The following is a 144179-nucleotide window of genomic DNA, read 5'->3' on the forward strand; positions in this document are numbered from 1 at the left end:
TAATTGGATGAACAGTTTCAAGACATTTTTATTTCTGATAGAAATATGAAGGATGACTTCCTCAAAGAGATTTCTCTGTATGTCAGCACCAGACAAAAAAAGCTGCTTATCTTCTGCCTTTTATGGCAGTTGTCTTTCCAACTGTCAAAAGTAATGTTTCTCTAATAGTGTTTTGGGGAAAGATAAGTAAACAGTTTTGAGCTACAAAAAAAGCATCTTGACCCATGAATAAAATCTGATGAGGATCTGGGTGATTTTTTAAATTATCATTACTGCGATCACTGGTACATTTTAAGCAATAATATTCTTTAATTTGGTAGAAACAACCCACTTAGTTGAGCCTATGATTTTAAACTCTTACCATTCAATTCAGTTCAAATTCCCTCATCTCTTACCCAAAAATAAAATTACCTTATTTGGATTTGGGAAAGTAAAGTGTTATGCAACGCAGGCAACATAACAAGTGACTAGCATTTATTGCATGCCTGCCAGTTGCAACCTTTTGACTAACAAGACAGTCAGCAGGGCAGCAGCTGACATGAAATACAGAGTGATGAAAGTGACCTAGTCAAACAAACAGGAGAAAAGATGACATCTTGAATAAAATCACCATTTATAGTTTACAGTACAATGTAACAACAACACACTCCATAGTGTCGCACGTATCCTTAAACTCTAACAGCAAAAAGTTATCCGGCAACTTCATTACTCACAATACAACTCTGACGGAAAAAAATGGTTATGCTTTCATTGATCTCTATAAACATAGCATACAGTTTCTGAGGGCAACAATTCAATCATTTTGTGTTAGAAGCGTTCTGTTTTCCTTTCTGAGTAGAATTGGCCATGAATGTAACTTAACAACCAAATCAATTCACAAGTACAGAAATGTACACTAAAACTTAGCTAATTTAAGCTAATCAGTCCAGGTGGAGAGAAAAAGAGGCGGAACATTGGCCTAAATGCATCTTGGAAACCATCTGCTATGTTAATGACAATTTAGCTTTTTATCATCTTAAATTAGCTTGTGTGACAGAACGGATCCCGGAGTGACGGACTCCGCCAGCAGACACACACACTCACACACACACATTTCCTGCTCCTTTTTGTTATACAGTAAATCATGGCTAAAACTCCACTAAACATCCCTTTTTCCCTCCCGTTTCTGTAGCGCGACCATGAGCGCACGCTTGTTTGTCTACAGCAGGGATGTCCAAACTTTTTTCACCGAGGGCCACATACAGAAAGATATACGGGGAGCTAGGCCACTTATAAAGGTGAATATTGTCTCAAAAGTTAAGTTATAAGTTAGCAAAGCAAATCAAATGTAGGTGAATAATGTGCAATACTTGGAAATGCTTTAAGGAAAAAACTGCCTACATCCCATCTCTCTTTAGGGTTTCATTTATTTTGTTGGCAGCTCATTCCTTAAAACAGAAGCCTCAGATTGCTGATAATAAGAGTACATATGAAGGTTACATTTCAAGCTTGTTATAGAAATAAGTTATTGGGTTTCTTTTTGTAGTTGATAAAAAGCGCATCATTTCCGTTGTTTAAATATGATTTACCGATGCATGCAATTATTCTTTGTTTTAAGTTGAATAATGATGTTTGATGTGTCAGTGATAATTAACCTGTTTATTTAGGAGGTTAGAATATGAAAATATGGCATATATGTTATGATCTATAAGGAAGTCAACAAGCAGATAATGCACTGTTCTGTAGTAATTGCTGGACTAATTGAAAGAAAAGCCTACTGGAAGGGGCTATGGGTATATAAGGGAGCCTGATTTTGTTGCAGAGAAGGTAACAGCTCCAGGATATGGAAGCAATTTCAGACAACTCTGATTTATTCATTTTCAATATTGTTTTCAAATCAGTATAGGTCAACTTTTCGACTACGCCAATGTTTGTGGAGGGATAATAGAGAACACTGTCACATCATGTGAAATGGGTACTTGAGAAACAATTTGGTAAAGTAAGGGTTGGGTGGAACGATGTTCCCTTTGATATCAAGACAGCTGAAAGTCTACACATCTTCAGACTGAACCCAACCACCTAGACCTTAGCAAGAACAAAAAAAGAATTGTAGTAATGACAAGGTTTAGCCCATTTGAAGCTAATGCACCATCACTTAAAGCGAATACATCTACAGGTGTTTAGCTGTTTGGAGTGTGTATCCTTTTGGCTTAGTGAACTTATAGTAAGTTGCTTTGGATAAAAGTGTTTGATAATTTAAATGAATTTCTCCCTTCTTAAGTTGCTAATCGTATTTCAATTTCCGCCAAAAAGGAAGTCATGGCCTTGGTTAACCACTGGCTAAATTTAACCCCAAAAAGGAGTTACCCAAGTGCGCCGGGCGTTGATGCAAATTTCAGTTGTGGTGTAGCTGTGGTACCAAACCTCCATGTCAGTCAGTAACAGCATTTGGGCCCAACAAGGCTTTCTCCCATTGACTTGCATTGAGAACGAGACATTTTTAGATCAGTGGTTACCTTTTTGTTACGTAAATGAATTTGCCAGGGTGAAGATTTCAATTGCCAGAATTAAATCCTTAGGGTCTGAGAGCTGTAAAATGCACGAAAAGCCGAATCCAGAAGATTTTGACCGAGCCATGACCTGGTGTGATGCTGCAGTTGGGAGGCGGGACTCCATAAAACGCACGTGTGCATTCTTATGTTCCCCATTGATACGCCAGAAGATAGCCAATAATTGGGGTATTTGTTTTGTGAGATTAAGGCCCTTTTGGCTTCATGTGCCACTGAACAACTCTCATAGAGATAAATGGGGCCCCGCCTCCAACGTGGACCCAGTTCTCTTTATATACCCATGGAATCAACAAGTGAAGTGGAGAGGAATGAGTGAAATGGAGGCAGTATTAGAACAATGTGTGTGTGTGTGTGTGTGTGTGTGTGTGTGTGTGTGTGTGTGTGTGTGTGTGTGTGTGTGTGTGTGTGTGTGTGTGTGTGTGTGTGTGTGTGTGTGTGTGTGTGTGTGTGTGTGTGTGTGTGTGTGTGTGTGTGTGTGCCTGGCTAATTCATTCAACCACCATATGCGACCCTTAGCAACTGTCCCCACCAGAGACAGGTCTCCTCGCTGTCAGCCAGTGTAATCCTCACTCGGTGGGAAGAGTCCCAGTGTCATAACTTTGTGACCTGGAACTTTTTGATTGACCTCGGGGGGATTTGGGATTACAGTGGGGGGGGATAATGTGTGATGGGAAGAGAAGAGGAGGGTATATGTGGGGTGATCTTGGTGTTAAAGTAATCCTGCTCAAATCTGTATTTAAAGCCCGGGTGGATACAGAGTTTCGGACGAAGAAATGATTGTGGTAATAGTCACAAGGTATGTAAGAGATGTATAGAAGTACACACAATCCCACCATCACTATCTCCCACTTTATTTCATACACTCCTACATGTGCAGAGTAAGCAGCTGAGAGAGGTTAATATATAATGACCCATCGCCATTCCCACCTACACAAATGCCTCAAATAGACTTCTAGCATGTCAATGTTTCAAGAATCACAGCCAAAAGGAAGCTATATAAGCCATGGAAAGACATAATAATAAAGCTGCCATCTGCAAAAGAACACTGCAGAGATATTCAACAGGTTGACAAATTGTTATGCATTAATCTTTGATCAGTAAAAGTGACTAAACATGTGGTTAAAACAAAGAAATGTCTGGACTGGCTTTCTATCAATCTTCACAAATATCATTAAAGTGAATAAATAATAATTTCATATAAAGTGTATAATCTTGTCAAGCACAAGTTGCATTTGTTTTGCAAAAATAATTGGTATTATTTGTTTTGTCTGTCACTCAACAACAACTGGATTGATTGTCTTTACATTTTTGCACAGACATTCACGGTATCCAGAGAATAATCCCTCTCATTGAAGTGGATGTGTGTCTCAGTACTATTCCAATAATTAAGAGAAATCTAGTCAGTATTGCTCAAGACCCAATCCCAGCCAGGATAAAAAATATTGAAAAAATATGTGTATCCTGGTCCTAATATATTTGTATATGTGACTTGAGAGTTCAGTTGAACTTACTGAGGATCACACCAACAATATTTAGAACACAAAATGAAGGAGCTTTACTAGAAAAAGAGAAGAAAGTGGCATTAATGGGAAAATAATACACACTAAATGCAACCTAAAACCAAGCCCCTGAGCAGACATGTTTGGTAGTGGCCAAAAGGTGGTACTACAACTTATGTATTTGGCCCCACAACTCCTTTACCATTAACTTACATTGAGAAAGAGAAAGTCTGCAAATCAGCGTATTTAAAAAAAAAAAAAATCAACTTAACAGTCTTAACACCATTAGCCATTATTTAAATCATAAGGTCCATTAGGCCGTGACGCTGCGGATTTAAGGCGAAGCTTAAGGAATACGCAAGTGCACATGCTCCATGACCCCAGATACAGGTATTTTTGTTCTCGAGAGTCGGCCCATTTTGGCTTCATGCGGCGCTAAGCGACTTTCATAGGAATGAGCGTGTCCAGTATCCGGTTCTCTTTACACATCCATGTCTAAAACCTGATACACCTATGACAAGTTCAGAATACAAGGTAATTATTGTTTTTGGATATCCCCACTGGTGGGTGCAGTTTGCCCCAGCTGAAGCATTAGAGTGGTAGGTAAAAAAAAACACTCAAGACCGAACAAGCAACCATTTAATGGCTTTATAACGTTTGAAATATTGGGCTAACTTCATTGGCAAGAAAGTGTTGCTTGAACCAGCAGTCACTAGTTTTGGCACCCGTATCATCATCATGTTCTCGATCTCTTGTTTTTCTCTCCCTGCAAGTGTGTTTGTGGGGGAGGGGGGGGGTCTTTTTTGCCACTTAGCATGGCAGCCTGTGACGTTCTGAGCCTCTAACACCGTCCATTAGTGAGCTTGTGCGCACACACATACATGGGGATTAGGTGTCGTCACACCAAAAGCAACCGTCACAGCTGCTGGAATGTGGACAGGGTTTCCTCATATGAGGCAGCTCAAATTAGGAAAGGTCAAAGATATGAGAGAAGCCCTCATTAAAAGACAGCCTCCCGCACAGCAGCTGTGCATCGTAAACAAGTATCTGATCTGCTCATGAGCTGAAGCATGGACGGGGTCAAATCAAAATGGGGTGACACAGACGTACAGAAGGTTGCACTTGCAAATTGTGTCTTTGGTTCTGAATTCACAGACTTCAATGATTGTTGGGAGACTTAAAAGAGAGCCCCTGTCTTATCTGATAGGAGGTTACCTGCTTTTGTGCTGCAGTTCTTTACAATGCTTGATATCTGCTTTTGTATTCAGCCGCAGTTCCTCTTTCTCCTCTCAGTGACTTTGACCAAGGTGAAACATGAATTGATGAGATTTTCTGTCTGTGTCGGACTATAAGAGACATCGTTTCAGCTTATAAAAGATCAAAATGTGTTCTAAGGGGAACTTTTGTAAATCCATTTCTGCATGGAACATGCTATGAAAAATCACTGCCATTATGTAAAGTGGGAAAAGAGTGGGCGGACACAGGTTTGAGTCCCGCCTGCGGTCGTCATACCCTCTATTTCCCTCTTTCACAACTGTCACTCAAATGAATGCCATACTGGCCCAAAACATCCTACAAAAAGTTGGGCTGTCAATGTTTACGCTTTCAGCAAGTTTGACTCAAACTTACCCCCTGCGTAATACCAGGGCAGATATTTACCGTTCATCAATTCAATATTTCAATTTATAATAGTTTCAATTGCTTTTATTTTACTTTTTGGTTGTTTTCTTACTTTTCATCTTCTTTAACTGTGTTTTATGCACCATGTACACCAAGGCAAATTCCTCATATGTGTTAACCTATTTGGCAATAAACCTGTTTTTGATTCTGACTATGAATAAACAGTGACATAAAGACTTTCTTATGGTATGGCTTTCATCATTCCCACACCAATATAAGATATTATTAAGGTTGGATTAAGTATGACATGGACTGTGGCTGACTGAAGGAATGTGAGGACACTGTTACACACTGTATCAGTCTGGCCCTGTTTACTCTGACCTGCAGTATAAACAGAATAGTTGTTGGAGGCGAGGCGAGTCCCCTTAGTCAAAGAGGGGGGGGGAGTCAGGATGCTGCAGCAGTCTGCCGACTCCTGGAGGACAACACAAGTCCATCTCCTCTCTTAATTACTGTCCTCCCTGAGACCCAGCCGGCTAATAACTGCCCGGTTACAGCAGCATGTCAGAGTCTCCACTGAGCACGAGCAGATGGAGGCAGAGAGAGCCTCTCAGCTTCACAGGCAGCCAGAACAGGGAGGGCTCAACTAGGCCTTCCTTGACCATCTGGACTAATATTCACTGCTCATACACACACTTTATTTTTGTAATAACACATGCTGTGTTACTCCCTGTTCCCAGTCACAGCTGATTTCTAAGAACATTTGTCATTCTGATCATCACCTTGGAACAAATAACAGGTAGAGGAGTACAGTGCATATGCTGCTCAGCCAAACAAGGACCAGCATTAGTGGTCGGCCTATAACTGTACTGTGCCATACATGACTGGCCAGATACAGTTGCATCCAGCCTGTAAATAGCAGTGCATTACTGTAAATACACACAGCTTTAACCTGGTAAGTGTGCGTAACTGCTTTGGCGCTTCCCTTTCAGAGAACATATGGGCTGATGAGGATCAATGGCAGATATGGGCCAGTATTAGCACAGACACTAACGCGGCTAATCGCCCTAACTTTCTAAGATGTTCTACCCTCTGCTGTTGACAAGCACACACACATAAACACACACACAAAAGCTGACCTCAATCCCCCTTCTTTGGGCTTGTGGATCCAAGGGTAAAAGTATTTTTCTGGCCAGCAAACCACAGCCAAAATAGAGTGTGTTTATTGGGACCTTGTGACCTTTTCCCCCTGTGCCATAGACAAGATTAAGACAAAAGAAGCATATTAATGTGAGGAGGGGAGGCAGCTAGAGAGAAATACTGTACAGAGCATGTGAGAAATACTGCAAGGTTGCTGTTACCCTGCTCTGAAGAGTTTCATCTTACAACAACATGTTTACAATGTGTTCCGAACTCTTAAAGGGACCTCTTTTTCAGAAAATATTTTACACTTAATTTAAAGTTTGCTGATAAATATGCAAAGAGAGCTCAAATAAACAACACCTTGCAACCAATGTTACAAATAAGTGATGTTATTGACCATTCAGAACTCAGTATTTCACAAAGCCTTGTAATAATTGGGAATCATTATTCCACGCCTTAAAAAATCATAATGTTTGGAGACAAGAGATGATGCTTCATTGGAGGGTTACAATTAAGTAACATCTTATACATTGTAAAGGGTTCGGTTTAGCAACTAATGCTTGTTTGGCAATAAGATAATAATAAAACTTACATTAGTGACAAAACATTGTTTTAAGCGTCTTTGAGCATTAGGAAAAGCGCTATATAAATCTTATGTATTATTATTAGTATTATTATTAAAGACATTGTGCAGGATTTGATGCCATCTAGCATTGCGGTTTCAGATTGCAACCAACTGAATATCACCTCGCTCACCCCTCCCTCTACAAGACCGCTGTAAGAGGTTTCCGTTTACCAAACACCTTGGTACTGTATCTTTCAGGACTTTTTCCTCACTCAGAGACCATACCATAATACTGCTTTACGAGTAATGAAATTCTGGCCGCGGCTGGCATTGTCGCTCTTTTACAAGCATTTCGGAGAACTATAGTAGCCTCGGGGAAACATAAAATGTGAAAGGCCCTCTCTAGGGCCCGGTTTGGTTTGTTCATTCTGTTCTACTGTGGAAACATGGCCGACCTGGTCACCCCATTCTCAGCTTACAAAAACACACTGATTCTTAGTCTCAGAAGGTGATGCACAGATGAAAACATAGACATAGAGGTTCTATTCCCTTTTTGATAATAGAACCCCCTAAATGCTACACACTGTGCCTTTATGTTGTGATTTCCAAGTGTTAGACCTTGTTAATGCATTTATGTGATTATAGAAAGGGACCTTAATGAAGACTAAATATAAAGGTATGGCAGTAACACTGCTAACAGGCTTACAGCATTGTTTCTTCGCCTGAAGTTATGATACTTTTACCTCTTCATGCTGAGGCAAAAGAAGTCAGCCAGACATCCTTGTGCAACAGCACAGAGAGAATTTCTAGTTTTTTATCACAGCATGAGCTGTGCTTATCATCGAACTCACATCAGTGCAACGCTGTGAAACCCACACAAATAAACTGTTAAATCATATTTACTTATTTCTGCTCTCAAAATAAAAAGATACGAGTTTCTTTGCCAGCACAGGTTCATTTGTGCTTGTTACATCTATCCTTGATCACACTTTCAAAGCAATTCATAAGACTCTGTCGATCAAATAAAAAGAGAACATTTTTTATTTTGACATTTCTTCAGAGAATTCACTGTTTGTCTTTTAAGCTTGTGTTGAGTCAGTCTGCTCTGATTCCTCCAACCCAACATGTTTCTTTGTTACTCCCTCAAAGTAGTAGAATCAATTCTAAGTGTTTACAATGGGAGTTTCAACATTGTATATTGTTTTGGGGTTTTTTTTGCTTAATCTCAGCTGCTACCACTGAAATACATTAGCTTCCTGACTCACAAACACATAACAGGTGATCTTACTAATATACTGAGGTGTGATTATCCAATCAACAGACATTTGAGCGGTTTAATAAACTGCTAATGGACTGGTGACATGGGCCAGCCATGCAAGCAGCTCGTTGAAGTTGCTCCCACTATATTTGTACTATTTTCTATTTCTTCTTACTTATTTTTCAGTGGATAACTGTTATTAGTAACTTATTAAGTTGTGCCTTCTCTAAACCTTCTTTTATAAGAAAATGTGTTTGTTTTTTTATCATTGATTTAATGTAGTTGTGCATTCGGGCTGATGTAGTGAGGCAACCCATGGCTGCCTTAACCAGGGAGAGGCTAATTGCGCTAAAGCCAGTTAGCATAGTGGTCAACGGCTAGCCCCACTAAAATCTGGAGAAGGACAAGATAAACTGAAGACAAAGGAGGAGAGCTGGGTCCAGGGTTCACGTAGTGTCATCCCCTCTTTTCATGGGCAACGTAAGATCGCTGGCTAATGGAAATGGACGAGCTAATGGCGTTAGCTTGGGGTGTCTGATGAAATACCTGGAGTGTAGTTAATTGTGCTATATGAAAACCTGGCTGCACCTTATGGTTTGAAAGTTTCCATTGAAACATTCCGTTGACAGCTTCAGGACTGTTTTGGGAACGTTTCCATCGACAACATTTCCCTCGATGGCTTCCAGACTGTTTGGCCGACAAGGATCGCATAAAGAGCTCCACCCTGAGTTTGCCATGAGCCCAAGTCTTCAGAGCAGTGTTCGAACTATGCCGAGATTTTCGGGGGGTCCCATTTTTCTCTCGGGGGGGGCGCTGCTTGCGCTTGACTTGACTGATATTTTAGAGACCCCCCAACATTTCCCAAATCATGTTTTCGGGGGATCTCGTGTCAGTTTCAGGGGGTCTCGGATCCCCCGAGTCCCCCCGTAGTTCGGACACTGCTTCAGAGGGTCTGTGCCTTAAACGCTGTGTCCCAGTGGCTACAAGTACTTTAATTGCACGTTTTTACTTTACCTTATGTTTATTTAAATATGTATTTATTTTATTCCATAAGTCCCCATCTCTTAAATACATCAGTGACCAGCTGCTGCAGACTGGTTAGAACAGAAGCATCACCGGTGACAGAAACTCGATTGCAGAGCACCTCGCACACACAAACAATGTCCCGTAAAAACAACAGCGGCTCAGAGTTAATGCAGATAAGTCCCATTAACCTTTGTGAGCTCACACTCTGCGTCTCTGCCTCTCGTTCTGTATCCCTGGGTCCACACTGTCCTTCGCAGTCTTTCCATCTCTCTCATGAATGTTTGATGGCGCTGCCAGCTGCTCTCCAAGTCTGAGGGCGGCACGTGTTCCTGCTCACAAACACAGGCCCCTCATTGTTTTTGCCCTCAGAGGACTTTGAAAAACAACAACAGCAGCACGCATGTGTTTGTGCGGCGGTAAAAAAAAAAGAGGCAATTTAATGATGAAGGTTTTGTTAAGGCTTTAAAACATGAGGCAGGTAATGACAGTGCTATTTTAGATGTGTATAGTATATTCTTCGTTTTGTGCAGCGAACAACAGCGCCTCGTCATTTAAAACGTGTGGGCATCATTCCCTCCCACTCAAATCATCCTGACCGTGTTGTTGTGCACAGACATTTCATTTTTATTTTTTTAAACAGCCGTCCTCTTCTTTTGTTTCAAAGGGAAAAGCATCCTTCATAAATTCCTTGGCGTCTGTTTGCAAGTAGAGATCGTTAAGGTGGGAGACACACAAAACAATGTACGTCAGGATGCTCGGCTGAATAAAAACACCAATACATTTCTCGCAGTCTTGTTTGCACACACACACACGCACACACACACACACACACACACACACACACACACACACACACACACACACACACACACACACACACACACACACACACACACACACACACACACACAGACACACACAGTGAGAGCTTCCACCTATCCTGACACCCTGAGGATTCTCTGAAAAACCCATATGTCTCCTCTGCGTCGTCACAGCAACAATCTCCGCCATCATGCACTTCTCATGCAAATGAAGCAGGGATCCAGACCACTGGCCTGCAGATTGCATATTGTCAGAATGGGAGCGACTGACCATCTGCCTAATGGTTGCACATGCATGAGTCACACTTTGGTAACAACTCTGCAGTGATTGAACTGAAGTGCCCTACCCTTAGGTAATTATTATTTTAAAGTGTTAACTCGTTCAGAATTGATTACACGGCTACACCAAGACGCAGCAAGCATTCACATTAAGGTGTAAGGCATAGTCTGGGTAATCAGGCATCTACGGATTGAGACCAAAAAGTTACACTACTAATATTTTAAAGATTAGGAAGGATTCAGGAACAGAACCACCAAAACACATCAAAACCGCCTTGGCAACAAAAAACACAACCTTTCAATATTTTCTCTTACATTAACCAAAAGAAAAAGCAAAAAGCCTATTCACCGCACTCGTCCATGTCTCCCAAACAACCAGATTGTCAGTCGACTGCTCGTCTTGGTTCTTGACGGGCAGTCGAGTCGGGCCAGATAAGAACGGGTTTTCAGGGCCAAGAGTTTGTGGAAACAGGAAGAACCGGTGCTTGCTCCGAACTAGCCCTGGGACTGCTTTGGTGGGAAAGGGGCATTACAATCAGCAAAGTTAGCTCTACTCCACAAATACAAACGATAACAAATAGGTTAGACGAGCCCCCATTTGTTACAGCCCGGCTCATATACAACAAAGATGGGACACAAGATGAGTTTAAGTGTATTAAAAGACATGTTCATTTACAAAATAACCAAATCCAACAAGGTAACAAACATAAGACAAATGTGAAAGTCAGTAATCAGTAATACATGCATGTTTCGCTCTGTTAAAATAGCAGCTGTTTCCCAAGTAGAGTGGAGGGGGTCGTAACACAATGCATAGAACTAATTTGTGTGTGCTGTATGAAACCTTTGCAACTATGGTCACCATTTGAATATATAACGTCAAAAGGAACCTTAAAACGTACCTTCAATTGAAGAGAAAGAACCTGACACACCTTTTGGATTAACGAGTAGACAAACCATGCTACTATGTGCTGCAACAGTATGGTAGACCTGAAAAAATACTGTATTATACATTAGTATTTTCTGTCTCTATATAAACATATACAACCATATCATCTGCATACATGTAAACCTGCCTCATTCATGATTAGTTTACACAAACTGAACAGGAGTTGGTCAGAAATATAAAAATGTGTAGGTTGTTCAGTTTCTAAATAAGACCATTTATCTGTTTCTGTTGTGAAAGGTGACATTTTTATGATTTTTAGTCAATGAAGTCTTTCTTTCCATTTCAGCAGCTGCTCTCACCACTTACCAATAACTTCAACAATATGCCCTCTAAATCTAAGAAATAATGACGAGGATTTAACCCATGCCCTGACTTGTTTTGTGCATATTTGTCCTCTTCTTGTCCTTCTTCACTAAGCTGGTTTAGATGTGTACTCTCTAATTCCTAAAAAACTCCAGGTGGAAAAATTCTCCTCACCTGGCTTCCTGTTCCTTTTTGGGAGAGGAAAATGGTATTCTCATTTAGTATGAGAGTTTAAGGAAAGCTAATACATTAGCTGCTGCAAAAATACTAACTGAACTGATTTCTTTTAATAGAAAGAAGTCATTAACATTGCTCATACATACGGGGTCAAGCCAGAGATTATTAGATAGGAGATTTAAGCTGAATTTGAACTCCACTTCCTCTCTTCTGACCCAGTCTCTGATGTCAACTGTCCGTCTCCTCTCCCCCCCCCCCCCCCCTCCAGCACTGTCCAGGCAACATACAGACAGAACTGGGTCATGGTGAACCTGAGGCCAGCGGCTCCCATTTCTTTAGCTTCAGAGTCTGGACCTGGAGGCTGTGAATGGGATTCAAACATCACACTTTGGCTCAGACATTAGCTTTTAACGTCAGCAGAGCTCTCCATTCAAACAGTTTACATTAAAAGGAGATTTAGACCCTATCTTGGGTCAATAACACACTTTTCAACTCTGGGCAAGTGATTGCATAGCTCACAATGCTGATTTGAGTTCAGTGTGTTTATGTGGGTCATAGTGGAGAAAAGCATTGGCTCCAGGCTGTAGACACTCTATTTATGATGGATTAAAATAGCCCAAACTTTCAAGAAGGTTATTAAAAGTTATTATGGTATTAAATGTAATACATAAGAACTATGTTTTCCTCTAACAGAGTGAAGCATAGCTGTTTCATTTTCAGTAATCAACGCACGTATCCAACACATTTATGCTATGGAGAGATGCCAGAGAACAGTCTGCCAGGGTTTGCCTTACTCATGAGCTACCAGTCCACAATCTGGATTGTTGGTTTAATCAGGACTTGAACTGGCGACCCCTCAGTTCCCAAGCCAAGTTACTTCAGACTGAATGAATCCGAATAGTTGTGAACCTATCAGTCAGTCTGTAGTGTACTGTTCATAGAGCTGTATCTCTAGGTGTTTCTACTATTTTGACCTCATAATTATGACCTAAGGATGATGGTTTTTTTGGCTTGGTTTTTTTTGTCAACCTTCTGGCCCGGATTTCATGAAACTACATGAAAGTGTGTAGGAGTCAAGGAAGAACACATTGATTTGGGAATGGATCTGAATCATTGGTAGGTACTCAAATGATATCTAATTTGCATTTACCTTGAGAGATAAGAGCATTAGTGCTGCAATCACATGTTATTGGAATAAGCGTCAAATGTCTTTCTGACTGGGAGCACCTCCTGAAGTCGGAACAACAGCTCGAAAAGTGCTATCAATGTGTTATTAAAACGCTCTGAGCAATACAACAAATCAATCCAAATAACAACTGCTACAACTTCTCATGACTATGCAGAGTTCGGAAATACAATTTCCCACTTCTGGGAATCAGAACATCCAAGGAGGAAGTGAATGCACCCCTGGCCTTGCACCACCAATGACTCTCCGAGTACTATGGTCGTTTTTAGTTCTGTTTTAGGGAGTAATAAGTACTGATTCTCTTCCTTAGTAATTCAAGAACTAATATAATGTATAATTCACTTAATTCATGCATGTCAATAAAGAGAAATAAAAACCCATTTCCATCTTTTACATTTTCAGTAACCAATATAGATTACTTACAGCTCCTCAGGTTGCCCATTGCATGCTGGGATAGCCTCCTGATTCCATAAATAGCAATAAGAACGTAAAAGAATGTTTCTGTGTGAATGCATTTTGGCATGTGCTCTGTGGAGTTACTTAGTGCTACTGTGTGGGAAAACATTAAATCAGTCCCTAACATGCTTGGCAGTACAGTGCACACTCATAAGAGGCTTACAGTCAGGAGCGCTGTGAAGACTGGAGCCCCAGTATTGCTTAATATAAACAGATTGGCCCATTGCCCAATCAGTTTAGTTAGGCATCAGTGTGACTCAGCAGGCAAACATACAAGTGAACGTTCTGGATCTGTCTGAACTCCACATGGATAATCTCATCATCCTAGACATCCTACACTTAATTATTTACAGATTCAGGTATGTGCTCAGCTCCCTCCAGCCTGCCAATCTGAAGAGCATCAGGTTTCCAACACAGTTCTACAATAGAGTATCTACAGATACATGGAAGGTAGAGACTTATTTCACACAACCTCTCTAATGTCTTTGCCTTGTACCTCATGTAGAAGATTTATCCTCCTTCAACTTGAGACTGGATTGGGAAAAGAAAAATCATGGATAATTACAACATTTACAAAGTACACAGGCCTTGGTCACGTGTAGGTTTGGAAGTACATTTAGGCCATTTCAATGTATGTCCTTGGAGATGACATGGCTGTGATTAAAAAAGGTTCACAGTGAGTTTCCCCTGATAATTGACAGCCCCACCCCCTTAGTTTCTGTTGCTTTAGCTTCCCTAATCTCCATAAACATATCCTGCATATTAATGCAACATCTGTAGGCAACAGGACTGTGGCATTGAAAGCATTCTGGATTCTGTTTGTAGTCCAGAACTATTGATCAGGTATTGTGGTGGTGAAGTCCATAGGGACTTGGCCTGGGAACCGTCACTGGTCCAATTCCTCGAAAGACCAAGTGCTACCGAGGTGTCCCTCAAGGCACCGTTCTCTACACTGCTCCTGGGTGCCGTACAGAATGGCAGCCCACTGCTCCTAATACTAGGATGGGTCAAATGCAGAGTGCAAATGTCCCCTGTGTGAGACCATTAAGGGTATATTAGTTTTCTCTTCTTTAATTACGTTAAAGCGGGATGGGGTTGAATGCAGTTCCTTTTGCATAAGACACTAGCCGACATGAATCACGGAACCCATTGTTTATCGTCTGATGATGGTACAGCATTTTACCAGCTTAAAATAAATGTATAATCTGGCTACTTCTGAAGCAATTTCTTTGTAGATGCCGGCTCTCCATTGTATCAAATTCTTGTGTCTCAATTTGGGATCAGACTGTAAAACGTGACTGGCAAACATGAGATGGAGTATAGGCCTGATTAACCAAATATAGTCTATCCATTGGCCACACGGAAAACCACAAAATATAGTTGGCCAAATACTCAGACCAAGATTGACCATTGTTGTTGTGTTGCAGTTTAGATCTAGTTAGTATTATACATGTTATATATCTTTGCTATTGGTCTGAGGAGGATACGCCTCTGGGGGCCACTGGGGGTTATGGTGAAGCCAGCCTGATCCTGCCTGACATGCCTGCTGTGTTTACAAAATCAAACTAAGGGTAGGGGTTCAGCAAAAGGTCGAGTCCTGAGGTTTTACTGTCATCTATAGATCCTCTGGCTGATTGATCCGATATCTACCACAATATTCCCTGACCCACTAAAGGAGACTCAACAACTTCACAGTAAGTTGAAGTGGTGGGTTGGAGAATAGAGGGCAAAAGGCCAGACAGGAAGGCGCGCACACACACACACACACAGTATTTTATTTGGCTTAGAGAATATATATACAGGCTCTGCAGAACTTGTTTTCTTCTCTTTTATTCCAACTTCCAACACAGTAGTGCTCCCTGCAGGCCGCAGACACACCTCAGTGTGAATGTAAAGAGCATAAAAACCCCACACCTTCCCCAGAGAGGTCCTGAAGGCACTGAATACCAAACAGAGCAGTGCGGATTTGACTTTTTCACCCCGCACACAAACTGCTTCATATCCAGGCGTAATGAAGGGCACTCGCTAAGCTGCCTCTGACCGGTCTGCTGCCTGTGCTGTGTGTATCTGTGACAGCGTGCGGCGCCAGTGACGGCATCCAGGGTTCAAACGAGCGGCTACATTAGCAACCGCCCGAGGACCCGCAGGGTTCAGTACATCCATCGCCGTACCTCGACGGCTTCCTCGTGAGGACAGACATGTGACGTGATGCTGCTGTCAGACCGAGAATTAAAGAGGAACTTAGAGGGAGGATTGAGCTTGCCCTCTGTGTCTGTTTTACATAACTCAGAGCCAAACATTCTCCCTGAGGATCAGACTCAATAGAGTGATATTCACAGTTTAATGTGGCTGAAAATGGAGGGAGAGGTTCCAGTCTGCGTATGAAAGGGACAGATGCACGAGGTGTGTGTGTGTGTGTGTGAGAGAGAGAGAGAGAGAGAGAGAGAGAGAGAGAGAGAGAGAGAGAGAGAGAGAGAGAGAGAGAGAGAGAGAGAGAGAGAGAGAGAGAGAGAGAGAGACCCCAGTGAGTGCAGTGTGTTTGGTAAGGCAGAGTGACTCACCCCCCCCCCCCCCCCTGGCTTTGCTTCTTAAAATACACCTCTTTTCCTCTCCCACCTTTTGTTCCTGTCTGTTCAGCGCATCAGCTCACTAACACAAAACCAATCCCAAATCATCTTCAGGCCTCACAACGTTGAGCGTGCATCTTTTCCTTTTTGGAAAAAGGAGGAAGAGGGTGATTGAGAGTAAGACAGATGGGCAGACGGGCTGGCAGAAGAGCAGCAGCGAGGGCAGAGAATGGAACAAATGCTAAGACTCATTCATCCGGACATGGCACCAGTCAGGGGGAACAGAAGACAGAAGGAAGACGGACTCACCCCGAAATGACTCCCAGATAGTCCCCATCACCTCCTCTGTGCAGGCAGCAGGGGGTTAAGAAGGCCACTTAGCAGCTCATCCCCAATTATTGTTCCATGATTGACAACACTCATAGTCTTTGCCTGCTGGTCATCATACCCATACCGCTTTCCCACTTGATGGAAAATAATTCAACTCTTGTTGCTTACTGGGGCTAGAGTTTGGTCGAAGTTGGTTAAATGTCCTAAGAACCCGTTTGCTTTTTCACGATTAAAGTCCGAAAGGTGCTGGCTCCAGGTTCTGTTAACGTTACTAGCAACACCAGGGCAAATTTTCCTGGCAGACTGCATCAGAGCTGTACTAATTTTACTCCTGTACTTATTAAAGAGGCCTCCTGTAGTTCCCCTTTTCTTACTTCCGTAACATATTGACATCACTATGTAACACTCACGCTTCTATTGGAACTCCAACACATTGTATGTGCTAAGGGTGAGGGGCTGAACATCTCCAAGCGGTTGACCAATGCGATTGGACACCACAACCCGTCCGCTAACCAATCAGAGCAGTCTGGGCTCTGGTTTCAGACAGAGGGTGAAAAGAGGTGCTGCAGCACAGGCAGTATGAGAAACATAAAGAGCTTTATGAACATTAAAGCAAGGATACATGTCCCAGTAGAGGCACAAAATACTTATACAAACCTGAAAATGAGCATAACGTGTCCACTTTAATTTGCAATAACAACTTCTTTAACAATCTTTTCTTTGTCAACCTCCCCAAGAAATGGTACACGCTCCTGGCTCCTTGTCCTGGCGGGGCACATTATCGGGATTCCAAGTTGAACATAAATGTTGTGCCCTAAGCTGGTGCCTCTGCCGTGGGAACACAAAAACTGGTTGCATTTGTGCTCCGGCTCCAAACTCGCCCTGGAACTGCCTCCGTGGCAAAGGGGTACCGGTAAGTGAGGACAGGTATAAAATCCCCGTTTTCCCTGTGTATACCATTGTGACATTAGTTCAATAAATGACCCAATGCATTTTTTTTTATCACTCTTTGAAATCTATCCAAATAATTTTACAGTTTACACACTGGTCTCGATGCTAAGGGTCTTTAGAAGTTGGGTTATATGAGGAACTTAGTCAGTGTATTACCTACATTGGATGGTGGTTGACACGCTCTGAATTTAAAGTAACACTACCAGCACAGAAGCCAGTTTGTTTGAGTTTCTGTGAGCCTTTGGCGAGTCCAAACTAACCCTTTAAAAGCTCAAAAGTCATACCAAACACAAAAAGACATACAGTATAGAGGCAAAAGTTAAATCCTCAACAAGGAAGCAATCCAATACATTTGCCAAAAACATCAAACTTTGAAACACTTTTATCATCAGAAAATAATATGGATTTTTGAAAGTGCCAGATGTAGATTACTTGTTGTTATGTAGCAAATTAAATATTAATGAAAATTGATTGTTGTGTTCATTGATATTTGATATTTTGCTATAATATATGTGGTCTAACATTACCAATATGACGCTTAAATAAGAATAAAAGGATGGAAATACTATATTTTAAATGTTAACCACATAATTGTAGAGGTTCTGTCATTTGTCTTTGCCTCAGGCTCTAAAAGAGAAATTAGTTTGTATGATCAGTATCCCTTTCTTCATGTGCACAACCGTGTGTGTGTGTGTGTGTGTGTGTGTGTGTGTGTGTGTGTGTATGTCACCCTAATGAGCAGATCTAAGTGTCAGGGTGACAGGAAGTGGAGGGAATTTGCACTCAGACACCATTTTTGTTTGATATTAGAGGTTAATGAAGGCAAAAAGAAAGCAGTGAGCTGATGCGGGAGTTTTCCTAAAAGCATCACACACACTCAGCTCAGTTCTAGGTCATCTAAGAGTCACACACACAAAGCAAGAAAAGAAAAAGCCTTTTGGTGTCAGAGATGGGGAGTCCTTATATCATGTGAGGAAAAAGAAGAGAAGAAGAAGGGATGACAAAGAGGAGACACAGAAGATGAGGGAACAGAAGTAGACGTAGTGTGTGAGTGTGTGAGGGGACTCCAGCTGTGTGTTTATCCTGCACCGGGGAAGACTGTGTCGTGCCAGCTGAGATGACAGAGCAGACGAGCCATGACACACACACACACACACACACACACACACACACACACACACACACACACACACACACACACACACACACACACACACACACACACACACACACACACACACACACACACACACACACACACACACACACACACACACACACACACACACACACACACACACACACACACACACACACACACACACACACACACACACACACACACACACAGGCTGCGTAAACACACACTCCAGAGGTGTGTTGTTCCGAGTCATGCTGAACAGATACACCTCAGCAGATTTCTATTCCATTTGTACTTTATGCGTTTACCTTCTGCTGGTAAAAAATATGGCATCAAGCAAAGTCAGCATCTGCCTCATTACACCCGTATGACCTTTTATGAATTATACAAGATCCCACACAAACACACAAATACACACATTAAGCCTCATTTGACAGCATGTTCTTTGCAGGGTTTTACCTCAGAGCAACTTACTGTAGCCTTGTGCGCTGGCATTAGTGGGTCAGTTAACCTGGAACATCCCGGACAGCAGTTGCCACGACCGGAACACAAGGTTAGGGTTGGGGTGGGACCTGCATACCCCCCCCCCCCCCCCACACACACACACACACACACTCAACCCTGAAGCTACCATCTGGCTACCTTACGTAACGGCAGAGCAGATTGTAAAATGATAGTACGCAGGAATATATCCCGTGCTTCCAACCTTTAATATACAGAATGTTATGGAGTCAAATGTGTGTAAGTCATTAATTACTTGAGGAGGAAATGCATGCCAGCAGTAGTTACAACCTTAGATTTTTATAATGTTTGCAGTATGGATGCTGAGTTAAAATAAATCTTAAGGTTGCAACGTTAATGACCAAGCCAGATTTGAGTTTAAAGAGGCTCTATAATGCCTTTTGGGGTTTACCCTTTCCTGTAGTGAATAGTCATTTTGCATGTTAATGTACGGTGGCCGACAGGTGCAAACGCATTACAAATACAACAAATATGGCTTAAATGGAAGAAACGTCTACACCAACATTACAAAACATGTGCAGCATTTACTAAAAGTGCTACATAAGCAAAACGCTGCAAATGAAAAAATGCTGCATGAAGCTCAAAACACAACGGAAACGGGGACACTAAGAAGTGATGCACACAGTTGGGATGTCGTTGGCGTTTGGGTTTTTAAAGTTAGCCAAAAACTTTAATTTACCTAAAGTATACGTTTTATTGGTTTTATTTTAACAATGTGATTGCATGTCTCCTTCTGACAGGTTAGCTTACTAGCTTACAGCAGATCTGTATTGATTTACTTATCAGCTAAGGGGCAGGACATCTCTAAGCAGTTTATCAAAGCATGTAGACATGTCACAGTAAAGGCACAACATATTAACAGGAACATTCGCATAATAAGGCCCCTTTAAATGTGCAAAAAAGTAACATCCATTATAAACAGAAAGTGAAGTGATTACGTTAGTCATAGGAAGCCCATATTTTGAGTGGTTTCTGATGTCTGCAGTTATGTCAATTTATTATTTCCGTGCTGTTAGTAAGCAGCTTGTTCTTTCTTGTTATGACTAAAGACTGTTCATTTATATCATACAGTATGCACTCAGTACTAGATGGGAAATCACAGCCCCTATTTCTTTAGAGCGGTTGGCCAAACATACAAATATTACCTTTAAAGTGTGGCTAACATTAGCTATAGCTATGCTGTGTAACAGACAGCAGTACTTGTTGAATTTATAACCTTTCAATATTCCAGCAAATGTTTATCATCAAGTCAGTAAAACAGGAAGTATTAAGCCATGTTTTCTGTTCCTAGGTGACATGCTGTTCAGTATAGCTCCTAACCTGCTGCTCCACTCTCTGCCTGTGATCCATGACAGCCAGGTGTTGTGCTGAGCCTGGGAACAGATTAAAGCCTGTCTGTCCCTCAGCCTGCTAAGCACCAGTTCAGCCTCATTCAGCGCTGAAACCAAGGCCTCGAATAGAACAGTGGTGGACCAATCACAGGCAGGGGAGGAGTGCCTCTGCCCTTCCAATAAAGTCACTGGAAAACAGTTTAATAGAGTGGATGAACAACGCCACCTAGTGTTGGTGAGGAATGTGAGTAGGTTGTGACCATGAGTTCCTGCTATGAATTATGTCAAGATTTTCTGTTTTTCAATAGAGATACGGAATGTTATTTGATCAAATGTTCTTTGTTTTGGTTTTAAAATATGAATGTTCTAAAACGTTATCTTCTTTGGAGTATTCAAAAAGTATTTTACTATAATAAGCAATTAGTTTTCTAGAGAAATCTATTCTCCTCCATACTGTAAAAGATTGTGTGACCCTCTTGCATTTTAATCAACTGTTCACTGATTGTGTACTTTTTAATGTTTCACTTTTGTTTAAACCTATTTAGGGGCAAGGCATTGAACCTGATTTAAAGGTCCCCTATTATACTATTTTTCTTTCAACAATATATTACAGCAGTGGTTCCCAAAGTGTGGGTCGCGCCCCCCTAGGGGGTCGCGGAGGTATTGCAGGGGGGTCGCGGGGGAGGGGTACGGTTTGCGTGAACTGCAGAACCGCGTCTGTTGTTAAGGTGGCACGTAATACAGTTGTTTAGTCTACATGCCACCATGAGCCTATACCACCTTAACTAACGGACCACTCACCCTGGGGTGCGTTTCCCAAAAACTTTTTGATAACAGTAGCCATGCGTGAGTCTGAGAACTGAACATTTTAAAATGGAAAAGTTTTTAACAGCGGGTCCAATCAAGCGTAAGCCTACTTTACAGTACGAGCCATCAAGCACTCCGACTCAGAAAAAGACGAGGAGATATGACGAGGTGTACATCGGGCTGGGCTTCACTAGTACGCTGGTAGGTGGTGAGGAAAGACCGCAGTGTGTTCTATGTTTAAGAGTGCTAGCCGCTGACAGTCTAAAACCCAGCAAGCTTAAACGTCACCTGGAGACCACACACCCTGAGCATAAAGACAAGCCGGCTGATTTCTTTCAGAGAAAATTAAATAACTGTCGTATCCAACAGACTAGTTTCGTAAAATCTGCGTCTGTCCCTGCCAATGCTCAGCTTGCCTCCTATAAAGTGGCCTACCGTGTCGCACAGTGCAAAAAACCACACTCAATAGCTGAGGAGGATGAAGCCACCGACAGCAACAAGGACTGTTTATTAATCACATACGTCCGATTCATTGCTGCAGGGGACATGAAAGAGGACCTGTTGTTCTGCAAAAAACTTAAAACGCGAGCCACTGCTGATGAACTTTTCAAAGTAATTGACACTTACTTGCAAGAGGCCAATCTGAAGTGAGAGGGTTGTGTTGGGGTGTGTACAGATGGGGCTCAGGCAATGGCTGGGAAGCACAACGGGCTCCAAGCACTCATAAAGCGTGTGTCGCCCAACGTTCATTGGACTCACTGTATGATCCATCGAGAAGCGTTGGCTTCTAAACAGCTGAGTCCCGAATTGAACGAGGTGATGACGGACGTCATTGCCACAGTGAACTACATCAAAACGCGCCCTGTTAAGGCCCGACTTTTCTCTGCGCTATGCGAGGAAATGGGATCCAATCACACAGCTGTTTTGTTTCACAGCGAAGCGCGATGGTTGTCACGTGGGAAGGTTCTGTCCAGGGTATTTGAGCTGCGGGAGGAAATTCGGATTTTTTTGGAGGAGGAGGGTCATGACCTCGCGGTTAATTACAGTCATGAAAATTTTCTTACGAAAGTTGCCTACCTCAGTGACATGTTCCAGAAATTAAATGAACTAAATCTGCAGATGCAAGGAACCAACACCCACCTTCCGCATCTTGCAGATAAAATAAAATCATTTTCAAGGAAATTGGAAATGTGGGAGCGGAAAATTAGGGAGGGAAACATAGACTCATTTCAGAACCTTCATGCTTTTCTTGAATCCAACAACATTCAGAACACAATCGTGCCTTGTATGAGAGCACACATCTCTGCCCTACAACAACATTTTCAGAGGTATTTTTCAGTGAAGGATTCAGCACAATATGACTGGATCCTAGACCCCTTCACTGCAGCCGCACCTACTGACTTCAGCACTGCTGAAGAGGAGCAGTTCATTGATATCACATCAGACTCCACGCTGAAACTGCAGTTTCAGGCCAAGTTACTTACTGCATTTTGGATTGGGGTGGAGGAGGACTACCCACTATTGGGTGGAAAGGCAATGGCAGTATTACTCCCTTTTGCCACGTCTTATCTTTGTGAGGTGGGCTTTTCTGCAGTGGCCTCCATAAAGACCAAATACAGGTCAAAGCTGGACATTGAGAATGAACTGAGGGTGGCCATCTCACAGTTGCCACCACGATTTGAAAAGATCTGCAGTTCAAAGCATGCCCACACTAGTCACTGAGATGTATGAAATATTTTATGAAAAAACAAATCTGGGGTATTTTTTCAAATTCAGTGCAGATGTTAAAAAGATGAAATAGGTTCAAAGTTGTACAATTTAAAAGTAAATGTAAGTTACTTTTTTTGTTATTTTGTCACTCAAGAAGAGAAGTTGCAGTTGCAAAGTTGTTAAAACAGTGCTGTTGCACACAAAACACATGAATAAATGTTATTTTGAAGTGTCTTGTAATGGTGATTATGCCCTTATTGTTTATTTGTACTGTTTGCGTGAATTTCAAAATACATTTTCAAGAAACTAAAAGTTTCGGTGTTTAGGGGGGGCTCCAAAATATGTTTAGGTCTTAAAGGGGGTCCCAGCAGAAAAAGTTTGGGAACCACTGTATTACAGGTCTCAGATATATACAGAACATGTCTCTGAAGTGTTTGGCTGAAATAACAAACAGTTCATTGTAGCATGCCATAAACCCCTCTGTTTCAGCCCCGTTCCAAAAGTCCTGTAGCTTTAAATGCTAATGAGCTGCTGCTGGCCACGCCCCTCTGAGAAGTGATTTGTTTAAAAAAAACGCAACGGTGCTCTAGGAGGAGATACAGTGATAATGTGGGCGGGTGAGATCTTTGTTGGTTAGTGGCTGATGGTTGCACAACCCAAAAAATATTGTGACATCACAAAGTGACCAAATCTGACAATCAGAAAGGTTTTTTAGCCTTTGCAGACAAATTACAAGCCCAAAAACCTATAAAACACACTACAGGAAAATCGCATAGGCATATTAGGCTATTTTAAGAAGAAAAAAACCCACTACAAGCTGACAAAACATGCCCACAAAAACTGCTTTTATTGACTGTTAAAAATAAGGCTAGATATGCTGTAGAAGATTGAGTGTCAGCTAACATGGAAGGGAAAGTGTCCTCCATGTTAGCGACACACAGGAGAGACGGATGGCCGACCTGATCCATCATGCCGAGGTGGGATGAAGCTTCTCGCTCATGGACTTCAGTTTATTTCCTGCATTAGTTGAAAGCTGATTGTTTCTGTGGACAGGCTGCAGGGTTTTTTACTATAACATACAAAACAGGCCTGAAGCAAACCCCCCCACAGACATAGTGCATAGCTGAGTAGGGTTTCCCCGAACAAAACATATTCATTTGAACAGCATCCAAGCCATTTCAATGTTTCATACATATACCATAATATATATTCATATTCAATGTACAAAGATACATTCGGAATTGCAAAGGCTCAATCATTGTAAATAAATACTGAAATGGCTAAAACACACACACACACACACACACACACACACACACACACACACACACACACACACACACACACACACACACACACACACACACACACACACACACACACACACACACACACACACACACACACACACACACACACACACACACACACACACACACACACACACACACACACACACACACACACACACACACACACACACACACACACACACGATACTGTTCAATACAAAGAGGACAATACATACCAGTGCACTGGTACTGAGGCCAGAGATACAGTTTTATATGACAACCAAACAGACATTTTGTGCACTGTTTTCAAGAAGAAGACAGTCTAGAACACAAACTTTCTAAAAAAAATTCATTAAAAGAGATAAATCATCTGTTTCGGATCTTGCTAAGAATGTCAGATTATCATATAGTTGCACAAAAGGGGGCAAAGAAGAAAATAAATAAAAGTTCTGACCTCTACATGTGGAAATAAGGATTAGAAGGCGGGTTATGTAATCCTTAGTGTGGCTGCTTCTTTGATCCTCTCAGATCCAGCACATTCTCATTGTTCACACCCTGAAAATATCAATTTCCCCTTATGAAAGTCTAAAAATATATCTTATCTGTTCACCAGGATTCCTGTTACAAAATGCTATCTACATGGAGGCAGACTCAACTGCTCAATGTTAGACTGTTTCAGCAAACTATCCATCTTTAATTTCCTTTGGTAGCAAGCGCAACATTCTTTCAAGAAAAAATAAATACTTTATCACACTTGAAAAGCTTGGTTACTTTAAACTCTTGATACCTAAGGAATATTATTAAAGTGTCTACTAGCTGGAGCTGGTGGTTAAACTGAGAGCATAGGACTGACCGCATCCTCATGTAATACTGGATAAAGTACAAATCTGGGGTCTACAAATGTTTAAGCATATCAACCAAGACAGTCGCACTCAGTTAGTTACTTGGCCTCTAGTTTGTACCTCTAAAATATCACCATTACACTCAAGTCACAGAGCTTAGAATGAGATTTCCTGAAAAATATTTCATATTTGTGTGTAAAGAAATGCTAGCAGCTCTCAGGCACAGTGGTGCTATGAGCTAAAGGCTAACGTCAGCATGCTAACACTGACGATGCTAATGTTAGCCGATGTTTGTGTCGTAGTTTAGCTGATACTTATTTACTACGTTAAATAGCACGACAAATAAAGCTTCACTGAGGTTTTGCAGGTATTTTGCCATAAACCAAAGTATTGGATGAATAAAATGTGGAACTTATGGTGGGTCAGGATCACCAAAGTTATTGCAACTCACCCTGAGGGGGGGCATGACTTTCAGCACTAAATTCCAAGACAATCCATCTAACAGTTGTTTAGGTATTAAGCCTTAGCAAAGCCATCCATGGAACCATGATGCTGCCAGCATAGCAAGAAAAAGAGGTATTTTATTGGTTAAGAGTTATTTTTATATTGCAGCAGATGGAGATTTGTTCAGATGGCTTGAAGAGTCGTTAAGGGATTCTGGGAATATTTAAAGAACAAAGGTACTGGTTATTGCAACCCTCTGGGTTTTATCAAACATTGCTGGTTGACTTTTCAGAACATCTGAGGCTTTGCTCTGTGACTGGAATGTAATGGTGGATTGAACTGGGTCTACCACTGTTACTTTATGAATATTAAGATAAATATAAGGCCATGTTCTTCTCAAATATATACTTAAAGCTGATGTGTTGCCGACTAAAACAAACCCTGACCTAGAAACATGTGGCAATAAATCCACTTTGTCTTGCATACAATCAAAAGCCAAGTTCTCAAAGGATTAAAAACATAAAACAGGGTTATGGATTCATGAAGAATCTCTAATGATTTGCTCCCTCACATGATTGCTTCCTTCTCGTGTTATTCAAGAGCACAAGAGGTGAGGTGCTAACAGGTGATTTTTGTAATGTTTGTAACTGATTTAGCATCTTGATTTAGAAGACTCCATCATGAGCGCACACAAACTGAACTGAGGGAAGGAAACCTGGAAGTGTAAGGCGGGGGACAGAATCATTGTATTTGAGGAGCAAATAAAAAACAAAAAGTTCTGTATCCAAATACAGCTTTACCTCAAATGATATTCGAAGAGGCATTATTACAGATTCAAATGTATATAATATTAGATTAAAAGGAGAAAATCATGGTTAAAACAATAACATGCAGTTCGATCACTGAGCAGCTCTCAGAGCAGTCTCTACGTGTTTCACTCTTATTGTTCAGGAAGAAAAAGTGCTGATTAAACTCGTGTCACAGGAGGGGGGAGGGGGGTCCGTCCCCCTGAACTCCTTCATGGCAGCGAGTTTGAGAGAAAAGGCAAATCAAGCATCAGGGGTCAGAGGTCAGTCCTCGTTGTCCAGGATCTGCCACACGATGAGGTGGCTGCGCTCGGCTTTAGCCTGGGAGGGGTGCAGCTTCATGGGGGGCTGCTCCGCCTCCTCCCCCTCCCCATCCTCATCACCTGAAGACGGACAGAAACAGGAAATTGGTCTCTAAATCCCCTGTGACGATAGCAGTGGTTTCTTCCTCTACATGTAGCACACTCACCCATCCTGAAGTCGATGTAGCCCTCTCCTCCGCTCATCACCAACATGGACTTGGTTCCTTCCTGAGCCGCGGCATCTGTCGTCTTATCCCCCGCTGCCTCCCCTCCACAGGAAGCAGATGGATCTGCATGACCTGAGAGCACAGAGCCACACACTTTAAATATCACCTCACAGTCCAGATTGTGTTTATCTGGCGCTTACCTTCTGCTCTGTGTGCGGTGCTTAAAACAGATCTGCGCTCACTGACTATCTTTTCATCTGCATTCACTAATATGAGAAACCAGGTAGGACTATTAAAGAGTATCAAGAATTCCCACAAACTGTTAAACTCCAAAGTGCTTGTAAAGACTGAATACCTCAAATTGAAGGACCCAATTTGACAGTTTAAGCCAAAAATCAGGTAATTTTTTGTTGTACTTTACCGGGTTAAACGATGATGCAGCTGTTGTAGACACAAATGCAGACAGTGGAACGAAACAAAACCTAGTATTAAGTTAAAAAGGTTTCAATATCTATGTATACATAATTGGGATCAATAAAGTACCTATCCATCTTTCTAATGTATATTTTTCCCCTTCATAATCACACACTTTCCAGGATTATAAGGACCTGTGGGAACCAGTTTATTATATATATATATATAAAACATATCATATCATTTGCAGTTCATATTAGCATATTAAAAAGGCATGTTCTTTTACTAGAAAGATTAAATATCCCAACAAATGACAGACTTGTTAGGACCTGAATGTTTGAGGAAACTCCATTTTTTAATGGCAGAGTTCATAAATAACAACGGGACTATAGAATAAATATATGTCTTAGCTGAATACTTGTGGAACTGACTCATTTTCTCTGAGAGGGTGAAGAGTGTTTACCTGGGACAGCGGTGAAGAACTTGACAGCATCTCTGTGACCATGGAAACAGAGCTGAGCCTGAGCCATGGAGCAGTACGGAACAAACGTCCCGGCCGTCACCTTGTCTCCGCTGTCGTCGCTGTACACTACACCTCCTGGATTGCTCCCTACTGCCTTAGTCGCCTTGTTGCCTGCTAAGGGAAAGTAATAAAGAGGCAGATCAAATGTTTTAAATGTATTTATTACACTGGCCCTGAAAGTCCGGAAAAAATCAACAACTTGTATATATTCTCAGATACATCTTAATTTCATTACAAAATAAATAAATAAATAAGATGTCGATCTAGTTCCTGAACTCACAGTCTGTCAGAGGGATGGAGATGATGACTCCGTTTCCGGTGCCGATCCATAGACGGTTAGAGGACACCATGAGAGCGGTGATCCTGACGAATGAGAAGCCTAGTTTCCCCGTGCCTGAGAAAGGAAGTAACACATAATCTGAGTTGATGGAACGGTCCTTTGTGTTTTTACGGAGGAATGGTTGTTGTGATAAAGAGTGAGCTGACCCAGCATCTTGCTGACGTAGGGCTCGATGTCCACGTCCTGAAGGTGCTGGAAGGTGTGAGCATGGAACAGCCTGAGGGTGGAGTCCAGTCTGATGGACACCCAGATACCGTCCCCGTCCCAGGCCAGCTGACGCACCTGGCTGTCCTTACGGGGGTGGGCATCAAAGGATTTCTGTAGAGGACAAAAAGTACCCAAATAAAGAAGAGTGTAAGAAGGATTTCATGACTCAAGGCCAAAATGACTTTAACACTACTAATGATAATAAAATAAGGAGGCAAAATATGACTAAATATGCTGATCCAATTTTTTCCTGTGTTTATTATTTCCCAGTCAAAAATGAAAGCTTTTATCTAAATTGTATTTTAAAGCTGCTTAAAATGTGTTCATCTGGGAAAACAGTGGGGAAAAAAATCTTTGACAGGTAATTCATTTTTTTATGTCAAGATTGTCACTTCAAGGGGATTGTTGTTGTAATACAAATTTCAGCCACAAGAGACTGAAGTGCACTGTCAGTTTTCCAGCAGTGGCCCAGTCAGTAGGGGCTTGGACTGGGAATCGTAGGGTCGCCGGTTCAAGTCCCCGAACAGACTTGAAATATGGAAAGTGGACTGCTACTTGGAGAGGTCCCAGTTCACCTCCTAGGCCCTGCTGTGGTGCCCTTGAGCAAGGCACTGGACACCTCCAATCCCCCCTCCCCATTGCTCCCCGGGCACTGCACAATAGCTGCCCACTGCTGCTAGTACTAGGATGGGTTAAATGCAGAGGACCAATTTCACTGTGTGTGCTCTGCTGTGTGCATGTATGTGACTAATAAAGAGGGTTTCATCTTCAGGGTTTCATCCTCCGATTGTAGTTGTACCTCTATCTTCATGGCTTTGGGCTGCACCACATGGATCTTGTTCCTGTAGCCGCACCACACCTTGTCATGCACTACAGTCATGCAGCGGATTGAGTGGTGGGGTCTCCCCAGGTCTAACAGATGGTAGTTGGTCAGATCCCACTGCCCATCTGCCACAAACCGAGGAAGCCATGGTTATATTTACAGATAAATCCCACATGGGGTTGATATTACTTGTTCATTTCAAAGTGGTGTGTGTTCCCTTACCTACTCCTCTGTGGAAAATGGCTAAAGTGCCATCAGAGAGACCCACCAGTACACGCCCCTTCACGTGCCTGTCAGAGAGAAGAAACAGCGCTCACATCATTCTACTCAATAGTCCTTTAGCGTTATTGAGTAGCTACATGAGAGTGAATATATGTACGTGTATTATTTCACTGTACTCACACTATGCCGAGCACAGAGTCCTTCAGCTTTATTGAGTGGAGACACTTTTTCCACTGAGCCACAGAGGAGTGGACGTAAACACTGCAATCACAAAGGCTTTCTTCACATTTCTGGAATTATGGACCATAAATAATTGTGATGGGCAACTGAACTGTAACCCTCACCATCCATTCTGAGCCCCCAGCCACATAGTGGGGAGCACGCTGCTCATTTTCTGAGCCTCCTCCCTCATCAGGTCCTGCTCCTCCGCGTTGGGGTTTGAACTCACGCCGTCTTTCAGCAGATCACTCTCCCTGCTCGTCACATACAAATTTGAGAATTAGAGAGGCTGCGATTGCATCATTTAACATTGAGGCCAAATGTGCAGCAGCTACACATCTAGGTGTGAGTAATTTTCAAACTGTTGCCACTACAGCGAGACACAGGAATGAGTCTTAATATTTGGGAATGAGTTAGAATGCTCACTGCTAGTCTCAAAATCAATGTTTTTTTAACATTTAAATGTGTGTCATGCAACAATGATGTGGTGTGTTTATATCCTAATGTTAGCTTTGTATTTCGTGCAATTGCATTTAGGTTTTAACAATTATAGGCAGTGTTAATATGTGGAGGTTATCCTGTTGAACAAAAAGTGTTTATGATTATCTCAAAATTCCCAAAACTACAATGGAAAAAATACTCATTGCTTTTTGTCGAGAGAGCCCTTGTAATGCTTACTGGTAGTTCGGCCACACCAAAAATATTCGGCATCACTGCACCACTCTCTACACAATCAATAAAAAGGGCGTGAGATTATTGGTAGCAGAGTGGTAGAAGCCAAGTGTTACAAAGCAATGCCACTATAGTATTGAAACAAAGAACAATGGTGTCCAATGGAGGTGTTTCTTTGGGGATTTTAGCCTTTGAATACCATTGACATGCACAAAAAACCCATTTAAAACACTACAGGAAAGGGAACACCCCCAAAATCATAATAGGGCCTCTTTAATGCATTCTATTCAAAATGTACCATCACACAGATACAGCTCCGGAAACCACTCAAAATTGTCCTTAAATCTTTATCTCTACATGTATGGCAGTCATTCTTTTGTCTGTTGAATTCCAACAGAGAAAAATTGTCAGTAGCTCATAGAATACAAAAATAAAATAAAAATTGAACTCAAATACATCCCTATAAATAATAAAACAAGAGAAAATGATAATGCTGAAGTGGTCTCTTAATTTTTTCCACAGCTGCATGTACACAGGTTTTATGTGATTGGATGTTGTTGCTTAATGGGTTTGTTTACGGTTATTCTGAGGAATGGTTTTATTTTACTGACTGAAACGTACATTGTGTACCTCTGAGTGTAGTTGGCTGGAGCCTCTGCTGTGTGCTGGGCCCCCAGAGGGTCGGTGAACACGTGTTCAGTGTACGCTCCCCGCAGGCTTGTTCTTTGGTCTGCAGGTCCTGCACTGGCCTCGGTCGCCTCTGTGGCTTCCTCTGCGGATCTGGATTCTGGAGAGAGGAGCATCTCTCAGTAAACGTGATAGACTCATATGTTGGAGTAATATTTATGGCGTCATTGTAGCTTTATTACTATATGTGCCAGAGAGGTACAAAATTAAACAGGAAACAGTAAGGACTTTAAAATCTTCATGGCTAATAAATTCAATTTTGGTTACTATATAGTCTCTCATCACATTTCCCACCTCTCAGCACAACATCTTGGAAAAACAAGCTGCATTCATGGAAATTGCAGGTTATTAGTTAATATTTAATTAATATGTATGTTTAAATGTATCAATTTTGCAGATAGTATAAGAAATATAATCATATTGTTGTCAAATATTTGACAGTTTACTTTATAAAGTACATAAAGAATAATACATTTCAGATATTCCAACACACTGTGGAAGGGTAAGGAGTTTTATTTCTTTTTTAAAATGCATTTTCTATCCTTTTTATTAGTTTAAAAGTACCTCTCTGAAGCTTGTTAAACACTGACTGATGTGCATGCTAATGTGAGGCAGGAAAGGCATGTGACAGTAAACGTCTCTGACCGGTTTCTCCGTCCTCTCCTGGACTGCCTGCTGTCTGAGGAACCGCTGTCACTCCCTCCACCTCACAGCCCACCACAGTGATGCCTCCGAGCACGTCGTCTCCCCCCGCTGAGCTGCTCTCCGTTGATTGTGAGCAGACGTTTGCCACTGCTTCTGTTTCAGAGTTTGGAGCTACTTCCTCACCAGCCGGGTAGTCAGTCTCTCTTGCACCTAAAAAATATTTGAAAAGATGGGCCACCTTGTAATTGGTGCAGTTCATTTGTGCATCATTTGAGTTGATCTTTTTCTCAGCAATCAGATGCACATTTATTCACCCACTGACCTGGAACGCTGGCGATGCAGAGGACGTGGGAGTCACACACGAAGAAGCTCTCCAGGATGTTTCCAGCCTGGTTGGCGTCGATGACAACGACTTTGGTGGTGGACTCCGTGCTGGTGCAGATCCAAACCAGCGACGACATCTCATCGTTCTGCCGCAGCTCCTTCTGCTGATCCTGCAGAACAACCCAAAGAGTGTGATTCGTAATCCTTTATATGATTATCCTCGTCACTGAAACCTGTGTGCCTGTGGGTTTGTACCTCGAGTTCTTGATCCAGTTTATCCAGGCTGCTCTGGGATCCTTTTCTCCTCTCAGGGCTCTCTGGTCCAGACAAGTCGCTGTAGAAGACGCTGGCTCCTACGATGGAGCCTCCGTCCCTGGTTTTACCTCCGGAGAGGTTCACCCCAGCAGCACACCACAGCTAAAGCACCGACACAGTGAATACGATGATGAATTTATGAATGCATCCCTTTTGCACAGGTTTACTGTATTGCATAGGTTTTGATAGCTTTTATATTCAGTTTGAGTCACAGCGAAGGATAAAGACAAACAATAATGCTTGTGATGCAATATTGTAATACCATATTGGTTTGAAGACAATTAAAAAAAGTCTTAGCTTAGCTTGTGGTGCTCAATGTGTCAAATAATACATTTGAAAAGCTCTATAACAATGTCTCTTTCAGACCATGACGCATTTACTCAAGATGATCCAAAGACCTTGTTGGGAGCAATTTCATGTCAGCTCTCCTGAACTCATCTTTTCAGCTCATGCGAGGAGGCCAACATTGTATACATATTGCACTAACATCCCCTCTTTTAGTCGATAAAAGCTAGCTTCTGCACTGTGATGATAGAGAGAACAGTTCCTGTATTACACTGCCTTCAACAAGCTCTGTGGATTATATTGAGCAATGAGGATATTATTTCTGAATAAAGACATTACTGTTGTCAAGTTGATGTTTTTAAATGTTACAATGCATCTGAGAGAAGGCAGAAATCCACTGAACCAGTGAAATGTTTGGACACACCTTCTCATTTGAAGGTTTCTATTCATTTTCTAAGTTGTAGATTAATACTGCAGACATCAAAACTATGAAAGAACACATATGGAATTATTTACCAAAGTACAGATTTCCATTGGTCAAATGTCCATTCTGTGTGTTTCTTGGCCCAAACAATTCCCTTCTTCTTGTTATTCATCCTCAGTAGTCGCTTCCTTGCAGCGATTTGAACATGAAGGCCTGATTTACGCAGTCTCCTCTGAACAGTGGAGGTTGAGATTTGTGTGCTGCTTGAGCTCTGTGAAGAATGCATGTGGGCTCTAATCTGAGTGCTGTTCATTTTTGGTTTCTGTGACCGAAAAACTCAGGTATTTATCCTCTGCAGCAGAGGTAACTCTTGGTCTTCTTTCCTGGGGCGGTCTTCATGAGTCAGTTTCATCAAAGCGTTTGATGGTTTTTGTGACTGCACTATAGGATACGTTCAAAGTTCTTGAAATGTGCCGGAAGTAATGATGGACTGTCGTTTCTCTTTACTGAGTTGAGTGGTACTAGCCATAATATGGATTACAACAGGAGTCAAATAGGGCAATCCACTGCGCACTAAACCTACCTCTGCAGACCACAATTGATGGTCTCAAACACATTAAATAAATCCACAAATTGACTCTTGCCCAGGCACACCTGTTCATTTAAAACAATTCCAGGTGACTCCCTCATGAAGCTGTTAGAAGGAAGTCAAGAGTGTCGTCAAGGCAAAAGGGGGCTACTTTGAAGAATCTAACATATAAATCATATTCTGGATTGTTTAACACTATTTAGTTAACTACATCATTCCATATGTGTTCTTTCATAGTTTTGATGTCTTCAGTATTAATCTACAATGTAGAAAATAATTTAAATAAATAAAAACCGTGTGAATGAGATGGTGTGTCCAAACTTTAAACTGGTACTGAAAAAGATGCATTTCTGAATGTGGGCTGAACTGTCCCTTTAATATTGTGGAGAAGACAATACATTTTGATGCAGTTCTAATACATTAGGAAGCTGAAGGACATACCTTCATAGAAGCATCTTTCTCGTCCACTGGTCTGAGGAAGACAGGAACAGGTAGATTCTTCATCTTACTCTCTACCTGACCACCGTTGGCCTGGAAAAAGACGAACATGCATTAGTTTGTTTCAGCTCACATCACAGTACCGTGATCTGAAGCGGAGCAGACGCTCTGGAGCTCTCCTTACTTTGTACTTCTTGGGCAGACTCCAGCCATAGGCCTGCACTCTGCCGTCCTCCTTCTGAACGTGAGCTTTCACCTGCTGGTACTGAGCCCGCTTCTGCTCCCGCCGGGACACCACGTTATCCGCTGCCACTCTGCGGACGGGACAACAGCTCACTGACACAAGGCTTTCCATAGTTTCTCTACTTTTACTACAAGTTGCTGATTATAATTTTGTACTTCCGAGGGTAGTAATTCATACTGCTTCCTTATTTCAAATCTTTATAACTTCTTGTAACTGCAAGTCTGTTTCACTGTAACTGGTGAAATGTTCGCCATGATTGTAAAGAAATAAATACTTTTGTACTTTTACTGAAGTAAGATTTTGAATGAGAGACTTTTACTTGTAATGGAGTATTTTAACCTGAATTATTTGTACTTTTACTCAAGTAAAGCATGTGAATACTTCCTCCACCACTGCTTTTATCACTTAAAGAAACAGGGACGAGTAGAAAAAAAGGGATAAAAACATTGTGTATTATATTATGAAGCAATTACTTTGAGGTCATTATGTTTTGCATGTCCTATAATGAATAGTTAATCCGATTTTTCACAAGTATCAGAAATAAATCCCCACACTATGCAGCTGAAGCATGAGTGTTAGGAAGGACTTGGCTATACATCCAATATAGCAAGATCCCAAAATACTTTATGCAGACAATTAACAATCCACTCAGTTTGGATTGTTAATACAGACAATTGAAGCAATGCATTTCTCAGTGTGATCAATATTAAACAGGGAAATCGGAGTTTATGAAATCCCTGCTGCAAAATTTTTCCTTCGTTTTTGCTTGATGGTGGAGTAGTTGAAAGAACTACAAGCAGTTTCACTTTTTATCACTGTGGGTAAATCTGATCTGTATGAGAGATGAAATAAATGCTTTTGAGTCAATAGTGAGCGACTTACTCCTCATTGAGGAAATCAAAGGCTTTGCTCTTGTCACTGGGGAGCTGCTGCAGGGTGGTGCTCCTCTTCTTAACTGACGGCTGAATCTGAGAGGTGGGTGCGTTGTACTTGACATTCACCGGGGCCTCGGACGCCGGCTTCTTGGCCGCTGCGCCCGATGAGCTGAACAAACGGCTGAAACTGCAAGTGTAAGGGTGGGGAAGTAGGAGGGGAACGGGGAAAGAAAGCACACAGACAAACGTATAGAGGGGTGGACACAAGCGGTAGCTCCAGTGGCAGAAGTAAGGTTCAACATTTAAGGGTACATTTTTTTTAAAAAGGTTCCGTTTCCCCATGCCAACACACCATGCAAGCTTTCACACCGGGAGCAGTCACATGCACTTCCCCATTGACCTTTGTCTTAAACAGCAAAGCACCAGAGCAGCTTTCATCCCAGAACGCTGGAGTGCGGGGTTATTAATGTACACTGATGAGGACGTTAGTCACCAACACAGAGCAAAACTGGACAAAAACACCCCCAACTGTACAATGAGAGCACACAGTACTCAGTAAACCTGACACTTATATACAGATACACTGTTCCAAATCAAACCAAATACTATAATCCTGCAGCTTCTTAAATAAAATAAAGGCTATAGTGAGTCTATCTTTATTAGTGTGTACATAAGAGCGACCAATCTATGTGCTTCCCTTCTATATCATGGCCCCGCCCCTTTTTAGGTGAAAATATCTGCTGTAATTTCACTGGCAGTAAACACAAGTTCTTCGCCAAGCCGATTAAATGAAATAATATACAATCCATTTTGTTAAAAAGACCCTATTATGCTCATTTAGAGTTTCATCGTTGTTTTTTGTGCCTCTAATTGAACATGTCTCTATGCCTTAATGTTCAAAAAGCTCTTTATTTTTCTCATACTGCCTGTGCTGCAGCACCTCATTTCACCCTCTGTCTGAAACCAGAGCCCAGTCTGCTGTGATTGGTCAGCTGGCCGGCTCTGATATGATTGATTAACTGCTTAGAGATGTCCCGCCCCTTAGCCTATCACGTACAATGTGTTGGAGTGCTAGACAATAAAAGCGCAAGTGTGACATAGTGATGTCATTGTGTTACGGAAGTAAATAAAGGAGTCCTATTGAGGCGTTTCAGGCAGGGGAGTGTGAGGGTGAGGAACATTTATATGCAGAAAAACCTATATAACACACTACAGGAAAGTGAAACCCTCAAAATAATAGCGTCCTTTAATCTACAATGAGTCCAATTTCTATGGCAATTCAGCAACTGCTACATGATTATAGTCAGTGAGATCGATGATAATCGCTGATAGATGGTCAAATAATTAAAAGCAATACGTGGAAAACAGGACCAATGATCCATCTCAATGGCCAGAGGTGTCATATCCTAAGATCTTTAAGAACCTCATTTATCCTGTAGGTGGTTTATATACACAGCACCACTGTTTGACATATGTCACTTTTTTCCCGTCATTATGTCCCATTATTTTGCTGCATTAACAGTGTGTGTTTCTCTAAGACATACAGGTAGTGAACAAACTGGCCCCATTGAAGTTGAAGTAAAGAAAACCTGATTTGTGTTTTTTTTGGTTGTCTGACAACTTATAAGCATGATGGAAATACTTTTTCTTGCTTGGCACAGATTCTTTGTTTTCACTGGAAAAAAAGGGGCAGGGCTAGTGCTGCTCATCTGTTCACTTGATTTTGAACATTGCTCCACCCATAGTCCTATATTCCCTCCCATCTCTGAGCAACCATCCCAACTCACCCCCTGCACACAGACACAACATCAGCAGGATAAAGAGGGACACACACACAAAAAGAGAGAGATGGTGGATTTATCAGATTTTGCTTCTCTTAAAACACGCCGCTGCCCTAATCCTGTTCCCGAAAAAACCTGCCCAAAATAACGTCCTCTTTCAAAACCAACCAATCCAAACTCATTCCTTACGAACCTCAACAAAGGAGAGCTGGGATAAGATCACAGAAATCCAGTTTTTCAAATGTAGTTCTTCAGGTGCATTCTTCGAACCTCAGTGCTCAAAAGCTTCTGATATTTACACCTTTCTTTAATTTAATAAAGACAAAAAGTCAAGTGGCTCAGATCTGATATCAGAGCTGCTGTTTCCTTCCTGGCTCTCCTCTGATAAGACTTTTGTCAAGATGAAAACCAGTCAAATAACACCTTTAGCATGTCAAAGATTTACCTACATCCTGGAGAACACAACCACACAACATGGAATACAAAAGAAAGTCAAAATGAAACAGAGAAATATTACTGTAGTCACGCTGTGGTTGGTGTTTGAGAGCTGAAGTGAGAAGAAAAGAGGGTCTTACAACTGCCAGAGGCTGGATTTCTTCTTCTCTGGAAGAGCGGGGTTCTCCTTTGAAGCCCTGAGAGAGAGATCACTGCATCAAACTGAATGCTTTAGACTGGGTGTTACGTCAGTTCCTCTATTTCTACTTTAAAGCATATTCAGACAGTTTTGTTTTTGCAGTAGCTTTTTGAATTTTCCCTTTGTAGAGGGTGTGTGGATTAAGGCTCGTATCAGGCAAATAAACTGGGGAATAGTATTTAATTGCAGTCATGATTGTAATATGCTCCATTTTATGGCAACAAAACAAAAACAAAATGATTCACTTTGTCTGGTTGATCTTGTGTTCCAGGCATGCTGTACTGCTTATAGTTGATGGTTCTGTCTAAAAAAGGAGTTGCAGCTTATTTCTTTATGCCGTTAATAAAACACCAAACATACGGAGAGCCTTGTACATAAACTGTACTGCGTGAACCACCTTCTGTTATACTACTCTATAAATTAGACTTATCATAATCTACCAATTTAACTTAGACCACATCTTTAGGTTCATTTTCCTTAAACTACGAATCTAAAGCATGAACTAAATGACAACTAAACATGAAAGATGTTTTCATTTGAATATAAAAAAAGGGACTTACCAGCACTTTAATATTACTACAATAACCAGCCATCTTCCGTGTACAGATGTTGTTGAACTACACTTTTCAATGTGATAATTATATGAATATCATGTAGCAGTAGGCAGCATACCACATATTTAATTATTTAAAATGGTCAGCTAAATGGAGGAAGGTACGTTTACTTTACTCTGATGAAGTGACCTACAGTATTGATGTAGCAACAACATGTGTGATCATGCATGAGGCAATCATATCAAACCATGGAGAGGACAAATGCAGAAAGTAATTACAATTTCATTTCACAATTGATGAGAAAAACTGCCAATGCTTTTTATCCAGATCTACAGTACTTCATCTGGTCTTACCGGATCATCTCGGTCCACCTGACAGCCTCCTGCAGCTCCATCAGCCTCTCCTTGTACTGGTTCCTCTCCATCAGGACTCTGGCCATCTCCACCCTGGTGAAGCGCTTCCTCTGGGCGGTAGGCACATCGCTCTGCTGCAAAAAGCATGAGCAGGAGACAACTCAACCATTATTCAATATATATACAGATTAGAAATAATGGCACATTGACCTTTTATTGAAAATATAATGTTCAATCGAAACCTCTATGAAGATTTTTAAAGGGCAACACTAACAGCCGTGGAAATGGTATTAACTGAAACGGTTGATTTGACCCATTAAAACCGGTTCAAGGTTTGTGTAGAATTCCTCAAGAACAAGTTGTATCACAACATATATCAACAGCTTACGTCATCCTCATTGTCATTCTTGACCTTCTGTTTGGACTCCTCAAGCTCTGCCCGAATCCTGCAAGCAAGACACAAAAAATAGTTCTTGATCAGCCACTTTAATGCAAAATATGAACTAAAATGTGGCACTTAGACTGGCGGGCTGGTACTTACTTCTTGATTTCCTCTTCTAATTCTTTGTTCTTGTTCTCCAGTTTGGTCTTGGCCTGAGTGACAGCCTCCAGCTCCCCCCGCAGAACCTCCTTCTCACAGGTCAGCTCATCCATCTGTGCTATGAGGTCATTTTTCGCCACGTTCAGAGCATTTCTGAAAACAAACACATACGTAAACAAACATGACCCACAAGGTGGCAGCACTGTTACAATGCTACAGAGGGGATCGCTCGTCATGTATAGCCATGGATGTGTACTAACCTACTTATTTGTCTTTATTTTTATTCTACTATAACTAAGGTGTGCTTTTCTTGAACATATTAATAGGTTAGCTTATTCTGTATCATCGCATGGCTTTCTTTTTGTTGAACAATTTGTTGTTTGAACAATGTAGATTTCCCGCTGTGGGACTAATAAAGGATTTTTGTTTTCATGTGTTCATAAATGAGCTCAATCTGCATCATTATCTAAATTAATATTTACAATGAAGTGTTATGTTGTCAACAGAAAAGATAGCAGCAAACCTAGGTAAGAAACACTGCTACTGAGGAGGGTCATAGTAGAGTGAATGGCAATAAACAGCTTTTGTTAGCTAAATGAGATAAATACAGAACTCCAAACAGGAAATGATATCCACACTGTAGGTGAATCTGTAGACGCCTCAAATTGATATGTCAGAATAACCGTCTGGAATATTATGCATGAACAAGGAACCATAACAACAAGCATTTATCAAATAAATCTGGAAAATAATGCTTTTATTTTGCATGTAACTTAACATGACAAATCTGACATGGTGATATAATTACTTTGGTGTTAAAAGTACTTTTTGCCAAAATATTTTTTGCTTTGAATCAAAAAAAAGAAAAGGTAATAAGTACTGACTTGGTCTCCAGCAGCTGTGTGTTCTCATGGATAAGATGTTCCACTTCCCGACCCATACCTGAAAATGATCAGTATAATGTGAATCCAGTGTTTTATTCAGTCATTCGCTCCATCAGGAAAGAGCTGTTTCTTGTGTCTACCCTACAAACTAAGATTCTCTCAGTCTTACCGAGAAAGCTGTAGTCTGTAAGTCATGAAAAAGATACAGTAAAGTAAGAGATGATTTAACAAGTACTCATTGAAACTGAAACTATACTATAGTTACTGCCCTACACAAAACTGTAGCAGTAGTCTGCACAACTATGAGACAAGGGAATAAAAACCGAGTCAAGGACACACACGATGATCATGAGAAGTCTTTGGGGAATTCGTTTATACACACCAGAAAACTCATCTGTAAGGAGGATAGCCCGACAGCAAAAGAAAACACAATTCAGAAATGAAATGATGAGTAAAGGAGAAATGATAACATCTAGGGAGGCTTCTTACCCAGCAGGTCGGCTCCTTCATCCATGTCAGCGATCAGGTCGTTCCCTGCAGACGACAGCTCCTCAAACAGAGAGTCCGTGTTGCGGTCAAACACCAGGTTCTCTATCCCACCTTTAGATGGTGTGCTGGTGGACAGATGAGAAGGGGAGGAAATGTGAAACGAGGCAGGAAGAAAATAATGATTATGAAAGTGAAAGATTCCTCATGTTGCAAGAATTATTTTGTAAAATAACGCCAGGCTTATACATCTGCATTCGTGTTAGTCAGCTATTTTTATTTTCTTTAAAGTATTAGTCCTGTTACATTTTCAAATGTTATTTGATTTAAGAGATATTGTATACAAGTTTTTATATTTTAAACTACAGTTTTGTCTTGATAATAATATTTCCTGACAGCCTTTTCTCAGGAAATAAACCCTGATATGAACACGACTTTTTCTTTGACCGCTATTTTTAACACTTGGTGTAGTCATCCTGAGTGGTTTTCTTTTTGTCCCATTTAATGACCAAAACCAACAATGATTTTTATTTAACTGTATTTATTTCTCTGTGAAATAGAGATCACATAAAATACATTCATTTGCCAGAAACCTTTTTCTTTTAAACATCAAGTGCATTTCTAATAATGTTTTATCTTTTTGTCTCCATCTATACCATTGCTGTAGCGATGTAAATGACCCCTCCCTCTGTAGGACAATAAAGGTATTCTGATGTTTAAAATATACTGAGACACTAACATTTCCAGTACTGTATGTTGCATGTTTTTATTGTTTCTATGTACTTGATGAAATTTTAGGATGACTAACAAAATCTTTCCACTGACTACTAATGAAAAATAGCCTCTTGGTTAACTCTGGCACACCTAAAGAAATGTTGATTAATGAGCACTGTCCCTGTTAAATAAATGAATAAATAAAATAACGTATTGGTAGCTTTGGTTGTTTACTTGAATGTGTTGATGAGAAAGAATATATAGACCTATGCCGTCACATCATTTAATCATTGTGCTCTAATGTCGTCATCAAACAAAAATGTCATTAAATTATACATTTAAAATATTTGTCACGTTAACTAAGTTACATTGTTTTAACCAACATCAGTTCTGAGCATAACTACACTTTTATTTATTTTTCTGTATTTAAATCTAAATGACAGTTTGTTTAAAAAACTCCTTTAGTTACAAAAAAAATGTTGCCAAAATGTATGCCAGATGCATTAACACAGACACCATTTCAAAAACAAAAAAGTTCCACAAGAGGGTGGAAAACTTCTTAATATTAGTTTACTGATGATAAAAAATCCAATAATAAGTCCTGTACCTGGTTCCTATGCAGCCTTCGAGGCCCATGTCCAGCTCTGGAGTGGACTCTATGATGGCCTGCACCTCAGATTTCTCCAGGTTCTCTGCTCCATCTAATACACCCAGCAGGGATTCAACACATCGGGATGAATGACACTCAAACTGAGGAGAGTTTAATGTTAAAAAGTGTATTAACAAAATAGACATGGTGTTTTAACTGCAGTACGTACCATCACCTTTGAGGGGGGTGGAGGCATCTTGCCCAGGCTGGCCCTGCTGTCCTTCCTGCACAGCTGCAATGTTCTTACTGCTCTCTGGTTTTCCTCTGCTCCTGTCCAGGTTCTTGTTGAGCCTATCTGAAACTTCATTTGACTCCATGGAAACATTGGAAGCAGCAGGGGACAGGGGTGTGCCAGAGGACACGGGACTCATTCCGCTAGACACTCCATCATGAGGAGACTTTTGTGTGTTAGACTGAGAGTTAGCACTGAGTGAAGATGTGTTTGATTTAGAGGCACCACCCTGAGACCCTTCACTTTGTGAGGAAATTCCAGTTTTGGAGACACCTCCCTGGTTGGTTGGAGTACGGGACTTGGAGCTGGAACCGGCCAATTCATCCTTCAGAAGGGAGAGGAGGTAAAGACGGAGTGGAGAAGAAAAGAGCGAGGCAAAACAAAAGGTATTTTTACTTCATGGCCGTGGCAATAAATGCAGATAATTTGCAGAACATTGATCCCAACAAAATAAAACAAACTGGGATCAAGGCAAAATATGTTCAAAAACCTCACTATATTTCCAAACTTGATTTAAATACATAAACACTTAATTAAGCATCAAAGTTGACATTGGCTTTGAAAACCGTAGCTTGACAAAACATTTTTAACTCATGGTCTACTAACTAACTTTTTATCCTGAGCTTTCAGCCATGACTTAAGTGGCATACTTCGGCCACATGACAACAGCAGGGACAATTTAATCATACGCTAAGGGAAAAGCCACTGAGTTATGATTCTCCAACATTTGAGGAACTGCAATAGCAAGTACATCTACATTCCTTCTGTTTAGATCAAATCAAGCCAAGAAGAGTAGATGTTATAACCAACTGTGTGCACCAGTGCACCTTGACATGCAGCTAAACACAAACCAATCACTAGCCAAACCACAACATGCAACCAGGGCATTCGATGTTCCACAAATCATATTGTTTTTGGCAATGAACAACCAGTAACAAAACGGTGGTTAAGTGTGAAAACAGTCTTAAGATAAGGATCTAAGGGCTCAGAGTTAGGGCAGGCATTACAAGTAGTAGCCACTGATCAATCTCAGTTAAGCCATGGCTCAGTTTCAATGACACATGAGGTAAAGCCAGAATGTTAGCCTCATTGTATTTAATCACACCAAGGCCAATTCCGTTAATCACTAAACTTGATATGTTCGGTAGATGCCAGGGTTAGAGTTCTCCATGAGTAACACACAGGTCTACCTGGTCCTTATCAGCCTCCTGAGCGGGAAAATTCTTCTGTGAACTTTCACCTTCTTCTCTGATTGGGGAGAACTGTTCCTCAAAGTGAGGGGTATTAAACACCTTGGTCATTAATATTACGTATAATAATATAGTTTTTCAAGCACAAAAAGGCAATATGTAACGTACTAATATATACAGAAATAACAGGACGTTTCAGGACCTTAAACAAACAGGAAGATCGAATTCATTCTAATCTGAATGTTATGGTGGCTAACAAGTGCTAAACTGCCCAAAACATTTCCAATAAAAAAACGTGCTGCAGTTTAAAAAAAGACGCAAATATCAAAATACATAAGGGTCAAAACACATGAAAATGAAGAAACATCTTGAGCAGGGGTTTCCAAACTTTTTTCACTGAGGGCCACATACAGAAAAAACATACGAAGGGCCGGGCCCCTCTCTAGAGGTGAGGTATATTGCCTCATAAGGTAAGATGTAGGTCAATTATGCTTGATACTTGAATATGCTTTAAGAAAAAAACACAGCCTACATCTCGTCTCTCCGTAGGGTTTGGATTAATGTGTTAGCAGCTCATTCCCTAAAACAGAAGTCTCAGCTTGCTTATAATAAGGGGAAATATGACGGTTATATTTCAATCTTTTTATGCAAATAAATTATTGGGATTTTTCTCATTTACTAAGAATTGTTGAAAAAATTAAGAAAAGCACCAATTTCGGGTGTGGGCCATATTCCATTATACTTTCTTAATTGGCTGAGGGCCGATTCAAAATGGACAAAGGGCCGCAGTATGTCCCGGGCCGTAGTTTGGGCACCCCTGATCTAGAGCATCTTCACAACACATGTGCAGCATTGAGAAAACATTCACAAACCTGACAAAACATGCGCAGCATTTACTAAAAAACACTCAAAAGTGATGCACACAGCTTAGTTTTTGCACCCATTTTAGTAACCGCTGCGCATGTTCGGTCCAGCTGGTGAACATGTTGCTTCATTTGCATGTGTTTTGACAAATTTGTGTTTTCATATTTGCATTGTTTTTGAATCTGCAGCAGGATTCTTCTAATGGAAATTAATCAGGCCGTGGTGAGCAATCGTAGAAGGCTTCCAAAACGATAAAGAAAGCTGTGTGGAAATCCTGAACTGAACACCACGAGTTTGCTTTTTGCTAAACAAAATCACCTGGTTGGTCAAGGCTGTATGAATGAAAGTGACCTTGATGTACAGTACCAATTAATCACTCTAAGGTTTCATCAGTTCAGCAGCTCTATGTGGCATGCAGCATTTCTAACCCTGTATTATTTTTGATCTGTTAATGCCATTGGCTTGAGTGCTATAAATAGGCCAGGGTATGACGGAAAAGAATCAATCAGCACAACAAGGCAGCAGATCCCTGGGTCACCTTGAACAGACAGAAGGGGGTTTAATACCACAAGCAGATATTGAATAAGATAGGTTCTCTAGCCCCTAGTTATGCTTTTAAAGACTTCGGTTGTCTGGGGACTTTCATCTTCCAACTTTCTTCTCTCTCTATCTGTAAGCACTCTGTCATCTCTATCTCTTTGCCTTTATCTCCAAAAAATGCTTTGGTCCTGCTTACTTTTGGCAGAACCCAGAAGATTTTTGACATGCACCTGGATCCATTTTATATTTAGACACATTCTTTTTTTAACATTTGGACTGTCTATGTTGTAAATGTATTTTCTTTGTAATTATGCACATGACACTGGCTGAACGTCTGTCCGTCCTGATGCTCTCTTTAAGGTTTCTTCCTTTCTGTTCCCCCCTATCAATCAAGGATTTTTTGGGGAAGTTTTTCCTTGTTACTGCGAGGGTCTAAGGACAGAGGGTGTCATATTCTGTACAAACTTTAAAGCCAACTAAAAACTTTGTGTAATTTGTGATATTGGGCTTTAAATAACATATTATTGATCGACTGACTCTAGTGTTACTGCAATTGCACTGAGCAGCCTCCTCTGCTGGTATGGCTTTTCACCAACCAGCAGAAACATGTTTGGGGGGGAAGAGGTTATTAACCGTAAATCTTTCTGTTATTTCCACTGAATGGGCTTTTTCCAAAAGGTACTGCTGTATATCTTAAAGGGTGTGTCTGAGTGTATAAATCATGGGAGAACGATGCACTCTAAAACTTAAACTGTACTCCAGGTTGAGGTTTTAAGAGAAGTGCTTGAATTGTAAACCACATTGGCTGACAGTTGTGATCAAATGAACCTACAATGTGTCCTGAACTCTACAGTCTCTCCGACCCTGCACTAGTGTAATAACAGCCGATGAATACCTATTAGGCAGTCATTAATATTCATGATGGCCTTGCCTGCAACATGGTTTCCTACAGCAACAATGTGAAGACACTCTGTCCTCTCCACCCTCCCTCGAGGTTAAAGGCAGGCCCCCGAATGGCACCACTTCCTCCGCTTGCTGGGCTTCAAGCCACTCCGTTACACACACACAAGCGGCTGCTAAATATTCTGGACACACTCAACAATCTTTTCTCCCTCAATAGAAATGTACTCTCTCTTTGGCATTGAGGGTGTTCCACAACCTTATTTAAATGAACTGGGGATGATGTCACTAGTCCCATCCGTGGGAAGCTCTATGAGCCAACCTGTGACAGTAACTAAACACTTTCTAACTGCTAACATAAAGCCCTGTTCCCTTACATTCATCAGAGTGTGTGTAGCTCTGCGTCATACCTGGAGGCTGGTGTTAGACTGCGGATGGCTCAGGTTGTTGAATCTCCATGGTTCTGAGGGGGTTTCAACAGGTTCCTTGTGTAGATCAGGGGTCACACCATCAGTTCCGGGAAGTTGGAATATGCCCATGGAGATGGGACGCTCCTTTCTGGATATCAAGACAATAGAAGGATTGATCAGAAATGGAACACCGCAAATATGAAAGAAAGATATACACAAATGTCTGTAAGACCTGTTGGTAAAGTCTTTCAAACATTGTTAGAATAAAAAGCAAACAGGACTTAGCCTCTTATGCAGCTCTATGAGGCTATAATTAGGAACAGCAGTGCTGAATGCTGATATCACCATGCTAACAAGCTCTTAATGGTAACCATCGCATTTAGCGCTAATAAGCACTAAATACAAAGTATAAGAGCCATCATGTTTGGGAATAAAAGTGTCCTTGAAACAAAATAAATGAACTTTTTTCATATAGTTTTCATACATTTTAGAAGCAGAAATTGTACCTGAAAATATATTTGTCTAATCCCCAAGTTTTATATTGGACAAATGAAAAATATGGTCTGTGAATTATGTTGCAATCAATCGAAAAACAGTAGACATATTTCTGTCTGGACCAAAGTGTACCATAAAGAATCCTTTGGAAGTAAGGGAGACCTCAACCAAGAGAAGCAGTCCCCTCAGCAGCAAGGTGCGAGAACATTATCAAGTGATTTATATTGTGAAATAAGAAGAGGCAGGTATAGGATACATTTTATAATATATAAAACCGTTGGACAGTTTCTCATTAGTCTGAATGTTTTCACCCTCTCTTCATGTTGTGATGACATTGCTACAGAGAGAGTGACCCTTGGTAGAAAAAGCTAGGGTGAAGTGATAAATAAAGTCTGGTGCCAACTCTCCTTTAAGATCCTGTTCTTCACTGAGCCTGAAGTAACACTTACTTATTCTGTTCTGCTCAGATAAACAGGCAAGTAGTTAATGTTTGCAATGGCAGCACGTCTAATGACTTAGACAAAACAACATTAATTGTGTGTGTATGAGTAAAGACTTCACAGAGAGGTGTTGCATCATCTTGGGATAGTTTGGCATTGAAGTGCTAGGAATAGAAAGAAAGCTGCCTCATAAAGTCCATTACCTCCCATCTATTAGCTCAGGCAATAACATAAATCCAGTTGCAGTATCCAGTGTTATTAAAGGACGTCAGCTGAGAGATATATCAGCATGAACACATATATGTTACCATCTCCATCTCCTATAATAAAACTTAACAGCCCGCTTTAGCATGGAGGTGACTAATTCACAACAACTCTGAGCACTGAACGCCCAATAATATTCAATAATGCATTATGATCGCATTCAGGTAAAAATAGTGCACCCTCCACTGCATCACACCAGGTAAACACCAGCCGCTACTCTCACTCCAGTGGCTTGGTATGAAGTGAATATCGGACAGTGGAGCAGAACAATGGCTGCCAGTGAAAAGAGCAGCCGGCAGGCAGCGGCCAAAAAACAATGGACACACCACCATATTGAGACGGAGAGGTCACATGCAGGCCACTGATAGCGACCAATGCAGCCTTTTGTTATTTGAACTGAGGGCTGGAAAATCATCCAGTTACCATTTTATCTTGAACAAGATAAAGTTAATTTAATGATGAGAATAGTCATTAACAACTATTAACTCTAGCGAATGCGATGTAGTCTTTCAGATAGGGCTACTTTTAGAGTGCAGTCTCATGCTGTCTAGAACACACCCACATGGCAGCGACAACGTGGCTACAAACAGGAAGAGGCTACAGAGACGGCAGAGAAGATACATTCATTTAGCATATAAAGATAGATACACACATAGAGGTTCTACCTGCTTGCTCTGGGTAAGGAGGGTAAAGAAGGCAGGGCAGGTAAGCCGCCGGTAGAGACAGAGTAGTGAACGAGCAGCAGCACTGACAGAGACACCAGCACAGCAGAGTTGATAACCACCGCTCCCCCTACAAAGCCAAAAACAAACAGCAGCATACACCCGGGGCTCATGGCCCCCCCAGATCATGGCCCAGTGCCTTAACAGGGAACAGGAGGTTCAGACGGTGATGGCAAATGAGGAAGGTCACTGAAGCACCAAATCCAGCCTGGGAGGATAGCCACTGTGAGTCGCTCTCCAGCGGAGGTCAGAGATGATGTATCCTTCTGGCTCCGTACACTGCAGCACAGCAGTGAGGCAGCAGTCACAACAACAGGAATGCTTGAGGTTTCGGCAGCAGTGATTGACTATCAGAGCAGGAACACACAGCGCAGAGCAGTAAACTGTCCACAGAGAGCAGGGAGAGGCAGGCAGCAGCAGCTCCTCTCCTCCACTGTCCTCCTCTAGCAGGGGCTCCTTCCTCCTTCACTCTTCCGATCCTCTACTGAGATACGACACAGCTGCCGCCGTGCAGTCTGGAACACTCTGATGCTCTACCACCCTCACTCTGATGGCACCCCCCCCACCCCTCCCTCCCTCCCTGTCTCCCTGTCTCCCTCTCTCTTTTGGGTGCTGAGGCAGCTTGTTTCGTATGCCTCTTCTCAGGCTGCTTATTGGCTGCCAAAACAGGGAGACTGATCTAAAATGTTGGGTGTGTGTGTGTGTGTGTGTGTGTGTGTGTGTGTGTGTGTGTGTGTGTGTGTGTGTGTGTGTGTGTGTGTGTGTGTGTGTGTGTGTGTGTGTGTGTGTGTGTGTGTGTGTGTGTGTGTGTGTGAACTGGTGGGATGTTTAAGGGCTAGGAAATAAACGTGGCCCTCGCTACAGTGTTAACCACTATTCACACCTCTGTTAGGTTTTAAAGTTTAATAAACGCAGTAAATCACAGGGAATGTTAAGAGTACAAACTAACAGAAATGCCACAATGAAAGAAAGTTTGCAACTACTTCTATCAGTTGCTTTACAAGTTGAATGGGTATCATCCAACAGGATTATTGCACTCTTGTCTGTCTGCTCACAGCTCTGTGGGGCTGTACTTGAGCTAAATGCCAATGCTAACAAGCTAATGATTAGCAGGTATCATTTAAGTTTAGCATGTAAGCGTGCTAGTATTTACTGATTAGCACTAAATGCAAAGTCCTTAGTTGACCTAGTGTCTCTAGCTTTGCTGGAATTACATCATAAAGTTTGAGAAAATGTTAAAAGTTTCCTGATGATGGCGCTAGAGGGAGAGTAAATCAATGAGCAAAGTTATTGCAATTAATGCATAAGTGAATGTGAATATAGGTTCGATTTTGTGGCTGTACATCGAAAAATCATCAAGACCCCATCGCATGGTTAATATGGGAGACTGATGTGTAAAGAGACCAAACCTCATGGTGCTGTGGAGGGGATTCTCTGCTTGTAAAGATAGATGGTTACATTATTTCTACAGATTCTGAAAAATCACAGAGGGAAACAAATCAAACAGAGTGAATACTATTGCTGACAGTATATCCACATAAATACGCATTGACAATAAAACAAATAGCCTTTTTTAATATAATAATAATAATAATAATAATAACTGATAGTGGGTCTGCTGAGCTCCTGGCCCATGCAGGAGGCATAATCTGCTCCACATGTGAGCAATCAACCACAGAGCTCCTCAGGCCACCGCAGGATTACTGCAGATGACGGTCAACCTACAGCTCGGATCCACAGTATCCTCTATCTGTCCCACTCAACTCCAGTTTCATTTGTTTCAGAAGTTTATAATGAAGGTTTATCTTCGATAATTTGTCTTTTCATTACCATTTCATCCCAAAATCCCAAAAGATTTCACAGTGGTTAAAACACTGCTACAGTGGATATTTGTTTGTTCCAATACAGGGTTGCTGTCTAAAGAAATTGAACAGACACAAAATACACATTGTTAGGTTCCAATTTGTAGTTTGTGCCTCTACTGGGACATGTCTCCATGCTTTAATGTTCAAAAAGCTCTTTATTTCTCCCTCTTTTCACCCTCTGTCTGAAACCAGAGCCCAGTCTGCTCTGATTGGTAAGCTGCCAGCTGTGTTGTGATTCACCCACTGCCTAGAGATGTTCCACCCCTTAGTAAAACACATACATGGACACATGGAATATAAGTGTTGGAGCGCTAGCAAATAGAACCGTGTGTTACATAGCGATGTCATTATGTAACGGAAGTAATCAAAGGAGTGCTTTGGGGGCGTTTCAGGCAGGTGGGGCGAGGGTGGGAGAGAGACTCCCCCTGGGCGAAACACAGGGATTTTAGCAGACCATTTGCATGCACTAAAACCTATATATAAAACACAATACAGGAAAGGGAAATATCAGAGAAGCATTACAGGGCCTCTCTAAGAAGGAACAAACAGTATGTAATGAGTATGGTGAGCCGTCTCACCGTGTTCTAGCTGATGTCCCTGTGTCCGAGGGCTCTGCCTGTGCGGCTGCATGCTGGTGTTTGGTTCGCTCGAGGTGCTCCATGTAGCTGTGGATCATCTGGAAGGAATAAGGCACACAGAGAGTCGTGGAATAAGCTACAATTCTCGAAAAGTCTCGATAAACATAATATGTATATGCATACGTTCAACATTTGTAAACTCAGAAAAATACTTTGCAAATATAAAATTGATCTGCAAATATACAAATTTCACTGATAAAAAAACTTGTGGATACATTGATGACAATTGATTAACTTTAAATATTTAAAAACATTTGCTGATATCTTTCTAATATTTCAACGTTTGATTTGTGATTCCTGCATTCATGAATCAAGTTTTATTGGGGGATCAAAAAGGCATTTGTGGATTTTAATTCTCTGTTTTGCACCACACACACACTGAGTTTTCAGACATATGCGATGGCCGTGGTTTACACGTTTCAAAGTAAGAGCAGTACAGAATGTATGCTGTTCATTTTGTTATGTTTACATGTTTTATGCTGTATTAAAATCCAAAGAACCTGTACAAAACGAGGATTGCAAAATGACAGTGTTGCTACCGAACTACAGCATGTGATTATCAAACTTCACTGAAATGACTTTAAAACATTCATGGTCACTCACACATGAAGAACGTGTCCACACTCAGCTGTGACAGACAGACGCACAATATGGGATGTAGATTTGCAGCATGCAGGTGACAGCTTTTACTGGACCTTCTGCTTTTCTATTCAACGTTATTCAGATCAGCAGTTGGCCGAGAGGTTTTAGAGCAGCTGTTAGTGATGCATCATTTATAAGAGAACTAGGCTGACTAGTGACTCAACCAAAACATTATTCCTGTTTGGATTCTTCATGTTTTAATCATATTAAATGATTGACACACCTTTCTGCTTAACCAAAAGTGCGTATAATTACATTATTATGGAGAGTCACAGGTGGAGGCTACAAATCACTTCTTTTTTCCTGCACTAGTATCATTTGTTATTGTTGTTGTTATTGTTTGCTATATTTTTGCTGTTTGTATTTTAAATTGTGCAAAACAACAAAATACAGATACAAAAATGTGCGCATGCTAGACATAGCTTATCATATGTACAGATTATCAAGCTAGATATGACATAACCAAACACGCGTCTTTATCCCAGGCAGACGTACCTCAGTGTGTCTCTGATGAAGCGTGTTGTACTCCTTCTTGAGCTCTGCTTCTCTCTCGTCATACCTGATAACTGGAAGGAGAGAAAAAATACAATGACTTGAAACACACCATAAGATAGCAACAAGGATCTTAATAACAACAACAATAGTTAAATAAATAACAAGTACAGATCAAACTGCCACACTGACAAAATGTGTCTTCGATTCTGGGGTACTGTGTGTGTGTGTTGGAGTAGTTGGTGCAATAACATCTCAGAACCAGAGGAGGGCCACCATGCATCAGCAAACCTCTCCTGAACTACACCAAGGACAGCGTCTGTGATAACGTTATCTCAGCTCTCTGAAGCAGGGACCATGATATCACACTAATTAAACAATCATCCTGATAGTAAATCTGAATCAATCACCCAACTCCATCAACAGCTGATATGAACATTCAACTCATTTAAAGCCGAGCAGAATGACCTAGCAGGTTTTTGCCTTTAGCAAAAGTTTTGTTTTAATGGATGTTGTTTTAGGCTTCACAATCTGGAAAGAAAAACTAATTCCATCTATTTCGACTGATATTGCAATTGATTCACAACATTGGAGGGAATTAAACAAAGATATTTTATGAAGTCTATAGAATACAACTTTTAGGGCCAGCAGTTCGACACAATAATTTCTATATTCAGAATAAAATGTACACGTATTTTGCTTGCAACAAATATTGCCCTTCCCGAAATTTGAATATTACAGCTGTGCCTAGCCTATATTGCAATTACCACTAAAAGAGGCCCCTATCATGCTTTTGGGGGGATTTCCCTTTCCTGTAATGTGTTAAATAGGTTTGTGTGCATGTAAATGGTCGGCTAAAATCCCTGTGTTCCCTCCAGGAGAATTTTCTCTCCCAAACACTCGCCCTTTCGCATTTCCCCACCTTGGAGTCCTTTGTTTAGTTCCATAACACAATGACATCACTATGTAACAATTGCGTGTAACATTTCCCACACATCTCATAGCGGACCAAGACCCCTTTTTAACATTAAAGCATGTAAACATAGTACAGTAGAGGCACAAAATACAAATATGAGCCTGAAAATGAGCCTCTTTAAATACCGATTAATTGTGCAGTCCCATTTTGTAATGATACAATTCCAAATAACCTTAATATAATCACTGGAAATAGTGGAGAATAGTTCGTTTTTAATAACTACACATTTCCTGTTTACAATTTTAAACAAAAAAAGGTCATTAAGAATACACACACTTATCTTATAGTAACAATCAGCCTCAGAGGTAATCCATCTGTGGCGCTAAGGTGAGGTCAGCTTCTAGTCAGAACAGCCCCACAGCTTTCCTGCATTTCAAGATGCCAGCCAAGTGAAATGCCCTTTAACCAAAAGCTGACTGTGGCACCCTAAAGTCACTTACCAATCTGTACAAGTAGCCCTAAAGAGTGCCTGCTGTGAGCCGTCACAACGTATTCACATGGCCTGTCATGCTTCATGCTTTGCAGCACACTTCAGAAATATCATTTTTTCCAGGTGTTTAACATGGCTCATGTACTTTATTTAGAAAAAACACCTGCCTAATCAACGAAGTACAACAGTTCCGCAGTGAGCAGCTGCATGGAGGGATGTAAACAGTGATTCAGTGTGCCGATGAGAGGGCTGAAAGAGGAACTAGCGCTTGAGGAGTGGAGCAGAAATAACCCGGTTAAACACAGAGGTATGAGGTAATGGAAGTGATGCTGATAGAATGTCCCACATGAAAAGCTTCCACATGTCTTGTTTTAAGACCCGATTCATCTCATTCATGTCCAAGTTAAATAAGTATATCCAATAAAAAAAGTGTGTGTGTGTGTGTGTGTGTGTGTGTGTGTGTGTGTGTGTGTGTGTGTGTGTGTGTGTGTGTGTGTGTGTGTGTGTGTGTGTGTGTGTGTGTATGTGTGTGTGTGTGTGAGTGTGTGTGAGTGTGTGTGTATGTGTGTATGTGTGTATGTGTGTGTGTGGTGTTCCACTGACATCCTCAAACCCACAGTAGTGTTCTTAGTCACAGTGCTGCCAATCTGCTCCACATTAAACTCACAAACGCAAAAAGGGAAGTGATACATTGAAAGAAATAAAAACAAATTTACTGACGGCTCTTTCATTTTCCCCTAAGAATGAATGACGCATATTTTACGACCCTGCGCTGGAACTAACAAGCGGTCTCAAGTGTCAACAGTGCAGTCATGCACTCATCATGAGGGTTTTATTTTCATGATCTAAAAACATACCTGAAGACTTGTACTTCAATATATTTCATATTTAAATGTCTCAGTCTTAGATCACTCACTCTTTAAATGAGTGTTTTAGGCAAATTATTATCTGAAAACACTGAACGTTACGAAGAAAGAAGGGTTTTCTAGAGTAAAAACAAGAACTCCCTGAGTCTACTTCAAACTGTGCCTCTCTTATACGTGCTGATTATTATATTACAGCTCGTTTAGCAGACATGGCAGTTGGCAGGCAACCCTCATGTTAACCTGTGTTAGTCACCTTAATGAGGCAGGGACATGGGAGTCCAGCCCTGTGGCACATCAGGCGAACACACAGTCACAAGACCTGCACAATGTCGATGCTGCTCACAGGGTCTCTGGCTTGAGTGTGTGTGACTTTCCAAGAATAGAAGCAGTACAGTAAAACATGTGTGTGCGTGTGTGTGTGTGTGTGTGTGTGTGTGTGTGTGTGTGTGTGTGTGTGTGTGTGTGTGTGTGTGTGTGTGTGTGTGTGTGTGTGTGTGTGTGTGTGAACTTACTCTGATCTGCATAGTTTTTTGTTTTTCGCTCGAGCTGACGCGAGTGTGACTCCAGCATCACCAGCCGACTCTGGAGATCTTTCTTCTCTCCGTCCTGGGAGTCTTCTAAGGCGATGTACCGCTGCAGATGAGGGAAAGAATAACAATAGGAGTTATTATCAAAGCCCTGACATTCTAATGAGAACTGTGAACCCCTGGTTAAGTAATGATGGGATGATTGGTTTATGGCAGTGACAGGAATATCACAGATGTCCGCTGAGCCCTGAAGGACCTTCTAATCATCCCCGTCTATTACAAGAGTTGGGGCTCAAAGAGAGAAACTGGGTGTAAAACTTGAAAAACTCATTTCAAACCATGTCAAAAAGTTTAGAACCTAGGGGTTGTATTTGATTCTGAACGTTGTTTTGGAACAAGAATATAGAGCCACTACATCTAACTCAGCTGACGACTATTAACGAGGACCAGAAATAGCACAATTTCACCCCAATCACACCAGTTTTTGTTGATTTTTTAAAGCTTTTAATGGTCTTGGTCCTAGCTATTTATCCAATTTCCTTTTAAGCCATGAACTCTCAATAACCCTCATGTCTGCTGCTATTGGCTTTTAATAATGCCTAAAGCTAAAACAAATGCCCAAGGTAAGGCATCCTTTTCTAATTAGGACCCATGATTGTAGAATAGCTTCCAGGGGACTTGTTGGTGGCGAGAATATTTTAGAAGCCACTTCAAGACCCACCTTTCTAATTTGGCTTTTAATTGAATTGTATTTATTCTTGCTTTTACCAGTCCTGTCTTTATTGAATTATCAGTTTAAAGGTCGCCTATTATGCAAAATGCACTTTTGATGTCTTTTATACATAACTATGTGTCCCCGGTGTGTAAGGAGACTCACAAAGTGTCAGAAAATACAACCCCCTCTCTTTTCCTCCTTACCCACATCCCTAAAAACGGGGATACAAACGAGCTGATCCAGATTTGCTGTCAATATGACGAAATAACCGAAATGTGGGCTGGCTTTACATTGAACTCCTGGCAACGTCCCGCCCATGTGACACATTGCAACCCATCATCCCCCATATAGTCGCGAGCTGCATCCCCTCCGCAGCAGCTCAGTGTGTCTGTGTATTCAGCAGGATGTCTGCAGGAGGGACTTAAGAGTTGTTGTATATATAATACATATCATTTCACTGTTCCAGTGGTAAACACTGAGAAGAGTTTCAGAAATAATGCTGGATGTGGTTTGGAACATAATAAGGCGTTTAATCACGGCAGCGTTTAGCTGAGTTTCTCTGTTAGAAACTTCTCCACAGAGATGCATGCGCTCCAAAGGGGCGTGGCCAGCTTCAGCTCAGCTCAAATTTAAAGCTACAGTCACAGAATCAGCATTCAAGAGCAGGGCTGAAATAGAGGGGGATGAGGCATGCTACATGGGTGATCTGTTTGGTATTTTGAGAAAAAACACTTCACAGACATGTTGGTATCGATATGGCCCTACAATATATTGTTCAAATATAGCATAATAGGAGACCTTTAAAGGTTGCTCTTTTATGTAGGGGGGGAAGGGTAGTGGTACTCTCTTTGTTTTGCCTACTGTGTACAAAATTAAATAAGCTTGATTGATAGATTTTAAACCGTGTGTGTGTGTGTGTGTGTGTGTGTGTGTGTGTGTGTGTGTGTGTGTGTGTGTGTGTGTGTGTGTGTGTGTGTGTGTGTGTGTGTGTGTGTGTGTGTGTGTGTGTGTGTGTGTGTGTGTTTGATCAGGACCATCTCACGCTATCAGTGTTGACAGCAGTGGAACATTCGGACCGACAGTATCGGTCTTCTCTCCATTGTGAATGTCCTCTAACCTCTCAGCGCAACAGGTGCGCAGCGCCAGCTTCTAAAACCAGAAATCTAACAGCCTTTGTGTGTGTTTTTGTGTGTGTACAGACACAGTTTCCTGGGCGAGTTAGTAACAGTTGCTTTCAGTGTCAAGGTTGTTTTTCCGATCTTCACAGCAGCTGTTAGTAACCCCAGTCCTTCTCTCCGGGGATCAGGGACAACACTGCGACTGTTTTCATTTCATGAGAAACTGGATCACATTAACACCCACATGTAGAATAAATCATCAGGATCTACATAATGTTTCTACACTTACTCCTACGATCAGGCATCCCAACCTGTCCTGAAATTGTGTTTATGTAGAGTAAACTGTTAGTCCTGGTTGGCCATTAGCACTTTGTTTGTGAATAAATTCATCTGGATGAAACTTTAATGAGCTCTGACGAAGATTAAGAAAAACTAGACCAGAGTTAATGCAGAGGGATCTTCTCTGACACACAAAAACCTGAAAATGATCATAATATGTCCCCTCTAATGATCAAAGTAACTGTGAATTGATGACATTGTTTTGTACGCCGACGCAAAAGTCATCATTGTCCTTGTGCTCTTAAGGAAAAGCTGATCAGATTTGTAAAATTGGATTTTAATTACCGCGGAAAATAATGTCTTTGGGAAAATAAAACATGATGCTGGCAAGATAATCATTTTAAATTATTACCAATTTTGTAATGTTTGAAGTGTAAATGCATTTGCCAGAAATAAAAAGTTACCGTTAGGCTGTAAACAAATAAGGCATGATTGCATTACTTCAGATCGCCACTACTAAAGGTGCAAAGTCTCATTTCGGTCTCATATAGCCAAATCCTGTTCAAAATGTCGTTGACTTTGAGACGAAAGAACCAGAAGAGGACATTTTCAACTAATTATCGGGTTTGTGATTCTTTAAGATTCCTAAAGCACTTACAACCAACAAATCTAAAAATAACAATTATTCTCTTGTTGTTGCTTTTTCAGAAGGTTGGTTTTGTCCCTGCTATTGATGCATCAGCTGATCAGGTGTCTGGTGACAGAAAAAGACGGTGCATCGGTAAACATGCAGTCTTGTGATGCGGGTGCTCGCTTTGGATAAGGAGCCCTGTAGTCGGGCCCTGAGCAAAAGGATGGATATCATCTGAAAGGAGATGAGGATCACCTGAGCTCCCCGTTACAAACAGCCTCTTCTTCACACGCTCAGCTCCTTGAGAGTGGAGGTGTTAAACAAAGGGGTTTCTTCAAGATGCTTTTGTGAACCGTCTGAAGCTCTAGCATTTTTTTTATAATAAAAAAACAAAAACCCAATTCAGTCATTGATGGGCTCATATGTTTTCCTCTGCCGTTTGCTTCTCAACACTCAGCCTTTGGTTCTCAAAGTTCTTTTAGTGTGGAGACCTTTATTTAAAATTAATTACCTGGGAATGTGATGTCTATCAAATACCTACAATATTTTTATTCTAACATTTCTGCTCTTTTTGAGTGACGAGGTTATGTGGGGCTTGAGGGAAAGAGACCTACCGAGGGCCCAGTTGGGTCTGGAACAACAAGGGAGCATCTTAAGTACAGAAGTATTTGTAGTAATCTACCATTTCACATGTAAATCTACTAAGAGCATTAATAGCACTGGGCTAGACTACAGACGGTAGGTTTCATAGTGGGGTGTGCCCCTTAATCTGCGATTGCACAATAACAACACGAAGATCAGCTAAACGGTTACAAGCCTTAGTTTGTCATCATTTTAAACTGCTGGATTTGAAGAAAACAGGTTTCTTCTCATTAGAATTACACAAATTACAACTGTTAACAGTAGCCGACTATGGATGACACATGCAGACAAGACACTCCTATTGTATCAATAATTCAGACCTCCCAACATCTTCCTCTCCTGAACTGCTGCTCATCATATGACCGAGGAGGAGGGCTTGTGCATATGACAGCGCTCCAGAGAATGAGTGTTCCAGCGCTTTTACGTGCACTCTCCCCCCCTACGCTGTTTGTATAATGCTCCCTTTGTCGCCGAGAGCCAACAACACACACACAGCACATGTGGCTCCGGCACAAGTGCGTGCACACCCACACAGACAGGGCTCCACTGTATTGGCACTCAATTGCCATTGGGTGGAATTAACTCCTTTCGGTGTGTTTGGCTGTGTGTTGTCTTGGCCGTCAAATGGAATTAACTGAAGCACTAATGAACTGTTCCAAAGTTAATAATATTGAGGTTACAACCCATGCAGGCCTTTTTGGCAAGAAAAAAAGCCTTTCAATGAAAGCTGGAGGCAATCAAGTGATTTAGAATATGTGCATAGCCATAGGCTGGGCATATTTTCCAGACACACGCAGCTGCTGATAAACCTGCTGACTGTTGCGGTTGAATTAGAACAAAAGTTTCTACGGACATGCGACAGCTTAGTGAGACTTAGGAGAAGTGTTGCTATAAGCTAAATGTTAACGTAAAACAACATGCTCACAGTGAAGGCTGTTGGCATACACTGTTTGTAGTTATACCTACGAAAAGTAATGCGTAATACGAAAAATACCCCACGTAATCAATTCGTATGGAACCAATGTAACTGTTAGCCAGGATATAAGGCATAGTATAAAGCGCCACAAAGTCCATGCAGGAAGGAGGTTGTGGTGGACAGCTGGGTCCAAAAGCAATGTTGACACGTGTTCTGTATTTCAAGTAACTCTAACATAAATGCAATATTTTCCAAAACAGTAACAAGTGGTTTTGTTACCTTAACAGGTCTGCATAGCAAGGACTCAAAGGGCAAACCCATCACCCTTTTTTTCTGGACATTCGTAGGAAAACTGAACTTCAGTTATTCTATCACTTTCAGCATTCCATGCATAATTTAGCTTATTGTGTTTATATTCTATTCACTATTTTAATCTAATTTAAACTACTCTGTTTCCTTTTGCACTACTATTTAGTTTTATTTGATTATTATTTTGTCTTATCCTTTTAGAATACGTTGCACTGTTGGAGATGGTTGTTGCCCTAACTATACTGTAGCTGCTGTGCACAGGATAATAAAAGCCCTTGAACCTTGAAAGTGTTGTAAGGGGATATGTTGCAAAATTATTATTTCTTTGTTAAATGTCTAAGAATGCTCACATTTGCTTATTAGCGTTGGATATATCTCAAGCAAAAAAGGACGAGCCCGAGAAGTCAGTAAGATTAAATTATGATTGCCATGTTTTGCGGATCTGACAGTGTTGTCATGTCATCATCATTCAAATGTTTACAACCAATGTCTTTATGATTTCCAGAGCACCAAATTGTTTACAACGTTTTTCATAGAGCTCCCCTCCTAATTTAGCTCTCAGAGTGCACCGGATTGATGCACTCAAACTGCACAAAGTTATCTTTGTAAATGCATGATTTGCATCGTCAAAGAGTAATCATGTTGAACCAAAGTCAGTACGATTAATCCTCTAGGAACCAGTAATGCATGTACACATTTGCATTGTAATCTAACCAGGAGTTGGTGAGATATTTCATTATAGGCCAGAGTGATGGAGAGAGAGCCGTCAAATTATTGCATTCATATAGCAGCGCTGCTAACAAGGCTAAAACATGTCCACCATTCTAATCCTTGTTCTGCTTATTAATAGCCATTATGTAAATGGTAATGATCAATCCTCTGACATCATACGCAAGTAATCTGTGGTTTCACGCGGGTCAGCAGGCAACCCTGAGTGGACAAAAGAAGTGAGGGAAGTGCTGTTTTTCCCCAAGAATTTCCTGCCTTGCCTTTTCCTCTGCTCTGCTGAGACAAGCTACTGAGAGGAGGTATTCCTCTGGGCTTGGTGCAGCGAAAGCCAAACTTGGCTCATACGGTGTGTTTGTTTGGAGGGATTAATGAGCGACTTGTCACCCAAATTAGCAGTTTAGGAACTGAGTCTGTACCCTGCTACTCACGTGCCTCCATTGAGTCTGTAGTGGCTTTGGTGTTGTGGGACATTTAGCCTCCAAACAGTGTGAGTGTCATGAATTTCTACCATTGTGTCACAGTTTACATGCGTAAAATGCAACTTGCATCAACTTGGTCACAGTTATTTGGGACTGAAGGATAAGAAATGAGAGGGATGTGGAGTTTGTGCACAAATGTAATAAAATAATATATAATGATATGAACTGCGCAATGTGTGGAAAGCTTAGAAAGCTACTTGGCTTTGACTTTGCCCAGATGCAAACAGTGAGACCTGTTACTACTTTTGAAGGATGCTCTCTGGTCTTTACTAGTCTCAGTTTTTATTTGAGTTCCATTGTTACTGTCACTCATAAATAAAAGTGTGTGTGTAGCCCACATATATTGTTGAATGTATCACTGAACAAGGAAGTACTGTAAAACTATGATTTAATTGAGTTCTCTTATTTTAAATCACCCTTCATACACAAGTTTGCGTTTGTTTGTAACTTACTTGTAAATTTTGCTTAGGAAAAACTTGAATGAAACAGCTAAAGCATCATCAAAGCAAAAAGCCCCTTATCCCGAGCATCAAAAGCCTGGTCATATCTTCTAACAGTGTTTATCTATTTTTCATTCAGATATTTTCCTAATCTAAACCTGTATACTTGGGTACCTGTCCTATTTATCATGCTTTGTGGTTATGGCTGTTTTACCATGTCCTCACCATTCATATTTATACAAACAATGTGTTCATGATCTCATTGTTTACTAGAGCACACAGAGCACACCAGATGGATCCATTGAACTTGAAAAATGTACAAAATGATCTCAAGATTGTCCCAAAATGACAGTGATTATGATTCCTGCTATAATCAAGCAGCTTTAATCAGTACCAACACCTTAACGCCTCATCCTGAAATGTAACTGTTCATCTAAGTTCCTATATGAATTGTTCAGAAGCTGATCTCTGCTTTAGAGGGGGTGTACAGCCGTGACCTATGACATCATCCCAGCATAAGAATATCACAGCTCACACCCACAGGGTAGCAGGATGCCTGGCAGAGGGGAGAGCTAGCTGTGTAGGAGACGAGGTATTTAACACACAGCAGAGAGAGGAAGCAAGAGCAATGTAAGCCCCATAACATACCAATGGAACATCTCATGTGCACCGGTCCATTTGAAAGCCTTAGCAACATGCTACGACATGACATCAATTATCAACACACCGCTCTGTGACCTGTTGCGCTTGTCATTCAACATTTAGCTGTAAAGTCGAAATGTCAACGACTCAGGAAATGTTAAGGAGTGGCAAAAACAACACTTAAGAAATTCATTACTTTTTGTGTTATTTTGCTGGTAATTCATAATTTAGCTTGGATTAAATGCATAGGATCTGGTAAATGAATAAAATAGGTAACGTGAAAACCCTGCAGTAGTTTAGGATTAATAAATATGCTTAAATGAAGTCTGAGTGTGTATCATTTCCAAACATGTGGAAGGATGAGACGGAAGAACACTGTGTCCTTCATCGTTAAGTAATGGCATACATAAATGAAATGATTTGGTAAACAGCTCTTGGTGATCTATCTAAAACGTGTTTTGATTGGATAACAGGACAATCACAAGTTAAAGTCAAGTTTTTAAGGGGCCCTATTATTCTTTTTGGATTACCCCTTTCAGGTAGAGAGGTTTTGGGCATGTAAATGTTCTGCAATGACTAAAATCCCAAAGTTACCTCCAGAGGGAGTTTCTCTCCCACACACTCGCCCTTGTGTCTGAAATGTCAGTAACAGTGTGACATCACTACATAACACCTTTTGCTTCTATTGGCTAGCGCTCTAACATGTTGTACGTAATTTGTTAAGGGGCAGGACATCTCTAAGCGGCTGACCAATCACAACAGAGCCGGCCAGCTAACTAATCAGAGCAGACTGGGCTCTGGTTTCAGACAGAGGGTGAAAAGAGGTGCTGCAGCACAGACAGTATGAGAAACATAAAGAGCTTTCTGAACATTAAAGCATGGAGACATTACAGTAGAGGCACACAACACAGATATGAACCTGAAAAAGAGCAGAATAGGTTTCATTTTAATATCGGTTGTTATTTTCTGGTAAAAATGTAATATATTTTAAGCTGTTTGTTTTCTCATGAAGCCTGTAAAGAAGTCTCTTATTTATAAACCACTTATTCAATCTTTGACTGCATGACATAATATGTCGAAACATCAAACAGTTTCTTAGTGACCTTCCTGATTCTAACCTTAACTAAATCTATAACCAAAGTATTTGGAGCTGTTTGTGATTAAGACATTCCACTGACTCCTTCATATTATAACTTTGAAAACATGAAAGGGATGCATGACACGGCTTTTTGTTCAGACGATACCGATCATCACCTGCTTCTCATGGCCATTACTGATAAACCCGAGGGTAAGAAGTGTAGATGAAAATGTATGATTCAATATTCTATAGCTCTGGCCTCACCAAATCTAAGTGACATAACTATTGCAAATAAAATCAAAACAAAGCACAGTGCAGAGCCTTTTTCAGGCAAAGCTCTTGTGACTCTCTTGAGAGCCGAGCTTGTTCTTCACTAACTCTGCTTATTGGCCGACCATAAAACCAACTTTGAGGTGCATACTGCCAAATACTTTATCGGAGGGCAGAGGCGGCACTAGTTAATGATGATTGAACATTATGAAGTCAAGTAAAGGGGCTCGGTATTAATAGTCGATGAATTATCCACTTTGATTGTCATCATTGGAATAATGCATGATAGTATACATGTCCCATCATCGCATGGTCATTTATTGGCCACACCATATAATTCATACGTCATATCCTGCTTTATATTTTGTTTTTGTTTATATTTTCAGTACATTTTTTGTCCCAAATGTATATTTTTTACTTTCTTTTTAAATGCTATTTCATTTGATTTTATTGTCATTACACTGCCTTGTTTTTATGCTGCAACGAAAAAGATTCCCAAATTGGGATCAATAAATTAATTCTATCTATTCTATTTAATAGTTACAGTTTCAGTTTAGAATAAATGCTTTTACAGAATACAAAATAAAGATCACCGGGTCAAAAAGGGTTTTTGTCCTTCGTTATAATTGTATGGATTTTTTACTTATAGCTTTGGATAACATGATTTCAAAAGACACAGGTTTAGACATTATGGTTTGGGACTTTTCTGCTCTATTGCTTTAACCGCCCTTGGTATCCTATACTGTGTTGCAACCAATTCCTCATCACCTGTATCATCCTAAATCACACTGACTGGAGGCACCCTGTAACTTGAGCGCTAACTTGGACCTGTATTTGAGAAGATAACTCATCATTAATGGTACCCACTCATACCTAACAATAGGTAGTGACAGCAGGACGGAAAAGTGCAAAGATGTGAGTACAGCAGCAAAGCTGAGAGTTACGTGTTCCTGTCGCTACCAAGGATTTAACACAAGCTTAACATCTGTGCATCAACATTTACTCTGGATGCCCACTGTGGAAGAGTAGCTGTTTTTATACAGCATGACCAAAACTTTGATGCAGCGCAGTGTGAAGGTCAGTAGGGGCTAGCAGTAGCTCAGTATGCAACCACTTTGCTCTGACAACTCTCTATCAATGCATCTGTTTGTGCATGTGTGTATTTCAGGCCTAGTGTGTCACCGTTCTAGTTCTGCATGCATGTATTTGAACTGTAGATTAACAACAGAGTGAGAAATGAATCTTCCCTAAGGGATTTATAAAGCATGCCTTCTTCTTCCAGTAGAACTAAAAACACCATTGACTTTGATGTTAACACAAATGTTCCAAATCAGACCCAGTGTGCTACTGCAGCCCCATATGAATGTGTCACTGTCCAAAATTAGACTGCACTGCAGTGGTGGAGTAATGAAGAGCCTGGCAAAAGCTTGAATTAAATTGGGGTTCATTGCAACCATCATAAGCAAATCACTAATTGGTTTACATATATCTGAGGCTTGACTGAAAATGAATGTGGAGGCTTTCAATCTGGCGGGCATTGACTGCAATCCCAATGGTGACACGGTATCCACATAGGGGATCCATAGTGGCATGGAGGTGCAGCTAAAGTACAGTGTGTGCTTCACATGGCAGCTTTGCGCTCCAAATTGTAAGATCTCTATCACATACATGGCGGTCTTTATAATCTCTTTATGACACTGAATGGACCCGCCGTTCGGGAAATGCATTCAAACCATCAAGCTGTAATTATTCAGCAAATTCCCTGAATTTCCCTACGTTAAATGCCCCAGTTAGTGTCAGCAACCACTTGAGGAAGTGTAGTTCTGTCAAATTAAGAATGAGTGTCATTAAGAGTAGTAATTCGTGACTTATGGGATGTGATATATAGTTGATAAGCACCGCAACAGATAATTGACAGATTTATGAATTGGGTTTCTAATCTTTTTGTACCCTAATACGAGCCTTTAATCTGTAATCCTGGTTATAAAGTAGTCTGGCAGTGTGGTGGTGAAACCCACCTCCTCTGTGTGTTTTCTCAGCGCCTTCTCTCGCTCATACTGGGTGACAAGTTGCTCGTTGTCCTCCTTCAACAGCTCCAGCTCCACTTCGTGCTCCTGGTTGACAGCGAACACAGAGTCCAAGTTCTCCAGCACGGCGACCACCAGCGGCATCAGCTCTTTCACTACGTCCTCCCCGTATCTCTCGATAAGCCGTTCGAACTCTCGGTATATCGAACTGGCCAGACCTGAGACCCGCTCGGACATCATGGTGGAGTTCCCCGAGTCGTCCTGATACAGGACTACGTCGTCTAGCTCCATTTTCTTGCCTCCACTTCTTTCCCAGCTAACGTTAATGAGCTAGCCGAAAGCTGGCCAGAGGCTGTCCGTCTTGCTACTTTAGCGCAACAAAACGGTGTTTCTAAAACATAGTTGAGTGTTGTGTACTGTACAGAAGAGACACTGTACTTTATAAACAAAGTCTGTACTCCTTATTCGTCTGGACGGCTGACTTTAATAGCTTGCTAGGCTGGGAGCTAGCAGCACTGAAAAGTATTCACTTGGCTCCTGATTAGTTTCCCTGTCCAACAGATGAGCTCCTGCTGCTGCCTTCACGTGCTGTCGGAAAAATTGAGATGGACGAATTTAAGCGAAATATGAAAGTAATAAATATGACTATTGCAAATACAATGTCAGGTTGTAATTTCTAAGTTTTTACCAGATAAACAGTGATCTGGGTGTGCAATTCTGCAAAAGCCAAAAGTGCATACCAAGACAGCATAAGCACTCCAATGTTGTAAAAGTGTTGAACAACTACAGTAATACAATGTAGCAAATTAGTGCAAGTCATAAATGAACACTACCAGATCATAAATTGATATTGTTGAAACTGAAAGAATAATTTCATCTGTCCTGTTCATTTATAGTTGCTATTGTGTGACGTTTAAGGGGCGGAGAACAAACCCTATCTAACATTGAATATAAAATCTAAACGGCTTATTTGTAACTATGTTCATTTACTGACGTAAGGGTAACGTCAGGTGATGTTTTCTTAATAATGTAATGTTCCCCTTTTGTCATATTTATTTCAAACGCAAATTAATGTCCCTGGTTGACTGGACATTTCCCCTTTCATTTTAAAGTTGCGGTGCGAACCAAGGAGCCTAGTTGTGCAGGCGTGCCATATCTTTTCTTACATATTTCTTTATTTTTTTAAAAAGTAGAAATATGTTGTTGAGCAGACTTTGATATTTTACATTCTGTCAGGACTGGAATTCACCGTGTCCGAGTTCGGAAGTGGGAGCTTCCGAGCATCACTTGAAGAGGTCATGAGTTGTTGACGGGACGTCGCGTTACGTCACATGCTAAACAGAGCTGATGAAGAATAGTCAAAACTGATGATAGTTCTAGTGGTATTCTTTAGAGACATTTCAGAAATATTTACACTCCCTCTCATTGACTTATATGGCTTTCAGTTCAACCACAATTCCCAATGCTGGATTAGGAACTGCTTGTATTTCACCGATTAAAACAACTCAAAGGATGCAAGGGGTGCTTCACAAGAGTTTTAATTTATATCAAGAAGTCCAATTCAATTGAATGTGAAGGGAAATTGTTATGCAGGCATCAGTTGATTAAAACTGTATTATACAATACCTGAAAAACATATGTAGTATCCACGGCAAGTAAACAGGTTCTCAAATAATGTACAATCATTCTACCTCTTACATTGATTATTTTCTGTCGTACATCATGCACTATTGAAACTGCAATGTAGTGAATGCAGAACAGAACTTATTGTAAACACTCACCTCTGTCTTTTTCAGTAAAGCAATTCTGTTGACACATTTTCTGTGATGCATAGGCACTGATCACCCTGATGTTTCGAGACATTAAACACAACACATACCAACCACAGTTACTATACAATGAGGAGGTAATGCTCTAGTCCAGGGTAAAAGTTACCCTTATCCTCACATCCCAGATCAGACTGCTCTCCAAAGATTTGGAAGACAGCATGTGACTCTTACAGTTGCCCTGGAGGAGTCCTACTACTAACACAAACATAAAATGTAGGACAGACATTACATTAAAACTGCAGCACTGGCAAATATTGTACACAACGCACATTCAAAGATCATGGCATAAAGTAGCTCAAAGAAAAACTCATATATTTGAAATAAAACAAATGGAAATAAACAATTAAAAGTGCAATTCAACAAAGTACTTGTTCGTTCATGAAGCTCACAGCAGGTCAACCCCTATGGTTTTAAGTATTCCGTTACCATAACAATCCATTTTTCAAATGTCTTTTGGAGAAAAGGGGGCTTCAAAAACAAGCCTGCAGACAAGATGCAACTGAAAAGCAAGAAAGTATTTGAAGCATGGAAGAAAACATAAAAAACTGAAGTGGGTTTAAAGTATTGTAAAGTCTGGGAGCTCAGTCTCTATGTCACGTTTCACACAGTGTTCTGATTGGTGTTGTTTAAAGACGACGGGCACAGGGAGAAGGGCCTGTCCCGGGTCAGACTGTTGAGTGCTCGGAGCATGGCATCGGGCATGTGATCTGACAGCATCCTGGGACTGATCAAAATACTCCTAAATGACATTTCATGGGACCAGTCTGCATGGTACCGGACCTGGGAAAAACAGGATCTGAGGAAAAAGAGAGAGACAAGAATTTAAGAGGCAAATCAAAACACATATTTTGCATTGCAAAGAGTCTTGGGCATCGTTCCACCCAACACTGATACACTTCTGGTAGTGAGGTAGTGCAGTATGTTAATTTAGAGTGATTGTATTGTCCATGAGTTATCATATCTTACAAAATGATGGTCTACTTAATTTGAAGAAATGAAATATGCTAAGGACTCAGCAGAAGAAAATAAGTTATGTGTTGATGCGTGTACTGAAAGCAGCGTAATTAATCATTTACAGCTGTAATAATTTATACCCTTTATAGAGCCAGCTTGTAAATTAAGTAAGGGATCATGTGCAGCGAGGCGGTCATTATTGAAAAAAGAACACCTGACAGGGTGGTCATGGAGCTTGATCAGCCTAAAGGGTGTTCTTTTTCCAATAATGATCGCCTCAGTGCACATTATCACACTTCACATATTAAATGGCCTCACACCAAATAAACAAACAACTTGAATCACAATATTGAGTTAAATTGTTTTAGTTGACTTTAAATGATCGTACTACTTCGGCTCAGAAAAATAACCTGTTCTACGGTGCAACAACGGCTGGAACTGAAGCTGTTATGCCTAGCAGCGGTGTGTTATCGAGTATAAATAACCTCTAACATGACTGAATTGACCAATTAGAATCAAGTATTCAACTAATATGTGTAGTAAAAGGTATTTAAGCTTTCAATATTCCGGATCACCACAAGTGAACACCCAAACATGTATTACTATTTATTAGCTGTACAGAGTGCTGCGTGATATAAAACCTGCAATAAGTTGGTATTATTGCACTATTACCCAAAGTCATAGGCTTTTAAAAAAGATGTTGGTAAGATTCCTTGCAAAACAAACTGGTATTCACAAACTTAGGAGATGTTGACGTTTTGATCTACGATAAATACCCCATTTTTTAAAGTTCATCATGACTTAAAAAGGGGAGATTATTTTTTAAATGGCAATATTATACTCATCAACATCAAAAAACGCTTGATTATCATAAGGGTGTGTTTGCCAAAGAACTTATTTTCAACGTCTTTTCCAAAATATTATAGAAAAATCCTATGTGCTTTTTCTAAAGGGAACCAGTTTGAAGCTAACTTTAGTGGTTGACCTACGAACATGTCATCCCGGCACCACTCTGCTGAGGTTAGATCTGGGGAAGTTAAAATACTTCTAGACAAACCTCCGTGACGGCCCATCTTCTGTAATGTGCAGAATGCGTCCAGGCAGGAAGAGAGGTAAGTGGGTAGCAGTATGAGCAGGTGACTCATCTGACGCCAGGCTCTGATAGGATGATGAGTGGTGAATCATCAGTGACTCCTCCCCCAACAGTGGCTGGCTGAGCTCCTCCTCCCTCCTGTTGTCCATCTCTGTAGGGAAGTCATCTGGGTCTCCTCCGAAGACCTCGTACCAACACCCCTGCAGCAGGATGCGGTACTGAAACACACACAGGAACTATTTTAAAAGACTGACGTGACCTAAGAGACATTCAGCGCTCAATTCAGGGCTTTGAATGGTTCTTACCTTGGGCTTATTGCAGTTTGAAACTATTTTAAGAATCTTTCTCTTCAGATCCTGCATATTGGGAAGGCTCAATCTGTACAAAAAGAACAATAATTTAAAAATGGTGTGAAAGAGGCATATGAATTCTTGATTAACTCCCGAGAATCACAGACAATTGGGCCTCATTTATAAATGTGCTGTACGCCACTTTTTAAGCGATTTATAAAAAACAAACTTGAGGAGAAATGTGCGGTCCTCCACGGACACTCTGACCCATGCGTACGCACAAAAAAGAGACCGTTGGCAGAAGGAAGAATGAAGAGAAACATGTGAAAATATACCATCGAAATATTACCTGTCATCTATCATATATGAAGAATTAATTTGCAAAAATGGACAAACGCCTATTTCAGACTCCGGAGTGCACACAAAAACACAACTTTGAGAAATAAATAAATACTAATATGTTATTGAAACCCCCTATTTAATATGTTCTCATACATGTATTGAAATGTATTCTCATGATGCGGTAAACAGAAAGACAGAACTACGTTTAAACCTACCCCCGTTTTGGTTACGAGTGCATGGTTTTACTATATACAGTAACAATGTTTGAAAATGTGTTTAAATTGTTAAGCATTTTAGAACTTTGTTTATTTGCTTTAACTGAGTTGCTTCTGGGGGGGGTGAGACGCTGCGCACAGCTGATCAACAGCCGGAACACAAACCACCAGATAAACAGAAATCTCTTTTGTAAACAAAGTCCCAGCTGTTTGTACATGTGCAAACCCAGCTAGATTGTACTTGGTTTAATATCATTTCTGAAAAGGAAAGAAGAGTTACATTTGAGTGCCAGACGCACAGGTGTAACCCCCCTCTCCCTCCCAGTCATGACTCCGTAGGGATTCCCCGATCATTTCTGACAGCTTCTCAAGGGAGTGCGGGGTCCCCTGCCCCTAGCCTGTGGCACACACACACTCTTCCTGTGTGAGGCTGTGTGTATATTGCCATTAACTTTTTCGGACTGCATATTTATTTATTTTGTTGACGATCTGACTTTCTGAGGCAGCAGCGTTCACAGAGAGCTCCACATGGTGCAGCTCTTCGTTATCTTCAAACTGCGTCCACCAAACAATATGATTAACTTGTCTGCACCCCCCCAATAAGAACCAAAATCGAACTCGGTTTTTTTAGCTGTTCTGTCGGCATTTCCTGCGATTGTCATCAGGCAGTCAGTCTGAATGAATATTCATACGGGGCGTTTCTTTGACTATTTGTAGGCAATTATGGGCGTTACGTGAAGTCCGCAAAAGCTGCGCCGCATTTCAAATTGATTGTGATTTATAAAGGGAAACCGGCGTAGGACGTGCGTGCGCAGGGTTTTATAAATCAGAATATTTTTTGCGTATTTACTTCGTTTGTACGTACGTACACCATCTTTTCACGCTACCCCTACGCAAAGCTTTATAAATGAGGCCCCTGGACTTTCCACCAGTAAAATATAAATCAGTTCCTCCTTAAGTCCAAGGGAAAGTTTCAAATTTTAAGTAATTCCCTCCAGGCGTTTCTGAGAACTGGCAGATGGACACAGAGACATACAACTAAAAACATAATGAAATAAACATTTAAATAAGGAGTGTGTGAGTTGCTCTGTGACTATAATTACAGGGCAGCGCCAAATATAGAGGCTCTGTAACATAGTACTGGAATAGTCATCACCACACATTCACATTGGCTTTTGGAATGATTCTGCAGTGCTGCTAACACGCAAACATGTCATGTATTTACCTCCAGGGATCCACTGGAAATAAGGTCAATATATACAAAACTGCTACAACGATCTAACCAGCATCAATGTATATGTTTTATAAATTGCAAATGTGGTTAAACAATATGTTCTTAAGGTTAAGAAGTAGAAAATAGCCATTAGTCACCTGGGAACCAGATCCTTTCCCAGCACAACAGACACCACAAAGTCCTTGGAGTAATCAGCTAAGGCTTTGCTGCATAACAGAAAACACAGAGCAGAAAACGGAGTTAGATTAGTCACACTTTTAAAAGCAGAGATTGTTCTCTACGTGAAAAAAGACTTATTTAAAATCAGACCAGTCAAACCAAAGTTAAACAACAAGGACTGAAATTTCCCTGAAAACTTCCAATTTATTTTTCTTTATCTAAAGAATACATGTCAATGGAAAAAAAGACATCTTAATCTCCTGTCCTGTGGCCGTTTACAAGATTTCCTAACTGTAATGACTCAGAATTGAGTAACCATTCAAAGCCAGGGGGACCAGCCCAGTTTTATGGGCTGTCAGCTGTTTGTCAAACTGTTGCTGCCATGGTTACTGAATAGTGTTCCTTACCTCAGGAGGCCCCCTGGTGGAGAGAAGGAGTAGCACTGCAGGGTGGGGAAGGAATTGCGCAAGAGGATAGCCAGCAGTGACGCTGTGCCAGCACCCAGACTGTGACCAGTGATGACCAGTTTGTATTCCTAAAAGCACAGTCACACGGAAACACAGAGGATTATTCATGATCTATTATGTCTGAAAAGTTCATAGGTTCTCCCTCTGAACCGGTCCCAAAGATCAAATCTGATTCCTTCCAATTAGGAATTAAGGAGATATAATGATGCATTCAGCGGCTGGAATGTAGTTTCCAACCTCAGTTCCCCTTCTTACCGGTGCTATGGAGAAGGCCTGGTTCAGGATGCCATCATTGACCAGCTTCTTGTAGATGTAGCCTGCCGCTTGACACATTCCCTGCAGGGGACAGAGCGGCATTAATCTCTACTGAAGTGAATCAATGAAACCTGTATTGCTCCTAGGACACATTGCTTTGCAAAACAGTATGAAATGATATAAGAAAATAAAATGAACCACCATGCATGACAACATAAGAAAAATCCAAATAAAAAATTCAGTCTGGATTAATACCCTGAATCAGAATCAGGATACCTTTATTCGTCCAGCAGAGGGGACATTTTCATTTGTTCATTTGTACAGCAGACAGAGCCAAAGACAGCTTATGAATGAAGTTCTTATCATTAATGCTAGCATAGTTCTTTCCATATCTTTCCAAAAAGCTGAATCGTTGTTGAGTCTTGGCAAACCTAGCAATGGTGATAGCATTACATCTCAGTTTGCTTTAAACAACAGTGCCCACTAGTTTAAAATGTTGCCGTACACTTCCATGACTCCTTACAAGATCCACTTGATAAAGAAACAGATTGGATTCCTAGGTATGTTATTGTGTATATATCATTACTTGATTTGGAACCAAATGTACATGCTCTGTATCACTTCCTTTGTAAAAAAACCTGTGAAAATCAATAAAGATATTTACAAAAAAATTAAAATGTTGTCGTACATAATTAACGGGAACAGAGGAGTTACTGCTAAAACCAATTACTATTTCTTACTTGTTTTTTTATGATTCAAATCTATTGCCAGTTATCCAAGCACCAGAACCAAGAGTGTGTGATATCAACTCTTTGTCAGTGTCTGTTTAAAACACATCTTGCACATTAAAAGCTGGTACTGAGAACAGATGGAGAGTGGTTTAAATGTCATTCACCTTGTGAGCGTAGCAGGCTCCCAGCACTCCCTCTATAGGCAGGTTCTCACATTCAGCAGACAGGTCTGTCAGCACATCCTGCAGGACAGACATGGAGGGAAATTAGCAAGATATCTGTCTCAGACCTTATGTCAAAGGCATAATTCAAAGTCAATATGTGGATGGACTCAATTTAAATGTAATAACAAATGTTTAAGTCTCAGACGAACACAAGCAGAAAGACTATAACATTCCCCAATCAAATCAATAATTACTTTTACTGTTATGGAGTGGAGACATGTGTTAACACTCTCATGCATTACTAACTTACCACCTGGAGGGTTTTTTTTATCTATATGCCCTATTTTTAGATGAACGATTACATCCAATCAGAAATAGACAACTATCACCTATATTAATCTGTGGCCTTTAACCCAGCTCTGTCACTTACAGTACCATCTGTTCAAATGGGGAAGTGATTCTGACATTAATGGGAAATGGGAGGGTAACAGCATTAGTTGTACAGACAGACTGTAAACTAAGACTAAACTTTAATGCAACTTTATTCACATACACACACGGACATGTCCAATTTATATATTAGGTATACATTTTTTATCCGTAATAACAAATTGAAAGGAGAACGTGAAAACCAAACATCTACCACACTATGTTTGAAACACAACAATAAAAAATAACAATATAATATATTAGCAAGAACTTGAAACACAAATGATTTTCTTTTATCTTCAATTTATCAAACAAAGTAGTATTTGGGCGTCCAAACTCACCTTCAGCGACAGTGTTCCCCGGACAGCCACCAGAACAGCCTCTCTCTTATGATCCAGAGCCACATAGAACGGGATCTCAAAGATCTGCAATGAAAGGATTTCAAATGACGCTTTACATCGCTGAGACTGTTGGATAGGAGTGGATGACCTTAAAAGAATCCAACTGAGGGAAACTATGAATGCAGATGTGTTTGGCTGACAGGGGAACATGGGAAATACCTACCTGGTTGTGGAAGCTGACGTAGATGAAGTCTCTGTACTGTAGACCTGTGCTCTGCAGGATGGAGGAAAAGTGGCAGCCGAGGTGGTCTCCTCCAACGATGTCATACTCGACCGCACGGCTTCTACAGCTGATCACACACACACACACACACACACACACACACACACACACACACACACACACACACACACACACACACACACACACACACACACACACACACACACACACACACACACACACACACACACACACACACACACACACACACACACACCACTTTTAATTTCAATGTGATCAATAAATGTAGTTTTCCTCTGACTCTGAAATGTAGATTTCTACATCTGGGACAATATTAGGTGTCACTTAACCTTTTTGGAGCAGAGAATGCTTATTTGTGAATTATTTTGCAGAAATGTAATAGTAAAATGACAACTATATTTTCATTGGTGTATAATCACCTGGTGTGTTTTCATTAGCTTCTGCTTTGGTGGAGGAAAGCAGCATGATACATTTAGGCGAGGCAGTCATAGAATACAAACATTGGTAACAATAGACAAGATTTTCTTTTAATGTTTAATATTTAAACTTTGAGCCGGATTCTGCAATGGTATTTAAACCTGAAGTTACGTAGCTCTCTAAGCTGAGGAGAAAACAAGGGTGAACAGGAAGCTAATCGTTTTTGTGCAACAACCCCAATGATCAGTGCTGGAAATCCTTCAGCGATATTACAAGAAGCTACACGCAATAAAGGAGTAATCACATTTATTTTATATGCCCATTTTTTTTAAAACAATGAAACATCACAATGGTAAAATATAGTGATACCTGATTTGTTGAAGTGTTATCTGTCTTCTATCTGCTTGAAGCCATGAGGACACAACATTAAAATCATTCCTTTGAATCTACATCAGGGGCGGGCTTTCTTCATTTTCTTATTCTTCTTCTTTTTGCACAGGCATGTTAGTACAGTAGCCCGGAGAGGACAAACCAAACTCTGAGACTAAATGATTGACGGCTAGGTGAAAATAACTGCTACACACATGTCCTTTAACCTAACCTGGCTACCTCTCTGACGTGTCAGAGGTCCCACTGACTCTGATAAGTATAGTCATTTGTGTATTTATTTCAACAAGGAACATGCAGATAAATACATTAATCTCAGAAAAGAGGAGATATAATTTAGTCTACACATCTCACCAGTCTCCACTCAGTTTGCAGGGCCCGGTGAGGGGGTTGGAGTAGATGTACAGGGGCCAGCCATAGGCAGCAGCAGCAAACTGCATACAGTGAGCTGCTTTCTCCAGCTCCGTCTCCAAATCCTCTCCCTATGAAGGATAAAAGATAGTCAACAAACAAGGACATTATTAAAAGAGACTTGCACAATAAAACACTAATGATTTCCGACTCCTTGTGCTGCTGTATCTACATGACGGTCAGACATACAATGGGAGACGAGGGGCTGTGATCCACCACAATGTCGGGGTCTCTGCTCTGCTCCATCTTATCCTGCTCCTGGTGCAGCAGAGCCAAACCAGCAGCGATGTCACTGGGGACCAGGTCTGTGTCCTGACACACACACACACACACACACACACACACACACACACACACACACACACACACACACACACACACACACACACACACATAGAAATGATCTCACTATTGGTTCTGTAGCACCATCACACCACTACACAGTGTCTGTATTTAACAACCCATCGCTTTAGTCTTTCTTGTTGTATTCTGATGCAGTTTGCCTCTAACCCACTAAGCTCCACGGGCCCCACTCATAAAGCTCCTAGTAAAAAAAGTTGCTCCAAATGATTCAATGTTTCGAAAATGATTAGTATTACCAGGTTATTTAGGGATGTTCCCTGAGAGTTAAGACAAAATCCTAGTAAAGGTATTCACAAAGCATCTTAAGAGAGCTCCTAAGGTTAATAACTATAAGGAGTAGGGAGGAGGACTTTGAAGAGGCTTAAGAGGCTTGTTTTCTGGTTTATGGGATATTTACGACCAATGACGCTAGCTATAAAGATGGGTCACCAAACACAGAATTGATGAAAAGCTGAGCAGTTTCTCTGCAGCTAATGAAGTACTATAATCACCAGCATTGTAAATATACTTAGGACAAATATAACCGTCAGCATTTGAATAAGCTACTCTATGGTGTTTTCAAAGAAAAGTGATGTATTCAAAAGTATTTCTTAAATAGAAAGCAAATTCTATAAATAAACCTTTCAATTTCAGTTTCTATTCTGTTCCAATCATCACTAATTGTGCTTTTTTAATGAATCAATCCCAGTGTTATAAAATAATGTGTTCATACCTAGCAAAGGGGTCACACCTCCTCACTCAGATAAACATATCTGTCCTTTCTTTCCTCAGAGAACTCAATATGTTTTCCCAGAGTTAAACAACAGCACAGACAAGAGTGAGAAGTGTTTTCTTACAGAGAAGAATCCCCCGACGAGCTGAGCGATGCTGGAGAACGCCGCCCGGTGGCTCTCATCCTGTGGCAGGCAGCAGCACAGGAGCCGCAGCCGGCTCTCCCACACCTTGACGGCCAGGGAGCGAGCTGTGGACAGGAACTGCGTGCCCTCGTTGCTCTGCTGGTCTCTGACTCCCAGCGGCTCCATGGTCGAGGGCTGACGACGGGGGTCTCCCAGCGGGTCAAACACAAACACAACGCCCAACCCGGTGAACAGCAGGATGATCCAGCTGTGACACAGAAAACAATGTATGTTATCACTTTTTTTTTGACTGCTATACATATTAAAAAGGGGCCCTGTTATGCTTTTTGGGGGTTTTCCCTTTCCTGTAGTGTCATATAGGTTTTAGTGCATGTAAATGGTCTGCAAAAGCAGTGTTCCCTCCAGGGGGAGTTTCTCTCCCACACACTCCCCCCTGCATGACACGCCTCCATTGTACTCCTATGTTTACTTCTGTAACATAGTAATATCAGTGTGTAACACTTGTGTTTCTATTGGCTAGCGCTCTAATATATTGTAAATGATAGGCTAAGGGGCGGGACATCTTTAAGCAGTTGACCAATCACAACAGAGCCAGCATGCTAACCACTCACAGCAGACTGGGCACTCATTTTAGAGTATATTCAGACAAAGCATATCCAAAATCATAATGGTTGAAACAAAATATTCTAGCAATTGTTAGAGCTATTAATTGTTTTGTATTATTTAATAGTTAAACACTTTTACTCTTGCTGTTTTGTATATAATAATTTTATCATTATTTTGGTTAATTTGAACCATGTTGTGATTTTATTTTGAAGGAAGCTTCAGCAAGACACAGGGCAAGCAAGGAGGGAAAGCCATTTAATATTGTACTTTTAGATTGTTGAAAAGACAATAAACTGCAAAACTAAGTTCTTGCCTTACCTGGTGCCTCAGTGGCAGTTAGATTTTTTAAGTTTGTTTTTTGTTTGATTTGTTTTTAGAATGAAGACAAATCACCACTACATCAAATTGAAAGAATCCTGAAAGATGCTGAATCAAAACACCTCTGAAATGATAACCCTAAACCACCTACCTGGCTATCACTGCTGTGATGACAGCCCCCACTGTGGCTGGATCGCAGCCTTTGCTGTTTTCGGACACCCACATGGCTCCCAGACACGCCCACACCAGCTCAGGGAGGTACAGGATCGCTCGCAGGTAAATCAGTGCAGGGATGGAGCGCCGTGGGCCAGGGTTTGTAATGGTTCCTTAGAAAACAATCATAGATATCTGTGTTATTAACAAAAGGATATGCATCTGGACTTTGAACATGTGGAGGAAGATTTTGATGATGCAAAGAATGACGGTAAACTAATAATTTGTCCCATTAAGGTTTCATCAGAGTGCCCTGAAGCAAGAGGCAGAGGTGGCTCCTTCCTTTATTTCAACAGTTTTCTGACAGTTAAACCTTTTGCAAGTCTATATCCGTTTAATATCAAGGATGGCACTTGTGTCAATATGTGGACTAAAAGGAATGACACTTCTCACATTCTTTCCCATCCGTTTCCTATACCTTTTCGGTGTGTAGCCAGAAACTGTGTTACAGAATAACCAGTTTTTAAATCTCAATTCTGCTGAATTCAAAACTATTTGAAAGCATTGTGTTGCTGGGATTTATGTGGAACTTGTTGCTGATCTATATAGTGTAAGCTCATTGACTTTTAAGGTAGAAAATAAATACAAATTGATTTACCTTGGGCACTGACGTAAACAGTAGCACATAGTGAAAGGATGATGAGTGCCAGCACAACCAGCAGTCCAACCAGATAGGTGTGCAGGACTCCTCCACCGTTACAATCAAGGTTACCCTTGTGATAGGTGAACAGGATCATGGTGCCAATCCACCTAAGGAGGAAAGGGCAGCAGAGAATGACAAGAGCAGGCTCAGTGCATAGTATTATGATGTCTGACTAGTAAGACGTCAGGAGGGGAAACAACTTACCAAATTGCACGGACGAACATCTCAAAGGATCCGGGGAAAACTAGGTCATCGCTGGCGATCCCCCACCGCCGACCAAACACCACCATTCCAGGCATTTTGCAGCTATACAAGGCCAAATATCTCACTGATGTTAACTGACGTTTTAGCCACTATAGAGTGGGTATGAACCTCTTGAGCAATGCAAACTCCAAGTCACGCATGACACAAGGTGATCAACAAGCGTTGCCCTTTGTTGTCACATCCTAACGTGACTTTCCCATGTTGCTTAACAGCCAAAATGACAGCTATCCGTCAAACGTTGTTAGCTCGCTAGAAGCTAACGTTAAGATGATTATTTGAGCAGATGCAGGTGTCTGCTAACGTTACAAAATGTATCCTGAATTAACGTCTACTGTAAAATGTTGACGTCAGATACTGTATTGCGTTTTGCGACCTTACAACATATAGCTTTAATGACAATAGATAAGGCTGCTAATGCGGTTAACGACAGCTAGCAGAATCGTTATCTTTGCGTTACGGGTTAGCTATCGTGCGCGTTAGCTAAAAATACTCTAAAGCTTTTCCTTGAAAATAATAGCAAGCGTAATCCTGAATGGCAAACACTACCATTATTCAGCAAGTAATATATCAAGATATTGCTTTATAACTAACCTTCGCAACTAACCACAGAATGTGAAGTAAACCTATCTAAATGTAGAAAGGTGGTTTGTTTTGAAAACGAATACAAGCCATGTCCGTCCGCTGGTGTTACCCTATTCCCACAGAGGCCACCGCACAATAGTTCCGGGATTTTTTCCTCCTAATATTTAAAGCAGGAGAGAGTTTATACTTAAATTGAGTTCGACAGATGGCAGATTTGAATAGTAGAACACTGGAAATATCCCGATAGTTGTAACAATTATTGTAAGGGTAACAGTATTTTCACGTTATATTTTTACTTTAGCTTTTTATTCTAAATAGTCTGATTAACATAAGCTGTTGATTATGCCTCAAACAAAAACAGTATAATTAAAATAATAAAAATAAATACGATAATAAGCTAATAATAAGCTAAATACCAATATTCATATTGAAACATGTGAAGAGCTGTCACATGTGGTTCTATGGTGTAATGGTTAGCACTCTGGACTCTGAATCCAGCGATCCGAGTTCAAATCTCGGTAGAACCTAACTTTATGATTATTTTCTGTTGAACATACTCTTGAAACGTTACGTAAACTACAGTGTGTTTCTATTTTTATATACCTATACATATTGTTGCTACTCGGAAGCATGAAATACCTACATATAAAACTGCTCTGTAGCTTAGCAGCAGCAGCAGCAGCTAGCTCGTCCTAATACATTCATGGCTACATTGACGAATACCAGTTCACTTGCTGTTACGAAATCAGTCCAACATGGCGGCGCCCATAGCACGAAGTTGGTGTTATTTTCTCTGTCGTAGTGAAGGAGCAAACATGATTCCACACCATATAAAACTGAGGGATGTCGTATTAAGAGACATTAACAACACTTTACACCTGCGTGTTGCTTACGGGACCAGAGGAACAGACACCACAGAGGTCAGTTTAATACCACTATACTTATTATGAGGATTGCTACTCCAAATTGATGAAACGGTTAATGTAGGCTACTTTATTATAGCCATATGAAGTCTTTAACAGTACACTGGGATTGTATTCTGAATTCACAGCAAAGCAATACATTTCTTTAATTTTTACTTTTGCAGGATTCCCCAGTGCATATTCCAGTGGGTAAATATACTAATATATTTTCAGTCAGCAGAATAAGAAAGTGTTTTTTTTTGTTATTGTGTTTTTCAACAATACATTTCTTCTCAGAACGCCTGAAGGTATCCTACAGCAGAAGCAGTGGGCCTGGTGGTCAGAATGTAAATAAAGGTCCTCAAAGTCCTCAAACCTCATTATTCGAAATATAAGACAAGTTATTCCTGCCACTTGCCACTGAACCTTTTCAATCATTCACATTATCATCCTTTGTGTGTTCACATCTCAATCCAGTCAGCACAAAAGCAGAGGTCCGATTCCATGTGCAAACAGCAGACTGGATCCCAGAAGATGTTCGACAGAAAATCTTTGAAAAGGTTTGTTTTCAAATGCTGTGGAGTTGTTGATCGCAGTTTGACAGCTTTGCAAACTGTTCTATTATTGAAGTTCACAAAAAAAAGATTATGCATTTTACATTTACACCTAAGTGGAAGAAAGTCCCTCTGAGAATATCAGGACATTAGTGGAAGTATTTTTCCTAAGGGATCTTTACATTCTTAACCAAAAGCAGTTAAATAATATTTGAATTACCTCTGAAACTCTAATTTCACCCTGTTATCCAAACCAACTGCACACATTTTTCTGCGTTGTGGTACAGAACCAAAACCGCATCAATAAGGCCGGGCAGCTGCTGGTGACCTCAGAGCTGAGCAGGAGTCAGCACAGAAACCTCTCTGATTGCATACAGAAGATTTCTGCCATCATAGCTGAGGCCAGCGAGAAGCCACATGAACCAACAGCAGAGGATGTAGCTCTCAGGGCTGCCAGGTATAACCCAGTAGTACAGCACAGTGATTTATACCCACTTTGATTATAACTATATTTATGTAATTTATGTATTCAATGTGAAATGTGTTGTGCAGGTTAGAGAGGCGGGACAAGGAGCGACTCAAAGAGAAAAAGATCCATTCAGCTACCAAGAAGAGCAGACGAGTGGATTTTGACTAATTATGAACTTTTATATTTCTACCGCGCTTTTGTAAATACTGATATGTCTTGTAATAAAATAATGAAGAATTAATGTTCCCAATGTGTGTAGTTCCTGGGCAGAAGAAGACTTTGAACACAAACAATACTGTGTCTTAAATTGTCCTTTTAAAAATGTTTTTTATATTATAATTTCCACCCATGCTTTCCTACATGTAGGTTGTATACATCGTTTGTTAATTGGTCCCGATCTGTGAGCTATTTTCTTTCGAGAGATAATACAGAGCTGATGATTGACTTTATTGTAGCCTAATGGTGCCATCTTGTGGCAGTCCAATGCATAGACGTTCACTTCCTTACAGTGCTTTTTAGTTTGTTTTATTGGTTTCTTTACATTGACGCCTCATACACAGAAATGCTAACTTCAAACCACTTACATATCCTAGACCTTGTGACGCCAAACTTAGACATGAAGTCTCTTTACTGGGACTTTTTTGACTGCAATGCCTTTTCAGACATTCCGCTACCCAAGTTTTTAGATAAGTTTGCAGTCCTCTTTTCTTGTTGGGATGAAAAAGTGTTGGAAACAATACCGGTTGGTGTCATGCACCATGTAATTGTTGGCAATCCGCGAACAAACTATTTGAGATGAAGAAAAAAAGCTAGCAGAGGATGGTTTCGATCCATCGACCTCTGGGTTATGGGCCCAGCACGCTTCCGCTGCGCCACTCTGCTTCCATGGCACCACATATGGGGGAAACAATATTTAAAGGTGTACATTGTTCAAGTGTGGACATATATATTTTGTGTATCTAAACTCGATGTGAAAATATTTTTATTTCGTGACATATGTGAAGTGAATCCCTAATAGTATTTAGTTGCAGCCCTTTGAGTGAGTACGCTACATGCATAGTTTACTTATTTAGGAAGTGTTGTAGTGTAATATCGCCCCCTGTGGCAGCGGTCCGCTATAGCCACTGTGTTTACCTGCACTACAGTTTACAGTTTACGAGGCAAAGCCAAATTAGAAGTGATCAAAAACCAGTTCTGCCCTTGACTGTAAATGAAGCGAATGCACCTTCTTTGGAGTACAATATCAAGGACTATATCTTGTTAAATGTTTATAAAAGTTAGATTTAAATATATTTATTTTGTTTATTTTATTTCATACCATAACTTCATTTATAAGCTAAGATGTACCTTTATTAATCCCCATGGGGAAATGTCAGTGTTTATGCAGCAACAGAGAAGAGGAAAAACAGTACAGGTTCACACAGGGATATGAAACACAAATTTAAAATTAAAATGAAAAATTCGGAAATTCTAAAAACTAAAATAAATATATATACAGATAAGTAACGGAAGTATTGTTAAAAAATATACACATGTATGTGTGCAGAAAGATAGTGCATGTAGTCCGGGTTATTGTCAGTGAGTCACATGGTTAACCCCTTGTGATGCAGCCTGATGGCTACAGGCACAAAGGAGTTTCCCAGGCGCTTAGGGATGTGCCGAGGTGGGATGAGTCTGTGGCTGAACGTACTCCTCATCTTCACTAGCTCTGCATGGAGGGGGTGGGAGGGGTTATCCAGGATACTCTCCAGTTTCCTCCTCGTCCTCCCCTCAGCCACCTCCTCCAGATTGTCCAGTTTAACTCCAACAACAGAGCTAGCCTTCCCCACGAGCTTGTTCAGCCTGTCAGCATCCCTTTTGTTGGTGTTTCCCCCCCCAGCACACCACGGCAAAGAAGAGCACATTGGCCCCCACAGACTGGTAGAACGTCTGCAGCAGCTTCATGCACACGTTGAAGGACCTGAGCCCCGTCAGGAAGAACAGCTTGCTCTGTCCCTTCCTGAAGAGAGCATCAGTGTTATCACTCCAGTCCAGTTAATTGTTCAATTGCACTCCCAGGAACTTGTAGGTGTTCATCACCTCCACTTCCTCCCCCCTGTTGGTGATAGGGGTTAGAGACCTTTTCATGCTCCGCCTGAAGTCCACCACCAGCTCCTTAGTCTTGATGATGTTGAGCTGGAGGTGGTTGTTGTCACACCAGCCTACGAAGCTCTCCACCAAGGCCCCTTACTGCTCCTCGTTGGCATCTGTGATGCAGCTGACGATGGAGGAGTCATCGGAGAACTTCTGTAGGTGGCCTGAGCCGGAGTTGAAGTGGAAGTCAGAGGTGTAGAGGGTGAACAGGAATGGTCACAGCACAGTTCCTTGGGGGGCACCAGTGTTGCTCACCAGCACATCAGACACGCTGCCCTGGAGTCTGACATACTGAGGTCTGCTGGTGAGGTAGTCAGTAATCCAGGCCACCAAGCTGTGATCCAACTGCATCGGTGACAGCTTCTCCGCGAGCACGTGTGGCTGGATTGTGTTGAAGGCGCTGGAGAAGTCGAAAAACAGGACTCTTAGTGAGCTGTGCTGCTTCTCCAGGTGTGAGTTGGCTCTGTGAAGCATGTAGATGAGGGCATCCTCTACACCGATGTTGGCCTGGTAGGCAAACTGTAGAGGGTCCAGGGAGTCACGCACAAGGGGTTTGAGATGCTGCAGGATCAGTCTCTCAAAGATCTTCATTACATGAGAAGTCAGAGCTAGAGGCCTGTAGTCTCCTGGAGTGCTGGGGCGTGTTTTCTTGGGCAGCGGGACAATGCAGGAAGTCTTCCAGATCTCAGGCACCTTCATCAACTTCAAAGAGAGACTGAAGAAGAGCTCCTGCTAACTGTCCGGCGCACACCTTGAGCACCCGGGGTGGGTGTTGTCTGGCCCGCTGGCCTTTTTCACATTGATTTTCGAGAGCTGATTCCTGACGTGGTGATTATCGGAGGTGTGAAGCTGCTGGAAGTGTCATTTATCAATGGAATTCTGTGAGCTGACAGGTGTTTTTGGAAAAGCCTTGTGGCATTTTCAGATTTGTGAAAAAAGTTGTTCAAAGCAGTGTGGATTTTAGTCAAAAGAGAAAAGATGATTAGGATGCTGTTAGAATTAAATGTAAATAAATGTATATATTTTTTAATACACAGTCATTATCATTGTCTACCGACTGACTCGTGCTTATGTGAAATGTGACTAGGGCATCCTAAAACTAATAAAAAGAAAGGGAGGTGCGCGGGACAGGCAGAGATTGTGGGGGCGTTGTAACTGCACTGTCTCCTGCACTCTCTCCTTGCAAGTTTTAAAAACCTTAACTGATGTCTCATGTGTTTATTTAACAGTGTTTGCTGCGAGTGTCAGACAGATGCTATTTAATCAGTTTTTAATTATATCGACTACACTCTTTACTTAGATGGAGGAAATAGACTGTATTAGCAGAACCTAAATGATGTAAGAGTTATAACAATATGAACATGTTTGACAGCCACAGACTTGTGTTCAGTACAGTAAAGGATATTTAGGGACGCTGGTCTTTCATCGGACCCAGAACTAACAGCTGGGTTGTGAATAATAAAAAAACAATGATGCCCTTTGTTCCAAAATAAGTTTTATTTTTGTAGGGTTATCATTAACCTTAATTCATATTCAATCACTGAACTGAAGCATTTGGAAATGAGTGAAAAGGTTTGCATGGTGAGCATCGTTTAAGGTTAGAACTCTCAAAACCTAATGGTTAAAAAATATGATCATGTGGGCCTTCTGATTTGACAAAATACAATCAACTGTAAACATAAACCTTTGAAACCAAACATGACATTTCCTTTTTTTATTAAAAACACTTTCATTTCATTTCCTCCTCTCTTCTGTTTCTCTCCTCCGCTCTTCACATCTCTTCTGTTCTCTAATCCTTTCTTCTACTCTCCTTAATTCTGTAAAAATAACATAATAATATTAAGATCTTCAGAGAGTACGATTACAAAGATGAGTTATTCATGTACATCCTTTCTGATTAAACATTAAACACATTGATATTTACCTTTTACATTTGAGAGCTCAGGCTTCATTTCTCCTCCCTCCCACCTCCTCTCCTCGTCCCCTTTTCTTCACTATGAAACAACTAAATAATAGTTCAACATAAAACAAAACAGGTGAAATGAACTTCTAGAAATCTACTCATAATATTCGGTTTTTACCTTTTTTCCATAAGAAGTCACGCTTATGTCCTCCCACATCCTCTCCTCCGCTCTTCTCCTTTCCTCTCTTCTCTAAAAACAAAAATAAATATTAGTTAAATTCTTCAAATAATGTGATAACAGATACGGTTATATCGTTAAATCTTTTAATTGTATTGGATCATTTGTTGTTTACCTTTTAGTGTGAGAGGTCTTGCTTATGTTTACCCTCCCACCTCATCTCCTCCTCTCCTCTCCTTTCTCTCCTCTCCTTTCTCTCCTCTCCTCTCCTCTCTCTAAGAACAAAAGGACCTAAAACCTTCAACTGGCACGTGAACAGATAAACTGAAGTTTGTGAAATATAGAAATAATATTGGATAACTTGATATTTACCTTTTTTTTCTGAGGTCATTCTAAATTTGGCCTCCCTCCTCCTCCACCCTCTTTGCTCGTCTCTGAAAAACAACAACAAATGCAAACACTGATTAAAAACAAGAATAACCTATTCGAGATGTTAAAATGATATTTACCTTTTAACAATGAGACGTTCACAGGGGCCCTGCCCCTCTCCTGGTCTGTTCTTCTCTACTGGGATCCTTCTCACCTCTCCTCTGCACTCTTTAAACTTCTATTTCTAATCTAATAAGCCTTTCCCCCATTAAACACATTTTTGCTGATCCTAGTATCACAGCTTGTATCACTACATTTTACTCAATTTAGCTCAATTTAATGAGAGAAATACTTACCCATTCAAATTTAAAAGCAATCCTAAGTCAAATTAATTTAAATTAGTCAATATTTGAAATTCAAATAAATGTAGTTCAATTAATTTAAAGACATTTCAATTTCAATTAATATTTCAATATATCCCATGAAAAGCAATTTAAAGCATGTAAACTAAATTATAAACTACATTTAACACAATCAAATAAAATAAAAAAACCTGCTGAAACAATTCAATTTAAATAATTTTGACTGAATTTAGCTCACTTTAATGAGAAAAATACTTACCCATTCACATTTCAAAGTAATTTAAGAACTGTGCGTAAAACTACTTCATTTAAATAATTTCAACTAAATGTCTGAGTCAAATACTTACCAGTTCACATTAAGAAGTCATATAAGCAATGTCATCATTTGAATTAAGGTTATAGCAATTTAATTCAAATAATTTTGACTGAATTTAGGAGAAATACTTACCCACTCAATTTTCAAAGTGCTTTAAGTCAAATTAATACATTTTAATAGTTTACATTTAGATAAATGTAGTTCAATTTAAATCTATTTAAATACAATACAATTCAAATACAACAAATTCAAATCAATTCAATAGCACTTAAAGCCTTTAAATTCCAACAAATTGAACTCAATTAAGCTCAATAATATCAAATAAAAAACACGCTGACGTTAAGTGGAAGGACAGAAGCGCTTAGCGGCACCGTTACCTGCAGACATACCTGCAGCCTCAGCTCCTCTCTTGAGCCACCTGCTGCCCACCTGGGTCCTCTTCTTCACCAGAAGCCGGATGCTCTTCATCCACTTCTGCTCCGGGACCTTCCTCACCGACTGAGGCTCACGGGGGGGCTGGGGTCGGTGGGAGGAGCTGGACCGCTGGTGCCGTCGGAGGACCAACCTGGTCGGATGAGCACACGGCACCAGAGACCAGCCATCCCCGGGAACAGGTGGGGAGGGTCTGCGGGAGAGGTCAGGGAAGGAGGAGCAAGACAAGCAAGAGCAAGAAGAAGAGGGGGAGGTAGAGGAGGTAGAGGAGGAGGAAGAGGTAGAGGAGGAGCAAGAGCAGGAGGTAGAGGAGGAGCGAGAGGAGGAGCTAGAAGATGAGTTAGCGGATGAGCGAGAGGAAGAGCGGGACCAGCCATCCTCAGCAACAGGTACGGAGAATCTGTGGGAGATGTCAGGGAAGCATGAGCAAGAAGAGTGAGAGGAGGAGGTAGAGGAGGTTGAGGATGAGGCAGAGGAAGGGCTACAGGAGGAGCGAGAGGAGGAGCGAGAGGAAGAGGAGGAGGTATAGGAGGAAGAGCAAGAGGAGGAGCGAGAGGAGGACCGAGAGGTAGAGCGTGAGGAAGAGCGAGAGGAGGAGCCAGGGTCAGACTTACCTGCAGCTTCAGCGCTTCTCCTGCTCCCCCCGCCGCCAGCCTGGTCCCTCCTCTTCATCAGAAGCCTCAGGTTCTCCTTCCACTTCGGCTCGGGGGCGGGGCCAGCTGGGGAGGCATGGTGGGATCCGGGGGAGGAGCTGCAGACAGCCCTGAAGGGGAAGCAAGAAGAAGTGTTACATCCAGAGGCAGCTGTACCTGGGGAGCCAGGTGAGGAGCCACTCTGGGAGGGGGGTGCTGGGATCCTGCGCAGGATGAGGCGAGGGCCGGCCGGGGTCTGGCAGGAGGGCCGCTGTCCACTTGTAGCGCCGGTCCATCTGAAGGGAAAAATAAAAACAACAATCAGGGAGGGTTGCACAATCATGACTCTCTCATCACAGACTGAAGCAAAAGGATAACAACGCAATAACACACTGTTCTAATAAACGCTGCATATAGTGAAACAGACATGGGAGCATTTTAAGGCTGCTGGGCCTGCTGGTGTTTGGGTGGAGGACAGTTGTCCACTTGTTTGCTTGGACCTACTGAAGGTAATAATCACATCACATCAGGTTAATATACCATGGAGTTTTATACCAGAAAATATATTTGAGTAACTTTTGTTCACAAAATGTTATTTTTAATCCTAGTTTGTACTGCTATTTCTGTAAGTTTTTTTCATAGTGAACTTTTAACTTTTACAGGGTGAAAATGATGCCACATTGTCTTCAACAATATGTTAATTTAAGCTCTGCTACTAATCGACAGAACATTTCAAATATAAATCTAATTTCTGCAGTTATTTCACACATCCCTGCTGTGTATTGACCAAAACACGATGCCAACTGAATATTTTTTAACTAGTATTCTGTAAAACACTCATAAATGACCCAGATATCTGTGAATTTAAGGCTTATTTAAATAAAAAAAGGACATAATAATGTTGTCACTGAATGTTTCAGTACGGTATGTAGTACTAAAAAAAAGGATACACATATGTTAGCATGCTGTAGCCTACACATATGTTAGCATGCTAACTTTTTCAACAGGTGAAACTGGTGGTGAATTTTACGTCACAACAGGTTTTATTTCCCTCTAATTTGGTTAATTAACACTTAAAATACAAATAATTGGCAATAATGCCAGTGATCGGTGTGGTTTTTGAGGGGTTTGGAGAGCGTCAATGTTAAAATGCATTGAAAAAAACATAGGTGTAAAACGACAAAAAAAAATCTCACATCTAAGCCGAAAAACGTCCTGTAAATTTTGACAGTAGGGCTTAGGGAGAGGTCCGGAAGCAAAAAGGTTGAGGTTTGTGGGGTTCTTTTCAGAGAAATCGTCGAGTGAGAGCAGAAATGTTGAGTTTCTGACCGCCAGGAAGATTGTGTTTTTTCAAACTGAGAGCATAAAACTGGAGAGCCAGCCTAGCAACCATGGAACCCTCAAGTCTCGCTCAGAGCTCTCGTGAGGCCAGTTGAAACTATATTGTTTATACGTTTAATTTAATTTCATATAATGTAATGGAAATATCCAGCATGTGTGCACGACATTTAAAAAATATTAATGCTCCTAAAACTACATTTGAATCAGAGTTTCGTGACACATTTATGAGTTCAAGAGCTGATAATTGTGTAGATATGCACACATGCAAAGTTTGAAAAGTAGGAGAAATTCGACCATGCCACAAATAAATGATCCACTAGTTTTAACACTGTATTGGATCAGGTCAAATAATATATAGAGAAAGTATGGGTTAATGAACTCACCTTAATGCCCCAGTGTTCGTTTATTGACAGCATCTTGGCCTACTTTACATAGTTCAGGCTTATTACGCAATATGAAAGATATGGAATTAGTTTGTCAGAATAATGTATTCAACTATTGTGTTATTAAAATAAATACATTAACGTGTTCATAATTTTATTGTTGCAGTTAATAGCTTAATGACTACTAGCCTACTACTCTACTGATGTGTTGCTTAATTTATAATAATGGAAATATTTCTATATTAGTGGGGCGTTTGAATCTCATCCACATCTTACCCTCTTATCTTTTGGCACAGTAACCTGAAAAGGTCCCGGTGATGAGGTATCATATTATCCATACAGCAATCTCCTTATTCTACTTAAATGAATCCTGATATCTCAGTTCAGATCTGTGCATAGCCACAGGAGGGAGTCATGAGCTCAGCGAAGTGTGGTCCTTTTGGTTCTAATTTGTATAGGGAACAAAAACCAGTTGTGTATGTATTGAAGTACATTACTCAACTAGTGTAGCCTACGTACATTTAGGTGTACTTTACTTGAGTATTAACATGTTATGCTACTTTATACTTCTACTACAATACATTTTGGAAGCCAATACTGTACTTTTTACTCCACTACATTTATTTAACAAACTGTGTGACTTTTATATTCAGATTATAGGCTAATACAACATATACATAAACTAATACATAAACTATAATTAAATTATAGGTTAAAATATCGAGCACTATTATATAAAGTAATTAAATTAGATCCACATGTACCAGAAATTAGGAACACAATAATGAAAACAAATCCAATAAAATAATATGTATGATTCAAAAAGGGGAATGCAGGATTTTTACTTGTAAATTGTATTTTTGCTCTTTTTTATTTTTTTCTTTAGTAGCACAAGTTCAACTTTTAAAAGATTTCTGCTGAAATATGAATGACTTTGGAATTAGAGATAATGACTAGAAAACTGAAACGCGTTCTCCGGTTAGGATTTTATTTTGAAATTTAGGTATGGGTGGGGGCACTTGGCATCTCCAAGCATTTGCGCTGTCGACACACATCTGGGGAGCAGTTTCCATCTGAATCTGACACACTGCCTCCTCCAGCAGGGCGCGTAATAACTTTGAGGGTTTATGCAGCAACAGAGAAGAGGAAAAACAGTAGGTTCACACAGGGATATGAAACACAAATGTAAAATAAAAATAAAAAATTCGGAAATTCTAAAAACTAAAATAAATATATATACAGATAAGTAACGGAAGTATTGTTAAAAATATACACATGTTTGTGTGCAGAAAGAGAGTGCATGCAGTCCGGGTTATTGTCAGTGAATCACATGGTTAACCCCTTGTGATGCAGCCTGGTGGCTACAGGCACAAAGGAGTTTCCCAGGCGCTTAGGGATGTGCCGAGGTGGGATGAGTCTGTGGCTGAACGTACTCCTCATCTTCACTAGCTCTGCATGGAGGGGGTGGGAGGGGTTATCCAGGATATTCTCCAGTTTCCTCCTCGTCCTCCCCTCAGCCACCTCCTCCAGATTGTCCAGCCTTCCTCACGAGCTTGTTCAGCCTGTCAGCATCCCTTTTGTTGGTGTTTCCCCCCTCCAGCACACCACGGCAAAGAAGAGCACATTGGCCCCCAGAGACTGGTAGAACGTCTGCAGCAGCTTCGTGCACACGTTGAAGGACCTGAGCCCCCTCAGGAAGAACAGCTTGCTCTGTCCCTTCCTGAAGAGAGCATCAGTGTTATCACTCCAGTCCAGTTAATTGTTCAATTGCACTCCCAGGAACTTGTAGGTGTTCACCACCTACACTTCCTCCCCCCTGTTGGTGATGGGGGCTAGAGACCTTTTCATGCTCCGCCTGAAGTCCACCACCAGCTCCTTAGTCTTGATGATGTTGAGCTGGAGGTGGTTGTTGTCACACCAGCCTACGAAGCTCTCCACCAGGGCCCTGTACTGCTCCTCGTTGGCATCTGTGATGCAGCTGACGATGGAGGAGTCATTGGAGAACTTCTGTAGGTGGCCTGAGCCGGAGTTGAAGCGGAAGTCAGATGTGTAGAGGGTGAACAGGAATGGTCACAGCACAGTTCCTTGGGGGGCACCAGTGTTGCTCACCAGCACATCAGACACGCTGCCCTGGAGTCTGACATACTGAGGTCTGCTGGTGAGGTAGTCAGTAATCCAGGCCACCAAGCTGTGATCCAACTGCATCGGTGACAGCTTCTCAGCGAGCACGTGTGGCTGGATTGTGTTGAAGACGCTGGAGAAGTCGAAAAACAGGATTCTTAGTGAGCTGTGCTGCTTCTCCAGGTGTGAGTTGGCTATGTGTAGCATGTAGATGAGGGCATCCTCTACACCGATGTTGGCCTGGTAGGCAAACTGTAGAGGGTCCAGGGAGTCACGCACAAGGGGTTTGAGATGCTGCAGGATCAGTCTCTCAAAGATCTTCATTACATGAGAAGTCAGAGCTAGAGGCCTGTAGTCTCCTGGAGTGCTGGGGCGTGTTTTCTTGGGCAGCCGGACAATGCAGGAAGTCTTCCAGATCTCAGGCACCTTCATCAACTTCAAAGAGAGAGTGAAGAAGAGCTCCTGCTAACTGTCCGGCGCACACCTTGAGCACCCGGGGGTTGGTGTTGTCTGGCCCGCTGGCCTTTCTCACATTGATTTTCGAGAGCTGATTCCTGACATATGGTGATTATCGGAGGTGTGAAGCTGCTGGAAGTGTCATTTATCAATGGAATTCTGTGGGCTGACAGGTGTTTTTGGAAAAGCCTTGTGGCATTTTCAGATTTGTGAAAAAAGTTGTTCAAAGCAGTGTGGATTTTAGTCAAAAGAGAAAAGATGATTAGGATGCTATTTAATCAGTTTTGAATTATATCAACTACACTCTTTACTTAGATGGAGGAAATAGACTGTATTAGCAGAACCTAAATGATGTAATAGTTATAACAATATGAACATGTTTGACAGCCACAGACTTGTGTTCAGTACAGTAAAGGATTTTTAGGGACGCTGGTCTTTCATCGGACCCAGAACTAACAGCTGGGTTGTGAATAATAAAAAAACAATGATGCCCTTTGTTCCAAAATAAGTTTTATTTTTGTAGGGTTATCATTAACCTTAATTCATATTCAATCACTGAACTGAAGCATTTGGAAATGAGTGAAAAGGTTTGCATGGTGAGCATCGTTTAAGGTTAGAACTCTCAAAACCTAATGGTTAAAAAATATGATCATGTGGGCCTTCTGATTTGACAAAATACAATCAACTGTAAACATAAACCTTTGAAACCAAACATGACATTTCCTTTTTTTATTAAAAACACTTTCATTTCATTTCCTCCTCTCTTCTGTTTCTCTCCTCCGCTCTTCACATCTCTTCTGTTCTCTAATCCTTTCTTCTCCTCTCCTTAATTCTGTAAAAATAACATAATAATATTAAGATCTTCAGAGAGTACGATTACAAAGATGAGTTATTCATGTACATCCTTTCTGATTAAACATTAAACACATTGATATTTACCTTTTACATTTGAGAGCTCAGGCTTCTTTTTTCTCCCTCCCACCTCCTCTCCTCGTCCCCCTTTCTTCACTATGAAACAACTAAATAATAGTTCAACATAAAACAAAACAGGTGAAATGAACTTCTAGAAATCTACTCATAATATTCGGTTTTTACCTTTTTTCCATAAGAAGTCACGCTTATGTCCTCCCACCTCCTCTCCTCCGCTCTTCTCCTTTCCTCTCTTCTCTAAAAACAAAAATAAATATTAGTTAAATTCTTCAAATAATGTGATAACAGATACGGTTATATCGTTAAATCTTTTAATTGTATTGGATCATTTGGTGTTTACCTTTTAGTGTGAGAGGTCTTGCTTATGTTTACCCTCCCACCTCATCTCCTCCTCCTCTCCTTTCTCTCCTCTCCTCTCCTCTCCTCTCCTCTCCTCTCCTCTCTCTAAGAACAAAAGGACCTAAAACCTTCAACTGGCACGTGAACAGATAAACTGAAGTTTGTGAAATATAGAAATAATATTGGATAACTTGATATTTACCTTTCTTTTCTGAGGTCATTCTAAATGTTGCCTCCCTCCTCCTCCACCCTCTTTGCTCGTCTCTGAAAAACAACAAATGCAAACACTGATTAAAAACAAGAACAACCTATTCGAGATGTTAAAATGATATTTACCTTTTAACAATGAGACGTTCACACGGGCCCTGCCCCTCTCCTGGTCTCTTCTTCTCTACTGGGATCCTTCTCACCTCTCCTCTGCACTCTTTAAACTTCTATTTCTAATCTAATAAGCCTTTCCCCCATTAAACACATTTTTGCTGATCCTAGTATCACAGCTTGTATCACTACATTTTACTCAATTTAGCTCAATTTAATGAGAGAAATACTTACCCATTCAAATTTAAAAGCAATCCTAAGTCAAATTAATTTAAATTAGTCAATATTTGAAATTCAAATAAATGTAGTTCAATTAATTTAAAGACATTTCAATTTCAATTAATATTTCAATACATCCCATGAAAAGCAATTTAAAGCATGTAAACTAAATTATAAACTACATTTAACACAATCAAATAAAATAAAAAAACCTGCTGAAACAATTCAATTTAAATAATTTTGACTGAATTTAGCTCACTTTAATGAGAAAAATACTTACCCATTCACATTTCAAAGTAATTTAAGAACTGTGCGTAAAACTAATTCATTTAAATAATTTCAACTAAATGTCTGAGTCAAATACTTACCAGTTCACATTAAGAAGTCATATAAGCAATGTCATCATTTGAATTAAGGTTATAGCAATTTAATTCAAATAATTTTGACTGAATTTAGGAGAAATACTTACCCACTCAATTTTCAAAGTGCTTTAAGTCAAATTAATACATTTTAATAGTTTACATTTAGATAAATGTAGTTCAATTTAAATCTATTTAAATACAATACAATTCAAATACAACAAACTCAAATCAATTCAATAGCACTTAAAGCCTTTAAATTCTAACAAATTGAACTCAATTAAGCCCAATAATATCAAATAAAAAACACGCTGACGTTAAGTGGAAGGACAGAAGCGCTTAGCGGCACCGTTACCTGCAGACATACCTGCAGCCTCAGCTCCTCTCTTGAGCCACCTGCTGCCCACCTGGGTCCTCTTCTTCACCAGAAGCCGGATGCTCTTCATCCACTTCTGCTCCGGGACCTTCCTCACCGACTGAGGCTCACGGGGGGCTGGGGTCGGTGGGAGGAGCTGGACCGCTGGTGCCGTCGGAAGACCAACCTGGTCGGATGAGCACACGGCACCAGAGACCAGCCATCCTCGGGAACAGGTGGGGAGGGTCTGCGGGAGAGGTCAGGGAAGGAGGAGCAAGACAAGCAAGAGCAAGAAGAAGAGGGGGAGGTAGAGGACGTAGAGGAGGAGGAAGAGGTAGAGGAGGAGCAAGAGCAGGAGGTAGAGGAGGAGCGAGAGGAGGAGCTAGAAGATGAGTTAGCAGATGAGCGAGAGGAAGAGCGGGACCAGCCATCCTCAGCAACAGGTACGGAGAATCTGTGGGAGATGTCAGGGAAGCATGAGCAAGAAGAGTGAGAGGAGGAGGTAGAGGAGGTTGAGGATGAGGCAGAGGAAGGGCTACAGGAGGAGCGAGAGGAGGAGCGAGAGGAAGAGGAGGAGGTATAGGAGGAGAGCAAGAGGAGGAGCGAGAGGAGGAGCGAGAGGTAGAGCGAGAGGAAGAGCGAGAGGAGGAGCCAGGGTCAGACTTACCTGCAGCTTCAGCGCTTCTCCTGCTCCCCCCACCGCCAGCCTGGTCCCTCCTCTTCATCAGAAGCCTCAGGTTCTCCTTCCACTTCGGCTCGAGGGCGGGGCCAGCTGGGGAGGCATGGTGGGATCCGGAGGAGGAGCTGCAGACAGCCCTGAAGGGGGAGCAAGAAGAAGTGTTACATCCAGAGGCAGCTGTACCTGGGGAGCCAGGTGTGGAGCCACTCTGGGAGGGGGGTGCTGGGATCCTGCGCAGGATGAGGCGGGGCCGGCCGGGGTCTGGCAGGAGGGCCGCTGTCCACTTGTAGCGCCGGTCCATCTGAAGGGAAAAATAAAAACAACAATCAGGGAGGGTTGCACAATCATGACTCTCTCATCACAGACTGAAGCAAAAGGAGAACAACGCAATAACACACTGTTCTAATAAACGCTGCATATAGTGAAACAGACACTGGAGCATTTTAAGGCTGCTGGGCCTGCTGGTGTTTGGGTGGAGGACAGTTGTCCACTTGTTTGCTTGGACCTACTGAAGGTAATAATCACATCACATCAGGTTAATATACCATGGAGTTTTATACCAGAAAATATATTTGAGTAACTTTTGTTCACAAAATGTTATTTTTAATCCTAGTTTGTACTGCTATTTCTGTAAGTTTTTTTCATAGTGAACTTTTAACTTTTACAGGGTGAAAATGATGCCGCATTGTCTTCAACAATATGTTAATTTAAGCTCTGCTACTAATCGACAGAACATTTCAAATATAAATCTCATTTTTGCAGTTATTTCACACATCTCTGCTGTGTATTGACCAAAACACGATGCCAACTGAATATTTTTTAACTAGTATTCTGTAAAACACTCATAAATGACCCAGATATCTGTGAATTTAAGGCTTATTTAAATTAAAAAAAGGACATAATAATGTTGTCACTGATTGTTTCAGTACGGTATGTAGTACTAAAAAAAAGGATACACATATGTTAGCATGCTGTAGCCTACACATATGTTAGCATGCTAAGTTTTTCAACAGGTGAAACTGGTGGTGAATGTTTTGTCACAACAGCTTTTATTTCCCTCTAATTTGGTTAATTAACACTTAAAATACAACTAATTGGCAATAATGCCAGTGATCGGTGTGGTTTTTGAGGGTTTGGAGAGCGTCAATGTTAAAATACATTGAAAAAAACATAGGTGTAAAACGACAAAAAAAAATCTCACATCTAAGCTGAAAAACGTCCTGTAAATTTTGACAGTAGGGCTTAGGGAGAGGTCCGGAAGCAAAAAGGTTGAGGTTTGTGGGGTTCTTTTCAGAGAAATCGTCGAGTGAGAGCAGAAATGTTGAGTTTCTGACCGCCAGGAAGATTGTGTTTTTTCAAACTGAGAGCATAAAACTGGAGAGCAAGCCTAGCAACCATGGAACCCTCAAGTCTCGCTCAGAGCTCTCGTGAGGCCAGTTGAAACTATATTGTTTTTACGTTTAATTTAATTTCATATAATGTAATGGAAATATCCAGCATGTGTGCACGACATTTAAAAAATGATAATGCTCCTAAAACTACATTTGAATCAGAGTTTCGTGACACATTTATGAGTTCAACAGCTGATAATTGTGTAGATATGCACGTATGCAAAGTTTGAAAAGTAGGAGAAATTCGACCATGCCACAAATAAATGATCCACTTGTTTTAACACTGTATTGGATCAGGTCAAATAATATATAGAGAAAGTATGGGTTAATGAACTCACCTTAATGCCCCAGTGTTCGTATATTGACAGCATCTTGGCCTCCTGTTTTACATGTTAACAACATTGGTACAGTTTGACAGCCGGAAAGCCCGATTTTCAAAGTAAGTGAAAACATTTAAATTATGTATGCGCTCTGCAGTATTTGCTATTCATCCTGTCGGTGAAATTACACCAAATCTACAAGGTGACACTCTTTATTCCCACGTAAAAAGCACCTGGAACTCCTCACTGCATCGTTAAAAGAGAAACCCTTCAAAATAAAGTGTTCGGCAGGTATTGTTATACCTACTTTACATAGTTCAGGCTTATTACGCAATATGAAAGATATGGAATTAGTTTTTCAGAATAATGTATTCAACTATTGTGTTATTAAAATAAATACATTAACGTGTTCATAATTTTATTGTTGCAGTTAATAGCTTAATGACTACTAGCCTACTACTCTACTGATGTGTTGCTTAATTTATAATAATGGAAATATTTCTATATTAGTGGGGCGTTTGAATCTCATCCACATCTTACCCTTTTATCTTTTGGCACAGTAACCTGAAAAGGTCCCGGTGATGAGGTACCATATTATCCATACAGCAATCTCCTTATTCTACTTCAAATGAATCCTGATATCTCAGTTCAGATCCGTGCGTAGCCACAGGAGGGAGTCATGAGCTCAGCGAAGTGTGGTCCTTTTGGTTCTAATTTGTATAGGGAACAAAAACCAGTTGTGTATGTATTGAAGTACATTCACTCAACTAGTGTACGTACGATTTAGGTGTACTTTACTTGAGTATTACCATGTTATGCTACTTTATACTTCTACTCCAATACATTTTGGAAGCCAATACTGTACTTTTTTCTCCACTACATTTATTTAACAAAATGTGTGACTTTTATATTCAGATTATAGGCTAATACAACATATACATAAACTAATACATAAACTATAATTAAATTATAGGTTAAAATATCGAGCACTATTATATAAAGTAATTAAATTAGATCCACATGTACCAGAAATTAGGAACACAATAATGAAAACAAATCCAATAAAATAATATGTATGATTCAAAAAGGGGAATGCAGGATTTTTACTTGTAAATTGTATTTTTGCGCTTTGTTGTTTTTTTCTTTAGTAGCACAAGTTCAACTTTTAAAAGATTTGTGCTGAAATATGAATGACTTTGGAATTAGAGATAATGACTAGAAAACTGAAACGCGTTCTCCGGTTAGGATTTTATTTTGAAATTTTAGGTCTGGGTGGGGGCACTTGTCATCTCCAAGCATTTGCGCTGTCGACACACATCTGGGGAGCAGTTTCCATCTGAATCTGAAACACTGCCTCCTCCAGCAGGGCGCGTAATAACTGTGAGGGTTTATGCAGAAACAGAGAAGAGGAAAAACAGTACAGGTTCACACAGGGATATGAAACACAAATTTAAAATTAAAATTAAAAAACCGGAAATTCTAAAAACTAAAATAAATATATATACAGATAAGTAACGGAAGTATTGTTAAAAATATACACATGTATGTGTGCAGAAAGAGAGTGCATGCAGTCCGGGTTATTGTCAGTGAGTCACATGGTTAACCCCTTGTGATGCAGCCTGATGGCTACAGGCACAAAGGAGTTTCCCAGGCGCTTAGGGATGTGCCGAGGTGGGATGAGTCTGTGGCTGAACGTACTCCTCATCTTCACTAGCTCTGTATGGAGGGGGTGGGAGGGGTTATCCAGGATACTCTCCAGTTTCCTCCTCGTCCTCCCCTCAGCCACCTCCTCCAGATTGTCCAGTTTAACTCCAACAACAGAGCTAGCCTTCCTCACGAGCTTGTTCAGCCTGTCAGCATCCCTTTTGTTGGTGTTTCCCCCCCCAGCACACCACGGCAAAGAAGAGCACATTGGCCCCCACAGACTGGTAGAACGTCTGCAGCAGCTTCATGCACACGTTGAAGGACCTGAGCCCCCTCAGGAAGAACAGCTTGCTCTGTCCCTTCCTGAAGAGAGCATCAGTGTTATCACTCCAGTCCAGTTAATTGTTCAATTGCACTCCCAGGAACTTGTAGGTGTTCACCACCTCCACTTCCTCCCCCCTGTTGGTGATGGGGGTTAGAGACCTTTTCATGCTCCGCCTGAAGTCCACCACCAGCTCCTTAGTCTTGATGATGTTGAGCTGGAGGTGGTTGTTGTCACACCAGCCTACTAAGCTCTCCACCAGGGCCCTGTACTGCTCCTCGTTGGCATCTGTGATGCAGTTGACGATGGAGGAGTCATCGGAGAACTTCTGTAGGTGGCCTGAGCCGGAGTTGAAGCGGAAGTCAGAGGTGTAGAGGGTGAACAGGAATGGTCACAGCACAGTTCCTTGGGGGGCACCAGTGTTGCTCACCAGCACATCAGACACGCTGCCCTGGAGTCTGACATACTGAGGTCTGCTAGTGAGGTAGTCAGTAATCCAGGCCACCAAGCTGTGATCCAACTGCATCGGTGACAGCTTCTCCGCGAGAACGTGTGGCTGGATTGTGTTGAAGGCGCTGGAGAAGTCGAAAAACAGGATTCTTAGTGAGCTGTGCTGCTTCTCCAGGTGTGAGTTGGCTCTGTGAAGCATGTAGATGAGGGCATCCTCTACACCGATGTTGGCCTGGTAGGCAAACTGTAGAGGGTCCAGGGAGTCACGCACAAGGGGTTTGAGATGCTGCAGGATCAGTCTCTCAAAGATCTTCATTACATGAGAAGTCAGAGCTAGAGGCCTGTAGTCTCTGATTGATTTTCGAGAGCTGATTCCTGACATATGGTGATTATCGGAGGTGTGAAGCTGCTGGAAGTGTCATTTATCAATGGAATTCTGTGGGCTGACAGGTGTTTTTGGAAAAGCCTTGTGGCATTTTCAGATTTGTGAAAAAAGTTGTTCAAAGCAGTGTGGATTTTAGTCAAAAGAGAAAAGATGATTAGGATGCTATTTAATCGGTTTTGAATTATATCAACTACACTCTTTACTTAGATGGAGGAAATAGACTGTATTAGCAGAACCTAATGTTAATGTAACCTATGTTTGACAGCCACAGACTTGTGTTCAGTACAGTAAAGGATATTGAGGGACGCTGGTCTTTCATCGGACCCAGAACTAACAGCTGGGTTGTGAATAATAAAAAAACAATGATGCCCTTTGTTCCAAAATAAGTTTTATTTTTGTAGGGTTATCATTAACCTGAATTCATATTCAATCACTGAACTGAAGCATTTGGAAATTAGTGAAAAGGTTTGCATGGTGAGCATCGTTTAAGGTTAGAACTCTCAAAACCTAATGGTTAAAAAATATGATCATGTGGGCCTTCTGATTTGACAAAATACAATCAACTGTAAACATAAACCTTTGAAACCAAACATGACATTTCCTTTTTTTATTAAAAACACTTTCATTGCATTTCCTCCTCTCTTCTGTTTCTCTCCTCCACTCTTCACATCTCTTCTGTTCTCTAATCCTTTCTTCTCCTCTCCTTAATTCTGTAAAAATAACATAATAATATTAAGATCTTCAGAGAGTACGATTACAAAGATGAGTTATTCATGTACATCCTTTCTGATTAAACATTAAACACATTGATATTTACCTTTTACATTTGAGAGCTCAGGCTTCTTTTTTCTCCCTCCCACCTCCTCTCCTCGTCCCCCTTTCTTCACTATGAAACAACTAAATAATAGTTCAACATAAAACAAAACAGGTGAAATGAACTTCTAGAAATCTACTCATAATATTCGGTTTTTACCTTTTTTCCATAAGAAGTCACGCTTATGTCCTCCCACCTCCTCTCCTCCGCTCTTCTCCTTTCCTCTCTTCTCTAAAAACAAAAATAAATATTAGTTAAATTCTTCAAATAATGTGATAACAGATACGGTTATATCGTTAAATCTTTTAATTGTATTGGATCATTTGGTGTTTACCTTTTAGTGTGAGAGGTCTTGCTTATGTTTACCCTCCCACCTCATCTCCTCCTCTCTCCTCTCCTTTCTCTCCTCTCCTCTCCTCTCCTCTCTCTAAGAACAAAAGGACCTAAAACCTTCAACTGGCACGTGAACAGATAAACTGAAGTTTGTGAAATATAGAAATAATATTGGATAACTTGATATTTAGCTTTTTTTTCTGAGGTCATTCTAAATGTTGCCTCCCTCCTCCTCCACCCTCTTTGCTCGTCTCTGAAAAACAACAACAAATGCAAACACTGGTTAAAAACAAGAACAACCTATTCGAAATGTTAAAATGATATTTACCTTTTAACAATGAGACGTTCACACGGGCCCTGCCCCTCTCCTGGTCTGTTCTTCTCTACTGGGATCCTTCTCACCTCTCCTCTGCACTCTTTAAACTTCTATTTCTAATCTAATAAGCCTTTCCCCCATTAAACACATTTTTGCTGATCCTAGTATCACAGCTTGTATCACTACAGTTATACATTTACTCAATTTAGCTCAATTTAATGAGAGAAATACTTACCCATTCAAATTTAAAAGCAATCCTAAGTCAAATGAATTTAAATTAGTCAATATTTGAAATTCAAATAAATGTAGTTCAATTAATTTAAAGACATTTCATTTCAATTAATATTTCAATATATCCCATGAAAAGCAATTTAAAGCATGTAAACTAAATTATAAACTACATTTAACACAATCAAATAAAATAAAAAAACCTGCTGAAACAATTCAATTTAAATAATTTTGACTGAATTTAGCTCACTTTAATGAGAAAAATACTTACCCATTCACATTTCAAAGTAATTTAAGAACTGTGCGTAAAACTACTTCATTTAAATAATTTCAACTAAATGTCTGAGTCAAATACTTACCAGTTCACATTAAGAAGTCATATAAGCAATGTCATCATTTGAATTAAGGTTATAGCAATTTAATTCAAATAATTTTGACTGAATTTAGGAGAAATACTTACCCACTCAATTTTCAAAGTGCTTTAAGTCAAATTAATACATTTTAATAGTTTACATTTAGATAAATGTAGTTCAATTTAAATCTATTTAAATACAATACAATTCAAATACAACAAATTCAAATCAATTCAATAGCACTTAAAGCCTTTAAATTCTAAGAAATTGAACTCAATTAAGCCCAATAATATCAAATAAAAAACACGCTGACGTTAAGTGGAAGGACAGAAGCGCTTAGCGGCACCGTTACCTGCAGACATACCTGCAGCCTCAGCTCCTCTCTTGAGCCACCTGCTGCCCACCTGGGTCCTCTTCTTCACCAGAAGCCGGATGCTCTTCATCCACTTCTGCTCCGGGACCTTCCTCACCGACTGAGGCTCACGGGGGGGCTGGGGTCGGTGGGAGGAGCTGGACCGCTGGTGCCGTCGGAAGACCAACCTGGTCGGATGAGCACACGGCACCAGAGACCAGCCATCCTCGGGAACAGGTGGGGATGGTCTGCGGGAGAGGTCAGGGAAGGAGGAGCAAGACAAGCAAGAGCAAGAAGAAGAGGGGGAGGTAGAGGACGTAGAGGAGGAGGAACAGGTAGAGGAGGAGCAAGAGCAGGAGGTAGAGGAGGAGCGAGAGGAGGAGCTAGAAGATGAGTTAGCAGATGAGCGAGAGGAAGAGCGGGACCAGCCATCCTCAGCAACAGGTACGGAGAATCTGTGGGAGATGTCAGGGAAGCATGAGCAAGAAGAGTGAGAGGAGGAGGTAGAGGAGGTTGAGGATGAGGAAGAGGAAGGGCTACAGGAGGAGCGAGAGGAGGAGCTAGAGGAAGAGGAGGAGGTATAGGAGGAAGAGCAAGAGGAGGAGCGAGAGGAGGAGCGAGAGGAGGCCCGAGAGGTAGAGCGAGAGGAAGAGCGAGAGGAGGAGCCAGGGTCAGACTTACCTGCAGCTTCAGCGCTTCTCCTTCTCCCCCCGCCGCCAGCCTGGTCCCTCCTCTTCATCAGAAGCCTCAGGTTCTCCTTCCACTTCGGCTCGGGGGCGGGGCCAGCTGGGGAGGCATGGTGGGATCCGGGGGAGGAGCTGCAGACAGCCCTGAAGGGGGAGCAAGAAGAAGTGTTACATCCAGAGGCAGCTGTACCTGGGGAGCCAGGTGAGGAGCCCCTCTGGGAGGGGGGTGCTGGGATCCTGCGCAGGATGAGGCGGGGCCGGCCGGGGTCTGGCAGGAGGGCCGCTGTCCACTTGTAGCGCCGGTCCATCTGAAGGGAAAAATAAAAACAACAATCAGGGAGGGTTGCACAATCATGACTCTCTCATCACAGACTGAAGCAAAAGGATAACAACGCAATAACACACTGTTCTAATAAACGCTGCATATAGTGAAACAGACATGGGAGCATTTTAAGGCTGCTGGGCCTGCTGGTGTTTGGGTGGAGGACAGTTGTCCACTTGTTTGCTTGGACCTACTGAAGGTAATAATCACATCACATCAGGTTAATATACCATGGAGTTTTATACCAGAAAATATATTTGAGTAACTTTTGTTCACAAAATGTTATTTTTAATCCTAGTTTGTACTGCTATTTCTGTAAGTTTTTTTCATAGTGAACTTTTAACTTTTACAGGGTGAAAATGATGCCGCATTGTCTTCAACAATATGTTAATTTAAGCTCTGCTACTAATCGACAGAACATTTCAAATATAAATCTCATTTTTGCAGTTATTTCACACATCTCTGCTGTGTATTGACCAAAACACGATGCCAACTGAATATTTTTTAACTAGTATTCTGTAAAACACTCATAAATGACCCAGATATCTGTGAATTTAAGGCTTATTTAAATAAAAAAAGGACATAATAATGTTGTCACTGATTGTTTCAGTACGGTATGTAGTACTAAAAAAAAGGATACACATATGTTAGCATGCTGTAGCCTACACATATGTTAGCATGCTAACTTTTTCAACAGGTGAAACTGGTGGTGAATGTTTTGTCACAACAGGTTTTATTTCCCTCTAATTTGGTTAATTAACACTTAAAATACAACTAATTGGCAATATTGCCAGTGATCGGTGTGGTTTTTGAGGGTTTGGAGAGCGTCAATGTTAAAATGCATTGAAAAAAACATAGGTGTAAAACGACAAAAAAAAAATCTCACATCTAAGCCGAAAAACGTCCTGTAAATTTTGACAGTAGGGCTTAGGGAGAGGTCCGGAAGCAAAAAGGTTGAGGTTTGTGGGGTTCTTTTCAGAGAAATCGTCGAGTGAGAGCAGAAATGTTGAGTTTCTGACCGCCAGGAAGATTGTGTTTTTTCAAACTGAGAGCATAAACCTGGAGAGCCAGCCTAGCAACCATGGAACCCTCAAGTCTCGCTCAGAGCTCTCGTGAGGCCAGTTGAAACTATATTGTTTTTACGTTTAATTTAATTTCATATAATGTAATGGAAATATCCAGCATGTGTGCACGACATTTAAAAAATGATAATGCTCCTAAAACTACATTTGAATCAGAGTTTCGTGACACATTTATGAGTTCAAGAGCTGATAATTGTGTAGATATGCACACATGCAAAGTTTGAAAAGTAGGAGAAATTCGACCATGCCACAAATAAATGATCCACTTGTTTTAACACTGTATTGGATCAGGTCAAATAATATATAGAGAAAGTATGGGTTAATGAACTCACCTTAATGCCCCAGTGTTCGTTTATTGACAGCATCTTGGCCTACTTTACATAGTTCAGGCTTATTACGCAATATGAAAGATATGGAATTAGTTTGTCAGAATAATGTATTCAACTATTGTGTTATTAAAATAAATACATTAACGTGTTCATAATTTTATTGTTGCAGTTAATAGCTTAATGACTACTAGCCTACTACTCTACTGATGTGTTGCTTAATTTATAATAATGGAAATATTTCTATATTAGTGGGGCGTTTGAATCTCATCCACATCTTACCCTCTTATCTTTTGGCACAGTAACCTGAAAAGGTCCCGGTGATGAGGTATCATATTATCCATACAGCAATCTCCTTATTCTACTTCAAATGAATCCTGATATCTCAGTTCAGATCTGTGCGTAGCCACAGGAGGGAGTCATGAGCTCAGCGAAGTGTGGTCCTTTTGGTTCTAATTTGTATAGGGAACAAAAACCAGTTGTGTATGTATTGAAGTACATTCACTCAACTAGTGTACGTACGATTTAGGTGTACTTTACTTGAGTATTACCATGTTATGCTACTTTATACTTCTACTCCAATACATTTTGGAAGCCAATACTGTACTTTTTACTCCACTACATTTATATAACAAACTGTGTGACTTTTATATTCAGATTATAGGCTAATACAACATATACATAAACTAATACATAAACTATAATTAAATTATAGGTTAAAATATCGAGCACTAGTATATAAAGTAATTAAATTAGATCCACATGTACCAGAAATTAGGAACACAATAATGAAAACAAATCCAATAAAATAATATGTATGATTCAAAAAGGGGAATGCAGGATTTTTACTTGTAAATTGTATTTTTGCTCTTTGTTATTTTTTTCTTTAGTAGCACAAGTTCAACTTTTAAAAGATTTCTGCTGAAATATGAATGACTTTGGAATTAGAGATAATGACTAGAAAACTGAAACGCGTTCTCCGGTTAGGATTTTATTTTGAAATTTTAGGTCTGGGTGGGGGCACTTGGCATCTCCAAGCATTTGCGCTGTCGACACACATCTGGGGAGCAGTTTCCATCTGAATTTGACACACTGCCTCCACCAGCAGGGCGCGTAATAACTAACATAATATTAGGGGTTCAGATTTGTCCACTTTTTGAGTTGTTTGATGTGAAAGCGTCACAGAATCAGTGTGAAGTAACGCTGCCCCTGTCGTTGGACTGAACTACGTCAGATCCAACAGCTGGATGAGTGCTGGAAACATCTGCAGCGCCAGGTTCGGAGTGCGTTAAATGAAGCTGGATGGATCCGTAACGCGTGTCCTGGATGAATCCTTCCGGCAATAACGCAGAAAACAGGTTAATGGGGCATAATAGGAACCATTTGTGTTCATTTAAGGAACAGTTTTAATCGCGAAGTAATCCCCACATCCAGCAGACAGGAATGAATCAGATGAGATGTTCCTCTGAGGAGTTGCGATCTCTCCCACCGAGACCCCCGAATTTACCAGCAGCTTCACCGAAGAGACGGTTTGCCAAGCCGGGGAGGAAGACAAGTGATGGCTCTCATCAGTGAGTGTTTACAAACTCATTTTAAGATAATTATGATGAGTAAACAAGTATAATTTGCCACTGGATTTAAAAAAAAATCCATAGATGATTTCATTTCTTATGTCCTTAAACATTAATTTAGAGAGGTACCTGTCCGTCTAACTTTTCTAAAGGTACTTCTGGCAATTCTGCGCTGTAATTGGTTAAGGGGGAGGACTTGAGATGGATTTGATGGAAGGAAATCAAAGACCAAAATCATAAAGGCACGTACATGAATGCATTTTATTTTCAACAAGCAATAAAATAGGATTATACTTTGTTGTTTGACATTTTTCTTGCAGGTTCAATTACAAAATCAACAAGGCAGATATTAAGACAAGATACAAAGAAACAGACATTTATAACAACACTGAAGACAATATGTGCACAAAACAATGCTTCAGACTAGCCTAATTTAATTATGGGACCCTGTATCTCAGATTAAATGGTAACCAGATAAATACTAATCAACTCCTCAGATTAAAATCATAAACATGCTGCCATCGTATTCCTTCAGTGGCCTTTCGGTTGTTCTACAAGAGATTCCTACCAGATTCACTGACATTTATGAATCCTCCATTTTTGGCATTACTGCAGGGAACCTTTGAGCCACAGTGATAAGGAGCTTACAGGCTTGGTGAGAAATAAAACAACACTTCATTATTTCATTAGAGAGCTGGGGGAGCATGGTGAATGACACTGGAATGCATTGTGCTAGACACAGACATGTAGGTATAGTGCATTGTAGCAGGGGGACAGAACAAGGTGATGTAGGTTTTTGGGGGAATCTGATTCAGCTTGTTGACTCCCCTCCGTCTTCTTTATTCTTTAGATCAGCTTCATCCACTGGCAGTTCCTCCACCAGCAGATCAGCAGAGGGTGTGTCCGTCAGACAGCCCAGCAGAAGCCGCATCCGTCGCCAAACTAACCGCCTCTCAGGGGTCTTCCTTCGTGGCACCCACTCCAACTCAGGCTCCATGGCACCGCCAGCAGGCATCAGGATCTCCATCTCCATCCCAGCCAGGAAGGAAAGCAGTACGTCACAGTGACTTTAAAACAATATTATAGCAAATAGTTTTACATTTAAAGGTCAGGTGCGTCTCAGGGAGTACTCTGGGATTACTGTATGTCTTATGTTGTTCTGCAGGAGCTGTACAAGTAACCCTTATAACAAAAAGCCTCTATTACTAAGAGCGGACATGGTATTGGATGTGGCGTTTAGTTGGCATGGAGGGTCTTACAAAATCAGCAATTGGTTGAATTTAGGAAATATAAAGGCCAAAGCATAGAGAGACGATTGATACTGCATTTGCTGCTATTTTTTTGGACCATTAAGTTTCTTCTTTAAATTGCTTTTGTGAGGAACCTGACTTTGTTATGTGCTATGTAAAATTACTGAATTTGCCTTAAAAACAGTGGCAGTCATTCAAACTGCATTTTGTGTGTAGAGGTAAAAGAAGGACTTAAAGTATATGACAGCTTCCTAAGGTCCAAATTTATAATGGTGCATCTATTGTAGCCATTTTCAACTATATAATACATGTGACATTCTATGGTGGCCAACAGGTGCAAACGCACTACAATGGCCCAAAACTTGTTCAAAAACAAAGCAAATATAAAATCACAAATGTTCCAAAACTCCACCAACTGTACAACACACGTCAGCTTTTTAAAAACATTCACTAACTTGAGGAAACATGTGCAGGAAGCTCAACACAGAGCGAAAACGAGGACACTAAAAAGGGATGCACACAGCTAGGACCGGAGGGCTTGTTGACACTCGGGGATTATAAAGTTGGCCAACTGTCACTGTCAGTGGAAATTTACCTTCAAATGTAGGTTTTATTGGTTTATTTTACACTTGTGATTGCATTATTGCAGATCTGTTAGCTAATGTAGCAAGTCATTCAAAATATACTGTCAGAACACTTACAATTATGAAACAGGCTACTGTGCAATAGAGACACAGTTGGCCAGATTAATAATCCCTGAACGATAACAATCGCTCCGGTCCCAGGTATCTGCATCACTCTATAGTGTCCCCGTTTCCGTTGTTGTTTTGAGCTTCATGCAGTGTTTCGTTTATGCGGCACTTTTAGTTGAGGCTGCGCATGATTTGTTAAATTAGTGAAGATGTTTCATCATTTGCATGTGTTTTGGCATATTTGTGTTTTTATATTTGCATCGTTTCTGAAAGTGCCGCGCGTTTCTCATGTTATAAATGTTTTGGGCCACTGTAACGTGTTTGCACCTGTTAACCACAGTAACATTCACTAAAGAAAGTACACATCATTAAATTGCTCGATTATTTAACGTGATTTGAATGACGTTCCATAAAAACAATGGAGGAGCCAGCTCAAGTGACATCTGTGAGCGCACATGCTCAATTATATCCTGTTGCCAAATTAGAGCACTTTGCAAATGTATTCATGTTGTTTTATGATTGTCTTTCCTTGGTTTATAGTAAACGGTAAATCAGTCATAATAAACCACAGATGAGAGTCGTCATTCAAAATCGTGCTCCCTTTGTTGCCATGTATTGTGATGCAGTGATCTGTGCAGATGCTTTAGGAGCGGAAGACCCATCCGAGCTGTCCAATCAGATCACAGCTCCAGGAATCCTGAAGATCTTTGGGAATGAGATCTGTGAGGGAGCGCACTATAAGAGCGTCCTGGCCACCACACACTCCAGCGCCAAAGAACTGGTCAAAGAGGCTCTTGAACGGTAAGGCCATGTGTTATCTGAGCATGTGTGTGCGTGTCTGCTCGCCATATGTGTCTGCATTGCATGTGGGTCCTTGTGTGAGTTTTATTATGTCCATCGATTGCTGTGAAATACCTTTGTGCTGCATCATTTGTATATGAAAGCAGTCAGAGCTTAATGGCGGTTGATGAAAGGAGAGCATGTTCATGTTGATGTGGTTAATATATTTCAGATGAACGAAAATAACCTGACCCTTTGTTCTGGTTATTATAATTGCAGTTCAGTGTGTGAGCAATGTGAGTGCCAAATAGTGTATTAAGTAGTTCTGAAAGGTTTAGAGCAAACAGCAGATCTGTGTGAAAGACAGCCAGTGTTGGCCATGCCTCTGAGAGTGAAAGTCTGTCAGTCTCTGCTTATGTTACAGCCAACAGCATAATGGAATGATTAATATAAATGGAATTCAGCTTGTAGAGGAAGTAGTCAGTGTAAACCTACACTGTACTTGTGACATTTAGATATATCTTTACTGCATCTGTTGTTTAGTAATGGGTTAGCAAATACAGTAAGCGAACAGCAGGATAAAGACTCCTGATAAGATGATTCCTTTATGTTAAGCAACTCTAATGGAATATCTATGATAACGATACAAAGATTAGCTTAAAGTTTGCATATTGAAATGTTTCACATAATAACAACTCTGATATACACTGCCTGGTGAAAAAAAGGTCACACACAGCTTTGATGAAGGCACGCATTCGCTGTGGCATCGTTTCCACAAGCTTCTGCAATGGCACAACATTTATTTCTGTCCAGAGTTGCATACATTTAAAAAAAATCTTGTGTTGATGACGGGAGATTCGGACCACTGCGCAAAGTCTTCTCCAGCACATCCCAAAGATTCTCAATCGGGTTCAGGTCTGGACTCTGTGGTGGCCAATCCATGTGTGAAAATTATGTCTCATGCTCCCTGAACCACTCTTTCACAATTTGAGCCCGATGGATCCTGGCATTGTCATCTTGGAACATGCCCGTGCCATCAAGGAAGAAAACATCCATTGATAGAATAACCTGGTCATTCAGTATATTCAGGTAGTCAGCTGACCTCATTCTTTGGGCACATTGCTGAACCTAGACCAGACCAACTGCAGCAACCATAGATCATAGCACTGCCCCCCCACAGGCTTGTGACCAGTTTTTTTGGCCGGGCAGTGTATAATATATATAAACAATGGATTGAATGGCTAGATAAACTGTTTCCTCAGTTCTTTGCAGTATTTTAGCTCATTAAAGCCTATAACTTTACTGTTCTGGTTTAACCTCTCTTTCAGCAACAGGCTGATTGTTTTCCTTGTATGTATGCAGAAAAATGTGATACAGTTGGTAGAAATTGCTTTAGTTTATACAGCTTTGGAGAAGGTCGACTAGAGGTAGAGGTCTGAAATGTTCAAACCCTACAGATACGGGCTTTAAAGAAACATTGTGGAAGACATGGTGGAGTTTAAGTTACGTTTTCATGTTATGTCAAAGACGTCTATGTATATATATGTGCATAAACATCACTGTACCCAGCATGCTTGCTCACTGACTAGCCTTGGCTAGTCCTGTCTTTTAATAACACATGTTCCTCTGGTCGAGAAAAACGACTGGCACCATTTTCTAACTCTCACAGGTGATGGGAAGGTTTTTTCTTTGGGCGTAGAGCATTTGGCAGCTCCGGAAGAAGGACGTCGCTTCAGTCAGTAGTTAGCAAACAAATGTCCTTGAGCCCCAGTTGTAGAAAAAACTATTCTATTTATTGTTTATTAACATCATCCTGCTGACTCCTTACTCCTCTTAACTGGTGGAAAGGAGCTGCAGGCAATCGACGACTTAATTAATACCCAAAAGGCATTTCCAAAAAAATGCTAGGCTAAAGATTAGCCTTAGCTAGTCTATTGTAAGCCACTTTTTGGTCTTAATCATGGCTCAAAACTGACATCCCAAAAAATGTTTTGAACAGGAGTATCTGCAGGTTAACTTGATACCAGATATGTTACGATATGAATACAGCCACGTTTTCTTCTATCTTTACTGCCTTATTTAATGTTAGGAAGCTAGGAGGACAATTAAGTGGGATGTGCGGATGTTTTCAGTTATTAATTGCCATTTATCATGATAATATTTACTGTGACAATATCATCTAGGTATGGCCTGAGCAAGGAGGAGGCAGACTCCTACGTCCTGTGTGACACCATCGGCTCTACCAGAGATCGTGGATGGAGGACAGAAGGGTTTCGGGTTGTGAGCGACAATGAGAAGCCCCTCCTCCTGCAGTCACTATGGAAACCCAGAGAAGGCCTGGCGAGACGCTTCGAAATCCAGAGGAGAAGCTTAGTGGAGGAGAAGACAGCCAAAGACAAAGACACCATCACTGCTGGTAGGGTGTCCGACTTTGGCCTCGTTTCACACGCGCCACATCCTTATTTGGGGTGGGAGCATGTCTTGGAATAAGAGTTTGTACCATTAAATGTTTTGCCAATATTAAATCCAGTTTTGAGAATTCTCACAGTAAAATGTGGTTTGTTGGCACATTGTTTTTTCCAGTGAACACCAGCCAAGCCACACAGACCAAACTGTATTTTAATAAGTCTGCAGTTTTTCTTTCTTTTCAATTTCTTTTTCAAATTTCTTCTTCATTCTTACTGTAGTTAAAAAGGTCAGTGAAGTTTAACATTTAATTTGCAGACACTTTGTGATTCAATTAAAGTTCCTCCGGTCACACACCCTTTTTTTTACAACATTTAAAGAGGCCCTATGATGCTTTTTGGGGTTTTCCTTTTCCTGTTGCGTGTTATATAGGTGCATGTAAATCGTCTGTAAAGGATCCCTGTGTTCTGTCCAGAGGGGGTTTCTCTTCCACGCAACCCCCCCCCCCCCTGCCTGAAACGCCTCCATTTGACTCCTTTGTTTTGCATTACATAGTGACATCACTATGTAACAGTCAAGCTTCTTTTGGCAATCACTCCAAAAAATGTAACCTGATGATTAACATAATGCCATAAAAGCTTTACACGGCAAATGACCTTATCCGTTGGTATCATCAAAAACCGACACAGCAGAATAATACCCACAACTTTCCGTGGATGCACGGCACAAACACTTCATGGCACAGTAAATGTGCAGGGAGGACCCCTCACTATCATTTCCCCAGCTGTGGTTGACACAGCTGTGTTGTGGTGTGTGTGTGTGTGTGTGTGTCCTGTTGTGTGTTTTGCTTTTATGAATGGCGCAGCTTGTGACAGCCTTCTATCAGTGTCAGCTTGTCGATGCCTGCTGAGTGGGTGTATTTTTTATTTCCATGAGCTCTGTCTTTCTTTCCACTGAGGTCTGTTTCCTGTGTGGGGCTTCTCCGTGTTGACTCTGGCATAAACACGCTCCATGTCCAAATGACCGAACACACACAAACACCTCACAGCACCTTGGGAAAAAAACGGGTGTTGCCCTATCACTACATTCCATGCTAATGTGTTTAATGTATTTATATAACAGCTTCATTTGCACACATTTAACAGGTTATTAATGTTTGTTCATCTCCCTGCTAGGTATCAATGCCCAGGCCCGGAAGCTGCAAAAGAGCCGCTCCAGAGTAACCTCCACGTTCATAGAGAGGACCATGGGGCGTGGCCACAAGCTGTGGAGGAGCCAAAGTGAGATGGACCTCTTAGACTCTGAGGAAAAACAGGAAACAGATCAATGTCACAAGGATCGCAGCGACAGTCTGAATCAAACCTCAGTGCAATGCTACGAGCGATCAAAAACAAGCCCAGAACAGAATCGCAGTCACAGCCTGGCAGTTGCCTCTCAAGGGGACGGCAGGTCGCAGGCCAAAACAGAGACCCTCTGTCCGGCCAGGCTGAGAGGGGAGCGGGAAGGAGAGGAGTCAGAGAGGGAGGAGACGGAGAGCAGCGACGATAACACCACACAGTACTCCATTCACCCTCCTCACGACTGTCCATACCTTCTGCTGCTGCAGGGCTGCAGCCTCACACAGGTATCTCATTCACACACATGCTCCGCGGGGAGGTTGAAGGAGCTATTTTGGGGTCCCTTTTTTCTGGAATAATAAGTCCCATACATGTGGACAGTGTTACTCACAATTTGAGCTGTTCTGTGAAAATCATGGTAATCAGTCCAGATGTGCAATATAAGAAATGTTCTAGTTCTTAAAGGTAAGAGCTTTTTAGGGAACATTTCAACATTTCAAGGCCCAGGTAAACTCCCAAGGTGCATTTCAGCAAGAAAAAACCCATCCTTCAAGCTTTAAATTCAGCTACATGTGCCACTAAATGAGGGTGGCAATGGCACTCTGTTTTGTTCTACAGTGTAACACCAAGGTTTTTTGAATTTGTCACCAATTTCATTGGTGCCTGGCTCATGTGTTCTAACCCTGTATGCCATGCAAAAATTACAGAGAAAATATACATTATTTTTTTAGAAACACACAATAATGGTGCCAGTAACATGTACTCACTTATTATTACATCTTCTAGAAGGGTCTTCTATGTTAAGTAAAATTGAGGAAAACTGTGCATGAGTAGCCCGAAGCCTCTAAAGACTATGGTAATCATAATCAAAAAGAAATTCATCAATTTTTGGAGAACGCACCATCCCTACCCAGTTTGATAGATATTGGGAAGATAAGATATTCATCCCTGTGGGGAAATTTAGGAGTTTATACAGCAACAGATAGAGAAAGAAAAGCAATACAGATTCAAAAAATAAATTATATAAAGGTAAGTAACGGTTTCAAAACAAATTGTTAGAACAAAAAATAATTAAGTATTAGCTGGCCCCATGTACATTTCGTATTGTTAAATATGTTTACATGTATGTGTGCAGAAAGTAGTAGTAGTCAAAGTTATTGTTCAAGTATATACAGTAAATCGTTCACCATTTAACTTGGTGTAACTTGTTAAACTTAAATATCACTAAGCTGTTAAACACTGTTGTATAGTAGGGTGTAACCCCCAATCGCCCAACCCAAAAATTATGATCATGGGATTACTATTGAAAGTTACTCAGGATCTTGCCGTGAGTGTATCTACAGGTTAATTATACCATATAAAAGTTGTTTACTGTAAAAAAATCAAAATCATTAAGTGATTATTAATCATCACATGTGGCAGTAAATCGTCAGACGCAATGGAAGGCTTAATGGTTTTGTTTAGCTAGATACCTTGGTCTGGATGACTCGTTGCTATTTAATTTGTAGATTAAGCACCAACTAGACCAACTCAGATGTTCATGTTTACCCCCATACCACCTCTTATAATAATGACTGAAATGGATGCAGTGCTTCAATACAAAATGTTCTTTGTGCATTACTTTTAAATAGATTAATTAAATACTGTGTTCTACCTGATACACACTCTAAGAGCTGCTTTCCTAACAGCATGTTATCTCAGAGTAAAGAGAGACAGAGAGTCATTGTGAGGTCAGTCAACAGTAGGTAGAAAAATGTTGTGTCATAACACTGATCAGGAAACAGAAAAAGACTACCCTGGCTGCTTCCTGGCTGATTACAAATGGTGTTAATGGTGCGCAACAGCCACACACATAGCACAGAGCAAATATTCATATACTGCTGTGATTTTGACTCTGCGTCACAATTGTTTTCCCAAAAGACCTCTCATAAGAATACACTAGTGCAAGGTTCACCAAATCTATCTCTGGATTTATTTAAATCTGTCCTGTTGGAAAACACTGAACGTCCAACATAACAACCGCTGAACATTGTGCATGCTACTTACTGTGATAAATCAAACATTGTTTGTCTAATAAGGCTCGGATCAAGACTATAATTCTAATGCCTCCACATGATCAGACTGCTTTTACTCACTGTGGTTTCTTAGCTGGTCAAAGTCCAGCCCAAAATCCAAATAGATTCAGTTTAATTTTCTCTATACCTGAGAAAATAAGGAATTATTCAGTTTCTGGGCTTTGGTTTCAGACAGACTAATTCATCACATTGTTGCAGCTCTACAATTGTAAAATATCTTTAAAAAATGCAGCTTTTTTAAGATACTTTACAAATGTTTACTTGGATTAGACATACAACAGAAAAGAGGTGAGTTGACTAGTTAGTATGAGCAATTGGTAAGGGTAACAAAACCAACAAAGAAGAACACAACAGCACCAACAGGAACATATCAATTGAAAATCTGAATGAAAACGAACTGGAAACAATGATTGTGAGTTGAAATCAAATGTGATGCATGTTGTGTGCTAACTTTGTCATTAATCGCTCTACTCAGGACTTTGTCATCTACCTTCTTGCTGGGCCAAAAGTTCTATTTGGTCGGCAGATTGATACTGAAGACAAGGCGAAGCCTGACGTCCTTCTCTTTGCCGATGACACTCTCCTGAGACACTGCCATTTCAATCGCCATGGCGCTGGCGGCCCCACCATGCTCTCCCCCTGTCAGGACGCCGTGGTGACGAGAAATGGCGAAGTGTTGAGCAGAAAAGTGCAGCTCAACCCTGGTGATGTCATTGGGATGGGACAGCACTACCTGTTCCTATTTAAAGATCCCTTTGCTTCAACACACAAGGTAAGAGTGAGATGCAGAAAAGAAAGGAAGATTGCACATATCCACGTACGTATATTTCATGATTCTTGTTTATTTTTTGGAAATTCAGGATGTTTACAATGCTGCTCCTGAGTCCTGTATGGCTGCCGTCCCCTGGATGCTGAATCCTGTCACTACAACAAGCCACACAGAAGAAATTATCCTCTGCGACACATGCATCACAACCTGCTCTGAGATCAACAGTCCCAGCTACAAACAGTCCATAAACAGAGGCCTGCTCTTTTCAAAATCCCCTGAATGCCACATCCTGACTTTGCAGTACGAGAGTGGAGATGAGGATCACATTATCAGGGAGATATTTGCCATGGGAAGGACCAGTAGCAACGACAGACCCCCCCTTACTGTAGCATTTCTGCTGTGTCTGTGTGTTCAGCACTCAGCCTCATGTCTTCAAACCTCAGATCTGCGCAGGCTGCTGTTGCTCATAGCAAACGGGGTTCAGACAGCCATGTGGGTGAGTTGTGGAGCAATGGTCTGAAAAATAATCGTCAACTGATAACTGATGATGTAATTTTCCATTCAAAAACCATGCAGTTACAGCCTTTCAAATGTGGAGATATCCTGCAGTTTCATATCATATTCAGGGGAATGTTTTTTGGTTTCGGACTGACAAAAGAAGACATTTAAAAACATCATCTTTGACTTGTGGAATTCCACCAATTTCTTAATTTTTACAGGCTAAACGTTTAATCATTAATAAAAATAATGCTAGGTTAACGTCCTAGTGAATTGCGGTAAAAGAGATGCTATAGAATGTGTGCCACTGTAAAATAATTTACTGTTATACATTTCTCCTGGAATTAAAGATAAAACAATAAAGCACAATGGAAAAAACAGAGAGAAAAAACGTGACATAATGAAATGATCACACTTGCATTTAAAGTAACTTATTGTCCTGTTATCAGTTTAGCTTGCTATCTGCTGGTTTTGCCAATAATTGACAGTTGACAGAACTCCCAACAATTTTAGGATGTCAAATCTCCTCTTAAAACTCACTATAAAGACTTATTTTATACATAATAATTCTGCTGCTTCAACTCTATGTGACTTCTTTGTGGTTTACCAGATTTATAAAGATTATTTAATATTCCTGCCAGCTGCATAGCTTATTGGTATAAATGGATGTTACTGTTATGAATTCATGTTTTGTTGTCGTACAGGAGCACACCAAGGACCTAGCTGCAGTGAAACCTGAAGTGTAAGCAAACTGTACTGCTTTATGTTCAGCATCACTTACGTTACATTAAAGTTAAGATACTAATCTGTAGAACTCTTCGTATGTATGGCAGGGCAAGTGTTGATGGTGAAAGCTCAAACCCAGAGAACCTCAGCCCGCAGAAGGTTGTGTCAGGCCTGCGCCCCCTGGTGGTGTGGATGTCCAACAGCCTGGAGTTGCTGCAGTTCGTGCAGTACCAGCTGCCTGTGATTCTGCAGTGGAGAACCCAAAAAGAACAGGGACAGGACGAGAACAAGGAGGTGGAGGACCGGGGTTAGTCATCTGTTGAGCTTCGAATTTCTTAATTATTGTTAAAGTGAATTTTTTCCAACCTTAAAAGAAATATCATGACCACATAGATGTGTATTAATGCATGCCATTTCGGCTTATGCTTTTGTCTAGAGTGACTTACACAGATTTCAATACCATGATAACAGTACCAATGGGCTGGGTATCAAACCACTGACCCCCTGATTGGTTGATGATCATTTCATTCTTTAGCCACAGTCACTTTTTCTATAATAATGATTTGTAGAACTTTGTAAAAAAAAAGGAAGGCGTTCAAGGTTCAAGGCAAGCTACAGTGTAGTTATGGCAAGGAAAATCTTAGGTCCCGTGCTAAAAGTAGTGTGAAAATTAAACCAAAGTTTATATTTTATTTCCCTGATGAAAGGAATAAAGTTGCTTAGAGAAACTTTTCTAGTAAAACAAATCTTTCACTGTTTATGTCTCTGATTTCAGCCCTGTTGGAGAGGCATCTGTCCTGTGTCGGTTCAGCCAGCGAGGAGACGGTTGCTGGCCTGGAGGAGGTCATCATGCTCGCCTTCCAGCAGTGTGTGTACTACATCACCAAGGTGAGAGGACGACCCAGCACATACCTTTAGCCTACACAGGATTATAATAGACGTACACCATTGTCTTGCATGGTAAACTCAACATCTACCTTACCTTAGTGAACAAGGAATTGTTCTCGACCAAAATAGTTCATGCCTCTCCCTGATGATTGGGAAGTGTCGTTTTTTAGAAAAGACAAATAATCAGACACAGGCTGAGAATAAAGAGCCCAGTTAGCAACTCTCAAAGCTCACTAAAGACCCACCAGTGACAGTGCCAGTCTGCCAGACCACACTGAGGGCATTATGACACAGAGACAGACAGAACATAGAGGGTCTGTTGTGTTGTTGTGTGTGTGTGTGTGTGTGTGTGTGTGTGTGTGTGTGTGTGTGTGTGTGTGTGTGTGTGTGTGTGTGTGTGTGTGTGTGTGTGTGTGTGTGTGTGTGTGTGTGTGTGTGTTTGTGTTGGGGGAGGATGAAGGAGTCCAAGTGAGGGACTCCAGACACTGCCAAGCAAGCTTTATATGGCACCCTTTGAGGACTGAGAGACAAAGACATGTGTTGCCCATGTAGACTTTCACTAAATCCATCGGAAAAATGGCAGCAAGCGTGCAGATTAAAAGATTGAGCTTGTCTCCCGTTTTCTAGGTGCATCACTACTGCGAACTACCGTAGGGTGCTACCATCTAAGTTGAAAGTTATGGGAGTAGTTTAAAGCCAAATTGAGTATTGCTGTGCCATGTGGTGGAAATGCAGTTTAAGTAATTAGAACCAGCGTTTTTTTCAGCAAGTAAAAGCTGCTCAAGGCAAGATTTTAAAGATGACCTCTTGACCTTATCAACACTGTTATATTCATATAGAAATAGATCAGATTTGTTGGTACAATGTCAGAGGGGGTGCTGCTAATGTTATAAATAGAAGCAGTTCATCAGCTCTATCAACCATCTTAAATCATTAAGGGTTAAACTCAGTCTTACCATTGTCATCACCCTTTGTTCCAAGACTGCCCAGCATCAAGCTGAAGATACAAGTTAGTGACTAGCTGGTTACCATTTAACAGCACAATAAACAGATATTTATCTCAATGGTTGATGGAGACCAAAACAGAGCTAAAAGGAGAGTAAATATTAAAGTGCAAAGGAGGTTTTCTCAGTTTGGTTTTGTTTGACAGCATTTTTTACAGAAATACAGGAATGTTTCATGAAACTTATTGAAAGGGCACGGGCTGAAAGGGAATGCTTTAGATTTGGGACTCTTAACTGCTCTTCTTGTTACCATTACATATAATATCCTGCTTTATATTTTTTGTGTACATTTTTGTCTGTCTATCTATCTATCTATCTATCTATCTATCTATCTATCTATCTATCTATCTATCTATCTATCTATCTACCTATCTATCTATCTATCTATCTATCTATCTATCTATCTATCTATCTATCTATCTATCTATCTATCTATCTTTCTATCTTTCTATCTATCTATCTATCTATCTATCTATCTATCTATCTATCTATCTATCTATCTATCTATCTATCTATCTATCTATCTATCTATCTATCTACCTATCTATATTTTACTCTGTTTATAAAGTTAAGTAACAACGCTTTAAACACTCTGCTTGAGTGTGCAGAGTTTGTTTCAGACTATTTTCTAACCGAGTGTTACTTGGAAAAAGAGAAAATGAAATGAATTGTAGTCACATTCATTTGTGTAGAGTTTCACTGGAGCACCACACCCATAACATGGAAGTGTGCCGGGAAAGTTTCAGACAGTTTTCCAGTTGGGCTGTGTGGGTGTGGGCAGAAATACCATCCAAAAGAATACTAATGCGGAGATTGGCCTACTGTATTCACTCGTTCTCAGACAGTAGCTGAATTAGGAATAAACGCTGATAGCTGAGCTGCATGTCCACTCAGATTTTTTCCTGCAAGGCCTGACGTCAAAGGAAACATGTCGAGTAGTAGCCACATCAGAGGTCGCACTAACACAGCTCTGGTTCATCAGTTAGCAGTAGCCATGCCAAGGTCTTACACGTCTCTGGGGATTCAGACATACAGGTCCAATGCATCTTCTGTGTCTGTTTCCCATGCAGGAAGGAAGTCAGTGATATGGCATTGTATATCTAAAGAGGAAACTTTAGGAATTCCTGAAAAGTTGCTGCCCTGCGACTTTTGGACAGCACATTTTTTTGCTCGGTGCAGGAGGAAGTGATTATCCAACTACCTGCCCAGACAGCATGTACTGTATGTAGAATTTAAATTATGCCTTTTTTTGTTATGATTATGCCAGAAAATACGATAACAGATATTCAAACCTCAAAAGAAGCTTTAAATGTAAATAAAACTGACATTATGTACATTATTTACAAATTAGTGTAGCTGAGGCTGAGGAAAGCAGTTTTGTTTTGCAGGTTTATATTTTATAGACTTTGTTCTGTTTTATAATTGTTTGTTTGATATACACTACGAAATGTGTGTGGCTGCCAAAGGACTGCAGATGGAAACGAGCATTTAGCTATAATCTGGCGTGTAGCATCTTTTCTCTCTTTAAGGTTAATGTATTTCTATGCATGGTCCTTGTAAATAAAGATATAAAATAGAAGAAGACATAGCATATTGACATTGAACAGAGTGGCGGCTAACATGAGACCTTGACATGCTGGTGGGGTTAGAGGTAATGTTAGTGGATTACCAAACTCAGTAAGGTTCATCTTCTAGGGAACTCGAATGTCTGTACCAAATGTCATGGCAATCTGTGGAATAGGTGCTCAGTTAATTGATGGACTGACACACATTGACTTTATAAACACAGTATTGCTGATGATGAAGAGGCGAAGGTAAAAGCACAAATCATAACGCAGCTGAGGGTAACCTGACGCTGGCTGTGATGCACTTTATTTTTGCCCCCTGAACAAATCAGTATCAGAATCAAAATCAGAATCATTTTTAGTAGGTTTACACATACGAGGCATTTGAATATGTGGTGCATACAAAGACACAGAAAGAAGAATACTTAGCAAAACAAAATTGAATTACAATAGGACTCATGATGGCTATTTAAAGAAACTATTTTAAGACTTTTATAACAAATTAAATATATTTACATATTACAAATACTGTATATATATACTGTATGTACTTAAAGTGGAGAGCTGTGCTGATAGAAGAGGTAGCATGTAGCAGAGATGTGCAACATGTGCATGATTTACAATTTAAAAAATAACAAGATCTTGTTTGATGAGGCCGGTAGCAGAGGGGAAGAAACTGTTCAGGTGGCGAGAGGTTTTGGTCCTGATGGAGCGCAGAATCCTTCCAAAGCGAGCGGGGTAAACAGTTTGTGTCCAGGGTGGGAGGGGCCGGCCACAATCTTCCCTGCCAGCCTCAGGGTTCAAAGCAGGAACAACTCTGTGTCTCCTTACTCTGCGGATTGAGATCTCTACAAAAATGTTGTTGTGGAGCAAGCACCATGCTTTCAAGGGTAAAGCAAATTTTTTCGGATTTAGCTGGGACGTAGTCTCCGTTTTTCATGTCAGACTAGGCGTGTCGTGTCATCCATCATGACTGTCACTTCACAGCAAGCTTGTGTGAGGAATGTGATGGAGTCAACAGTGTCAAGCTGAGGGGTAATCTAGATAAGGCCTAATGATTTACCCTAGTACATATCCTCTCCCTTTACTGGCAGTGAGTTGACATAGTGATTTATGTCAGGGCTCATGTCTGACCCCGGGTTCAGTTTGTGGAGGAGAGATTTTATTTTAGGTTCCAGTTTTAAAACAAGGCAAACTGATCTTTTTACCCTGCCATCAGACAAGAAAAAGTAAAATAACTCTTCTCTTTTCTGTGGTTACATTTGATAAATCTCTGTTTATTTTGGAGTACTTCACGCTCGCCCATCCGATGTGAGGGTAATTGCTCTGGGATGGAAAACAAAAGGCGCCACTGGTGTGCAGCTATTCCAACTAAAAGACATGTCATGACGGGTACAGACGCAATTTAAAAAACTTGTGGGCAGACTGTGTGTTTACTTGCCCGTCATAGTGAATGTGCAAGTAAACAGACAACAGAATACCCATTTAATGTTTTGAATGTGGAATAATGCATGCCATTGATGCATGTGGTAATCCCAGTATGAATGAATCTCCTCTGGCTTGACTCCGCTCAGCAACATTTTCCAACCAGAAACACTTTCAGGAATATTTCACTTAATGTTTTCCATTGTCTCAAATGTGATGGGAGCTGTTATGTTCTACTGTTCGTGTTCAGCCTGCTCTGGCTGCAGGGCCTTACAGTACATGTAAGATGATCTGCTCAGGGTGGATTCCTTCAGAACTCTTCACTCAGCAGTCCTGTTGCAGCAGCGTGCCAAGCCCACATGAGCCATATTCAGCTTTTTAGGAATGTGAATCTACAGCCGGCTCTGGCCTTCGGAAGCTTTGTGGGTGTAAGAGTGAGATTGGAGGGGAAAGGGGATGTCTGTGTACAATTAGCCCGAACAAAGCTATCGTTGTCCGGGCAAGCTCTCAAGAGAAGTGAGGACCTTTGGCTGAAAAGGAGGAAAGGCTTTTCTTTATATATGTGCAAGCTCCCAGGAAGAGCACTGGCCGTTGAAGCAAGTATTCATATGGGCAAAATAATGGGACTACACTTCCGTTCTAGTCCATAACGTAATTTGGGGCCAAAAAGTATTTTTCCCGTTGACTTTCGTTGACAAGAGAGATGACTGTAAATCAGCAGATAATACATTTCTATAAAGAGGACACATTCTGCTAATCTTCAGGTTCATACTTGTATTTTGTGCCTGTACTGGGACATGTCTCCATTTCTCCACTTAATGTTGAAGAAGCTCTTTATTTTTCTCATACTGGCTGTGCTGCAGCTCCTCTTTGCACCTTCTGTCTGAAATCAGAGCCCAGTCTGCTCTGATTGGTCAACTAGTTAGAGATTTGTTGGGAATGTCACGCCCCTTAGCATATCATGAAACTGGGATTTCAGCCTTTGCAGACCATTTACATGCACAAAAACTCACCACATGAAAGGGAGAACCCCGAAAAGCATAAAACGGCCCCTTTAACTTAATCCATTACCCAGTTCAAACACGTATATAGCCCGTTTTATCATTGGAGTCTAAAAGTTGTGTGCGCTACAATCTAAAGTTATTATACCTTTCCTTTCATTTGATTTAGCGGAGACCCGTAGATCGGCGGCGTGGCTTAAGGCAAACACAAGTGCGCATGCTCTATGGGCCCAAGTCCCCGGATAATTCAGGTTCTTTTTGGTACCTACAGTTTGTCCATTTTTGGCTTCATATGCATCTGAGCTACTTTCAAAGGAATGAACGGGGCCCCACCTCCAAAACTATGTCCAGATTTTTTTGTTCTAATGTTATCATCTATGTTGTAGCGTAAGAAACACAGACAGAAATGCAGATGCAGTATGGGTGGTCTGAAAGTTTTACTTTACCCCAGTGATCAGAACATCCACCACACAATGTTAACTTTTCCAACCTCAAATTGACCCACAAAAATGTCAACAATCTTCCACATGGAAGAGTAACTCCCATTCTGATCTGCACAGTTCCTTTTAACCAACCCATTCTGTCTTTTCAGGTCCTCTACCCCGTCCTGCCCGGCCTTCTGGATTGCAGCCCATTCAGGGAGAGTCCTGACCAGTTACATGGCGAGAGAGCTTCAATCCTGGGTAGCGGTGCCCTGCAGGTCCCTGGTGAGATCCAGCATCTCGTGGATGTTCTGACTGACACCTGGAGACTGCTGTGTGACTGTCAGCTCCACCCAGAGATCTCCTCACAGCTGATCGGCTACCTCTTCTACTTCATCAACGCATCCCTCTTCAACTCACTCATGGAGAGAGGTATCAGTCCACATAGAGTATATCAGCTTGGTACACATAACAGTATACAGGTTTACTGCTACTACTACTACTAGTTCTTTTTTGATAATAATTATTTTGTGGTATGTCTGGAAGTTACCATTTGCCTAATTGTTGTCATATTACAAACTAGATGCATATAAATATAGAAAGATTATTCTAGGTTTTATGGAATTGCAACACTGCTACCTAGTGGGCGCTACGTCACATGGCAGTTGCTACAGAATTTATTCCACTTCTTTGTAATAACTACTCAACTATGAGAAATAACCCATGCAGAATGTATTGAATCTTAAGGTATTTCATCTGTAGAGTTGCACCATTCTGTATTCATTTTGCAATCCACCCACTCAATGAAAAGTATTACAAAGACAAATGTCTTAACATCTTTTGACGTCCCAAACCTCCCTAGAGACATCTATCTTTAAAAGCTTGTAACAAACACATATTTAAAGCAACAGTAATTTCCTGAAACAGCTTAGAATGTCAAATGTTATTCAAACAAGATGCTAAAGGGAATTTGATGCTACTACTTTCAGCTGTGGAATAAAATATCTTTTATTTAGTATGCTAGAACGAGCGTTGGTACCACAAAGTCATAAAAAAAACAATATTTTGAGTGTTCATGGTTACGACACACACACACACACACACACACACACACACACACACACACACACATACACCGACACTTCTTGTGAGTATTTCCAGTAAGTATGATTTTGTTCCCTTTCATTAGATTTATTGACAACAAGTATAATATAGACTGAAGTCAGTCTAATGCTCAGTTCTTGCATACGTCAACGTTTTTGTTGTGGCAACAAAGGTAAAGTGTAACCTGTCAACGAGGCAGATTTCAGATGTTTAATGAATACAGATCGCCTAGAATAATGGGAAATACAAACACATTTAATAACATGACTTCCAGGGTCAACAGCAAAGATGAAAGACTGAAATGTGTTGCTGTAGACCTAAAAGTTGAGAAACTAAGTCAATGAACAAAGAATGATTTAAAGTTGATTTCCTCCTGATGTGTTCACAGGCTCTGAGCCAGGTTTCTACCACTGGTCCAGAGGCGTTCGCATGCGGGCCAATCTGGACTTTCTCCTGGAATGGGCCCACATAGATGGACTGGGGGAAATCGCCTCGGAGCATACACACACACTCTCGTCAGCTATCAATCTGCTGGCTTCACCTAGAAAGAATTTACTGCAGGTAAAACACACACACTATACATTCTGCTGAGTTGGGTTTATCCTACTATAAATAATCAGCAGACACATAACAGGCTAAGGATTTAGAGATGTGATTTCTGCAGAGGGGTTGAAATATGATATTGCTTTTAAATCTAAAGTGTTTCTGTACAACGTTAAATATCCAAAACAGTCAAAAACTCAGCTCATATGCCTCATCTGTACTATGTGGGTGTGGTTTGATTAGGTTAGACTGTAGAAATAAATCTCTAATATATTCATATACAGTCTTTGGTCACAACCCAGCACTTATTATAAATAAATCCTGAAGAAATTATGTTAATAATCTTGTTTTTTATTGAAAAAACAATGTGCATGATACATTTACGGACATTTTTTAAATGAGATGTGCAGCAAGATTTTTTACCATGTGTACCATGTGGTAATATTCTGTGGGCAGTCCACAACCATAACAATGTCATGTTTGAGGTTGCCGTGCACAATCGTCCTCAGTTGAAACAGGGCTGTGGTATTTTAGAATACATTTAATGAAAGCATGCAGGCATTGATCCAGGACCTCAAAGTTTTTACAGACATGGTTTGTGTCAGAGACACCTTAAGTTTGTGTGAAGGAGAACAGAAAGAGAGAGAACACAGAAAAATTCTCCAAAATTTAATATTTCGTTAAATATGTATTGTACCCTTGCATGATCAGATTAAATTATTAAATACTCCTAATTTAAAGGGTTATACATTGGGACAGTCATGGCAGCAAAGTCTGATGATTTCCCTATGAGTGTGTATGATGTGTGTGTGTGTGTGTGTGCTTGTATAATGCATGTTGTGGGGGCCTACATTAACACTATCACATTGTGGGCACTCCCCTTCCTTTTGGGGACCATTCAAATTAATTATTATATTTTAGGTTGAATACTTAGTTTATGGATAGGTTAAGGTTTAGGTAACTAGTGGTTATGGTTTGTAAGGGTTAGAAGTTAAATCCTCTTAGGTGATGTTGTATTTGCTTTTGTAGACATGTTGGGTGTCTTTGCGCTCTGAATACCCTGCCCTGAGTCCGGCCCAACTGCACCACCTGCTGAGTCTCTACGGCCCAGCGTCTCCCTGCAGACACAGCTGGACTCCCTCTGTTCAAGACCAGGCTGCAGCACACCAAACTGGTGAAAGTCAAAAACACAACAATATGATTATTCACAACATTCACCTGAGTTTTTTCCCCTAATTTCCAGTTCATTTAATGTAATTTTTTCCTCAGCTGATATACTGGAGAGTTTTGACACCCACCACCCTCTTGTGCTGCCTGATGGGGGTTACCAGTTTGAACTGGGCGGGCAGGTAACAGATTCAGCTCTTAGGGAACAGCTGGACAAGCTAAAAGAGTTCATGTCCAGTCTTTCTAACTCAAAGTGTGATGAGGCCCCAGCTACCAAGGAACAAGAGGTAAAACATTCATATCATTGGATTTTTAATAGTATATATATATATATATATACATATATAAAATGCAGAATATAAATAATACTAATAGGGCTCAGTAGGTAGAGCGGCAGTCAGCCAATCGGAAGGACGGAGTTTCCCATTGGTGGATGTCAAATTCATGGGCAAGATATCTAACCCTAGCTGCTAGTGTGACTGGGCTCTTTGGCTGCTCCCAAACACTAAAAAAGTGCTTTATATAAATGTAGTCCATTTTCCTTCCAAAATGGGGTAATATGATTTATGTAAGATAGACATAAACCCTGAAGTAAAAAACTCATTTGACATCACTCATTTATAAAACCTTTTAACAGCTCCCTCTGTTGAAAAGAAAGGCTCATTACAACTTTTGTCACATAAGCATTAGTTCTGCCCCAGACCTGCAAGCACAATTTGATGCTTAAAATTGGTGGCATTCACCTTTAAAGGATGCCAGTTCAAAATGTGGTTTTCCAATTGATGTAAACCACTGTTAGGTACTTTTTCAAAAACTGCTAAGCCAAACAACTTCACACTCAACACGTCAGTAGGTTCTCAAAAATACAACTGCCAAGTGGGAAGTCTATCGGAATAATGGTTGTTAAGAAACTCAAAGAACATACAGACAGAGACTCCTTCATTTCTAGTGAGATGGTTATTTTTGCCATTCAGATGGATATCGTTCCAAAAGCCAGTCGGGAATCCTTGGATACATCGTCAGTTGAGGCTATTGTCCGCCAGTCCCTTTCTACCACCTTTGTTGCCTTACCTCCATCACCCCCATCCCCTCCCTCACCGTCATCCACGCAATTCCTGGATGAGTTCAGCTCCTGTGGTGCCATCCTTTTGTCCCAGAAGCTCAGAAATCTGGAGCTGCAGACTGGGGGAAGCAGTGAGACGAGGACAGCTCTGGACACCTCCTGTCTCCTCACTCCACCCAACACCCCTCACATCGGAGGTTCTGTTCATTTGGTGAGGGAAGACCAGGATAAATGGATGAATGGGGAAAGTGAGACACTTCTCACCTCTGATGTAGATGCACATGATGAAGGTACTGCTACATCATCATTCATGGTTGTGTCCTGTTTGTCAGCAATAACAGAAAACTAAACATGCTTTATTTTCTACTCAGGTGGATTGGTGTTTGAATGTCTGTCTGCTCTTAAAGTAGACCGTTTGAAGTCAGACTGCCCCAGGATGGGAAGATGTGTTGAACTAAAAGAGGAAATGGGGGAGGATGACATTATGACGACAATAATGATGAGGTTTTTAGCTTGGAGCTGGAGCGAGGGGAAAGAGGACTCGGTCTTGCCCTGGTTGACACAAGGGTGAGTGAAAGAGATGTAGACCAACACACAAAATAGTAGCACATTTTAAGTGCCTTTTTTTAATGAATCTTTGACCTTTTGTTCCAGGACACTCCCTTGAAGGTGAAAGGCATCTTTATCCGAGCTGTAGTGCCGGACTCTCCTGCAGCACGCTGTCAGAAGCTGTTGCCAGGAGACAGGATCCTGGCTGTTAATGGAGTCAGTCTGCTGGGACTGGACTACCACAGGTTATAAATATTAAAAATGTTACAAACTCATGTTTAAATATCGAATACAGGTTGTTGTCTTCTTCACCTCTGTGTCTCTGTTTTGTCTCTGTCAGTGGGAAGGATCTGATCCAGTCATCAGGTGACAGACTAAGTTTACTGCTGGCCAGATCTGACTGGATGACTAAGGCTGTACAGACTGAATGCTGACAGCCTTTGTTTATTGTTTCTTTTAACCAAGACTTCATCAGCGCACTTGAGGACAACTACACGATCTTGCTCAACTTTCAAGCTCAGGACATGTGCCGTGATATAAGTTTACTGTATGGGTGATGTAAAGACAAAAATGCACTATAAAATGAGTCATGTCCTGTCCTTGTATTTAGCACTAGGTTGTATTTGCTTATTTTCATTTACATTGTAACATGATATATTGATATCTATATTTGAGTTTGTACTCAAGTGAATACAGAATATCGATTTCAGACTGCTTAACTTGTGTTGAAATGTTTTATTAGTCATTGACATCTTCTTACATTCTCTATAAGGCAAAGTGAATTCAATGACACTTTAAATTCTTGGTATGACTATGTGTGATATCACATTTGTGTTGCTATAAACTTACATATTCAAGTAAGGACACCTTAGGGTCATGTACTTTATTCTTTTATAATGCCAAGTCGATCCGAGGTTTTTCTACATCAAATATCTACAGTCTAATATCTAAGTCTGCTAATTCGGTTAGCTTGAATGTGATAATACATGACTAATCGTAAATCTATCATCAGTTGTTCACAAAAAAGGTTAACACCTCTAGGTCCGACAAGTGTAACAAGTGTTAAATTGATGAATGAAGAAGTGAGAAAGTTGCTCTTGCATAATTCATGAAACCAAACATCTACAGTAAGACATTCAAATTGAATAATAAAAGTTTAATGAGAGTTTGTCTTTCTGCACTTCCGCTGCCACAAACCTCAATAACCAAATGTACATTTTAATGAGTTGAATCTAACTTATAGGTTTCTTTGCATAATTGGATGCTGGAAAAGGCATTGCTTAAATATTTCTATTTACTCCCATGCAAATTTGTATTGGAAATCTTTCATTTTGTCCTTGTAAACAGTGTCAAAGTACTCTGCTTCTGCCACAGTTAGTTGGTTTTTCCAGTCTCCAGCAATTCCTGCAAAAAACCCCCATCATAATTCAGTTGAAGAAAATCATTTCAATCTTTTTGGAAATTAGTAATATGTTCTTACTATTTAGAGATCGAGCATGCCAGTTTCTACGCTACGACTCACTTACAGCATCCATCTCCCGAAGAGTCATAGATGACTCAGCACTTATCATAGCCCTGGCCCCAAAGACATTTAATGACCATGACTACATACACTATTTCAATATAAGTTAGAAATCTAAAGAAAAATATCAAATAAATGTGGTCAGTTTTTCCTCAAAAGTCACTTTGTTGTTATTTTTCAGATATTATGCATTACAAATGCCATATAACATCAATACCATCATTTTACTAAATGTCATGCTTGTATTATCATTTTATGCTTTTTTCTGCTCTAAATGTAGTGGCAAGGGGTCAGTTGACCAAGAGCTCTGCCCTTCAGCTTATAAGTCCTTACTTACACCAATGGAAAGTGTGCAAAGAAGGTTTTTCTTAACTATTGGTTCTTATTTTGGTGCAAATTGTTTTTTTAATTAATCCAATATTGCTACACAGGACAAGCCAATCCTTCATCTCAAATCCATTCATCTCGCTCCACAAGTCTGCAAGAATCACAATACAATAACACAAAAACACAATAATGACACTTACCTTTCCTGAGAAACTCAGACTTTGTCTGGTCCATGAATACACGAGGAACAGTAGAGTAGTTTGACATGTTGTTCTTCCTCATGTTCTTGAACAAACATCGGTCGGCTATCTTTTCTATCGCTTCATGGTCCAGAGACTTCTGCAGGAACTGAGCCATTCTGCCCACAGCGTCCTTCAGATCCTGCAGAGAAACACAGCTAACCTCATATTACTGCAACGACTCTCCCAATATACAAGCTGTGTATTTGATAAAGAGATTTTAGTAGCTGGATTTGAAGATGATTACTTAATCAAGGTTAGAATTGTTTGGAAAATATTGTGAAAAGTGAGATTAACAGGCAAATTTGAGGATTGTTGCTGAGTCTCACCATTATCATCTCTTCATAGGAGATGTGCATTATGTGCTCTCTATCTTCAGCATTCAACCAGCTCTTTACATGATCGAACCATGAGCCAAACATAACTGTAAGGAACAGAAGACACAAGTATTCCATTAATATGAGCTTATCACAACCTCCCTTACTACATATAATGCAAAATGCACTTCCTTATGGCTTTGATAAACATTTATCCATTGCAACCCATAAAGTATAAAATTGACTTCTCTATTTTATTTCTGAATGCATTCTAAACATAAGGTGTAACAATCAGAACAACCTTTTCCATCAAGGAACTTGTGGAGGAACTCGGTCTGTGGGCCTGGGTTTACCAAGAAGGAGGCCGCCTCATGATGATAAAAAGACGATGTAAACACATCTTTGGGGTTCCTCATCACATAGATGACCTGCAGGAATGACATTATGTCCATTAATCATTTGTGGAGCTTTGAAGACCCTTTCATTCAGACATACGTTTAGTGATACGTTTATCACATTGAATCTGGTCTGCCTTAATTGATAGGTTTACCTTTGGCTTTACTTCAAAGAAAGATGACGGCATCATGTTGTAATGGAAGTGTGTAGTTAACAGTCGTGGAGACGGCCTCTGTTCAAGTTTGAGGGAGCTGGTCTGATGCGCTTCAAGCCAGGGAACACGTTTCCAGTTAACAATAGTGTCAACAGGTGCTGGATCTCCTCCGCTCATGATCAGTGGGACAATCTCCTGCATCCAGACTGTACCTAAACAAAAACTAAAGGTTTTCTTAAATGTATATTTTATTCACCAATAGTCCTTGCTAAACTTGGGCTGAGTTAAAAATATATCCATTTTCACCTCACCCCTTACTTTTGTATGCTTTTATTTAGTGGCAGCCTTCAGAATAAGATTACCACTAATCATTTACTCATGAAATGTCCATATTATGAAAACATTCAAAAAGTTAAATGCAATAACCAACAAGGAGGTTGGTTTTTTTCTTATCTGGTGTGCTTGCCAAGTGTATTACTTCATGCTCATGCCCAAACGCACCATCCAAAAGATGGTAAAAGTATCATTGCAAAAAGATAAAAATCACATTAAATTCAGATTTCTTTTGATTTTATGAATAATGTTACAAAGTCATTGGGATGTTATGTTGAATCACCAGTAAAACCAGTGCTTTGTAGCTATTTGTTAATTGGTTAGGATGATACAATACAAGCGGGGACATACAATTAAAAAAAAAAGTTAAAACATTAAGTTATTTATTAGTTGTTTTATAACATTTCACATCAAAACAGAGGAACTAACTTCCTGATAGTTGAATTATTGACATACAGTAGTAGGGTCATTGTCCTCAACTGGACCTCAGGGCACGGACAGAGGCTTAATGTTTACCGCTGTAGTCCTTGACCCCAGATGTCTAGTGCTTTGAACACAGCCTAACAACAACCCAACAGCCCCATCTAAAAGCTAGCTATAGCCAAAAACCCCATCTTTTACAGTGACAGAAAACCCAATAGAGTTAAATCTACACTGCAATTATCAATAAAGTATATTTGGAACGACATGTGGTCTGGTGTTTAATAGAAGTTATTTATTAAAATAAACAATGAAGGCAGGCAGGGTTTTATCGGCATTATATTTAAATTATACTTTTGGACACTATCTTTTGAGAACACAGGAAAATAGCTAAGTTTTAGCAGTGATAAACAACATTTTTAATTGTTTGATTTTATGGTACTTTCAGTTTTTCCTCGCTGCCTGTAAAACGATCTGTTGTTCAATTGCTGCACCAGGACTCATATTGTGCAGACGGCAAAAAATATCAGTGCTTGTGAATTATTACGATTTGCTCTTGACTCATCTCGCTCCCAACGCATGACATAAATACAAAGCCACAGAAAATATCTTCCTCTTCATTTTACATTTATTTCACCAACTAAATAATAAAACTTCTCTTGAGTTGTGGTGCACACATTCAAAAGTTAACAACTCACCTGACTTGGGATAAATGATGGTGATGATATCATCTGGTCTAAACACAAACTCTTCAAAGTATTTCAGACTCTCTGGCGTGTACACAGATGAGGGCAGGTAGACCCCCTTATACACCGTGTAAAACTCTTCCTCCATCATGGTTTAAGCAAAAGGAGCAATCTCGGTGGATGAAGGAATTTATATAGTGGCTCTGTGCATGTGTGTGTGTGTTTGTGAGAGTGTTTGGACACTCTGTACCTGAGAAAGTAATAAAAATAAATAATTACTTTGTTTTGGCCGTAGTTATGAGTTTTTGGTCACAAAGTGCACGAGAGCCAAGGGCTGGACTTAATGCAGAACTCAGACACTGGCATGCTACTGAAGCGGCTATCAGGGATAGGATGACAGGCCAGTGTTATTCATTCAGTGCCATCAAAGACATCACTAACAACAAGTAAAAGCTGTGAAGCTCAAAAATTACAGGTGCAGTTCACATAATGTGTAGAAAAAGGCCCCAAAGTTACAAGTTAATGTTATATCTTCAGTTATCCTATAGAGATGATATGGTGTCATAGTGGGGAGGGGCTAACCCACATGTTTTGTGTGACGTAACACTAATTCAGAGGGCCGTAAGAAGTAGTTGAAGAAAAGTTGTGTGTGCTGTGTTGTATTAGTGTGCGTAATTGAAGGAAAGCACACACACACACACACACACACACACACACACACACACACACACACACACACACACACACACACACACACACTGTCTAGAAAGAGAAGTAATTAAAGCAGGGATGTCCAAACTACGGCCCGGGGGCCAAATGCGGCCCACAGGCCACTTTGAATCGGCCCTCTGCAAATTCTAAAAGTATAATGGAATATGGCCCACAAATGAAACTTTTGCTTGTCTTATATTGTACTTCTCAAATATATATGTTCAAATATATGAATGAGCCCAATTTTCTTATAAATTTAGTCATTTAAAATATAAAACTTTTTCTAACAAAGTTAGAGATAAAAAAGTAAAGCCAAAGATAGTTGATTAAAAAAAACAAAAAACCCAATAACTTATTTCTATAACAAGCTTGAAATGTAACCTTCATATTTACTCTTATTATAAGCAACCTGAGGCTTCTGTTTTAAGGAATGAGCTGCCAACAAAATAAATGATGGGATGTAGGCAGTTTTTTTCTGAAAGCATTTCCAAGTATTGCGCATTATTCACCTACATTTGATTGGCTTTGCTAACTTATAATTTAACAACTACACAAATAGTGACAACACTGAGCTTATCCTTAACTCTCCACTACATAATATCTTGTGTCTAATCCAAATGAAAAATGTGTGACCAATACACAGATTATGTGTGGCCACGAGAACACAGTGTGCCATAGAACGTAAGATTTTAACTTACCCCACTTTGTTAATGAATGGGGGAAATGCTGACAGTCCATCCATCCATCCATCCATCTTCTCCCGCTTTTCCGTCAGGGTCGCAGAGGTAACAGCTCCAGCAGAGAGCCCCAAACTTCTCTTTCCCTGGCCACATCAACCAGCTCTGACTGGGGGGTTCCAAGACGCTCCCAGGCCAGTGAAGAGATATAATCCCTCCACCTGGTCCTAGGTCTACCCCTCGGTCTCTTCCCAGCTGGACGTGCCTGGAAAACCTCTCTAGGGAGGCGCCCAGGTGGCATCCTCACTAGGTGCCCGAACCACCTCAACTGGCTCCTTTCAACGCGAAGGAGCGCGGTTCTACTCCGAGTCCCTCCCGGATGACTGAACTTCTGACCCTATCCCTAAGGGAGATGCCAGCCAGATCCCATTTCCGGCCGCTTGTATCCGCGATCTCGTTCTTTCTGTCATGACCCATCGTCATGAACATAGGTGAAGGTAGGAACGAAGATGGCCCGGTAGACAGAGAGCTTTGCCTTCTGGCTCAGCTCTCTTTTCGTCACAACGGTGCGGTAAAGCGACTGCAGTACTGCTCCCGCTGCTCCGATTCTCCGGCCCATCTCACGCTCCATTGTTCCCTCACTCGAGAACAAGACCCCGAGATACTTGAACTCCTTCACTTGGGGTAAGGCTTCATTCCCTACCTGGAGTGGACAGTCCATCGGTTTCCTGCTGAGAACCATGGCCTCAGATTTGGTGGTGCTGATCTTCATCCAGCCGCTTCACACTCGGCCGCGAACCGATCCAGTGAGTGCTGAAGGTCACAGACCGATGAAGCCATTAGGACCACATCATCTGCAAAAAGCAGTGGTGCAATCCTTAGCCCACTGAACTGCAGACCCCCTCCCCCACGACTACGCCTAGATATCCTGTCCATGAATATCACAAACAGGATTGGTGACAAAGTGAAGCCCTGGCGGAGGCCAACCCTCACCGGAAATCGGTCCGACGTGCTACCGAGAACCCGGACACAGCTCTCGCTTTGGGAGTACAGAGATTGGATGGCCCCTGAGTAGAGACCCCCTCACCCCATACTCCCGTAGCACCTCCCACAGTATCTCCCTGGGAACCCGGTCATACGCCTTCTCCAAATCCACAAAGCACATGTAGACCGGATGAGCGTACTCCCAGGCCCCTCCAGGATCCTTGCGAGAGTGAAAAGCTGGTCCGTCGTTCCACGACCAGGACGAAAACCGCATTGTTCCTCTTCAATCTGAGGTTCGACAATCGGTCAGACCCTCCTTTCCAGCACCTTAGAGTAAACTTTCCCGGGGAGGCTGAGTAATGTGATGCCTCTGTAATTGGCACACACCCTCTGATCCCCCTTTTTAAAGAGAGGAACCACCACCCCGGTCTGCCACTCCTTCGGTACTGTTTCCGACTTCCACGCAATGTTGATGAGACGTGTCAACCATGACAGTCCCTCAACACCCAGAGCCTTCAGCATTTCTGGGTGGATCTCATCCACCCCCGGGGGCTTTGCCACTGTGGAGCTTTTTAACTACCTCAGTGACTTCCCCCTGTGAGATTAGATTATTATTAGCTGTAGAGGTTGGATGGCGTTGGCAGGTAGACCAGCCAGGAGGAGTTGCAATAGTCGAGGCGTGAGATGACTAGAGCCTGGACCAGACCTGCGGTGCCTCCTGGGACAGTAGGGTACATATCTTCCTGATGTTGTAGAGTGTATCTGAAGGATCGGCTTGTATCAGCGATGTTAGAAGTAAAGGACAGTTGATCATCCTAGGTTACGCCCAGGTTCCTTGCAGTCTGAAACGGTGAAACAACAGAGGTGCCAATGTTGAAGGACTAAATGGGAACGTATTCACAAAACCTGATAATACCCTCAGAGACCTCTGAATTTAAACGTAACTATTTTAGCATGGAGTTATAGCTTTAGAGCAGGGGTGGGCAAACTGGAAACGTTGTCTCGTTCAGTGAGGCATAAAACTCATCCTGTTTAACAGAGTTGAAACTTCTCCTTTAAGACCGAGTCACACTGCAGGTCAATGAGCTCCAACTGCAGCTCCTCTGGTGCTGTTTCGTAGTCCAGGGACAGGGGATATGACTAGTGCTGCGTACCTGGACTCACATTCAGGTTCAGGTCCGGACTCAAGTCCAGAAGTTCTTATAAGACTTATAAGTCCGGACCTGAACCCATGGCTTGTGTGAGTAACTAAATTGAACTCATTGTAAGATAATTATCAATTGAAAATAAACTCATAATCAACCTAAATTCAAACTCGTCCGGTTTATTGTGTTCCCTGCTACTGTCCTTCCAACTTGTGTCTACATTTCTCTACAAAGTACAAATGTAAAAAAAAGTTACCAACACTTTTTGCCACTTAGTATACAAGTGACTTATGACATCAACTACAGTAAACTACTAGTCTACTACAAAGTTCAAACATTTATTTCATTTACCAAACTAAAGTAACCAAACCAAAAGCTCCCTGCACAAGCAAAGATATTGCTGAATAAACGCCCTAGTCGGCTAGTCCCGATGCTACTACTAGTATATCTTATAATATAATGCTAAGAATGCCACTTTTTTACAAGCCTATTTAAAATTAAAGCCTATTTTTTTCCAAAAAGTATTGTTCAGCTTACCTCGATCGTTGTTATTTGGCTCGCCAAACATCGCCGCCAATGTAGCTGAGGCTGCATGTAGTTTCTATTTTGTGGTTTCGCCTGAAGTGCCTCGCTATGGCTATGGTCGATGTTACCCCCAGCGCACTTGATCACTTTCCCGCACAGGTTACACGTCGCAGTATCTAGCGGCAGTTTTGTCACATGATCCCACACCTTACTGGATTTAAAGCCCCGCGGCATTGTGTTTACATGACCCGTGACGCCGTAGACCAGGGGTCGGCAACCCGCGGCTCCCGAGCCGCATGCGGCTCTTTCATCCTTATGCTGCCGCTCTGTGCGGCTTGAAGTGCATTTATTTTTGTTAGTCCGTTTTTATTGTAGTTCTAAATTTGAACATTATTGTGATCGTGAAATATTAAAATAAAATTATTTATTGTATTAATATGTTATTGTGGAGATCGTATTGAAACGCAGGAGACGTTCATTACAGTTGAGCACACGAACGCGTGTCTCGTTTAATCCCACAGTAAAAATGAACAAAAACAAGATGGCGCTGTCCTGTAAACCAACAAGCATGGGGCTCCACGTCATCGTAAACACAGATTAATTAAAGGGACCACGATCCCTTTTTACAGTCGTACTTTCAAGCATAAACCAACGGTCATACTTACAGGCATGAAACAACAGTGTGTAGAACCACACTTAAGAAGGAGGTGAATTATGTATATTACATTCACTACATTATTATTATTATTTTTAGTTTTCTTCGCTCAAAATATGCGTCACGCACGGAAGTTGGAAGCCTATTAGCCCGCCCAAACGCTGTGCATCTATCGAGACTTTCAAACCCAGGTAGGCTATGGAGAAATCTAAGAAGAGAAAAATATCTGAAGAAAATAGAATATTTAATGATGCCTGGGCAGATTCATTTGCATTTACCTCAGACGAGAGTGGCTTACCAGTATGCCTAATTTGTGGTGAGAAACTTGCCAACAATAAAAGATCAAATGTCGCCAAGACATTTTCAAATTAAACACACTGCCTTTGCTGAAAAATATCCAGAGGGAGAAGAGAGAAAACAAGCTGTTTTGGAAAAGCTGATCTGAGGAAAAATCAATTCAAGAAATGGATGAAGTCTACAAATTCAACTACTATGCAAGTTTTGTGGCCGCTCAGGAAATAGTCAGGCGTGGGAAGCCATTCACAGATGGCGAATATATGAAAGAGTCATTCATTAAGATTTCAGATCACCTATTTGCGGACTTTGGAACAAGAGTCAAATTATGCAGAAAATCAGAGAGATGCCTCTCTCTGCGAAGACTGTCAAAGACAGGACCATAAAAATGGCAGAAAATATCACAAAACAGCAAATTAAAGACATCAATTCAGCTGCAGCGTACTCAATCGCCTGTGATGCGTCCAAAGACAAAAGTGACATTGAACAAATAGCGCTGTTCTGTCGATATATGAACACCGATGGACCAAAGGAAGAAATGGTTGAGTTGATACCACTAAAAGGCCAGACACGGGGGGAGGACATCTGTGAGGCTGTGCTTGACTGTTTAAGAGCCAAAGAAATAAAAACAACCCACCTGGTGTCAGCGGCTACTGATGGCGCGCCGAGTGTGACCGGAGCACACAGGGGCTTTGTGGCCTTACTGCAGAAGTCACTGGACAGAAAGCTGCTGACATTTCATTGCATCCTGCACCAAGAGGCATTGTGTGCCCAAACCTTTCCTCCAGAATGCACAGAGGTCATGAATGTTGTCATTCAGATTGTCAATAAAATAATGGCAAAAGGTTTAAATCACCGTCAGTTCCGATCATTACTGGATGAGGTGGAAAGCACGTACTCTGATCTCCTGCTGCATAATAGTGTCCGATGGCTGTCCAGAGGAGAGGTGCAAAAACGCTTTGATGCATGTCTGGGAGAGGTGAAAACTTTCATGAGCAGCAAAGGGCTCACCTTTCCTGAACTGGAACAGCCAGAGTGGCTGGAAAAGCTGCACTTCATGGTGGACATGACAGCTAACCTGAACACGCTAAATACAACTCTTCAGGGGAGAGGAGGCACAGCGCTACACATGCTGGAGGAGGTGTTGGCGTTTGAGCGCAAGCTGACAGTGTTTGCCAGAGATTTACAGAGAGGCACACTGCTTCACTTCCCCTCTTTAAGAGAGTTCAGACAAGCTCACAAGGTGATAAATTCTGAGTATTTGCAGTCTGCAATCACCACAATGCAAGCATCGTTTGGGAAACGATTCTGTGAGTTCAGAGAGGAAAAAAACACATTGTCCTTCCCGGTCACTCCCCTGACCGTCGATCCAACCCTGTTAAATGTGACTGCATTTGCAGGTGTAAGTCAACCTGATCTTGAGCTGGAGCTGGCTGACATAGCCGACAAAGATATATGGGTGTCCAAGTTTCAAGGTTTCAAGGTTTCAAGGTTTCAAGGTTTTATTTGTCATATGCACAGCAGATACAGCGTATATGTTGGCAATGAAAATCTTATATCCCATGCTCCTCCAACAACTCCACATACATGGTGCAAATAACATAAATAAAATAGTGCAAAAAGAGAGAAGAATATTTACAGTAACAACAATAAAGATTTGAGGATGTGAAATATATACATATTTGGAATACATTGAAAGTATTTAAACACTTTACACTGTTGAATGAGGAGGTATGGACAGATGCATATATTATGTATAGCAGATATGTACAATATATAGATATGTGTACTATAAACAGATATGTATGGCAGATGTGTATAATATATAGATATGTGTACTATAAACAGATATGTATGGCAGATGTGTATAATATACAGTATATGTATGTGTGTACTATAAACAGATGTGTATAATATATATATATATATATATATATGTATGTGTGTACTATAAACAGATGTGAGTAGACATTCACACAGCTCAGGAGTTCAGTAGTCTTATAGCCTGTGGTATAAAACTGTCTCTGAGTCTGGTGGTCTTGGTCCGGATGCTGCGGTACCGTCTGCCAGACGGCAGCAGACAGAACAGATTGTTGCTGGGGTGATGGGGGTCCTTTAATATCCTACCGGCCTTCTTCCTACACCGCTGGGTGTAGAGGTCCTCCATGGATGGCAGCTCCGTCCTGGTGATGTGCTGAGCAGTTTTCACCACCCTCTGTAGAGTCTTACGGTTGAGGGCGGTGCTACTGCCATACCAGGCGGTGATGCAGCCAGTCAGGATACTCTGGATGGTGCACCTGTAGAAGTTGCAGAGTATCCTGGAGTCCATGTTGAACTTCCGCAGCCTGCGGAGGAAGAAGAGCCGCTGTCGAGCCGTCTTGGATATGACCCTGGTGTGATGTGTCCATGTCAGGTCCTCACTGATGTTTACCCCGAGGAACCTGAAGCTGCTGACTCTCTCCACAGGAGTCCCGTCGATGGTGATGGGTGTGTGTGCCTCTCTCTGCCTCTTCCTGTAGTCCACAATGAGCTCCTTTGTTTTGCTGACGTTGAGATGGAGGTTGTTGTCCTGGCACCAAGATGTCAGGGCTCTGACCTCCTCTCTGTACGCCGTCTCGTCGCCGTCTGTGATCAGGCCGATGACGGTCGTGTCGTCAGCAAACTTGATGATGGTGTTGGAGCTGTGTGTGGCCACGCAGTCGTGCGTGAACAGGGAGTAGAGGAGAGGGCTGAGCACACAACCCTGAGGGGCTCCGGTGTTGAGGGTCAAGGTGGAGGATGTGATGTTCCCCATCCGCACTGCCTGGGATCTGCCCGTCAGGAAGCTCATGATCCAGTCACAGAGGGCGCTGTTGAGCCCAAGGTCCCTGAGCTTAATGATGAGCTTGGAGGGCACAATGGTGTTGAATGCTGAACTGTAGTCAATGAACAGCATTCTCACATAAGTGTTCCTCTGGTCCAGGTGGGAGAGGGCAGTGTGGAGGGTGAGGGAGATGGCCTCATCCGTGGACCTGTTTGCCCTGTAGGCAAACTGCAGGGGGTCCAGTGAGTCAGGGAGGGAGGAAGTGATAAAAGTTTTGACTAACCGCTCAAAGCACTTCATGATGATGGAGGTGAGTGCAACTGGGCGGTAGTCATTGAGGCAGATGGGTTTTGTCTTTTTGGGGACAGGGACAATGATGGACTCTTTAAAGCATGTGGGGACTACAGACTGGAGCAGTGACCTATTGAAAATGTCTGTGAACACATCTGCCAGCTGAACTGCACACACCTTGAGAGCACGGCCAGGGATGCCATCAGGTCCCGGAGCCCTGTGTGCGTTGATCCTTTTCAGAGATCTACACACATCTGCACTGGTTAAAACCAGTGAGCAGGGATCCTGGGCCTTTTGTGCCTCCACAGCCGGGGGCTTCTCAAAGCGTGCATAAAATGTGTTCAGTTCATCTGGGAGAGATGCAGACACTTCCTCAGCACCACTCGTTGTCCTTTTGTAGTCTGTTATTGTTTTTAGTCCAGACCACATATTTCTGGCGTTGGAGCCCTTGTAGTTCGACTCCACCTTGTCCCTGTATTGTCTTTTCGCACTGCTAAGTTCAAACGCTTGACAGATGATCTCGAAGATGTTTCCCGTCAGAAGGCCACTCTTGCTCAAAATCACAAATGGAGTGATATTGACAACCTTCCAAGACTGGACAAACTTGTGTTTGAAACATGGAATAGCCTCACCGACACCTACATAAACATGAAGAAATATGCGTTTGGAGTCCTGTCCGTCTTCGGATCCACATATGTATGTGAGCAGCTATTTTCCACCATGAACTTTGTTAAAAACAAACACCGCTCACGCCACACTGATGACAGCTTACAGTCCTGCGTAAAGATGAAAGTGACTTCCTACAGCGGTGATTTGGAGACGCTGTGCGCAGAGGTTCAGGAGCAGAAGTCCCATTAACCAGGTAAAATAAATATTTATGCAGACATTTAGAAAATATTTATTTTTATGTGAAATAGTTTAATAGTTCATGTTTAAATTCAAGTCAAGGCTCCGATACACGCCCCAAAAGCCCAATGGCGATATGATGACGGCTCACGACATTTTTTGTTTGTATTATAATATAATGCCATATATGCTGTATTATTTAAGTTCAACCTTTCATTTCATTTGAAAGAGACCCTTAACTTGTTGTGTTTTTTTATTAGTGTTTAAGAAATCAAAATGTGTTCATTACATGAATACAATTCTTTTTTCTCTGCGGCACTTCATGGATTTCATAAGCAACACACTATACTTGTTTATACAAAGCGGAAAGGTAAAATAATAATAGTAATAATAATTATAATAATAACAAACTATATACAGTCTTATCTTCATTTTAGATGTCAAAAAGTATTTGCGGCTCTCAGTGTTTTTTTTTCTGTGAAAACCGGGTCCAAGTGGCTCTTTGAGTGTTAAAGGTTGCCGACCCCTGCCGTAGACCAAACAAAGGAGTTAGCTACACTACCAAATATCCAGTATGGTGACCACAGCAGCCCACGCTGTCCACTATGCCTAAGCCAATCACATCGCTAGCTTCCGTTGACGTCACACAGATCTCGCGAGCAGTTGCGATATTTTGCGAGACTTTGTGAGTTCAGTAATAGCCGACGCGATGTTTTTCGTCTTTTCTCAGCGCAAATTTCTCGATCTATGGAAGGTTTTAGATGGTTTAAAATAAAAAGGAGAATATACATAAGTGCTAGTTTTTTGCGAGTCCACTACCGGTTCGGCGTACCGGTACGCAGCACTAGATATGACACGAGCTGAAGTAACTTCTCGATTTTTTTCAAAATCAGAGAATCGTCGGCAGAATTCTGCGTGCAGGTCGTCCAGTGATTTGCCATGTTTACTTGCATGCAGAGGGGCCTCTTCGAGCGTCGCCAATGTGGGGAAATGTGTGAATGATTTCTGTGTGATTTGTCTTGAAAATAAAGTCAATCTGGCTTTGAAGGCTTTCACATTTGAGTACATGTCATGCACAAATTGATCCTTCTCTTGTAGCATCACTTTCAACTCATTTAAGTGTGCCAACACATCCACTGCGAACGCAGTCACAAAGCCAGTCTGCGTTGCGCAGCTCAGGAAAATCATCAGATTTCTCCGCCAACTCAAAAATTATCCGATCTTTTCTCTGAGCTCCCACACTCTCTGGCACACTTTCCCCAAACTACTAAAGCCACGAACATTTGAGTGGTAAAGTAAATCCTGGTGGTCAGCATCGGTTTACTCAATGAATTGGCGATGAGTAGCCTAAGGCCCCTTGCTCGGATGGAGTTCACTAGTTTTACGACTACCTTCACTACGTGATCAAAACGCAAAACTGTCTTGCACAGGGATTCCTGATGGATAATACAGTGTAGGAAAATTACCTCCAACTCAGGGCTTTCTTCTCTCACTTTGTCCTGAATTCTTTTTAGCAATCCAACGTTTTTCCCCGTTAAATTTGGCGATCCATCTGTCGTGACATGCAGGAGTTTACTCCAAGGTAGCCTCAGTCTCTCGATGACCCCAGACACACTGGCATACAAGTCCACTCCTCGCGTTGTGCCCTTGATAGACTCCATGGCTAGAAATTCCTCCGTGATCTCAAATTGGTCATTAATCCCTCTGATAAAGATTCAGAGTTGAGCTGTGTCTTTTATATCATTACTCTTGTCCAGGGCTAATGAATAGAACTTAAAAGACTCCGCTTTCTTGTTTAACCCACTGGCCAAGTCATCGTCAATTAGCTCTACACGGAGAGTGACTGTTCTGCGCGACAGACTGAGGTTTTCAAATTTGCTTGTGATCTCCGGACATAGAATACCGGCAGTCTCCATCATGCAGTCCTTCAGAGAGGGGCTTGCTTGCTTGCTTTTGCTAACTTGTATGCTAGTACATAACTTGCCTTTGCACATGATCTGTCGTGTAAAAATGCTCTGCTGAGCCTGTAAACTAGCAGCCAACTTCGAGGCAGTAGTGGCCCTGTCTTGAGCTGACAAGTTGCTAGCATAGTTAGCGTGCCTGGTGGAAAAGTGGCGGCTGATGTTGTATTCCTTGAGTATGGCAATACTCTCTTTACAGATCAAACACACAGCCTTTGGTCGAACTTCAGTGAAGAAATATTTTGTCGTCCACTCTTTGTTGAAAACCCGACACTCGATGTCAACTTTTCGCTTCTTTTGACTGCTTATTTTGTCAATGCGCTCATCTTGGGTATCAGTGCAGTGGAGAGAGAAATGATTGACTGTCTGTAATAGGGGGTTGTACGTGTAGTGCGCCATCTAGTGGTCTCAACCATAAACTCGTCTATTGCAGTAAAAATATAGCGAGCAGCCTATAACCTAATTAGACAGGGTTTTTCCTAAATGCGTGGCAGGCCGGATCCGGCCCGCGGGCCGCACTTTGCCCACCCCTGGGAGTCATTTGGAAACGTCTCAGTACAAATGTCCCGTTGGTTTTTTACCAACCATCTTTTGACTTGTAAGAGGATGTATTCATTTTCTTCCTATTATGTTGATGGACTGTTATAAATGTTCACTTCTTAACATTCAAATACACTTTGACAAAATGCACACTGTTACAATCATTGCAATAAAGCCTTTTGAAGTTAATTTAATTTGAATTAATTGAGAGAAGTGAAGATAGAGAGAGAAGCATGTGTTTTGCCTGCGAACGGAGGATTGTATTTAATTTAAACAATATAAACAAATGGAAATGGTTAAAATAAACACTTAGCAATTGCTACAGGGAAAAAACTAAAAGCACTAAAACAAGAATAGTTCATTAAGAAAAATGAATAAACGATTTGATAAACAAAAAACATTTAGACAAAAACGCTGAATTGCATTCTATTTAAATTCAATTCAATTATATCTAGATGGATAATTCATGTTCATACAAATACAAACTTACATTGTTGGACAAGATAACAAGGAGAAATTTAAAACAATTGGAAACTTGACTGGAGAAAAAGTGATTTCAATTTGCCTTATAGGTTTCTATGCATCATAGTATGTTGGAACAGGCATTGCTACTGTATTGCCATTTACTCCCATACAAATTCATATTTGACATCTTTCATTTTGTCTTTGTAGACAGCATCAAAGTACTCTGCTTCTGCCACGGTTAGTTGGTTTTTCCAGTCTCCAGTAATTCCTGAAAGACAAAAGGCAAACATTTAGAACACAATTCTGTTGAAAATTGACATTTCTAGCGTGTGGACTTTACCAAGTAGGGGGTAGAGCATTGATCACAAAGACATTCCATGAATCTGCTAGAGAAGAGATTGGATCAACATGATAAAACATGCAACAAAATAAAGAGCTCTTCCTTGCATCATAGGTTGCCTATATTTTTCAGTTGAGTTTCTACATAGTCACAACACTGTAGAGCAAGATCTTCTCCAACTCTCACATTGGTATGGCTGATAATCTTACACTATGTTTGACATGAAGCAACAGGAATAGAAGGTAGGCCTAGTGAAATAATGTTATTGCCACTAAAAAAAAGGCACACCTTTTTTATTTTCAAAGATGGATCAAAGGATCCAGGAATTGATGCAACAAGAGCTGCCTTGGTAGTCCAGTGAATGTTCTTCTTGCAGAAGAACCATCTACTACCAGACTGAACTCCGTAGCAGCCTTCAATGTATGACACCTAATTAAGTAATTGGCTATCATTTCGTTGGATGGTGGCCAAGGGTGAAAATAGAGTAATTATTAAACTGTTATGTAATAATGTTATATAATAATAAATGTAAAAATGTCAAGTGTTATTGCATTAACTTCAAATAGGACAAACCTTTTGCACTGTATGTATTATTTAATGACACTTACCTTTCCTGAGGAACTCAGACTTTGTCTAGTCCATGAATACATGAGGAACAATAGAGTAGTTTGACATGTTGTTCTTCCTCATGTTCTTGAACAAACATCGGTCGGCTATCTTTTCTATCGCTTCAGGGTCCAGAGACTTCTGCAGGAACTGAGCCATTCTGCCCACAGTTAAATCTACACTGCAATCATTAATAAAGTATATTTGGAACGACATGTGTCTTTTGGACTTTTGGACACTACCTTACGAGAACACAGGAAAATAGCTAAGTTTTAGCAGTGATAAACAACATTTTTAATTGTTTGATTTTATGGTACTTTCAGTTTTTCCTTGCTGCCTGTAAAACGATCTGTTGTTGAACTGCTGCACCAGGGCCGGCCCTGGGCATAGGCAGTTTAGGTGAAAGCCAAGGGGGCATCCATCCATGGGGGGCTCCGTAAATAGGGGGGAAGAGAAAAAATTAAAGAAGTTATTGTAGCTTTCCAGTGAATGAAGCCTTAGCTTGACGCTCGTAACAATCTCCCTCGTCGTAATCCAAATCAAAAAATCCACAG

The 144179-nt window shown here is 41.0% G+C and overlaps 6 protein-coding genes and 2 non-coding genes across 18 annotated transcripts in view; 3 read left to right on the forward strand and 5 right to left on the reverse strand.

Annotated features, from left to right (window-relative positions):
- Positions 1–24015: 24015 nt before the first annotated feature.
- spag9b (sperm associated antigen 9b) lies at positions 24016–65494 on the reverse strand. Of its 8 annotated transcripts, none has more exons than XM_063892769.1 (30): positions 65391–65494; positions 64642–65238; positions 54361–54481; positions 51580–51650; positions 50383–50480; positions 46019–46166; positions 42052–42439; positions 41841–41934; positions 40523–40647; positions 40034–40091; positions 39150–39302; positions 38997–39054; positions 38609–38742; positions 37643–37699; positions 35294–35473; positions 34352–34481; positions 34171–34260; positions 32372–32533; positions 32115–32286; positions 31793–32002; positions 31082–31247; positions 29914–30042; positions 29750–29830; positions 29570–29637; positions 29324–29472; positions 28464–28635; positions 28258–28371; positions 27918–28091; positions 27041–27172; positions 24016–26954 (listed from the first exon to the last, which is right to left on the reverse strand). In XM_063892769.1, exons 2-30 carry the CDS (start codon positions 64939–64941, stop codon positions 26836–26838), a joined length of 4053 nt encoding a protein of 1350 aa, XP_063748839.1. In that variant the 5' UTR covers positions 64942–65238; positions 65391–65494; the 3' UTR covers positions 24016–26835. The 8 variants fall into 8 exon arrangements, with proteins under 8 accessions (XP_063748839.1, XP_063748838.1, XP_063748842.1 ...); XM_063892768.1 differs by having other exon boundaries at positions 65339–65488; XM_063892772.1 differs by having other exon boundaries at positions 42058–42439; positions 64642–65488.
- A 678-nt stretch (positions 65495–66172) lies between these two features.
- On the reverse strand, positions 66173–78606 carry daglb (diacylglycerol lipase, beta). The gene is made up of 15 exons (XM_063893530.1): positions 77838–78606; positions 77589–77740; positions 76929–77103; positions 75833–76100; positions 74823–74945; positions 74577–74704; positions 73377–73503; positions 73154–73237; positions 72384–72461; positions 71489–71569; positions 71174–71301; positions 70745–70813; positions 68832–68904; positions 68491–68744; positions 66173–67275 (listed from the first exon to the last, which is right to left on the reverse strand). Exons 1-15 carry the CDS (start codon positions 77930–77932, stop codon positions 67080–67082), a joined length of 2031 nt encoding a protein of 676 aa, XP_063749600.1. The 5' UTR covers positions 77933–78606; the 3' UTR covers positions 66173–67079.
- Positions 78607–78934: 328 nt separating this feature from the next.
- Positions 78935–79006, forward strand: trnaq-cug (transfer RNA glutamine (anticodon CUG)). Its single transcript has one exon. It is a non-coding gene; the product is annotated as a tRNA-Gln (tRNA).
- Positions 78985–80645, forward strand: mrpl58 (mitochondrial ribosomal protein L58). The gene is made up of 6 exons (XM_063893531.1): positions 78985–79399; positions 79567–79591; positions 79679–79738; positions 79859–79941; positions 80223–80392; positions 80488–80645. Exons 1-6 carry the CDS (start codon positions 79235–79237, stop codon positions 80570–80572), a joined length of 588 nt encoding a protein of 195 aa, XP_063749601.1. The 5' UTR covers positions 78985–79234; the 3' UTR covers positions 80573–80645.
- A 569-nt stretch (positions 80646–81214) lies between these two features.
- Positions 81215–81286, reverse strand: trnam-cau (transfer RNA methionine (anticodon CAU)). The gene has a single exon. It is a non-coding gene; the product is annotated as a tRNA-Met (tRNA).
- A 23440-nt stretch (positions 81287–104726) lies between these two features.
- radil2b (Ras association and DIL domains 2b) lies at positions 104727–128079 on the forward strand. Its single transcript, XM_063893498.1, is given in 19 exon segments — positions 104727–105124; positions 105975–106177; positions 107705–107867; positions 110030–110262; positions 111428–111876; positions 114140–114436; positions 114525–114929; positions 115636–115673; positions 115765–115964; positions 116433–116545; positions 122133–122394; positions 123455–123627; positions 124639–124783; positions 124879–125063; positions 125751–126129; positions 126211–126320; positions 126323–126406; positions 126494–126633; positions 126729–128079. Coding segments are annotated over 19 exon segments (3801 nt in total). The 5' UTR covers positions 104727–104996; the 3' UTR covers positions 126823–128079.
- LOC134870955 (sulfotransferase 2B1-like) overlaps positions 127109–144179 on the reverse strand; it is a 28744-nt gene continuing 11673 nt past the window's right edge. Inside the window, exons 1-6 of one of the 4 annotated variants that reach the window (XM_063893500.1) lie at positions 130795–130962; positions 129344–129555; positions 129095–129221; positions 128806–128900; positions 128438–128618; positions 127109–127792 (exon numbers count right to left, since the gene is read on the reverse strand). In XM_063893500.1, coding sequence (XP_063749570.1) covers positions 127683–127792; positions 128438–128618; positions 128806–128900; positions 129095–129221; positions 129344–129555; positions 130795–130933 — 864 coding nt within the window. In that variant the 5' untranslated portion in view covers positions 130934–130962 and the 3' untranslated portion in view covers positions 127109–127682. Of the gene's footprint in view, positions 127793–128437; positions 128619–128805; positions 128901–129094; positions 129222–129343; positions 129567–130794; positions 130963–144179 lie in introns of those variants that run through there. The other 3 variants (XM_063893502.1, XM_063893503.1, XM_063893501.1) reach the window with 3 other exon arrangements.
- LOC134870954 (uncharacterized) overlaps positions 142379–144179 on the reverse strand; it is a 4877-nt gene continuing 3076 nt past the window's right edge. The window contains exons 1-2 of the mRNA XM_063893499.1: positions 143628–144179; positions 142379–142947 (exon numbers count right to left, since the gene is read on the reverse strand). The exon at positions 143628–144179 is cut by the window's right edge and continues 3076 nt beyond it. The gene's annotated coding sequence lies outside the window, so the exon portion shown is untranslated. The remainder of the gene's footprint in view (positions 142948–143627) is intronic.

Source organism: Eleginops maclovinus, chromosome 10 (assembly GCF_036324505.1).
Source record: "Eleginops maclovinus isolate JMC-PN-2008 ecotype Puerto Natales chromosome 10, JC_Emac_rtc_rv5, whole genome shotgun sequence".
Taxonomy (NCBI): domain Eukaryota; kingdom Metazoa; phylum Chordata; class Actinopteri; order Perciformes; family Eleginopidae; genus Eleginops; species Eleginops maclovinus.

Coding starts and splice junctions, on each gene's coding strand:
- spag9b (XM_063892769.1), bottom strand. CDS start 64,941: ATGGAGCTAGACGACGTAGTCCTGTATCAGGACGACTCGGGGAACTCC. Junction 35,474..37,642: donor AAATCCAGCCTCTGGCAGTT/GTAAGACCCTCT, acceptor TTACACTTGCAG/TTTCAGCCGTTTGTTCAGCT. Junction 34,482..35,293: donor TTTGATTTCCTCAATGAGGA/GTAAGTCGCTCA, acceptor TCCCGTCCGCAG/AGTGGCAGCGGATAACGTGG.
- daglb (XM_063893530.1), bottom strand. CDS start 77,932: ATGCCTGGAATGGTGGTGTTTGGTCGGCGGTGGGGGATCGCCAGCGAT. Junction 76,101..76,928: donor ATCACAGCAGTGATAGCCAG/GTAGGTGGTTTA, acceptor TCTGTGTCACAG/CTGGATCATCCTGCTGTTCA. Junction 71,302..71,488: donor AGGCCTTCTCCATAGCACCG/GTAAGAAGGGGA, acceptor CTGTGCTTTTAG/GAATACAAACTGGTCATCAC.
- mrpl58 (XM_063893531.1), top strand. CDS start 79,235: ATGGCGGCGCCCATAGCACGAAGTTGGTGTTATTTTCTCTGTCGTAGT. Junction 79,592..79,678: donor CCCAGTGCATATTCCAGTGG/GTAAATATACTA, acceptor ATTTCTTCTCAG/AACGCCTGAAGGTATCCTAC. Junction 79,739..79,858: donor TGGTCAGAATGTAAATAAAG/GTCCTCAAAGTC, acceptor ATCTCAATCCAG/TCAGCACAAAAGCAGAGGTC.